Source organism: Python bivittatus, unplaced genomic scaffold (genome assembly GCF_059951505.1).
Source record: "Python bivittatus isolate LINGU-HERP-01145 unplaced genomic scaffold, Pbiv_v1 ctg000020_np1212, whole genome shotgun sequence".
In the NCBI taxonomy this organism is placed as follows: Eukaryota; Metazoa; Chordata; class Lepidosauria; order Squamata; family Pythonidae; genus Python; species Python bivittatus.
Window position 1 is genome coordinate 84,505,180 of NW_028277030.1, and position 121,896 is coordinate 84,627,075.

Consider the following 121,896-nt stretch of genomic DNA (forward strand, 5'->3'; position numbering starts at 1 on the left):
TGAATAAATAACCTTTTTGGTAAGATATAGAATTGGCTATGACATCAGATATACTTAAGTCTTAGTTTTTGTTAAAAAAAATAATCAAAACAGCTAAGAATCGATTATTATCCTGTAGAGCTTAACTCCCAACCAGAGAGAAGATCAGAAAAAATGGTTTTGTCATGAGGCAATTATGACTGTAATTTTTTGCCTTCTGTGGGAAAAGAATAATTGAATATGGTGGAATTTCAGAATAAATGTATACACGTCTATGGAGCTTTCCTCTGGTATGTATGTATGTATGTATGTATGTATGTATGTATGTATGTACTATATAGATCACTCTTATCTACTGAGGACTATCTCCTGCAAAATAGGAACAATACAACATTAAAATTTCCACAGTACAGATTTAAAACTTTCCCAGTAGGTATACAAATAAAAGCAAATAAAAATAATAAAACATCCCATAATACGAAACAGTACTGTATAAATTACTCAGCACCCACCATCAATCACGAAACGCTCTTCAGAACAGCCCCAACTTCCAGAATACCATCACTGAAGGGATAAGTCCAAATCCAAATGGTAGGCTCCATTAGGCTAGAGCTGCTACAAGAAATGGCATGTTCTGATCTCATTCTCCACCTTATTTCACAGAATTGGGAAACTATTAACAAACTCCCATGGAATGTTCAGTTCTGGCTGGAGAATGTGGTGCTGAAGGTACCTAGATTCCAAGCCATATATTCTGACTACTCTTTATCCTGTTTTTGTATATTCCTAGTGTGTATCCACTATTACAGCACTGCAACACCAAGGGAATGATCTGATTCGGGACTGCCTGCAATGAAGAAAAGCAAGACTACTGGATCTTAAGAGAAAACTATATTTCCAAATATCGTTGAAACAGAATAGCACAAGCACATGTCCCATTCTTCCCCACATAAAATTGAAGGGATGGCGCAACCAGACAGGAAGACTAGTGTTGTCAGAGCATGAATGCACTATGACAAAGTAGAAAGTGGGGAGCGGGCCAACCAGAGACAATTCTGTCTTTCTCCAGCCATCCTGATGTTGCCCCATCTTCCACAGATTGCATTAGGGCAACTCTCTGGAAGGATCACTCTGATTTCAGGATGGACATCTCCATCCAGCATCCACTTCTCCCTTTCTCTTTGTTCCTCACAGGGCATTTTACACAAGGTAAATGCTTTTCTTAATTCCCCATTTTTGTGTAGCTGCTATAACACTACTTGAATCAATAAACTGAAGTAGAATTTTACAATTTTTGCATTGGGAGTGATAGGCAAGAACAACACATCTTGTCTCAGGTGAATAAAAATTAGTTCTCAATAGCCCAAAATTATCCCAAGGCAGAGCATAGCCCTAATTTTTGACAAACAAAGCAACTTTATTCCATCTTTATACCTGCCATGAGCAGCCCTAAAACACATCAGGACAATATTAATATAGTCCAGCAGTCTTTTACAATAATCAGTCAAAATGTTCCTGAATTGCCTTTTCACATGTCCTCTTCCAACCACAATTATGCAATATTTTCTTTAGATGTTACAATCTAATAGGGAGAATCTATATGGTACAGGAGCCTTCTGCAACTGGGAACATTTCTGAATCTACATTCTCATAATATATATAGATAGTCCTCATTTAGTGCCACACTTGGGATCAGCAACTTGGTCGTTAAGTGAAGTGGTCACTAAATGAAACATCACAACTTTACGATCTTACTTCAGCTTTCCTTTGTTTTAGACACTTGCAAAGGACTGGTTGCAAAGTTACTTTTTCATCACTGTCATAACTGTAAGGCAGTCACTAAACGGGGACTACCTGTACTTTGCATGCTTTGTAGATCATTGTTACTTCAGTGGAAGAAAAGTAAATGCATTAGATATTTCCAGTTCTAGGCACTGTGTTTTAGAAAGGATACGAACAAACTGAAGCATGTCCAGAGGAGATCAACCAAGATGACAAGAGGCTTGAGAGAGAAAAAAATTAGGAGGAACAGTTGAAGATGTTGGATATGATTACCCTGGAAAACAGAAGACTGTGAGGAGGCATGATAGTTGTCTTCAAAGTACCTGAAGGGCTGTCATACAGATGAGGGGGCAGAGATATTCAGAACTGTTTCAAAAGGTAGGACAAGAAACAATGGGTTTAAGTTACAAGGAAGGAGATGTCAGTCATACGTCAGGGGAAAAAATCCCAAAGGTAAGAGCTGTGTGACAATGGAACAGACTTCATCTGTAGAGGGTGGGCTCTCCTTTGCTGAAGGAGTTCAAGCAGAGTCTGCCCAGCCATCTGTCAAAGTGGATTTCTGCACTGAGCAGGGAATTAGACTAGGTGAACTCTAAGGTCTTTCCAACCCTTCCATTCTAGGATTCCATGACATATAAAACCCACTAAACAATTCAAATAAACTTCAGAGCAAAGTAGAAAGACCTGTTTATAGATTTTGTAGAAAGAGGGGGATAAAAGTTGTACAGAAATTTTCTAAATAAAAATTAATGATAGATAAGATAGCTTCAAAGTCTTAGACTCAAGCCTATTAACTTATGCTTGTAGATCTCACAGCTTCAGCAGGGTTGAATTGAGCTGATGTCAAAAAGAAAAGCTTTCAAGGCAATTATTGGCACATTACTGACTAGAGCAAATGGAAAGGAGGCTACATCACAATCATTGCTCTTGTACAGTATCGCTTGGATACACAAGAACAAGGACTGAATCACTCAAGACCAGTGTTTCTCAACCTTGGCAACTTTAAAATGTGTGGACTTCAACTCCCAGAATTCTTAACACATCCTACACATCTTAAAGTTGCTGAGGTTGAGAAACACTGCTCAAGATAGTTGCTGCTGCTGAAAAATACACTGCAGTCATTAGTAGCATTTGTATCAATAAAGTGATTCATAGGCTTTGACTGGTATGACTAGCAAACAATCTGGAGGGAATTTAAACCTGAAACTAACTTTTGAAAGAGTCAGATTTTCCTTGGGAACAACAGTCATAATGCAATAGAATTACAGTTATCTGTACTCATGGATACTCAACAATGTTATATAAACAGTGGAGAATCCTATTTTCATCTATATTTCTGAACTACCAAATTACTTGCATTTGGATTCTAGGGCTGCCTAGTTTTCCCTAAGAATAGTCATAAGAGTGTTTTGTGACTGTTTTTTGTTTTGTTTAGTCTATTTCTATGCTACCTCAAATACAGAAATAATTCTACTGAATAGAATCATAGGACTGCAAAGATCCTTGGAAATCTTCTGAATTAAGCCCCTGTCTAAAGCAGGATTTCTCAGACCAGAACAGGATTCCTCATACCTGGCAAATGGCTGTCCAGCCATTGGACAATTGGCTTGAAAACCTCTAATGTTGATTTTGGAAAGTTACAAACAGACTAGGAGGCCAGAATCTGAAATAAGATTTTGAAACTAATTACAAGGCTCTTTCCTGTGGGAAAATGTAGCTGTTCAGAAAAAGAAGGAAGGAAGGAAGGAAGGAAGGAAGGAAGGAAGGAAGGAAGGAAGGAAGGAAGGAAGGAAGGAAGGAAAGAAAGAAAGAAAGAAAGAAAGAAAGAAAGAAAGAAAGAAAGAAAGAAAGAAAGAAAGAAAGAAAATTTCTTAAGTATAAGAAATCTTCCTGTGGGAAAATGCTGTTGATCAGAAAAATACATGATAAGATGGGACTTTGAAGGTTGACACTAGAGGGAACCAGAAAGAATTAAAAGATTATAATTAAAGGAGAAGAGACCCACTAATACAGAATGGAGCAAATTATTCTAACTTGGGACAAATGTAAAGATATTTGGGACCAATGCACTCAGAAGTTATTAACAAGACCGAGACTGAGGCTGATTCAAATATAGATTTAAAAATGACAGATTACAAAAAAGATATGGATAAAGATGTTACACTGGATATACAAATGAAACCGAATGATGTCTTAACAAGTAAAAGAGATATGCAAATGACAAACCAGAACAGTGAATTGGATATCTTTTTCATTTTGGATTTACAAAAGAGACCTGTTAAAGTTTTGAAGGAATTTCTGAAAAGAGACAAAGAGAAAATGGAATGAAATCAAGTCCTGGGACTCTATTCAAAGAGAATAAAGATCAAGATTGCTAAAAGTAAAATGAAGGAATATAAGGTGGGGTTATTTGATCAAGGTTAAAATATATATGTTGTTGTTTCTGGTAAATCTTAATGGATTTTTGCTGATCAGGACTGAATGATGAGGCTGTAAAGATTGTTTATAGACCAGAGATAAAATAGGGAAAGAAGAGATCCTTTGTTATATTTTAAGAGAAAGTGATAGTTACTGTGTTAAAAATAAAAGAAAGAAATATAAACCTAGTTTTTTTTATTAAGGTTAAAATATATAGATTGTTATTTCTGGTAACTCTTAATGGACTTTTGCTGACTAGAATTACATGACAAGGTTTTAAGAATCTGTCTATAAATAAGAGATGAGACATGGGATGAAGAGCGCTTTTGTTGTAACTGAAATTGTTTGTACTTGTCATGATGAAGGGAGAAGTTATTTCTTTATATATCTTTCTTCTTTCTTCTTTAATGTAAAAATTTTTTCCTTTTTTTTTGCACTTTTTAATTTTTTCCATTTCTCTCATTTTACTTTTTTATATTTTTCTTAGTTTGTATTAGTTTTTTATCTTTGTAATTGTAAACTTTAATAAAATTACTATTAAAAAAGAAAAAAGAAAGCCTCTGATGGTGGAGCACCCACAATTCACAGAGACAGGCTACTCAACTGCTTAACAGCTCTCACCATCAGGAAATTCCTCATTTCGAGTTTAGATCTCTCTTTGTAAAGCTTCTACCCTTTGGTTCTTGTCCTACATTTTGGGGCTATAGAAAATAAATCCACACCCTCGTCTTTGTGTATTGGAAGTACTGGAAGACTGCTGTCATGTCTGTCTTTTTTAGGTTAACCATGCTTAGTTCCTTTAACCATTCTTCACAGGATTTAGCTTCTAAGCTTTTCAGCATTTTTGTTGCTCTTCTCTGCACTCTTTCCAATTCCTCGGTGTCCTTCTTACATTGTGGCAACTGGACCAATACAACATGGAATGGAACTATTATTTTCTGTGATATTGACCCCATACCTTTATTAATGCAGCCTGAGATTGCATTAGTTTTTTTGGCAGCTGCAGCACACTGCTGTCTCATGCTTAATTAGTGATTTACTGAGATGCCCAGATCCTTCTCACAAGAAATACTGCTGAGCCAGATACCATCTATCCTACATCTGTTTTTTCCTACCAGAGTGCAGAACCCCACATTTCTTACCCCTCAACTGTGTTTTGTTGGATAGGGCCCGTGTTCAAATTATCAAGATCCTTCTGAGTCTGCCTTCTGAGGTGTTAGCAATTCCCCCCAGTTTTGTGTCATCTGCAAATCTGATGGGCATGCCTTCTATCCCCTCATCTAAATCATTTATAAACACGTTGAAGAGCACTTGGCCTAGGACAGAACCCTGAGGTACCCCCCTGGTTACCTCCCTCCGTGTTGCCATAGAATCATTAAGCACAACATGTTGGGTATGGCTGTTCAACTAGTTGCACATCCGTCTGACAGGGGGACCATCGATCCCACATTATTCATTTCATCAAGAAGGAGGCTGTGCTCAACTTTATCAAATCTTTTACTGAAGTCTAGGTACACTACATCCATAGCATTTCCTTGGTTACTAATCTAATCACTTTGTCAAAAAAGACAGTAAGGTTTGTCTGGCACAACCTGTTTTAACAAACCCATGCTGGCTTCTAGTAATCACATTGTTTCTTTCTAACTGCTTCACAATTTTAGGATTTTCTGAGGTACTGATGTCAAGCTGACTGGTCCATAGTTTCCTGGGTCCATTCCCTCCTCCCATTTTTTTTTAAAGGAACAGAGTTATATCAACATTTTTACAGTATTCGGGCACGTCTATTTTCTTTCTGATATAATACTCATCTTTTGAATCATTTATCTCTAGTCTAAGATAATGGAGTTCGCCTCATTTTATCATGTACTCCATTTCATTCTAACTACCATGACCAGTTTCAAAAATGAACACTAGAGTATTTTAATCTGGGCACCATCCAAGCTCATGAACACAAAGAACTAACAAATAGTTCCTTCACCTGCAATTCTTACTAGTTATAAATACAGCATTGCAGATGGCCTTTAGGGAGTTAATTCTGACATCAGTTTGAGAAGTAGAGCATTCACTGACATTCCAAACACTAATGGAACTGCTTCCAGATGGCTAATTTTGAATATCTCAATGGTTGACAAGTGTGCCCAAGATCCACAAGTTGCTGAGGCACTGGTTTCCCACAAGTGCACAGATCTCAAACTCAGCAAAATGATAGCACAGTGATTGTTGCCCTCCCTGCATGCTCACTTGGCTATAAAAGAAACCTGCAATGAAAGCATTGTTTAGCTTTGCTAACTACCCTGTGTTCCTTCTCCCCTGAGAAAAAAATTGCCAGTAATTAATTCTGAAGCGTAGATCATTTGAGGATGGAGCAAAACAGGATGAAGTGTGTATGTGTTATATGAAGCTGATAGGAGAGGATCTCAGAAGTGCGACTGCAATGGTTTAGGCTCCCCTCTTTGAACCAGCAAGAACCTTGCACGTTCAGCCTGGATTATGGCTTGTGGCAAATTTCTCCAATCTTGCAATGATCAGGTAATAAATTTCCACATAAGCACTACAGACTGGGCCTCTCTGAAAGAGTATTTTAGATTATTTTACAAGAAGTTTGCTTCTTCTCTTAGAAGCCATTCATTTAAAAGAATCTGATTCTCTATTTCAGTAAGCACAGGAGGCCACCTAGAGGCCCATTTGAGAACAAGCAATCTCTTGTTACTCTTGTTACTCTTAAGACAGTGTTGTCTTAAATCATGGCTGGGTGGGGAATTCTGGGAGTTGAAGTCCACTCATCTTAAAGTGGCCAAGTTTGGACAACACTGTCTTAAGATCAAAAATAGTACATTATTATCCAGTATGCTTTAAATGAAGTGTTTCTGAAACATTAATTTTAAAGGACTTTTTTTTCTTCCTTAAGAATTGGGCACACTCTGCTGTTTTTCAAGAAAAACAGCTAAACAAGCCAGTTGTTGTTATGAAAATCCTAGTGCTGGAGACATCATAGAAACTAATGTACTTTCCCTGCAACAGAGATGCAGAATCTTTCAGCCCAGCATTGTCTGTTTTGACAGTGGCTTTCCACGATCTCATGCAGCAGACAATTTCTTTAATTGACATCTTTAAAAAAAAAAAAGAACTAAAAATGCCTGGATTAAATCTGGAGCCTTTTACATGCCAAGAGTATGTTCTACCAATGAACAGTGGTCTCAACTTCCAAGCAGGCTTCTCCCCTGAACTTACTAGGTGGCCAGAGAGAACCTTTCCTAAACTTCCATTTTCCTGTTTACAGTGGAATTGCTCTTCTCCCAAACTGTTAAACAGTAGAGCAATATGCCAAAACTATGAATAAACACAAAGAGACCTCCACAACTGTGAAAACTTGGTTCTGTGTCCCTACCAGTAATACCTCTGATGGCAGTCAAGAGCAGTGTGGACTATTTATTGCTATAAAACTAATTAAGTAAAAGGTAAAATCTTCTTTAAGTGTATGTGTTTAGCTACTGCCTTTTTTCAGGATTTTAAAAAATGCTCAGTCCAGCCTACAGCCCTAAGATTTTCTGCTAGTCTCCTGTCCTAGTACAGTATTAACCAGGTTTAATCATGCTTAGCTTTTGGAAATCAACCAACATTGGCAAGGCATTGCCACTGCTGTAACCATAAAGGTAACTAGCAAAATATTGAATTATCTATTGGACCAGTACTGGAGAAGGCAAACTGGAGAAAAGTTAAGGATCCTTGCTGTTCCCCTAATGCTATTATACCCTTTCCTCTTAATAAAGTATTTTCTTCTGTCTCAGAATTTCTTTTTCTTGCCTCAGAGAAATGATTTGTGTTATAGGAACTAAGCAAAGGTGTTGATGCGCATACAAAAGGGGCAGAATTTTGTTTACAACATTGTCCCTGGCATCTTGAAGATTTTGGCTGCTCTCCCCATGGATCCCCTCCCCTTACGGTTCCTTCAAGTCAGTGTTGATTCCTGGCAACTGCCTGGATAAGACCCTGCAGTTTTCTTGGCAAGGTTTTTTCGAAGTGGTTTGCCCTTGCCTGCTTTCTAGGGCTGAGAGAGAGAGACCGGCCCGGGGTCACCCAGCTGGCTTTGTGGCTAAGGTGGGAGTAGAACTCATGGCCTCCTGGTTTCTAGCCTCCCCCTATGGATGCCCCTGTTTTGTCTGAAATTATGTATATATATACACACATACAGTACTGTACAAAAGTTTTAGCCAGGTGTGAAAAAATGCTGTAAAGTAAGAATGCTTTCAAAAATATTTATTGTAATTGTTTATGTTTATCAATTTACAAAATGCAAAGTGAGCAAACAGAAGAGAAATCCAAATCAAATCAATATTTGGTGTGACCACCCTTTGCCTTCAAAACAGCATCAATTCTTCTAGGTACACTTGCACACAGTTTTTGAAGGAACTCGGCAGGTAGGTTGTTCCAAACATCTTGGACAACCAACCACAGATCTCCTGTGGATGTGGGCTGCCTCAAATCTTTCTTTCTCTTCATGTAATCCCAGACAGACTCAATGATGTTGAGATCAGGGCTCTGTGGGGGCCAAACCATCACTTCCAGGACTCCTTGTTCTTCTTGATGCTGAAGATAGTTCTTAATGACAGTGGCTGTATGTTTGGGGTTGTTGTCCTGCCGCAGAATAAATTTGGGGCCAATCACATGCCTTCCTGATGGTATGGCATGATGGATAAGTATCTGCTTGTATTTCTCAGCATTGAGGACACCATTGGTCCTGACCAAATCTCCAACTCCATTTGCAGAAATGCAGCCCCAAACTTGCAAGGAACCTCCACCATGCTTCACTCTTGCCTGCAGACACTCATTATTGTACTGCTCTCCAGCCCTTTGGTGAACAAACTGCCTCCTGCTACAGCCAAATATTTCAAATTCTGACTCATCAGTCCAGAGCACCTGCCACCATTTTTATGCACCCCAGCTCCTATGTTTTCATGCATAGTTTATTTATTTATTTATTTATACATAGATTTATCCCCGCCCATCTCCCCGCAATGGGGGACTCTGGCTGGTTTACATCAAATTAAAACAAATAAATACATAATTAAAATTTATAAAAAGACAAACAAAAATAGTTGAGTCACTTAGCCTTGTTTCCACATCAGAGGTATGGCTTTTTGGCCGCAATTCTTCCATGAAGACCACTTCTGGCCAGACTTCTCCACACAGTAGATGGGTGTACCTGGGTCACACTGGTTTCTGCCAGTTCTGTGCTGATGGCACTGCTGGACATCTTCCAATGTCAAAGGGAAGTAAGCATGATGTGTCTTTCATCTGCTGCATTAAGTTTCCTTGGTCAGCCACTGCATCTATGGTCCTCAGCATTGCCCATTTCTTTGTGCTTCTTCAAAAGAGCTTGAACAGCACATCTTGAAACCTCAGTGTGCTTTGCAATTTTTGCCTGGGAGAGACCTTGCTGATACAGTCTAACTACCTTGTGTCTTGTTGCTGTACTCAGTCTTGCCATGGTGTATTACTGGTGACATGAAACTGCCTTCCACAACCTCACCTTAGTAGCAGAGTTTGACTGTTCCTCACCCAGTTTTCAGCCTCCTACACAGCTGTTTCTGTTTCAGTTAATGACTGTGTTTCAACCTACATATGAAATTGATGATCATTAGCACCTGCTTGTTAATCATACACCTGACTCTAATCTTACAAGATCCCTGACTTTGTGCAAGTGTACAAAGTGTGCAAGTGTAAGAACTGATGCTGGTTTGAAGCCAAAGGGTAGTCACACCAAACATTGATTTGATTTGGATTTCTCTTCTGTTCGCTCACTTTGCATTTTGTAAATGGATAAACATAAACAATTACAATATATATTTTTGAAAGCATTCTTACTTTACAGCATTTTTCACACCTGCCTAAAACTTTTGCACAGTACTGTGTGTGTGTATATACTCTCTATGTGTGTGTGTGTGTGTGTGTGTATGTATGTATGTATGTATGTATATATATATATATATATGAAAGATCACACCACACAAGATAATTGTACAGTAAGCTATCTTCTGCAGACTAGAAGCTATTTATCATATAAGTTAATAAAATCTCATTTGATTAGCTGCTAGTATGCTAGATAGTTTTAGTGTCTCTGATCATTTTCAAACTACAACAGCCATCAAAATAGCCCCCCCTCCCCAAAAAAAACCAGCAGCCCTCTGTTTTTTAATTTTACAAATTATGCTGGAAACAATATGCCATTTCAGATTTATGGAACCCTATAAATTTCCTAGATGCTGATAGCTGGTGAGTCATCTACTATATGTACCTCTTTTAAAAGACAATGTAGATTTGTGTATGCTAATGTAATTTTTAAAAATAAGGGATGTAAGATAAATAGAAACTCATTGTGTCTCACCGTAGTGGGTTTGACATGCAAGCAAGCGACCGCTGGGTCAGATCATTCTGCTATCCAGATGCTCCTTTGGAACTTCAAAACCTCTACCTTCCCTTCTTGCAGCTGTTTATCTTTAAATCGACTTGATAAAGAGAAACCTTCAGAGAGGGGAGTTCCATACAGGACTCTGTGTTTTGTATAATAGGACATATGGCCACCATATCCTTTGCCAGATTATTGTGTGAAATGGATCAGTCCTTGAGGTTGTGCAGCTCTTGGGCTTCATCATCTGATATCCACATACTGAAATGGATATCTGAGATGAGTTACCTATACATGTGGAGGTGCACAGGCCTCTTTGCAAAAGTTTCCATTTTCCAAAGATGCTTACATTTTGGGCTTTCTCTTTTCCAACATCCATACCCTGTGGATGGACTTTATGGCAAAGCAAGGGAGCTGAATAGCTTAGAGGCAGCCCCACAGACTCTACCTGGCACAGGAGGTGGCCTAATGGAATGTGGCATCAGATTTCTCCTACACTGAGATAACTTCCCTGTAAAACAAAAATGCAGACATGTATGTGCCAGAAAGATATTGGAGGTTAAGCAATTGTATAAATTGACTTCACAAACTAGCTACTTGTGGAATAATTTGATTTCTGCTTCAGCTTCTCATGAGATGGTGTATTTATGCTTCCTACCTTGAAATGGTTTTTATCGAGCAAGAAGATTAATGAGCAAGTAGCTATCAGCGCATATGCATATGGGGGGTGCCACATGATTTATATTCCATTTTGAAAAATAGCATTATCACCACTAAGCTGTAGTCAAGTTGAAATAAAATTAAGGCTAAAAGAATTGAAAACTTCAATAATTAAAGCCCTTAAACAATTGTTTTAAAATTCAGGACAATGTCTAAGGACCCACCATCAGGGGAACTGGGAGGCCAGATCACACCAGGTATTTTTAATGTGAAATTGGGATATGGAGGAATAGACTGTCATAGTCTAACAACAGAAAACAGTGCAATATCGCTCTGCAGCCATGTTTTCATTGTAACATTTAAGTAAGCCTCCTGAGCAGGGACCTCTGTACATCCATTAGAATCCATACATGGATACAAATAATTCATGTCAGACTGTTTCAATAAAGTATCTTATTATAATCATTAAATACTCGGGCATGAATTATAAACTTCCTCCTCCCTTTCATTCAAGCATGTTTGAATGAAATGGAAGGTGACGTCCACAAGGTGGAGCACATAGACTAGGTATCAATGCTGTGAGCATTTCCTCACTATTTTGTAACAATAAGAACTTTACTAAAGAGTTAAGCTGCATTTCACTGCTCATTAGAGGGTCCAGTTTTCTAACTATGACTAGTGAAAGCATAACACTTAAATTAAGTATTTATGGAGACATCCAGAAAACAAGTCACAGTCTGTAGCAGCCTCAAAATGGGACAACCCTTTCTAATTTCACATATATGCTGATGGAGTTTGATCTCTCAGTTTCTAATCAGGAAAAGTTCTTGAGGTCATGGTAGAAAAGGTATCAGCTAGATATGTGACACCTGTGAAAAAGGGAAATTTCATTAAGGAAGGGAGAAAAAATAAACACAATGTTGCCATTGTACAAATCTGAAGTATAATTGTATGTGGGACACTGGATATAGTTTTGGTTGCCACATCTGGAAAAGGATATAATAGAAAACTAAGATAATCAGAGGATTTAAGCAACTTCCTTACAAGAAAAGACTAGAGTGTTTAAGACTTTTTAATTCTGAAAAAAAGAAACTAACAGGGGACATGATCAAGGTGTCTGAAATCATGTAGGGTTTGGAGAAAGTGAAGAAGGAGTTTTTTCCCATTTTCTCAAAATACTACGACCAAGGGACATCCAACTGAGGGGATTAGATGGAGATTTAGAACAAAAAAAAAAAATAAAGCACTTCTTCACACAGTACATAATTAAGCTGCAGAATTAATTAATTATTACAGGATAAGGAGATGGACACATTTGAAATGGAATTGGACATTTAATCTTGAAGATTCAGAGTTACTCTACATTGGGAGTAGCATGCCTCACATGGGAGGGTTTTGTTTTTTGTTTTTAATCTGTTCAATCGTATTTGATTCTCAGAGACTGCCTGGACAAGTCCCTGCAGTTTTACTGACAAGGTTTTTTAGAAGTGGTTTGCCCTTGCCTCCTTCCTAGGGCTGAGAGAGAGTGGTCACCCAGCTGGCTTTGTGCCTAGGCGGGACTAGAACTCACCGTCTCTCAGTTTCTAGCCTACACTAAACTGGCTCTCATCAAATGGGAGTAGCCTGCATCAAGGCAACAGTGGTGAGAGAAGAGGTGTCTCCATCTCCTACTTGCAAGCATCCCAGGAGCATCTGGCTGACCACTATAAGAAACAAAAAGCTGGACTAAGATAGGATTGACCTGATCTCCAGGACTATTCTTATGTTCTTTTAAAAATGAAATGAAATAATATAAAATGTACTTCCACATAGCCAGCAACCTCTTCTGCAATTTTGTACTACTGTGCAAATGTCCCCATTGCTGGCATCCATTGTCATGTGTTCTGGCCAAGGCATTCTCTAGCTAGCCAATGGGTCAGCCCCAAAATGGCAGCCACATAGCTGCCCTGCCCTCAGCCTCTTTCTTTCACCATGTTTGTTTTTCATATAGAGAGAAAAAACTGTTGTGAAAAGCAACCAGAGTTTTGAGGGGAGAGAGGGTGTAGCAAAACTATCCCTTGGTGTATGTATTCCTGGATGTGGGAGTGGGACAAGGCAGGCGATCCCACCAATAAGAACCTGCTCATTTCAAACTCCAGAGGAAACTTGGCAAACTGTTTTTATCTCAAGAAATCCTCACAAATCCTTTTGTGTAATAAATTAGAATGCCCATCCAACTAAGTCATTCTGTTTTGAAACTCATAGATCAATTAGAAAATGCTTTGATGACATCTTCCAAGCAATGAAACTATGAGAATTAGTATATTTACCCTATAGAAATACAAGGGTTTTTTTTTTTCTCCAAACATTTATCAGTGAAGAGAGAAAGGGTTACCTTACATTTGCTGCTATGTGGGTAGGTGGGGTGTAAATAATATTTGTGGAGAAGCCTGGATCCTTTGAAGATCAGCTGCTTGTGGGGGGTTGTTTGTCTGGTAAATTTAACTCTTTCTGACATCTACAGAGGGATTATCTCCCCCTTTTTGCCCCCTTCTTTGTCCATTTATTTCTTCTCCTCATATAATCTTGATCCAATTTTGCCCCTCTTTTTCCTTCCCTTCATAGTGAAGCTATTTCTTCCCTTTATCCACTTTCCATTTTGATGTTGATGATGATGATGATGATCATCATCATCATCATCATCTTATTTTTATTTGTTGTTTTGCTGGAAGAAAGAAGGGGAATGTGAGTGTGCATAAGGTGTGCACACACACATACACACATATGCATATGGAACATACATGTTAAATACAGAAATTTCCTGGGATAGGGGTTTTCAGAATTTGTTACAACTGAAGTTGGGAACCTGGGATTGATTGGTTGTGTGTGTGATGGTGGGGTGGGAGGGAGCAGGTACATCGTATTGTATAGTATTTTTGCCTGTTTTATCGTTGTTTTAAATCTACTCTTCCTTTTGTAGATGGATTTTATCAGATTCAGGGTTTTCTTTCTTTCACTAAATATGATAGTTTTTCCAGGTTCAACCAACAGCTCTAAATTACTCTCAACCATCATAAATATTTATGATGCCAACAAAAAAAATTAAGAGTTTAAGAAGGTTTATTAGAACTAGGCTGCAAAAATCTGGACAACCAATAGATAGCAGCGAAGATAATTTTTTTGCAATCTTTTGCTATCATGTAGTGGTTGTGTGGTTTTTTCCAGCTCAGATCTGAATGCTCAGATTAGGTCTCAGCAAGAATCCTTTGTCCTTTCAGTTCTTCTGCATCCCATATGTGGGTTTTTCATGTAACAAACAAGTCACATTTACCAAGACACAACTATGTGCTTTTATATATTTTGTCTTGTACTGAACCATCATGCCAGCAGTGGTATTATCTTCTCTCCATTTCATGCCCCTGATATTGTTCCACGTCACATACAAATATCTATTTAAAGTGTCTCACTGTTTAGGTTTTGTTTTGTTTTTAGGAAAAAAATTACCTTGGAGGAATCTCAAATGTATACATGAGTAATGAGAAACCCTTCATCCTTCCTTCTAGTGAATTCAAAATACATGTGCTGACCTATATTTGAAGATCAGAGTGTGGGGAATACTTGGCAACTGTATTCCAACAATACCCCCCACGCACTGTTTTCCTTTTTTTAAAAAAGGATCAAAATTAATTACTTTTCTACATTTACTTAGTTTATTGTATTGAAGGACTTGCCAAATTGCTAAAAAAACCCCAAAGATTGAAGAGAAAATTTCCATCTAAATTTCCATATCTCAGGTTGCCAGCAAGCCAAATAACATTCAAGAAGTGACTCATTATGAATTATTCTTTTAACTAATTTGGACATGCCAGTTTGCTTTTCATAGTGTATTAACATCTGCCTTCTGAAGCTTGTTCAAGAATTCATCATTTTTCCTCTCTGTTTTTTTCCTAAATCAGTCTGGACCCAGACAAACATCTGTTTGACTTTCTGACAGGCCATTTTTCTAAGGGTGTTTAATTGCAGTTTCTTCCTGACAACCAAAGACTGAAGAGGTCACTTGTTGGCAATCTCTGACAGCTTGTGTTCCCAGAGACAGGCAGTTAAAAAATTACTCCCATTCCTCACCTATGTTGGAAGAATTTGCTCATAAGGAAAAATACATAGAGAGGTGCTTGCAAAAATCAGATTGTTCAGCTGTGTAGGGCACGTTGCTGGTGCCTGTGGTACCCCGAAGTGTCTGTTTAGATTACCTTCCTTGCCTTATATTCTATTTTTGTTATTTATAATTAATGGATCCTCTCAGTAATACAATTAATCTGACTTTCAGGGTTTAGCTCATTTGTCCTGACTGGTTGTTTTGACTCTCACTGTTTCATTATTGCAGGAGGGCTGAATTCTGTCTGAAGGCCATAGCAGACTGTCCATGGTTTGTTGAGAGTGACTTTCCAAAGGAGGTGAAGCCAGGGTCTATTGTGGGAGGAGGTGTCAGGATTTTAAGGGAGCAAAATGAGTGCTTTCACCATCAGCAAGACATAATGCACCCATTTCCTCCCAATCTAGAAAAGGGGAACACATTTTGGCCCCACCCATTCTATTGGTTTTCAAGATCTCCAGCAGTCCTTGAGCCAAATTGTTTTATACTCATGCATTAAAGAGAATACACATTAATAGAGAAGCTACAGAAATTGTGTGAAACTCTTCAGGTCCTTGTCAACAAATTTGCTACTTATGCTATACCTTCTACTTTGCTCCTATAATCATTACTTTAAGTCCTCTGCTAACCATAAACAATTCCCTAAAGCTAACCTTCATACCAAATTGAACAAGAGACCTCAAGAAAGCCTAACCTTAATCCTACTTTCTTGCTATGGAAATAGAATTTTTGTACCCTAAAAGTTACCCTAGAATGTAGTACCCACATAACATAAATGTAAGGCTACCATTAACTATAAATACTAGCCCTAAAGGGAGTACTCACATCAAATTGAACGACAGACCTCAAGGAAGCTGAATCCTAACTTCAGTCTACTGCCAATAGAAATGTTTTACATTAAAACAGTGTTTCTCAACCTCAGCAACTTTAAGCTGTGTAGACTTCAACTCCCAGAATTCCCCAGTCAGCCTGATGACTGGGGAATTCTGGGAGTTGAAGTCTACACAGCTTAAAGTTGCCAAGGTTGAGAAACACTGTAAAGTACTAAAAGATTCTCTGTCAAGCAATCCCAACTAGAACATAAACATAAGACTACCACAACTGATAGAAAGTCACCAAAAAGCTAACAAACCGATTCACTTTAATTATAGACCTCAAGGAAGCATAACCCAAACTTCTTATGCCAACGGAAATTATTTACCGTTAAAATTTCCCTGGAAAGTAATCTCTACTATAAACCAAACTAAGACTATCCCTAATGAAAAAACGCACCGAAAAGCAAAGGATGCCATTGCTTTTACCATCAACCTCATCAAACACTAAGCTTAACCCTAACGCCAACAGATATTTTTTACCTAAACATTAGACCAATAGGCAATTGCCACATCAGAAACATCTAAGGCTATAATTAAACATTAAAAGATGCCCTAGAGGTAACAGTCCCAACAAATTGTACTCAGAAGGAAGCCTAACCTTAATACTAACCACAAATAGACATTTTGTATCTAAAGTTTCCCTCACAAGCAATATCTCTTCAAATATGAAGGTGACTGCCATGATTGAGAAAAGCTTATGGTATTGAAAAGCTTATTACCACAATCTATTTAACTAATAATCTCAAGGAAAACTAACCCTAACCTGAACTTTTCACTTATGCCAATAGAATTTTTTACCCTAAAATTTACCCAAGCCAGCAATTCTCAGATAACAACAATCTAAAACTACTACTAAAAATAAAAACATGCCCCCAAAGCTGAGCATCACACAAAATTGTGTTTTTCTTTGATAGACCTCAAAGAAACCTAACCCTAGCCCACATTTTCACCTATTCCTATACAATTGTTTTTATCCTTGAAAGTGAGTAATCTCCATAAAACATCAGTCTGAGACTACTAATCCTAAAGATTTTCCTGAAAGCTAACCATCAAATATTTTTTTATCATAAAGGAACCCTAACACTAATAATAGAGATGTTTTTATCCCCCCCCCAAAAAAAAACCCAAGTAGGCAAGGATAGAGGTTAGGTTAGAGTTAGGGTTTGTTGAGATCTGTGATTAAAAATGGTTAATATTTAGTCTGAGGTGAAATTTTTGCTGTAGTAGTAGCCTCAGATGTATACCTTGTGCAGATTGTCCACTTGATAACACTTTAATATTAAAAAATTCAACCGGCATTACAGTAGAGGTAATATTAGAGTTAAGCTACTTTGAGACCTGTAGTTAAAAATGGTTTGAGGTTTTGATTTGGGGTGAATTGTTGCCATTGCCTTGCCTCCCTCAAGCGATTTTTTGTATTTGATTTCTCTGATTTATTTTTTGTGACAACTGCCAGCTATGCTACCTTTTAGGGTAAAAAACGTATATTGGCATGAGGATGGAGGTAGGGTTAGGGCTAGGCTTCCTGGAGTTTTGTGATTTCCAGATTTCACAGGTGCTTAGGTGAGCTGCCTGCCTTTATCTTGCTCAAAGCTCTCTGGGTGGAGTTGCTCATACAGATAGCTGAAGGGTGAGTGATTTATGCCCATACCCTTCAGCTTGCTCTGAACAACTTGGATATAACATTACTTTAATGATATAAAATGAAGAAGATGGCCTCCCTTCAGGCCACAAGCTCCACTCCACATCCTGGATAGAAAGAAAAGCTTTCGCATCCCTGAAGTATTGCTATCCTGGCAAGAACAAACAACACATTTTGAATGAATGGTAAATTTAATTTAATGTATTCAATTTAGGCACCGTCCACCTCCAAACTAACCCTGAACAGTGTACAATAAAACCAAACAAAATAGAAAATTCAAAGAATACAATATAATAACAAAGCAATAAGAAAGGGAATAAAGAACATGAATAATAGATGGTGAGTCCAGCTAACAGCACCCACACCCCAAACATATCCGACAAATATTTGTCAGATTTAAGAGCTTGATTGTAACATCACCATAAATCCCAGATATGCCAGTTTCCAAATTTGCAATATATTAAGAGGGAAAGTTGTTCTTTTGAAAAAATAAATCAGGACTTCACCAATACGTTAATCTTCTGGGATGTGCTTGAGGCATCTATTATCACTTTTGCCTCAGTAAAGATGAGACTCAGGGACTCTAATCTCCTTTAATTTGAACATATAATTAAAGATTCACTTTTATTGTATGCCAGAAACCCCACAGATAAATCATATCAAACTTTCATAGCAGCAAAGCTTAAATTACAGCTTACTGTACTCAGAACAATTTGAATACTTCAATAGAAAAGAATATACATAGCTCAGAGTTGAACTATGGAATCCTTTGTGTTCTCTGAGCCTGGAAAACACAGTGAAAACTCCTTAATCTCACAACACATGGACAGACTGAACCATAGTTTCAACTGAGAAACTGAGCATCCTAGACCAAGCTAAATCCAAAAACACTAGGGAATTCCTGGAAGCTTGGCATTCAGACAAATCAGCCATCAATAGACACATAGAAATAAACCACATTTACACACCATTCAAAGGAGACAATTAAAACAAAGCTAAGAAGGAAACAAAAAGACCAGAACACATCCTTTCCAGCAGCCAACACCCAGATAAGCAGGGATTAACACCAGGCAAACAATCAAGCAGAAAACAATACCCTAATCAAGGAATTACCAAAAAGAAAACCACACCCCCACCAAAACTGGCAGGGGAAGCTACTGTATATAAACAGGCAGCAAACCTCCCACACACTTGCACTGATAATGTTACCTAGTTGGGTAATGAAATGTCTACAAGCAAACAACCAAGTTCAGAAAGCACCAAGGACTCCACAATTTGCATACTCTATGAAATCTTGGGACTTGGGAGAGAAAGCTGGAAAGTTACTGGTTTATCGTTTTGAAACAACAAAAATAATGAAATATTATATTTGGAATTGCAACTAATGATGATAGTTATTTACTGAGACAGAAGTGATCAAATACTCACTTATATCAATTAGGGATTTCAGTAACCAATTGCAAATTATCAGTCTTCAGGGAAATATTGAAATGGAAGAAATTCTTAGGAAAATAAAAATAAATTGGCATAACTACTGAAATCATAAGAAATCACAGAGACACTTCAATCTATGAAAATGGGTAAAGCCCCCAGGCCAGTTGGACTTCAAGTTGGATGGTACAGAACTTTTATAGACTTACTGGCACATATATTGTTAGAGGTGTAACATCTAATAATTTAATCTTTCAAAATGTCCTTTATTGCTTTGTGTGGCTTATATTACAGGAATATTAAAGCCTGAGAAAACCCCCACTAGATATGCAAGCTACAGACCAGTATCTTTGCTTAATGTAGATGCTAAAATATTATCTGCAACATTAGCCAGGAGGCTACAGAAAGTACCATCTTTAATCTACCCATCTCAATCTGGATTTATAAAACAATAGATAAATTGGACAATAGCTGTCTGGTAAGTGATATTATGGATATCAGTGCAGATAAAATAAAATCAGCTATTCTAATTTTGCTGGATGCTGAAAAGATCCTTGGTATGATTTAGACTGAATTTATGAAGTGCATCCTAAGAAGATATGGGTTTCTACCATCTTTTATTCACTGGCTTACAATCTGGTATCTTCATCCAGGGGCTAGAGTTACTGAAAATGGATTTGGGCCTTAACTCATCGAATTATATCATGGCAGCTTACAAGGATGACCCTTGTCTCCTTTGATCTTCAATTTAGTTCTTGAACCATTGGCCTCTTCTTTTGGACAGCCTCAAAGTATTAAGGGTGTGGTGGTACACATATAAATGGTGGACATATAAATTCTTTTTATAGAGAGTATAAATTCTTATATGCTGATGATATTATGGCTATCCTTGATAATTATGCAGCATCATTACCAAAGTTTACTGAAGACATAGAGCAATATGGTTTACACTCTGATTACATCATTAACTGGAACATGTCTAATTTGATGTCTTTGGGATCCACTATACTTATAGATTACTGTAAGAGATTGAAGTTTACAATTTGTACAGTCTCTAAAAATAATTGGGTTTCATCTTTCTCGAAATACATCACAATATATTGAATTAAGTGTCTCTAAATGTACAGATGCAATTTCAGTAGATATATCTCCATGGGTAAAACTCCCATTCGGTCTTTGGGCAAGATTGTTATAAAAATGAATATAGTCTCATAATTAATGTATATTTTAAGAAGGATTCTAATGTTAATCCATATTAGATATTTTACATTGGTAAATTAATCAGAATATTTTTATGGTAGACAAACCACTTGAAAGTCCTTGACCAACCTGAGGTTACCTTATTATGATGGTAGCTTCAATCTACCATATTTTCAACTATTTCATAGGGCTTTTGTTTTAACCTCTTATTTTTGGGGAACAAGACCTTTTATTAATATTCCTTTCTGAACTCATGGCAAGTTATGCCTCCGAAATTTTGGCAAATGTTAGGTCCTGATATATTTAAAAGGGATCTTCATTTCCAGCTTTGAAAGCTACCAGGTACATTTAGTTATTAGCAGAAAAGTTACTATGTTTTGATCTTGAATCACATAAGAAACTGATATTGTGGAATAACTCAAATTTGAAAATAGTGGGGTTTACTGGAATGTTTGGGCTAAACACAAGATCAACTCTTTAAATTTATTTATTTATTTTATTTATTAAATTTTTCAACCGCCCATCTCCCCCCAATGGAGGAACTCTGGGCAATTCACAATAAACATTAGAACATAAAATATATAAACACATAAAACCTTAAATTAAAACATTACTAAAAAGAAGGAGAGACCAAGAGGATGAAAAACCTGAGGTTGAAGGTAGAGGCCTCTATGGGGTTAGCCATCCCCATGCTTGTATTCTCACCCCACCCCAGGCCAGGTGGCAGAACCAGGTCTTCAAAGCCTTAAGGAAGGCCAGGAGTGTTGGGGCTAATTGCACCTCCGGGGGCAGGATGTTCCAAAGAGCAGGGGCTACCGCAGAGAAGGCCCGCCTTCTCCCACCCATCGTATGCCGGCCGTGAAAGCCTTCGACAATACATTGATTTCTCAAGGTTGTTTTGAAGACTTTGAGAGATTGCATGTTAAATGTGACTTACTTAATATTTGCTTGGTAAGATATACAACTGAAACATGTCCTAATGAAATAGTATGGTCCAGATACTCTAACAGCCTCTGAGGGACCTGCAATTTTAGGATCTTTAAGAGATGCAGTGCTTGAATGGAAACCAGCAATTCAATTTTATAAGGAATTATACATTAACAAGTTAAATGAAAGCTAGTATCAATTATATTTCTGAATTGTGGAATAAAGAATGGTAATACTCAATTGTGGAGAATCAATGGATCCAGGTGTTAAGAAATATAAAACATACTTATGATTTAAAATGTAATTAATTCCTCAGAAACTATTATTTCATATTTACTGTATCCTTAAGGAAAGTTTAAAAGGGATGGGCATTAGATTTATTTATTATGATGTTGCAAGAAATTTGGAGGTTCTTTAACACATATAATCAGGTCTTGTCCAGTTATTGTCTTATTTTGTTTCCAAATTATTATGTCAATATAATTCTGAGAATTAATATTACAGTTAAGGATCTTAATGTGATGAACTATATTCCTAAACACTGAATTTGTCATCTCATGAATATCTTTGGCTTGGTCAAGCCAGAGGCATTTTACAAATTTTTTTTTTAAAAATTTACAATTTTTTTTTTTAACATTTTACAACATTTTATAAAACTTGGAAAGAAACTTATCCTCCTGATTTTAAGGAATGGATCCAGGATATGAGTGTTATCTCTTTCCAAAAGTTTTCTGTGTTCCAAAAATGAGAAGATGAAGCAATATGTTTCTATAGGTCTAGATTTAATGGTAAGTGTAAGGATTGAATTAATTTTATATCATTATCTATAGCTATCGTATCAATCTTCCTTCTCTTTCTGTTAATAGGTTCTAATTTGTCACATTTTCTTCCATCACTGTAATATATTTAAGTCTTCTTTTTTCACTGAATAATCACTATATTTTTTTCTTGTTGATGCTGTAGATTTGTTTTTATATTTTGTATTTCTCTATTAAATAAAAGAAAAAAGTATGTGGATAAAAGTATTTGAAGATTAACTTTGGGGTGAATGTTTAGGTTTAGTAATAGTCTCAGATTTAAGTTATCTTGAGATTGCCTGTCAACTCTTTAGAGCAGTGTTTTTCAAACTTGACAACTTTAAGATATGTGGACTTCAACTCCCAGATTTCCCCAGCCAGCAGGAAGTTGAAGTCCACACATCTTGAAGTTGCCAAGTTTGAAAAATGCTGCTTTGAAGTTAAAAAAAAAAAATCTGTTGGCATTAACGTAGAATTAAGGTTAGGGTTCCGGTTCCATGAGTTCTGCAGTTAAATTTAATGGGCCAGCTATCTTTTGCCTGAGTTTTTATTAAACATGGTAGCCACCAATTCATATTTTGGCACGTATTGCTGTACATGGAAACTTCTGATATGGAAACTGTTTTGTCAATAAGGTTAATGTTAGGCTTCCTTACGTTCAGTGGTTCAAAACGTCTTTAGCTTTAGAGTAAATTTTTAAGTTTAATAATAATAATCTCAGATTTATGTTTTGTGGTATTTACTTGGCTGAATTTTAGGTAAAAAATGTTCTATCATTTACTGATATTTTCAGATAGGTCTGAAATGTTGTAGCTTTCAAAATAATTAAACCTTTGGCACACATATATATGGGCAGAACAGAAGCATTTTGTATTCAAATACTGCTCTTCCTTGTTGGGGAGAAGAGATTGGTTACACCAGCTCCAGGACTGATATCAATTTCAGTCGCTAATGGAGCAAAACCCATGATTATATTGGATCCTGTGGATATTTGACCATTTCTCCAGAATGCCTCTCTTTTTACCTCTGAGCAAACTGGCCTAGAGCTTCTGATGAGGATTGTAGCATTTGTATGTTTTACTTCACTATTGGCCTAACTGCCATGAATGCTCAGAGGAACATGTTATCTTCATCCTATTCGTCACTGGCCATCTCTAGAACGATGGCCAAATTTTGTTTAATCACCATTGCGGTTGACACATGCTTCTGTAGTTCTGCTGTACAGAATAATATGGGTGCAATTGTATACAAGTTTTATCTTAATTATGTTATGATTATTTATTTATTCAACTTGAATACCACCCAAATCCAACTGACTCTGAGAGGCCCACAGCATAAAAACAAACAGCAATATACAAACAGATAAAATAAACAATAGACAAGACAGCAAATTTGGCCAACAACATACATAGTTTTGATTTTAAGGCAATGTAACTTTTGTGACCTCTGACTGTAAATAAATATTGTAATTCTAATTGTTTTACTTCACTTTTTGCTGAATTTTTTATTCTACCAGTAGAATCTAACCTCACCTATTGTTTTTGGACTTTTCACAAATGATCCAAGATGAAAGTCATAACTCTGGAAAGGAGGTGAACAGCAGATTTCACAAGCATTTCCCACATCTCAAGAATTTGAATCACTCTGAAGCAATCTGCAGAGGAACTGGTTTTTTAGAGAGAGATGCCGTAACTTTCATATTGTTTTCATTGGGTGCTCTTATTTTCTAACCCTGATCATATGTATTTACAAATCCAGAAATAGCCTGAAGGAACACTTGCAAATGATAAAAATACAGTATAGGACATAACTTTCCTTTAATCAAGTAGGTATGTGAGGCATAGGTGTTACTGAAGAGATAGTTTGGGAAGATAATTCTGCTACCATAAAATCTCTTGTTGCAGGTTTACACATACATTAAATCAGCTTTTCTCAATCTTGACAGCTTGAAGATGTGTGGACTCCAATTTCCAGAATTCCCCCGCCAGCATGCTGGGAATTCTGGGAATTGAAGTCCACATATCTTCAAGCTGCCAAGGTTGAGAAATACTGCATTAGATAATAGATGTGTGTTTTCTGGGAGGAACCTCCCTTAAAATGTGTCATCCCTTTGACAATGAAAGGCTGTGGATACTTTTCAAGAATATGGTCATGACATTGGAAATAGGCAAAGCAATTCTGAAGTAGTATGAGAAGCCCCAAATCCTTGCCAGTTATAGTCCTGCAGGTCCAAAAAAGAGAAATGAAAGACGATTGCATCTCTCTGGCCACGTTTTGGGATATTAATGAATTGATATTCCCTCCAATTACAAGTAATAATAGGAATATTATGTAGAGAATTCCCCTCACACCAGAGGCAAAGAAAACAATTAGAAGAACACTAAGCTCCTCTTGTGGAGATGCTACTTTTTCAGGCTCTTTGAATTCAGGATTTGCTTTTTCAGGGAAAGCACCAGTCTTAGAAACAGGCAAGAAGGCAAAAGGAGCACTTAATATAGGATTTTCTTTTCTAAGGTCAGGGTCTTATCTCCAAAGTTTGAATGCCAGGAAGGGATAACACTAACCTTTCTGATGCTGTCGCTGGACCAATAGCATTACAATGTTATGTGCCCAATCATTTATCCTACTTTAATGACCACATTAGTTAGTCTTCCCACATTTGGTACCGTCAAGGACTTTAAAACTGTGCTAGCTGGGGTTTATGAGAGCTGTGCTCTTCAATTATTTGGGCTAAAATATTGGAGAAAACAAGCATACACTGCAATGATAGAAATTTTGGCTGTAAATTGAAAGAAGAAAAAAAAAACTTCTTCAAATTACTAGTATATATTCCTGTTGATGGATGATTTAGAGAATCCTTCCAAACCGCTGCTTTCCTTGAAAAACACTTCTGAGCCTTTTGCACATGGAGTAATCAAATGCTTCAGGACACAAAATCAGCAGGAGAATCACAGGTTTGCAACTTTTTAAGAATAAGAATGGGGACATATCCATTTTTTTATTCTTTATTGAATTTTATTTACAATATAGTGAAGACAATATAAAGTATGTATAACCTTATTCAATTCAATTATCTAGCAATCTGGAACTGTGTAGTAAATAATCATTATGATTTTGTTGTACTTGATTAATAAAGTATAAACCAGATAGGATGAAAATCATCATCTGCATTAACATAATAATCATGTGTTTTTTGGTAGCTTTTACACTAGATCAGCTTTTTAAACATATTTTGCCATCATATGGAAATATTCAAATCATTCTTGTTTTCCAAGACTTTGCCATTATATGACTGGCTCCAACCAACAACAACAACAAAAAATCAATTCTTTATGATCTAAGGAAACATTTGGATTATTAAAAAAAAAACCTTAATAAGGCCAGGTTAGGGTCTAATATAATTACCCTATTTTAATCATCATTTCAGTCCAAAATAGTTGAACTTTACAAGGTATAACTTATGTATTCATTTCTTTAAATTTTCTCCATATGAGACTTACAGTAGAATTTATCATGCTGAATATCCTTGGTGGAAATAAAATTATTTTGCTGAATTTTTCTTAGTTTTGGCTGATTTCCATGGTTTTCTATGCCAATTTATGTTTATCAAACATAAAGTCATAGGTGAAAGGCTTTAATACCTAATTCCCATATTACTTTCAACCATTCAAGTTTCTTATCTTCTAATAAAATACTATAATTCTTTTTAGATTTCTCCTATTAGTTAATGAGTTTAACTTAATTTCAAACTTAATCATAGCTCTAGTCACTTGGATTCCAACTGCTGGCATAACAGTAAAATGCAGATTTTGATGTATCTGAAACCACAAACCAATTTTTTAAAAAATATGTCTGTAATTGTTCTGCTATTTTCAGAATACTCCAACATACAAATCTTATAAAAATAAATTCCTTTCATGTTCCAGCCCTTGTACTGTTCCATTTGTTCTTTATTGTAAAAAGAATATAAATGGTTGAAGAGGTGATGGGTTTGCAGTTAATTTATGGGCCCATCTTTTCCAAATTTTGAACACATTCAGAAGGAATGGATTCCGACTATGTTTCAGTTCTTTATTAATATTTTTGGTGAAGTGCCCTAAATTTCACTAATGATATAGTTATACATACCATCTTCAACTAAGGTGTTAAACCTTTTGAATCTTCTGACTTTATGAAACCAAAAAACTGTTTTTAGTATTGTTGACATCAAAATAAGATTTCATATTTGGGATTCCAAGACCTCCTTTATAGGTACTTTTATACAGAATCTTTGAATTTATTCTTGTTTCTTGCCAAATATGTGTGCATTTATTATACTACCATATTTGATGGAGCCAATTATTGTCAACTGATAGGTCAGAAAGAAATAATTACACTTTACTTTGTTGCTTTCTCTTCATCTCATCTCTTTAAGCTTTTTCAATTTTTTTTCCTCTTTATGTTCTTTTATTGCAGATTATTTATTTAATGGAGCCTTCTATATATATTTCAGAATGCTAATGAGTTAGGTAGGAAAATAATGAAGATTCAGAATATAAATTCATTCATTCATTTTACAAATTTATATAGCTGCTCTGGGCAATGAACAAAAGATTAAACATAATACATAATCAAATTAATGAAAACAACTAAGTTGAGGCCACTAAAAAAACACCTGACTGCAATGTACCCCCACCCCACATGCATGCTAGGCTCCATTAACATCCCAGCCACAGTGCCTGAGGAAAAAGCCAGGTCTTCATAGCCTTCTGGAAGGTCAAGGTTGGTACCATCTGAATCTCGGGGGGGAGGGAGATGTTCCATAAGGCAGGTGCCATGTGAGAGTAGAGATGCTTTCTAGGACCCACCAGGAGGCACTGTTCATTGAGGAGACCAGAGCATGCCCATTCTGATGGGTCTACTGGATGGGCAGAAACCACTGGGGATGGGCAGTCCTACAAGTAACCTGGTCCCACGCCATATAGGGCTTTAAAACTGACAGCCAGCACCTTGAAATGTACCCAGAAGCCTAATGGGAGCCAGTGTAGCTCATGCAGCAGTGGTGATACATGAGCATATCATGGTGTACCCAATACTGCATGTGCTGCTGCATTCTGGACCTGCTGAAACTTTTGAATGCTCTTCAAGGACAGCTCCATGTAGAATACATTGCAATAGCCCAATCAAGAGGTAATTAAGGCATGAATTAAGTAATTAGGTAATTAAGGCATACCCCAATCAAGAGGTAATTAAGGCAGTGCCTCCCAATCTAGCCATGGGTACAACTGGTGCACAAGATGCATTTATGTATCTGTCTAAACACCTTCCTGCCCAAAGCTGCCATCAGCTCCTCAAGGAGTCACAAGGAGCAGGAGGCAGTTGTGGCCAGGAGGGGCATTTGCACAGATACATCTTTGTGCCAGCTGCACCTGTTCCTATTATCATCATCATAAAAATAATTCCTTGAGTTGAAAAACAGTTGGCTTAAGCTTTAAATACTAAATAGATGGAATAAATTGACTTTCCACTGCAATAGTCTGTACACATAATCCCCAGCCCAATTATACAAATCAGTAGATTTATGCAATAGAAACTAACCTAACTGCAAAATTGGGGTTAATATACAATTCTTTGAGTTTCAGCTACATTACGCTTGTAAACTTATTTTCTGAAGAACTGTAGTTAAAGAACACCAGCTATCAGGTCTCTCTCATGACTCATTACATGTATCATTTGACTACTCCAGTTTAAAAGTTATCAAGCTGTAATGTATTTTAATGTGATATTATTTAAATATTGTTATCAACGGATGACTAAACTCTTGATTTATGAAAGAAACAGTACCACTTTACTTCATAATTTAACTGAGCATAGCTAAAATGGAAACAAACAAGCAAAAACACATTTTTGTTAATGCCCAACAGAAAGCACAGTGTAATGCACATACTTAATTTACATGATTCAACTTGCACAACAAAGTGGAAGAGTTAATTTACATACTGACAAGGGACATATCAAGGAAAGGTAACAACTCTAGTAACTGTCTTGTTACTACTGGTTTATAAACACTAAACTCTCTCATCATGATCACCTCAACCTAATGTAAAACTTGATCTCAAACTTCTCAGGATGCTAACCTTAAAACACCATTTTGACACTCAAGAATTCTGTTCCTAAAAAATAGGGCCCCTAGATGATTGTCTTACATTCTACAGTAAACAGAGCATATACACATATACAAAGGCATTTGCTAGCAAATAAATACAACATGTTGAAAGTCACCTCTAAAATAAATTAGGAAAAAAAAATCAAATGTGCAGTTCCTACTTATGACTAGGCTTCAAGCTTATTGAAATCAAATGTCTTTGAATAATGTCTTTTATTATGTAACAGCCCTTTAAGTGGGCTGAACATTTTTTGCAAACCACTAATTGAAGAAGGCTTTACACACAACAGCTTCCTACACACAGGAAAACCACATGCTCCATGTGGTTCTATGCATATGAGCTCCATGCACAAGAGCAAGGAGACAAATGCATCTGTGATAGTTTCACCATTTGTTTATAGAAGGATAAGATAAAATTGCTTCAAACTGACTTGTTGGCAAAGGCTTCTACAATATGTAAATATGGCAAAACAGTTATCTATACAATCACACTGAATTAGTAGTAAGGCTAGAATCCTTACCTGGAGAAAGTCCCACAAAACACAATCAAACTTATTTTTCACTCAACACACAATTGCACTGTACAAGAATACAACTTACATTATACAGACACACATTAATAAAGAAATGTGTAATGTTTTGAAAACTGCATTTGTTTTGCAGCAAAGAGCTTTTTGGATTATCATGTAAGTTTAGCCATAAGGAAATAAGCACACAGTTGTGCATAAATCTGGAAACTGTGTTTAAGGCACATATTTTATTAGTGCACAATTTTTAACTATTCTTTAAGGCTAATTATATAGATATTTTAAAAGAATTTGCATTGGGGTTAATATACAGCACTCCATACAGGACAGCCAATTTTTGACCTTCCAAATTAAGCAGGTAGTGAGTGCCCTTGAAAAAGAGTACACAACTTTCTTGTTTTAAAAAATATGTACACTGAGGGATGGAAATGGTGTAGCTAGTGATGTCACAGCCAGTAGACATCTATAGCAGAGGGGAGAGTTTGGGACAAAGATTTATGGCTTAATGCAGTGTTTCTCAACCTTGGGAACTTTAAGATGGGTGGACTTCAACTTCCTTGCTGGCTGGGGAATTCTGGGAGTTGAAGTCCACCCATCTTAAAGTTCCCAAGGTTGAGAAACACTGGCTTAATGTAACCACTTTGCCCCTTACAATCCCTAAAAGAGAAAACAACAAAACCAAACCCTGATATTTGGGTTTTTTTCTTTTTTTAAAGGTAAAATGACTGCTTCAATTTCTGCAAAGCTTAAGGCACCCATTTTGCTCTTTAATCCCCTAGCCCCAAAGACCACCACAAAAACATGGGCCACTGCCCACTTGGAGAATCCTCTAGAAAAGGAATTTTCAAGTTGCGTTCCACGGAATCCTAGAGTTCCATAAGAACCTGATGAGGTTCCACAAGAGACTAAGGGCAAGAAAAAAAAAATGCTCATCCCAACACAGCCTATTTTGTATGCTATGCCTCTTAATCAGGAGTCTCAGGTATTTTTGTTAACAGGTTCCACAACCTGAAAATGTTTGAAACCCCTGTTCTAGAAGTTCCTGTACTGCTTCATCTACTGTATGCATCTTCTAAGCATTACAGAATGAATAAACGTAATGAAATGTCCCAATAGGGCAGGAATAAGCAATCTCCACTTAAGCTGGGGGGAAGGACAGGAATGGGATACAAGTGGATGGAAGGGAAATTGTTGATGGGTATTGGGTGATTTCCTTTGGTTTTTAAACTAGGTTAAGCATGTTTTGAGGTTAAAACTTCAATTTTGGCGTGTTTCCTTCCTCAAAATCCTGGGAAACCATGCTGGAGATTTTTAGCAACACTGATGAGAAGAAACTTTGGGGCCACAAAACCAGGCCTGGAGCCACAGATTGTCCATGCCTTTAATTGGGGTAATAATAAAATATTGCTTGGGGCAAGTATATGCCTAATCTCAGCTTTCAAGGAATAAAAATGGAAGTCACAGTTATATTTGTGAGACTGCCAGCAAAGAACAAATATCATAGAAATACACACGTCATACTTTTCAACAGGATCAGTTTATACATTCATCTATGAAAATTGTGAAGTATGATGCATGGTAGAAATCAGCCCTCGATACTGTGTTTTTTTTTTCAAAGAAGTAAAACTGTACAGAACAAAAAAAAACATGAGATGCCTCTCTGATGTTGGCAAAGCTGACTTCTACCAAAGTTTGAACCTTTTTAAAAATGTCAAAAAGGGCTCATTAGAAGATCTGTCTGTGAGGTTTTGAAATCTTATAACAGAGGCTTTGCAACAATTCTAGCCCTCGTGGCTGCAGAGGTAGAAGAGGGGATGGCAACCATGTCCCGTGTGATCTGGACCGGCAGACAAATTCCCTACAGCTTTCATAAGGTGTCTGTACCATTTACTAATGCATTCTAATACTGAAAGGAGCATCAAGCAATTAGTGCAGTTACTTTACCGTTAATATATGTCAAGACTTATTCCTCCAGCTCCTGGAACTTTCTCTGTGGATTCCCAGTTTAGAGCAACTAGAAAGTCTTTGGTCATCAGAAAAGGTCTACATAGAAGGAGTCGTGACAGGAGTCCATGTGGAGGCAAGTCTAGCATGCACTGAGGCATCATACTGACTGTCAGCAATATCTGTGGGTGCCCCATTGTCATATAGGGGAGAGCCTGAGGAAGTCGTAGCGACAGAATGAGGAAGTGTGGGGTAGTGGGTTGTAGAGCCGCGCAAAAACTGGGATCCTATCCCACTGGACATTCCACCTGACTGTGACACGGGTGAGATGGTGCTGTTGCTCACAGACCACAAGTTGGGATATTGGCTGCAAGAGAAAGAAAAACAGATTTTACATTTCTAGAGAGATAGCCACATTAGTGAAAGGCTAACTAATTTATCATGCCATATACTTCTGGAAATTATGGCTCACTTCACTAGATGCGCTATTTCTAAAGTTACAATGTATAAATATATCAACATGGTTGTGAGTAGGTGATTCTAGTAGGGGAGGAAGAAAAGTATGTGCTTGAGTTAAGGAGGCATTGACAGGATGCAAACAAGGCGCTTCACAAGAGGCACAGGCATCCTTAATTCAAGTGTGCATTTTTCTGGATCACATAGCTAGTATGTAAGCCCAGGCAAAGATGCAGATTCTTTAAGGCGGCAATAACAGATGCCCACAGCTGCACTGAGTGCTGTCATCCCACTCCAAATCACCTTTTTGGCTTCAGGGGGAAAGCACAGCAAGTCCCTAGTTGGGAGAAGTACTAAAAATTTTTGTAAGACATTTTAGAATTTGGTATTCAGTACTGGCTGGTGTCAGTGGAACACATGGGTGTAGGTTCATGAGTCTCTATCCAGTCACAGATGCACAAGGTGCCCTTAAACAACTTATTTATTAAACTTTCATGCACCAGCTGCTAAAATAGAACTACCTGCATAGCTAAGCACAAAATTCAGCAGGATTCTTTTTTCTCTGGAAAAAACCCACCAATATAGGAATCAGGAAATTACATCGAATAAAATCAAATCTTTATTACGGTCATAGAGCAGCAGGAGATTATAAATACGTATTATTAATGACTCCTCACTTCAGCTACTTGCATGAAGCAGCGTTCCTACACAACAGCATGAACTTTAGCTTGCAAAAGGAAGAAAATATTAGGGATCCTTGTACATGCTGATTTCCTGCAGATTAAAGATGTGTTACAGTATAAGACAGGTTTCTTTACATGCAATTCCTTCAGAATCCTGTCAATTGTCGTAGGATGCAAATGCCTGACAGCTGCTGCTAGATGGAGCCTTTCTCCAGTAACATTTTTACTACAGAGCACTGTATTTATTTATTTAACGAATCTATATAGCCACCCGTCTCAATGGGCAGCGTTTCATAAACTCCATAGTAAAAGACCTATTACATCCAAGCTCCTTAAGACAAGATTGTAAGGAAGATGGGCATCAGCATCAGGGGAGGGGGAGGGGAAGGGGGGTTAAAAAGGCAAGATACTGTAGCAGGCATTTATTATTTATTTATTAAAGTAATTTATATGGCCGCCCAACTCACTCAGTGACTCTGGGTGGTTTACAGAAATAAAATCCCAAATACAAACCCACTACACCCCCACCCCCACCCCACCCCCAGGCGACAACAATCCATTCAAACAAACCACTTGATGGGCTCCATATCAGCCTGGGATTCCCAGGCCAATAGAAAAACCATGTGTAGCAATCTGCCACTCCCAACTCCAGTAACTCTCCTTGCAACCAGTCATGGTTCAAAAGAAAGTTCTTTTATTGAGAACAAGTGTACAGTTCCAAAGCATTGCTAAGACTGAGCCCGTGCACACCAAAAGTTGCTTTTATCTTTTCTCTCCTTTCCCCCCTGCACCCTCCTAACTTCCCATCCTTCTCACACTCGCTCATTGGTACGACCTTGAGCATTCCTCAGTCCTTGATAATGGCCCATCTGCCTCTAACAGTCAGTTCCTCCATCCATCTTCCCGAGCCGTCCAGCACCCCCTGCCATGTCTCTTAATGGCAGAACCGAAGCAAGCAAGCAAGCTGGCCATTAGTGTGGTTAATTAATTCCAAGGATTCTGACACCATGTCTTGAGGGCCTTTTTGGGCTTGCAAGGAGTGGGGTTGCATTTGGATGCCACGGCCGGAATCTTGTCTTCACTGACACCCTCCATGGATCCTGCTAAGCATCTTACTAACCTTTTTTATATACCAAGCACAGCTCTTTTTTTCCTCCTTGAAGTCAGGGATGGCCACCTTACAGGCTGCAGGTGGAACTAATGGTACAGTTTTACACTATTCTTTTACTGGAAAGTAAAATTAATTATATTAGCTCACACTCACCAAAGGGAGGGAGATACAGACTGAAAAGTCTGTTTGCTTTCCAGTAATGTTACTACATCACTAACTTCCTCCAGTACACATGCAAAAGGATATAATGGAGGAAGTAAAAAAATAATTTTCATCTACGGCAACAAAGTAGCTTGAGCTATTACCACACACTAGCAGCTACCCAATCCTTGCAGATAAAGAACACAACCACCCCACCCCCAAACATCTCCTGCATAAATGGACTCATACAGAAGTGGATCTAGTTTTTCATAAGAAATCCTTTCAAAAGTCAAATGCCAATTTACAGAAACTGGAGGAGTTTCTTGCCCATGGAGTAGGGCTTACCTGGAACTGGTTGGTGGACCACTACTGTGATTCATAGGCAACATGCTTGTTGGAGTTGGTACTCCTAAGCTGGACCAATTGTCATGGCTTTGGAGCATAGAAAGGCAGGCTGAAGAACTATCTCCATAGGCTGCTGTAAAAGCAAGTGTTTTGTGTAAGAACATTCCATGTTTTCAATTTCTTGCTTTGAAAGTTAGAACTTATTTGCATTTCCAGCAATGGTAGGAGGATGCTTCAAAAAAACTGCATTTTGTTCTATATACATTTCTAATGACTTTGCAACCATGTTAGTATAGACCCCAAAGCAGAGTTCAATTCTGTATATTTAGTCCACAAAGTTTTGATGGAGCAGGGGCATATCAACTCTTCAAGATAAACATGTAACCTTCTTAGACTTTTCTTCAAGTCGTTATTCCACAATCAAGTTTGAAAGAAATAAGCAAAAAACCATTTTCATACCAACAAAATTCTGAGGATTTATTTTACTCTGCTGCTTGCATCCAGTTCACCGCTGCTTGCCTCACAATCAAGAGCTAATTTAATCAGACAGTAGAACATGTGTACTGTTTATATATACAGTCTTACGTATGGATTGAAAAAGAATGTGTTGATGCACTTACAAGTCAAAAAAACATTATTTCCCTAGTGCTTTTCATAAGCAGAAGCTTTTCATAAGCAGAAATAGATTATAACATGAAATTGTATTAAATACATAATATATATGAGCCCAGAGACACCTGCTGAGATGGGTAGCTATTGAAATCAGATAAATAAATAAATAATCTGTTGCAGACATCTGAAATAAGAACAAATGCTCTTCTCAGAGCTTTAAGTGGTTCAAAAACAAGTAGTTTTGATTTATTTCAGATCCACTTTTCTTACAGTCAACTTGCTTGGGATTTTAGGACCTATTAGGCAGCTGGGCTCATTAAAGATGCCAATGAAGCTGACTGCATACTGTAATTATAAATGTTATCAAGTCATTATGGACTGATGAATTGTATGTGAGAAACAGGAGGCTTGCCATTCCCTGTATGATTCTCTTATCCTGACTGCTTCCATTTTGGCAAGCAAAATCTGTGCCTCTTTTTATTACATCCCAGCACCATAAAGGCAAAAATCATAATATCATCACAGCAGGCCAGATTCTCACAGAAGTCTAATTTTAAATAAGATGGAAGTCTTTTGCTGCAAACCAAAGAGTCTCAATAAAACGATCTATCCACTTCTTTGATATTTTATTTTAGCAAAATAGCATAGTAACTATAAAAACAATATTAACAGTGTACTCTTTTGTGGACTATTCAAAGCATTTAACAGTTGTTTGAAAATCTTATTTAAAATATAAAACTTTACTTCTGAGTGAAAATGCCATGGTTTGGATGGTTAGTGAAATCTTGTTTCTGTCATTCTCTAGTGATATTACAGCTGATTAAGATAGATAGTTCTAGCTAGCTATTTCAGCCTGAATCAATCCACTGCAGGATTGAAGGCTGTGTATGGACCTAATCTACATGCTGGTCAAATGCAGGTTGTATAAATGTTTTTCAACTTTCCAGTCTAAAACTAAAAGAGGGTGACTGGCCCAAAGTAGCTAGACAGCTTCCGTGACTAAGGGACGGTTAGAAACTTCCTGCTGCTAGTCTAGCATCTTAACTGCTACGCCACACGGGGTCTCAGGTATATAATGGATTTATCAATACAAAGTTGCTAATATTTCTCAGTTCTGGTACATTTTAGGCAATTGTACATACATCACATAAACACACTGTTATCTAACTCTTGAACATATTTTTTCTCCAATTCATAAAGTCCTCTTTACTTGGAGTGTTTCTATTTGTTCTTTTTATTGATTTCTTGCCAACAGTCAACTGCATACCAAATCAGATTTTGATCCAGGCTTTACCACCAGGACTGGAAACTAATGGTCCTCCAGATGTTGCTGAATTACAACTTCCAGAGTTCCAGATACAGTAGCCAAGAGTGGGAGACAGTGAAAGTTGTAGTTTAGAAACACTTGGACGGACACAGATTCCACATCTCCGCTGTATATTCACATTGATATCTGTTAGTATCTTATGACATCAAACAACTGGAGGACACTATAATGTACTTACTTGGAGAATTGGTTCTATGGGTGTATGGATTTGGATAAGGGGCAGGACGGTGATTTCTTAACGATGAATACCTTTCACAACTGTGAGCAGGGGAGAGGGACAGAGATGTGCCAAATTGGGAATGAGGACTGGCAGGAGGACAAAGAGTTCCTGTTCCAGGAATTAGCCAACCACCTACTGTAAAAAGATGAATAATATCATTTCACAAATATATAGCAGGATTATTTGTCCAAAATGACAACAACCTGTTTGCATACATCAATCCTGGAATGTCAAACCTATTTTTAACTTACACTGAAACAATAAAAATGGATTTCAAGCTCTTTTCTTCTCACCTGCAACTTGTGGTTACAAATAGCTTTGTTGTGGTGCCATTATAGCGCATTTACCCATCTCTGATAACCAGTGGTGTGCAATAAGTGAAATATTGTGACAATAGCATTCCTACACATTAAAGCAAGAAAACTTCAACACAAGAGTGCCATTTTCAGCAATAATACCAAGTTATGAACATAACATTATTATAACCTCACATCTCTTATTTGCTACCTCCTGAATTGGGAGGTAATCAGAAGAATAGATAAAACTGCAATCTTTTGTATCTAATAACTTTGAACAGTAATGTGAAAACAGTCATCAAAATATCTAAGTAAACATAAATGTGAATAAATGGAAATCATGAGTGTCTGTGGGGAGAAGGGTGGGAGAATGACAAAATCTGTGTCACGATGCAAACCATCTTAGTTACATACCTGCATTCAACTTTGGATATTGGTATGGAAGGCAGGAGTTGACACTGGGATGTCAGAATATATCTTTTGTCATTTTTACATCATTGTGGTTATAGAGGAACTATTCAAACAGCAGCAGAGTAATTCTGGATAGTCAAATTGTGAAACTTAGATAAAGGGAATGGTTCTGCTAACATTTCTGAGTAACCTAATCAAGCTTATAATCTACTTTAGAACTTTGTGCTGTTGCCAACAATCCCTGTCTCAAAGATTATTGAACTCTGTCTCAAAAACATAAGTGAGATTTCAGTGGGGATATTCCAGACTTTTCATAGATTGATGCATTTGACCAACTGAGGCAGAGAATTACACCAGCTTTTTTCTTATCTCACTTAATTTCAATACAAGAAACACAGAAAAATGATCTTGTTCTATGGCTAATATTTTAGATGCAGACTTTGCCGTTAACAGAAATCAGAGCTCTAAATGTTGAGAGTTGTTTAATTACAATGGGATTGCAATAAAGAAATAAATGATACCAACTTCAGAGGAATATGGCTTTTCTACATTTTAAGTATGAAAGTCCTATTTTTAAAAAAAATAAGGTAGAGTACTGTGCACACAAGGAATACAGCAGAGGGCAGGTTTCTACAATTCCAAGTCAAAACTTTAGTCCACATCATCTAGTATTTTTACCCTTGGTTAGCAGTGGTTTTCCCCAAGAGTCAGGCAGGAATTTTTCCAACTCTACTTGGAAATGACAGTAATTAAACCAGGGACTTTCTGCATTCAAAGTATGTACTCAATTACTGTGCTATAAGCCCATTTAAAAACGAAATACAAATAATACATTTCACTGCTTAATCATCAAATACCCTAAAATATCTAGAGATCCAGGAATGCAGAAACTTTCAAGGTAAAGCACGCACTCCTTCCTCTCTGAAATTTCGTTCTTGTGTCAGTTCAGTGCAGGTTCTTCTTTATCGTCAATAGTCAGTAAGAGAAACAGGTAAAGAGCATTACAGCATTTATAGTTCTTGGCATCAGAACTCTAAAATTATAATATTAGTTCTCAGGCTGAAATATATTGCAGTACACATTGACTTTAAAAAAGAAAGAAAGAAAGCCTCCTAAAAGATACAAAAATATCTAAGATCTTGTTGGTGAAGGCTATATTTTATAAAATATACATTCATGCAGTCTATATTCATGAATAATATTCTTAACTACATAACCGATGCTGGAAGAACACTGCTTTGAGAGTTTTGCATATGGGAATGGTATATCAATGCAATAAAATAAAAGTATAATGTAACTCTCAGAAGAGAAATTAGACATACGTTGTGAATACCCTGGTTGCTGACCATCTCCCACTTCATCCATCATGTCTTTGTGATCACTTCTGTCAAAGAAACACATTGTGTTAGCAAAAATATTAAACAACCTAATGAAATGCAATGTATAAATGCAATTAAAAGCAAGCAACAGTTCTCACCTTTCTTTTGCATCAAGGAAAGCTTTTGCAAAGGGGTTATATTTTATCTTTAATGCTGTTATCTACAAAAAAGAAGAAGACGAAGATGAAGAAGAAGGAGAAGAAAATATTTCAAACCCAAATGCAATTTTAATTATTTTATTGCTAATTCAAAAGTTAATTCAGCAACATTACTGCTAATTGGCTTTTGCAATTGATTCTGGTGAGAAAAAAAGCCCAGAATGAAATTATTAAAACTACTAAGACTGCAACAGCAGGCTTTGAAATCATTCTCTCCTCTACAATGTCCCCTCTTTGCCTTACTTAGATGCCTGGTTTTATTATCCTATTAAGGAAGTACATAAAAGGGGCGGAGGGTGGGGGGATACACTAAAAACAGTTATAAAAAGTGTCAGGTTCCGGGTAAAAAGAGGGGATAATATATTGTACGAACAAATGATTATTTTATTAAGATATGAGCTATTGCTTCAGCATGGAGAGTTTAAGAGCAAAGGACTTGTATCTTACTTCTGCCCATTGTTGAATGAAATAGAGCCACCTTTCTACATGAAAACTTTGGAACAATGATGTACAAGCAATTAACAGAAGACTGAACAACTATTTGATCTTGCTAGACATTGCTATTTGATTAGCTTGCTATACATTAACACGATTTTTTAAAATAAGTTGTCACTCATTAGCATTTAGCCCTTGTTAAAATTCATCATGTAGGTGTCCAAGTTGGAAGTTGTGTTTAAAAGCAGGAATGTTATTTCTCACTTTGGAGGCCCTACCTACATTTATTCAGAATCTATTAAGTAAAGTATAGTGAGTTATAATCAATGCTGAACCCTCTACGTGTTTTGACGGAATCAGAGTGAGCAGTAATAAACATTAGAAGCCAATGCAGACACAAAACAGCAGGCAGAAAGAAGTGTTTTATAAAAAATTAAGTTATTATTGTCTTAGGAGAGTCACTTACACCATGACAAAGAATAAGAATTCAGGGAGGTATATCTATGTAGCACTTCTGTCACTTCATTGGTATTTATATATCAGCTGAATAGGACAATTCAATTACATATTTAAAATGTGGATTTCAAACAATTTTTCAGTTTGTAGATTATGAAAAATTGCTTAGTGTTGTCAACAGTCAAGGTTGTTTAGATTCAAACTATTCACAGTAATTTTTTTAAAATGATCTGCTTTTACAGCACGATACAGTTATTTTCTACATTAAATAATGACCACGTGTATTGAGAATCAATACAACTTCATTATCTTTTCATCAGATTCACTGAATAATGAATTATGCCTGGGATCCTAGTCCTGAATAAATCTTCTTGAAAAGTCAATTCCATATAATCCAGTGGTGTTAACTTGCAATTAAACTGTGCTTCGTAATGTAAGCAAAATAGAGAGGTGATTACTGATTAATCCTTGTGGTTAACTGAGACATTTTCCAAATGTGCAAAAATATCAGAAGACCTCATTTTCTTTTGCTCAAAGAACAGGATGGTTCTAGTTGAAAAAAATCACTTGATATTCTCCTAAAAGTATAACAAGAGTGGCTTTTTAAAAAATGGCTAATATAAACCACTAACATAGAATTATATCTGAAGATTTTCAACTGCAACAATCCTCTACTTTGTAGAATGAAATAACACACAGTCTCCTCAGCACCTTACTTCATTGCTAAGATCTTTTTATACTTCAGACGTTTCTCCTATTTTGTAGCAGTTCCATTTTTTTTAAGTATTCAGTGGAAATGAGCAACTCCTGCATCTCCTTTGTAGCATCTTTTAAAATTCTTGTAAACAGTCAGCATACCCCTAATTTTAACATCCCCCTTCCCACTCCAAGTCCCTTTACTACTTTGAAGGGGAGCAATCCATGCAGGGTCTTCCACACTTTATGCCTACCTCTTCATTCTGGTAAGCTGTCACAGCTATAAACTGTGTCTCTGGGAAGGAATGGCTGGTGATCATTCGCTGAGGGCCACCGACTCTCACTATGTGAATCCTAGGCTCATATTTGTGCAAGGAGTTCAGCATAATCTGTTAATGTAAGAACAACAACAAAAAAGCACTGAAAGAGCAATAAACACTATTCTGACACTGCAACATCAACTATAGCAGTGATTTTGGCTTTTTAATAAAAAGAGGGCAAAGTTGCTGGTTTAAATCTAAAAAAAAAAAAAAGTAAAGGTAAGAGCCCAGACCTCAGTGGCTTTTTTTCTACCTTTTGTCTTTCCAAACGAACAATCAAAACAGGAACATTTTATTTACGCTTACTTTCCAATTTTATCCAAGGTAGGAAAGTAAGATTACTAGCTTTGAAATGAGCTAAGATATTAAACCATCTGAAATTGATTTATTATCTTGGACTGTTTCAAAGCTGATAATTACTTTTTGCCAGTTCAATGAAACTCTGGTTAAATCTTTGTAATTTGATTGGTCACCTTTCATTATGAAGGGAGGAGTGAAGGGGCTCTATGCACAGGCAAAAGCTTTATTCATCTCTCAGAAAGCAAGTTATCATTATCTACAAATAACCAATATTGCTTAATAAAAGCTATCATTGCAAGATTTTATAAAAATGATCACAGTATAAAATATCCACAAACCTGATCCAATTTTTCGTGTGCAAACAACAACTGTAAATACATTTTCCTAGTAAGTTAAGGGAAAACTCCTTTTTAAGTTGGGTTCCTTACTTGACTGTCATTATAGCATGACTGCAAAAACATTCACTCAATAAAGGAAACATTCGCTTTTAGAATCTAACCTAGAACTGAAGACTTTTTAAAAACAACAACAAAATATAATCAATCAAGGCCCTTTGGAATCAAGAAACCTATAGGGTTTCATTTTTTTTCTAAGAAACTTAAACTACTGAAAATGCACTGGTACTAAGAGTATTAATAGTAACTGGAGAACAATAGTAGTTTGTAGTCTTGGCTAAAAAGAAGGGAAAGCTCTCCTCTGTAATTAAAACTATAACTTCTAAATTTGCTTTTTAACAAGCACAGCACATGGCATATTAATGCCTACTACTGGAATACACACCATGCAAACTCCATAGGTTATCAATTACCCATCTCATTTTAATGTCAGATTTAACAGTTTTGCTAATATATATTATGCTATCAGAAATACTGAGTACCAGGCTGAAACAAATGTACATTTGTACCACAATATACAGCTAAATATTTCTAATATCAATGATCAGCATGCTATTTTAACTACATTTAATGCCCATATTTCAGATATATGGAGTACTTTACATAGAAAACTTTCTTGATGACCAGTTTACATGAATTACAGAAGCCTTCAGTGGTACAGATTGTCAAATTACTCATTACAGCAAGTGACCTGAAAAATATATCTGCAAATTTAATGGAAGTTTCATGCTGCCAGATTGGATGCTACCCTGTCCTCTTTCTCCCCCCAAAAATACAGGTATTAGCCACTGAAATATTTACTTAATAGTTTCATACCTGTTATAGCTCTGTGAAGAGAAGGCAATGAATTGAAAAACAGCAATTAACCTGCCTTGTCATCACAATAATAAGTGAATGTGAATTGTCAATGAAAGCATGTTAGGATTAAGATTTTGTCCAACAGTCACATTTTGTGTTGCATTATTACATATTGACATATTACCCCCAAACCCCTGGCAAACTGGCCTTTGGGTTATCACTTTGGTTAGTCTCTATGTGGCTTGCAAATATTCTGAGAATGGTGCATGTCATACACCCCTTTCCCCAAATCCTCTCCATACTTATCTGGGGATAAGACCTAGGCCTATGCATATTGACTCTTCCAGAATGTTGATAACAATATGTAACACCAGACTTTGGCACACAACCATTGCACCCATTTTCTGCATTAATGTTAAAACTGTGTAGGAGAACACTAGAGAAAAGATTCCTCTGTGGTTGACTTGGTCCTATAAAAATACAAGTTGGATAGAACATCCCTCCAATCCAAACAGGAGACAATTTTGTCAAAATATTTTTGGTCCATGCCTTTCGTTCCTACGGAGTTCCCAAGATAATTTGTGCTACATAATCTTGTTTTGCATTACACTGCCACACAGACCCCACAAGACCCTACTCCAAAATTTAATTTGGCAGCAATTAGGGTGAGACATTAACAGTTCCAGCATTCAGGATTGGCACAAGATATTTGGATGCCTGACAAAAATATTCTAAACCCCATTAAAAATAGTAAATAAAATAATTACAAATCACTGCCTTTAACTGTTGGGGGCAGGCTGTTTCACTCTCCTTAATTAAAGGACTAGAACTACCAAATAGCTTCTAGGTACTTGTCTCCAAATTGGCTAAATCAGGATATACTCCAATTCTCTTTACAAATCACTGCTCATGTTGTTTTGGGAGAAAATGGTAGAGTTGCTTTTTCATATGTAAGTGCATCTACAAAAGTGAGTTTTGTAGGTGCCAACTCTCTGGGTCTCAAGCAGACAAATATCTGAGACTGCATTTCATTCTAAGATATGGATACAAACACATATTGCCAGTACATTATCTTCTGAACCCTCCAAATTCTTATTGTGTAATTGTTGCTGCATGCTATTTAAGTTCCTAACACACCTGAATCCAGAATTTAAATGTTCTTAAAATTATAGGTTATGTCAGAAATTGATTACCACAGTTTATTTAACACACAGAGAGGTTTGCAACCTTAAGAACATTTAAAGCTATCTTGGATGAGTGTTCACTTCAACAGTCAATGCAATGTATTGGGCAATGTATATATAATACTTAACACATCTGATGAAGGACATACTTGTTTACAGAAACTCATGCCATACTAAAATATGTTCAATTTTTCAAGAAGCTAGAATACTTGTTTTAGACGTTTTTCTTTTTATCAGACACCATTACCCTCTTGCAAACTGTGCATGCATACATTTGTAGATATGAATCTATAATGCTTGGAGCTCAAAATGAAAGTGTAGCAATCAATTTCAGATCCATATGGACTGCAGGCTACACTGTGCAAAGCACTGGTCTTTGAGGCAAGTACACGGGTGTGACAAGTTTATAACAGTGTCTATAAATCCAGGCTACAGAACCCAGGAAACAAGAACAAAACGCTTTTCTTGGAATCTCCTCTAAGCCACTCAGAGAAAAACAGCTAAAATTGATTTCCTAGATACTTTCCTGGACAGGGCAGAGAAGGGGACACTTAGAGAGCGGCCAAAGGAGTTAACAAGAGTTCCAGCTGACTGCAACGGGGGTCTCTGTGGAAATTTTTCCTGATTCCTAAACTGAAAAATAAAAGGCGGCTGAAGCCCTAAGAATGCACATTTAAAAGGCAACTCTACCGAACCCACCGGCCTTACATCAAAGATGTTTTCAGAAGGCGCATACATTCAACCTTAATTTCTTCTCTAGCAACCTAACCTATGAAGTTAACTCGACCTGCGCCCCCCCCCCCATCTTGCTCCTTCTCTGACCCCAGGCCGTTATTTTGGGACGCCAGCTCCTGCCGGCAGGAATACCCTTCTTCCACCTCCCCGCGCGCCCGCCCGCGCGCCGCGGTGGCGCCCTCCTCACCTGGCCTCCCCCGTTGAGCTTATTGGTAAGCTTGACCTTACTGAAGGAAACGGGCGCCTTCATCCAGTGGGCGCCAAAATTGGGCGAATCCGGGTGGATGTAGACGCAACTTGGGGCCTGCGGCTCAGGCTTGCCGCCCGGCACCCATTCGCCATTCACATACTTCCAGCGGTGATTGTCTGCAGCCACAAAGTCCAGCAAGAAGGAGTACATGGCGTTGGGGTCGAGTCCGGACACGCTGGCCTTCAACACTGGGAACATTCGCCTGCAGGGAGGAGACGCAAGGAGCGAGGAGAGGCGGGAGGAGACACGGGCGGCGCGGCCTCTCGGGCTAGGCCTGGGCGGGTGCCGTCGAAGCCCTTTCTGCCCAAAAGACAGCACCCTCCTCCGCCCCGACTCGGGGCTACCTTCCGCCCACGGAGGAGGCCTCACCATGCCTTGACGCTCTCTGGAATCCAACGTAAACGAAAACCCGCTTCAGTTTGCAGCCCGCATTGCGGCCGCTCTCAACGTAACATTTCGTAGGAGCGGAGGCGATGAACTCCATGGGATGGATTCCCACGTAAACGTGCATTGGGGAGGGCTCGGCGGTTAGTTACATTCATGATGGAGGGGGGGGGGCGCATTCTGATCTCACCCCTAAAAAAGGAGCGGCCTTCTGCTCCCTGCAATCAGTGGGACATAACTAGCGAAAAGCAATAATTTGGAAGGAGGCTCGTTCCTGGCCAATTGATAAGTGCGGGTTTCTTACTCGGATTGAATCTTTTTGTCTCTTAGGAATAAGCAGTTTTAGGGATGAGATGCAGATGCCTTAAAAGTTACCACTGTGGGGTATGGCCAACAAAACCATTCTTTGTTCTCAAGCTGCAGGAGTAAATTCTGATTAAGCCGTTTTGAGGGAGGCAATTTGATCCTCACTTCCTAATTTCTTCTATTTGGGAGAGTTCCCTCCACTTCGGGGAAATTCACTTGCATGTAAGAGGCATAAGTTCACAGTCTTATACTTTGGATTACAAAAAGGGAAAAGTTTGAGTTATGGTTTCCTTCATTTACTTTTTAGTAGTCTTCCATTTGCTATGATTGCAGGCTTTCATAAACAGGCTACAGGAGAAAGCCTGCAGGAGAAATTTTTAAAATGGAGACATCATCACAGTTCAAATGAGTGATGCTATGGAAGACAATCTTCAAAAAGGTCTGATGGAAAAAATGTTTACTGGAGCTGAAATTTTACTGACATCATAATAAAATTAGGAATCCTTTTATCTCCCTCTCCCAGAGAAGCCAATCTTTATGTATGTGGTTTGGTTTATTGCCAGGGTGTCAAAGGAAAATGAGATTCTTCAAAAGGCACATGAACATCTAGTTTGGGAAAAGTGTCATTGTAAGCAGCCAGGTTGCTGCCTTAGAAAAAGGCTTTCTGCGCTACCATGAGGCATGGCCTCAGATCTAGGGTGGAAACACAGGCTGTGGACCTCCTGCTTCACAAGGTTATTGGACTGGATCGTGTAGGTTAAGGACTTAAGAGGAGAGGAAGGGGAAGAGAGTAAAGAAGATTGAGAGGCCACAGGATGACCGATGGACAGGATGCAGAATAGTCAGCAGAAGGGGAGCCGTTGGTCAAGGGACAAGACATTAAGAAAGCATGTCCCAAGAAAAGAACAGGACTAGCTACTATAAGCAGCCATAGAATCGGGAGCAGAAGTCTTCAGATGCCTTAAAGTGATTGATTTCCCAAAGTCCAGGACAGCAATTCAATGAACAAGAGAAAACAAAGTGGGAGAGGGAGAAGTATCCTTTGGAAGCAACCTGAGACCATCAGTACATTTCCCTGTCTTTCTCTTTCCTCCTACCTGCCGTTTTTGGTGACAATCATCTCGTTGGTGAGTTCTTTGAAGCGCAGCCACAGTTCGCTGTCCTCTAGAGTGACTCGCAGCTCCCGCTCGGTAGGATCCCCCTTTTCTCTGCCGGCCTGTAGTTCATTCTCCACAGCACTCAGCAGATGATCGACTTGATACTGCAGACTCTTTCCTGAGCTGTCCGTGGTTGGAGAACCCATCCTTACTGCCCACCCACCAAGTCCCCTTTAATACTGAGATCCTCCTCCAGTCTTTTGGTACCTAGAAGCTCTCCACCTTGGAAAAATTGTCAGGGGAAGCCCCACAAGAAGCTGTCGTGAGGGAGGTCAAAAGCACCCTTAAAGTAGATGGTGGGGCGTGGGACAGGTCTGCAGTTTGGGGCCAGAAGGGTTAATTCCACTTGACCTCTCTGGTGCGCACCACTTGAAGCTAGTTAAACGGGGAGCAATTATGCCCCTGGTATAAATATCCTTCTTGTGACATCACAATGCCAGTAGGGGGCTCACCTGATTGGAGGACAGTCTCTTTGATGTATCATCCCGCCCACCTGATTGGTTCCCTGCGGCCATATCAGAACGGAGCCCAGGGAAAGCCTGTGATGTTAATTGCAGCCAGTGGGATTAAACGCGGCTATTTTATGTAAATCTGCCCCCAAATGTTTGCACCTCTATCAAAGCCGCCGGGCTGCAGTTTCAGCAGCCTAAGAAGGAAATGGCCCAGGTCAGTAAGAGAGCCATAACCGGTAGGCGCTCAGCATTCCCTTTGCTTATTCCAGTAGCACCACTTGCCCATCCGAAGATGCAAAGAGCAGGACAGCTTAGATCAAATCCTTGTGGGCAGGGGTATACCTTGAAAACCTTAATATCTACGAATCCACCACCCCCAAACTTTAGTTTCCAGTGACCTGATCTTATAAACACCTATTTGCATATCAAGGCTGTTCAGATCAGTGGGTCTTTGATGTAAAATGGGCTGCGATTGTGGCATAAGGAAAAGTGGTTATTTATTGTCAGGAATCCATTTTAAACATGCTGTCCATTTACCAAAGGAGACAGAATGCAAAAACCCAGGTGAAATTAAAACAAGCTGGAACAGTGAAGGATTCTTCTCTTTCCATAACGCAAACACACCTCCCTCTTCCAAAGAACTGTAGTTATAAATAACTCTATTTGAAAAACTACTGTACAAATATATTATAGAGAGAGAGAGATGATACAGTAGGATCCAACTTTGCAAGAAAAACTAGGTATTGATCTCACTTTGAATATATAAGTGAATGGTATGTTCTAGCTAGGCAGAGTTTTGCAACTTTAAGGATATGGATATGGATATGGATATGGATATGGACAGGCCTACAGCTCAGGGTCTTCTTCCATTAATAGTAGTGCTTTCCAGTTTTTACAGAGGAATTAGGATTAAGATTTCTTGCTCCAGCTTTCTTTTTCTTGTTGTTTTATATTCTGAAGCTGTTTGGGCCACAACTAAGACATGTGCCTCTCCACAACTGGAATGAATAATTGCTGTAAGTTGAATAACTTTGCAGTGTGCTATGAGCTTCAAATCTGATGACATTCAAGGCACTAAGTGGCATGTGGTACGACAGGCAACTGGGCAAGAAAATTGACAAAGCCTTGGGATCAAATAGATATTTCAATATCTTTTTAATTATTTCAATAAGTAGCATGTAAATGTGTTCTTACTGCATATAAATCAGTGTTGGAAAAGGTAAAGAATCCTATGGTTGAGGACAAATATAACCTGGTGTCAAAGATTCCATTCTTAAGGAAGGGAGGCTGTGGAGTTCATCTGAAATCTAAGCTGTTTAGGAAGAGACATTTCAGTAATTTAAAGGATGAAGACAGCCTTGCACATATTGATGAATGACTTTAATGGACTGGGGGGGTATGATGTTATGGCAATTCCAGTCCTTTTCAGAAAAATCGAGTCAGTGAGTTTGGGGACTCCCTTTTGAGGTATCATAGGTATCTTATCCTGTATGTTTTTTAAACAACTATATAAAGTCACAGGAAAAGGTAGCTGGAAACCTTTAATTTCAATCTACTTTAGAACATAAGAAGCAAATTGATAATCTAGCTCAGCATTCTGTGTCATATTGTTGTAAACAAGGTGCATTAAGGAAATTCACAGACATGGGGGAAAGGGTGACATCTCTCCTCCACTTTTGTTCCCTAGCAGCTGGTGTTCAAGGTTGCCTGCCTGTGATTCCAGGGCTGGAAAACAGCCCACAATACTGGTAGTTGTTGATGGCCTGATCCTCCTTTTCAGTTGTCCAGTTTTGTTTTGTTTTTTAAACTTTCCTACTTGGTGGCCATCACCACATCTGGTGACAGCAAATTCCACTGTTCATCTATGCTTTGCGTAATCCCAGGGAGGCTGTGGGCTTTCTGAACAGATGTCCAGAAGCAATTTGGGGATGGATGAGAGCAAACAAGTTGCAGTTTCATCCAAGTAAAATGGAGATGCCTGGGTGTGAAAATTGAGTAATCAGAATGGGTGCCTTTGAAGATGGTTTGGAAACTTCAGCTAGTGCTAAGTGTGGTTGCCCAAATGCTTATGGGTGCTAAGCATCAAGGCATGTCACTCCAGTATTATATAAGTTGTGCAAGCTACATATTTGCTTCCATACTTATTGCACAGCACTTTTTTTGTCTTTTAAAGATATCACAATTTAAAATCTCATAGATTGCTTATGTGCATTTAAGCTTTCCTGGGACTCATCAGTAGGTACATTCAAGCTGGTGGGATGTGAAAGAAGAATTTATTGGAGATGGTCCACTATTTTTGAACTTCCTTATTAGAGTTATGACTAGACATTGCTGTTATTGCTACTGTTTCAGAAATGCCTCTGGCAACATTTGATTTGAAGTTATTTTAATTTTTCTTGTTTGGTTTCAGAATATGCTTTAACTGATGTAGATGATGGTGTCTTTTATGTGGTTCTCAGAGTTCTATGCTAATTTTAATTGTCTGGTCTATCCATTGGCTGTATGTATTGCATTTTGATATTCCTTATTCCTCATTGCTGAGTTACTTTGTGAAAACTCAAACAGTGGCATGGAAATCTTTTCTGTAAACCCAGTCATCCCAGAAAGAAAGAACCAACCTTTCATACATCATTTTTTAAGAATTCACAGGGCTGAAAGAATTGTGAGCTATATGGAATAGGAGGAGGAGGATCCTGGGCTTTACTAGAAAACTCATGTCCTCAGTGGAACCTACTTCAGAATGCACCTAGAAAGGAGGAATTAGCAAGGTTACAGTCGTAAGCAGGTCGCCTCTCTGGAATGAAGCGGACTCCATGCCGCATAAAAGAAGCGGTCCATGGTCTTTAGGATACCTTTTTTCGAAGACGCTGAGAAGGCCGACCTACTTCCCAGGCGTTTGAACTGGGCGCCGCTTCTGTTTTGGTCCGACTCTGCTCCCGTTTAACGAGATCTTTATTGTTTTTCCAGAAGCCCAAGCAAACCATTTCCTGTCCATTGTCACCTCTCGCTCCCCCGCCCGGCCTCATCCTCCTTCTGGTCAGAGGTTCCCACCGCAAGGTAATAAAGTCGTCCCTCCTAAGAAACCGAAAGGAGGGCGGCGGCGGCGGCGGCCCGACAGTCCCCCGGATTCCTCTTTTGGAGCTGCTGCAGCTGAAACTGAACCTCGGCGTTCAGCAACCCGGACTCGGCTTCCTTGGAAGAGGGAGATCACGGAACTAGGCAGGCTGGCTTCGGAGGAAGCCCAGTCGATAGCGGTTGGCCTTTACTTTTAAGAAAGAGTCCGTAGGGTTGCTTTTTGATTCTAAAGCTGAGCTCGCGCGATACACAAATCAGCCCGCCCTACTCACCCACCCATCTTTTAGCCCCGTTTGTTGGGCGAACCAGTTCGTGTTTCAGAAAATTGGCTTGAGTTAATCACAGTCGGTTAACCCTGGCCTAGGACGTCGTGCGAACATTGTTTCAGAGTAGCTGTGTTCGTTGCTACTGCTGTTGTTTTAAAGATCATATAGGTGCACGTTATAACGTTTACCAAGGACAGCGCTAAGGGGTTTCTTACCCATCCTATCCCGGTTAACAACTGAAGTCTAGACAGGTTTACTCTGACGCAAGCTCTGTTGATTTCAAAGGGGCCTACTCGTAAAGAAGTAAGATAGATAAAGGGTTCCCTCCTAAATTTATCTTCAAAAAGACTTCGCGATTGTTTGGTAGATGCTACTGTTGGCTGTACCTGGCGCTTGGTAGCGCTTCTGCATTTCTCTTAAAATGCATAAGAGATCGCAGCCTCTCAGTTTTCACAACGGAACAAACTGGGATCGATCTCATTTCTATAGGGAAGGAAGAGCAAAGTTAGGGTGAGAGAAATATAAACTTATTTTAATTTTTTTTAAAAATCCCGGGGTGGGGGGAGGTATTCAAACTGTAGCAGCCCGTAGGCACGGTTAACCATCTCCCTCCTTCCGGCGTTTTTCCCCATCACAGTCTTTTCCCAAGAATTCCTTTCACTTGAGGATGAAAGAGTGGGAGGTGGGTGTTCCTCCAACAGTTTCGAGGAGGAGGAGAGATTTAACAATCTTCTTAAATAACCCCCAACAGACTACCGTCCCTCATTGTCTTAGCTCAGAGTAAGTTCCGCTGAACTTAGTGGCCGAATCTCTGCAACACCCTAAGCCAAAACACATTTTGATTCAGCAGCCTGTTGTGCGAATCACACCCGAATGGTTTCTAAAACATGGCTTTAGGTGGTGTAGGAACCCAGGCATAGAACCTCCGAGAAAGCATGTGCCAGCCACGATGGCTTTAGCCGCGTATTCCGGATTTATCTGGTTGTGTTCACACCATATGCATAGTTAATTTAGATTTCAGCCACATCTTTACTACAGTGACTGGGTGCGCAGCACCTCTACGCTCAGATGGGCTTGACTAGTTTGTGCACTGCGAACCCAATCTGGGTGGGGTACAAAGGTCGTTCACGCGTGTTGGGGACAAGGCAGTTCCTCGGAAGAAAGTCTTCATTGAGGTTCCATGCGCACCCTCTGGATGCGTTCAGACACAACTTCCATAATCCATCAGTGCTGCGGATCTCTGACTGGCCGGGAATTATATGAGTTAGTATCCAAACGCTTCTAGAGAGCGCCGCCAGGCAGAGAAAACTGCTCCACGATCACGGGTTTTCAAAAGAACTATCCGCGCGCGTTTTCGCCCAAAAGGCGGCGATTTTGAGAAAGTGCGGGCAGAGGGAGGGAGCCCTAACTGGCGTAAATGTCCCCATTGCCGGTCTCTATTCTATCTTTCCTAAGCTCCAGCGAGCACGGGCGACTTAAAGACTATGGGTGTGCTAATCTAGAGGGCGCCAGGTTGCCGAACCTGCGGGCCTGTTCCCACTTGCACCTAACTCTTTAGGCCCGGAAACAGCTGCGGTGGATTAAGGTCGGCCTTTTCTCCTCCCGGTTCTTCTGTCGATCCTCAGGATTCGGCCGCCTGGGAGACCCTGTGCCGAAGCCTACTTGATCTGAACCAAAATCAAAACATCAAGCGTTGAAGTGATTGTAAATGCCTCCATACATACATCTCGGCCTTCACCCGGAGAATATTTGATGGAAAGAGGCTTCGACGCCCGCAAAATATACCAGCCTTCCTGTGGTCTCCTCCCCCCCGCTGGGTCGTTCTCAACTCGCAATTTCGCCTAGTCAAAGAGGCCAGGACCACTTACAGATACAGGCTTGCATATGTATTGCTCAACAGGGACTCAGGACCCCAGGAGAGGATCGTGGAACAGAAATCCAGCTCCCCACTCCCAAAATATACTAGTGGACCACCAATACAGCATAGCTCGCTTTCCGTGTTTTGAGAGGAAACACGGACTTGTTTCTTTTCCATCCTTGGTGCTTCTCTCCCCGCGCCAAACCTCCAGTTCCAGGCACCTGTTATCGACGTTACTCATTGTGGGTGGGTGGTTCCTTCCTCAAGGTCATCGCACCGAGTCTAAAGTTAGGCGTGGGGGGAGAGAAAAAAAAGTAGGTCAGTTTCTCAGCAGAGCGATACTTAGCACTACTAGCCATGGGAACTTGCTGCTAACGGTTACGATTCTACCTGCGCTGCCTCTTGCAAGTCGAGCACTGAAGAGCAACGGGCGCCTTTCTTCCGAATAAAGAGGATCCGGCTGTAAGATCCCTGCCGGGCGCAGGTTCTTCCCTCGCCGCCGCCTCTGGCGCCCATCCTTGCCCACCACAGCCCCGCTGCTCTGAGAAGGCAGGAGCGACTTTAGTGTCTTCGGCGCCTTCAATTTAGACTTCAAGGGGTTTAGCATCGCGGATTTCCAGATCCTCTTCAACTAGACTAGGAAGCTGCGATTTCTAAGAACGTGGAAAATGAATGGGATTAAGATGAAGTTACTCCCAGAAGTACCACCGTGCTGGTTGAAGCAAACCCCGCTGAGCGAAATCATCGATTTAATCCCCTGTGAAAGGGGCTCAGGACCCTGTCAGTTTCAACTAGCCTTCCTCAGGTTGGGACGCTCCAGAGGAGTTGGACCATGCTCACCATCATCCCCAGCCACCACCAATACACCTGCACGCACATACACACTTGAAAGGCATCAGGTTTGGCGGAGATGGCTTAAATCTTTAGCTATTTCCAGGAGCTAGGCTTAAAGCTTTTTTCCCTTGCAGCCCTAAATTCAGTATAACCCATTGATACTGCTGCCCTTTCTTTTCCGTCTTCCACCGCGCCGCTCAATATAGTTGTGGTGCTGCTGTGTTCTTGATTTTGTTTTATAGTGTCTTTTTTTCTACCTGAGCCTCAGAGAATCGTTTTGACTGAGGTGGCATAGAAATAAATTTAGCAGTCAAACAAAAAATAATCCCGAACAAACTTAGCTGGAAATGTAAACCAAATACGGGAGGATGCACCGTTGGGTAGAACTGATCCTCACTCATCCTATACAGACAGAAAATTATACCAGCATCAACTCTGCTAACCCATTGCCTTTATTGACTTTCTTGGCAGTCACTGTCCGGCTCTTGGCTTCCCTCCCAGCAACGGTGGAGAAAGCCGAACAGGTGTGAGACACCTTGAGGGTGTCCTTGGATGGTTTCTTAATGGGGTGGGGGGGAGACGACTTAAACGGAGCTCCCGCAGAAATCGATTTGTCTCACTCGTGGACGGAGACAATATGCAAACGGCTTCATGAGGACGCAGCAAAACCACAACAGCAAGGAAGTTTGTGCTTACAAAACCACGTCCACCTCGCCCCAACAGTCAGTCAGATAAAAGTTTCTGTTATTGCAATTGAATCGTCTTATGGGTTTGCCTCGAAGTGCAGCTTCCTGCAGGAGTCATTCACCGTGCCCGTAAATAGTTTCATCAATCTTAATTGGCAGGTCTTAACAGCAACATTGCCGTAGGTAGCTCTATGCAAAAATAAAATAAACAAATGTGGAAACCGCCGTAGATTACCCTGCCCAGCAATTAAATTGTCGTCTTTTGACTCGGAGTTTTCCCCAGTTGCCAGACTTATTATGTTGCTGCTGATGGGTCTGGGGTCAGGGGAGGGGCTAAACGGCACATAATCTTGGCAAATTTAATAGAATATTGCCAATGGTTACAACCGGACAAATTTCATGGCACTATACATGACACATGAGTTCAACATCTCACGATTATTATACTTTTCCAGCATGCCATCAAGATATGTAATCCGGACGGGGGGCCACAAAAGAGAGTCCAAAGAATTTGCAAGGCACACATTCATAGCAAATTTATTTATAACAGACGTAACTCTAAGCAAAACCAGGAGCACCGTTCCAAAAGTCACGTACAAAGTCCACCGGTCACTGCTGTGTAATCCCAGTCACTTGAAGGCGGCTTGATGATTATTTGCAATTGCTACCTGTGAGAAGTATGACATCCTGTTGCGCAGGGGTGCGCCTCGACGCTTCAGATATGTTCCCGCCTTTCCGAGCACAATCTAGCCAATGTCGTAAAAGGTATAACCAGGCACAGGCTTGGCTGAATCTTCCTCCCTTGAACTCGCCGGCCATCAATATGACCCGGACTGAGCCCTTTATGTGAGAGAGGGCCGGATTTAACCGGTGATGGAAACAGGGCGCTGGAGTGAATGTTGAAGGTTTCCGCGGCGATGGCAAAAAAGCCCCCATTTGATCCAGCACGCCCGTGGCTTTCCAATATTTGCCTCTCCCCTCCGCGCCGATTAATGTTCACGGCCGAGCAGAGGCCCGAGCTTTCCTTCCTTTGCCCCTCGTTGCGGAATATTTGTTTTGTTAAATGGCACCATCGAGAGCGTCCCCTCACAGTCCTCAGCGCGTTGGAGTCTGCGCCTGCGCATTTGGGTTCCGCCTGATCGAAGGACACGCGAGTTGGGGAAGCTCCGTGCGAAAAGAAGGCCGGCTTTTCCCCCACAGCCGCGCCAGTTTTAGGAGGAGATTCCCTGCTCTTTCCTCGACCTTTTCCTCGAGATCTTAATTGCACTTCGGCTCTCAAGAAAAGACAAGCAAAGCCCCCGCACTTTTCTCCATCTTTTCAGCGAGAGCTACAGTGCATTACAGTTTATAGCCAAAAACGTCCTTCGTGCGAGAGCTATAAAATCTTCCGACTTAGAGCAAAGCTCCCTTGAGGGACCGGGGATCAGTCTTTCCACCTTCCAGGTACCCAGGGTGCTGAGCCCTCATGGAGATTGTTTGATTTTGGCTTAGCTCTATAGTATTCTGGTTTATTCACTAAGCAGATTCTGGTTTCTCATGATGGACAGTTGAATCTGTACGGGAGCCTTTCTCCAAAGATTTGCCTCAGGTGAAGGGATGTTATGCTTTCTGTCCTTTTGATGTTTACGGAAGCTTTTTGCAAAGGATCTCTGCATCCTGGCAGGGACTGCATTCACTAAGCACGAAGCAGGCCTGTTTGGTCTTCATAGTAGTAAGAGGATTTCCTAGAATTTCCCTATCACAAACAATGCAGGCAAGGATGCATGAAGATGGGCCAGGGTTTTTTGAAGAAACTTGTTTGGCATTACTAATTTCCCCATGGGCAAATGTGTACTAAAGGGACAATCCTTAAATATACACAATGAGAGTTATATTTACAGGCCAATAGGCGCAGGTCCCTTTGGAATAAGTTGAAGTGGAAGGTTGCTCTAATGACAAGAATTAGGCCAAAAATCAGTGTAGTAAGTGTTGGAGATGGAAGAGAAGTTGGAAAAACTTTGGGAAAAGCACCATTTCTCAGACTCTCAAGGTGTTTGTCAGGGGGATGTACCAGGGGAAACCATCTTGTATTCTGTCCTGTAGAAATGCATATTGTATGTTAAAACTTGGAGGCATCCTGGGCAAGAGTTTAAAAACTTCTGCCCTGCTGCAGTTAATGATGGGAACCTCAAGCAAGATTCATGCAGATAAATTTGCCAGTAGGTATATTTATTTATTAAACTGGTATAGCCACCCAACTCTCAATGACTCTGGGCAGATATCTGTCCTTCCTTCCTTCCTTCATCTAACTTATCAATCATCATTCTCTCTCTCTCTCTCTCCAAGGAGCTACATCAGAATATTATGAACCATTCTTCCTAAGTATTATTCCATTGTGCTAGTATAGCACTTTTTGCAGAATTAAGCTACAAATTGAAATCCAACATGAGGGCCCCAAAGTGAAATCTAAATAATGATGCAGATAGGATCCTGAAGTACATATACTTCATTAGAACTAGTTTGTCCAGTGAATAACCCAACATGATAGGAATGTGTTATAGAAACGAGATTTGCATTTATTTAATGCATTTTATCTTTCTTGAAACTTATTTTGCAAGCTGCTGATGTGTGTAAGATATCTAGTTTATTGAATTTTCTAGATGCTTAAAACAGGTTCAGAAAGCAAAGAAAACATTTTTAAGCATAGAAGATATTAAGTGAAATTTACTGGATTTTAAGGCAACTGCAGAGGACATTTCAAAATGGAAAATCTAAGATTTAAAATCTGGTTTGGTTTGTTTCCATTCTGTGGAACTTTGTGGTTTTCACTGATTTAAGCAATATAACTCCAATCTATTGTGTCCTAAGCAGCAGCTGAATTAACTCTGCAGACAGCCTAGATCAATCTTTTTCAGTTGGGGTTCCATGTAACCCTAGGGATCTGTGAGAGGTCACTAGGGGTTCCACAAGAGAGCATAACTGGAAAAAGAAATCATTTTTTGAACTTTGCATACCATGAAATGATAGTGCTCATGAGCTGTAGATATAATGATTGTTAAGCAGGGGTTCCCTGAGACCTGAACATTATTTCAAGGGTTCCTCCTATTAAAATGGTTGAGAAAGGCTGGTCTAAGTTGAAAACACAGGATTTATTGATAAATAAATACACATAAGATTACCGTGTTTTGTGCAGATGTACTTGTCAAAAAACAGCAGGATTCTTCAAGTACTTAAACAGTGACATTAAATCTTACTGAAATTAGTAGAATGGCATTGGTTCAAAATCCAGTTCCTTCTGTTTAGTTCTCTTACGACTCTTGTTGATTTTCCTTAGCCCCTACCCCTTTTCATTAAATCAGCTGTGACATAACTTTTTTTTTTCTTTTGCAAAATATATTGAGTTTCTGGAAGAGAATTTTAGCATATTTCCTGGGCTTTCTATTTTTGATACTTTCTCCTAAGGCTTTGGGCCACCAGTGCTTTGCAAAACATTTAAAAGAGGGAGAGCATAAGGGGGTAGAGGATGTGACTAAGGAGAATCTCTGAATCTTCACCTTTTGGCTGTCTCAAGTACTTGTCTGCCTTAAAGTTTAATATGATGCAATTAATGAACAACCATCCTCTACCCTTCCTGCTTTGTCTCAAGACAGATGTGCTGGCAGGATGGCACCTTCTTTAACGGAATTGAGTTTTATGGAATATGAGGGATAAAAACAAAGTAGAAGGGCAAAATATGTTGGTGGCATTACATGACCCGAAAAGTTGTTAGGTTCCACTGCAAATGTCTACAAAGGTTCATAAGAACCAGAAATGGCCAAAACAGCGAATGATGCTGTTCTTTAATTATGTATTTGCAATTATTGTTACTGCTACAACAGATAGCTAGAGATATAATATATAGGAATATATAAATATTCTGAAGGATTTATTACTTTTTAACAATCTTTTTCTATTTAATGTTTTGCAAACTTGATTGTTTCAGATAAAATGCACACTGAAACCTGTAAAGTGACTATAGATTCTTTTATGTTACATTTAGTTTTGTTAAGTTTCTATTCTGGTGGAAGTCACATTTTTGTGATATGTGCAGAATGATTATTGCTTTTAGATCACGTTATACATTTTGTAACAGAATGGACCAATATAAACTATGCAAGCAAGAACTGGTGGGAGCATAAAATAAATAAATTAATAGAAAATGAAGAAGCTAAAGTGCTCTGGGACTTTAGAATTCAAACAGACAAGCATCTGCCACACAACACCCCAGATTTAACAATTGTTGATAAGAAAGACAAAAAAGTCTGCAGAGCGGACATTGCAATACCTGGAAACAGCAGAATAGAAGCAAAAGAACTGGAGAAAATCACAAAATATAAAGACCTATAAATAGAAGTAGAACGTAGAACAACTGTGGCAAAAGAAAGCAAATATAATATCAATAGTAATAGGCACCTTGGGTGCAATTCCAAAACATCTGGAGCACCACTTGAAAACCCTCGGCATTGACAAAATCACCACTAGTCAATTTCAAAAGGCAGTTTTACTTGGAACAGCTTACATCCTGCAATGATACCTTTAATATTATTAAACAACATCTGCCTATCCCAGGTCCTTGGGAAGAATAAGTAGACAAAAATGCCAAATCCAGGCTAAACAACTGGCTGACTGTGTGACCATAATAATAATAATTTATGGCATAAACAGCAGTGGTGGTCCTAGTGGTTGGACACCATACAAAAAACCTTGGATGGCACTTAGAAAATCTGTGCATTGACAGAATTTCCATCTGCCAATTACAAAAAGTCACACTGCTAGCATCTACACGTATACTACGCCAATACATTATAACATCCTAGGTTCTTGGGAAGAACTCGATGCAAACGAAAGCCAACACGAGCTGGCAGCTGTGATTTCACATTGTTGTGTCTACAATAATAATAAATAACAATTAGTAGTTGAATAGCATTGTAACATCAGCCTAGGTGGAACTTGGCTTACCATTCTCAGTGCTATGATTCACACACTGTACTAAGCCGGAGCAGGATTTGTTTGTAGCTTACACGTTGTGTGAGGCTAGCCATTGTTGTTTTGTTAACCATAATTTACAGCTTAGCATTATGTGTGAACCTTGACAATTGCCACTTAACAAGCTGTGGTTAAAGCCTGGTTAACATGACATGTAAACTCAGGTAGTGACATTTTTTATGGAAATCTGCCCTATGCTTCTAGAAATTTCAGCTCCATCACTGCAGTTGAGTAGTACACCTTGAAGTCCTTAAAAGATTTTTCCTCCCATGACCACTGCATTTCCTAAGGTTCCAGGAGAGAAGGGGGAATTACAGCACAATGTTTACTATTTTTTACTTATTGTTTTTCAAAACATGCCTAATTGGAGTCCGTGCATGCGTGTGTGTGCATCTTTGGGTTGGTGTTGACTTCTGGCGACTGCCTGGACAAGTCCCTGCAGTTTTCTTGGCATGATTTCAGAAATCGGTTGCCCTTGTCTGCTTCCTAGGGCTGAGAGTGAGTGACTGGCCCAAAGTCACCCAGCTGGCTTCGTGCCTAAGGCAGGACTAGAAGTCACAGTCTCCTGGTTTGTAGCTTGGTGCCTTAACTGCTACACCAAACTGGCTCTCTTGGTGTACCTAATTGGTGTACCAAAATAAAAATGCAACAAGTCCAGGACAAAATATGAAAAATAAAAAACAAAATAAGCAAACAATTGTAACATCTTTTGCTTGACCTGCATGTTTAAGTTGTCTGCCACTCATGCATGGCTAAGTAATACAGTGGAACCTCGGGTTACAAATGCTTCTGTTCATGAACTTTTTGGGTGACGACCAGCTCCGGCCGCAAAATTTTGCTTCGGTTCGTGAACTCCGCCTCGGGTCACGAACAGGATCCGCGGCCATTTTCCCTCCCATGACATGGTCCGCGGCCATTTTCCTGCCCGTGACACGTGGTCCGCGGCCATTTTTCCACCCGACATGTGGTCCGTGGCCATTTTCCGCCCCTGACACGTAGTCCACGGCCATTCCCCCCCGACACGTGGTCCACAGCCATTTTTCCACCCCTGACACGTGGTCCGCGGCCATTTTCCGCCCGACACGTGGTTGTAGGGAGAGGGACTCTCCCTCCAAGCAATAGCCGCCTCCCTGTCCTCCACGCCAGAACGGATTAACGGTAATTACATTGAACCTTATGGGAAAATTTGCTTCGGGTTGCGACCAATTCCAAATCCACTGTATTTGGATACTCCAAGGCACATGGTTTTTCAGTGTGCAATGAAAGAAGCAATACCGAAGCAAATTCTTTGCTATTTTATCAATGTGGCTGCCCAAAGCATTGTTCTCTTGCCTGCTCCAGAGATACGGCATAGCTTCAGACAGCCACTCTCATCCTAGTCACCTCAAGATCCCACTACTGCAATGTGCTCTACATGGGGCTGCCCTTGGAAACCACCCAGAAGCTTCAATTAATTTAGAATGCAGCAGCATGGGCAGTGATGGGCATGCCTTGGTATGCTGATGTGACACCCCTGCTTCGTGAGCTGCACTGGATGCCAGTATCTTTCTGAGTGCAATTGAAGATGCCGGTCATCTCACATAAAGCCCTACATGGCATAGGGCCAAGTTATTTGAGGGACTGCCCATCTCTCATGGTTTCTGCCCAGCTGGTATGTGCTGGCAGAGTTGGCATGTTCTGGGTTCCTTTGATCAAACATAAGGACTTAGGAAGCACACCTTCTCTGTGTGCTTGAAGCACCTGCCCTTAATGAGATTCCCCCTGAAATCCATGTGGCTCTCATCCTGATGTTGTTCTGTATGATCTGGTGGTTCTCCCAGCCCTTGGGTTGAGATGCATGGGGCCCCCTTGTTGGATATATTTTGTCTATGATTTTGTATAAAGCAGCTGGACCCAATCTTCATTTTCTATTGTGTTTTTAAGGTTCATTATATTGTGAGCCACCCAGAGTCAGTTTGCAGTGCGGCAGCACCTAAACTGAATTAAATAAACAAATAGTGTGGCAGCAGGATTAACAGTTCAGATTTGCACTGAAAACTAGAGCATGTACACCATTGAATTAAGTCTCTCAGATACACTATTTACATTATAGTGGATGGAGCAGTATTTATAGCATTTTGTTTTAATGTTGAACTATAACCAACTTGGATATTAAGGAGCTAAATCTGAAGCACAAGAAAGTGTGCGTAAATCAGGCCTTTCAGCAATGCAGAACAAAGAGATTGGTTTACACCTAGCAATTTTATACAGGATTTTATGACAAAAACCTCCAAAGCATTCAAGTGTACCCACATTTCATTGTAAGCAGGAATTTCCATACAGATTTCTCAGTTAACATTCTGCAGTGCGGAGCACACACCCAAAGAGAAAGCCATTGTTCTCACAGAAATCTAGGTATACCTTAAATAGCCTTACAAAATTTCAGACATTGCACTTCCACTTGTCTGAAAAGTATGTTGATTCAAATTCCATTGATTAATAGAAAGTATTGCACAAAGCATATTAGGTAGTTTCTAAGAGCTGACAAAGACAGAATAACTACCCCTGCGTACATTTCAATATGAAGCTAGTGTTTTCAAGGCAGAAGTGCACACAAATGGAAAGAATAGAATCCTCTTGCCAAGGGAAGGGTCTATACAGGTGTCCTCCCTTCCTTTTCTTTCTAACAAAAGTATTCACATATTTTTACTACAATGATGCATGCAGTTTGGCCCTAAGGAGTTGTTGCTTTAAATACTTTTATTTTACTATGCTGTACTCAGTGACTTCAATGAGGTTTGACATTGAGAATGTACTGCTACTATACCAAAAGTTTAAGCATTTTTATTTACAATCAGGGCATGGAAAAGTCCCTGCCCATGAACTTCTTGTTCTTCTCTTGGAACTAAGTTCTCCCAGTTACAGACGATTTGTGAATATGCAAGCTGCATATTCCTTTCTGCAAAACTTTACATGGTGTGAAGAAGCTTAAGTCTAACTCTGATCTGTGTCACACACCATTTCTCACTTCCTTCATAGCTGAACTGCAGCCATTTACACCCTTCTCTGCCTTTTAACAATCTGAGCTTAATTTTTGTATGAATGTTGCTGCAAGCCTTTAATCATGTACTCTAAAACATTTCTATTAAATTTAACCCTGCCTTTATTCTCCCAACAGCTGTGATCCTATCTGTCTATTCCTTTGAACTACCCTTTGTTAGTTTTGATGAATGTGCTAGGGTGTAGCAAACATATTTTAACCAGCATTCCAAAAATGACTTCTCACTTGCTTTGGAAAGAGATCCCTATTAATGTCAAGAACTTGAACAGCACTCCGAGAGGAAGTTGTCAATTAAATTCTCTTATAAGACTCTAAATCTCTTGCATAAATTATATATCATCATAGTGCATAATTGAAAGATTTCACTTCTAAGAACTTTTCCAAAGTGTGAGAACATCAGAAGTCCTGTTCTCCTCCCCCCCCTCCCCCATGTTTAACAGCTTACTGTAGCAGAATGCAATCTGGAATCAGTCCCCTTGGTATGATAAAAGAGAAAAAGAATATATGTTGGTTCTAGAAATAATCACATTTTATATTTGCAGATTTTAAAATTAATAATATGCATTCCTGAGCTGGAGAATAGTTCACAGCTTTTAGAGTACTGAATGATTATAATGATTATGTTGATGCAATTTATCTACATGTGCTCTTTGCTAAGTTTTTGTTTGGCGTATTGTTGTTCTGTCACTGAATTTTGCATGAGATTCACAGTTAAGTCACATTCACTACTCCTTCTACCAATGTAAAGCAGAAGGCTGGAAAAAGAGTTTGCCTTTTGTCACTTTCCATGAAAATCATGTGATTTTACACACATACCTTTTGGGTTGTTCTTTAGTGTCTTTGTCTACCAATATATTTCCATTGTCCTACTCCAAATGAAGCCAAAATGAACTTGGCTTCCGATTACTGGGTGGTAGAGACAGGGCGGCAAAAGTTTGGTAGTCATGGAACAGTGGCAACCTAGCAAATTAGATGATGTGGAAACAGGAAAATCAGGGAGCAAAACAGGGAAAGTGAGGCTTTAATTACAGGAAACAGCCAGGAAGTTTTAAAGTACTTAACATACCCAGAGGGCAATATACTGCCAAACCTTCACACATCTCTAGGATCTGGGGGTAGTTTCAGATGTATCCTAGGAAAGGACTTCTTTTTCAAGGGCTAGTTAGAGTTAAGAAATATTCATAAAGGACAGTTTAAAGAAAGTAGGTTTTTTTCCCAAAATTTTCTGCATGTCATTCTATCAGTGCACAGTGAAAACAGATGGCATCAGTGTTGCTGTTGTTTTTAAAACCAACTCACAAAAACTGCTGCATAATATTCAAAAGGTTTATTTGATGGAAAAGATTATGCACACGTAGACTGGGAAAAGATGGGGGAGGAGAAAAGTCAGTACTCTGAAATAGTTTTCTGTGAGAAGCCTTTCTTTCACAAGGGCTTTAACCTTTAACACATTTCTTATGTTATATTGCATCTTGTTTTATCAGTACTCCTGTCTAGTAAATACTGTTTGATGTGAGTCAAGGAATGGAAGAGATTTGCAAAAGGTAGTTTATTATTCAAGATTTTGACTGTGCTACTGAGTGGACTATTGGGTGAAAACCTATCTGATTATTTTAATCGTTGGCACATCATCCTGGGAGATTTGCATATATATTTTGATTATATAGTTTGGACTAATATTCTGCAATACATTTGACTATGCTGTGTATCCTGGTAAGACAACCAAGTCTCAGTCTGAAGACGAAATTGCTACACATAATCCACCAATAAAAGCAAAAACAAAAAACAACCCCAAACAACTCTTTACTGCCTTGCAACAGCAGCAATTAGGGGACAAAATTATTTAGTTATAGCTGGAAAGGCAATAGTTGAGTTGAACCAGAACAGCAGCTTGCTATCTACAAATTTTAGTTGGGTTTTGTTTTTTGTTTAATTTGGCTAAAAAGTATACAGAATGCTATGGAAGACAATTATACTCAGAATAGCTATTATAAGGAAAAGCATCATTTTTCTTTTATTGGAAAGTGGGGCCAGTGGCACTAAGAAAGGTGCCAACTGGCCCCGAGGGAAAGAAAGCATTTAGGTAGAATAATCAACTGAATCTACACATTAGCAACAAATGGGCAGTAGTAGGTGAACAATAGTGGAGTAGATTATAAATAATAAATGATGGAAGAGAGTCTGAATACCAGCTGTTAAGACTCTTAAGTTTACCTGCGTAATCCCTAATAAATTCTAAAAAATATATGTATATAAATCTTTTTACATATAAGTTAACAAATATGTAATACTTTTCTAGACTGAATTGCAGCCAGCGGGAATTATATCTTTGTTTTCTTTAGAATGCAGAAACAACAGAAGAATGCAAAAAAAAAAGTTTTTTTTTTTTCAAAAGAGTGGATTTTTCTTATAACACAGTCATCAGACTTCATTCCGATCAACTATTCAAGAAAGCTTAGCTGATTTCTCTGTAGATGGGAATTGATCTATTATCTATGAAGTTTACAGAAGAGCCAGTTGTGGTGATAAGAGGAATGTGGATAATCATGTGGAACATACATATCAATACAAGTTCCATAATCTTCAATCACTATTGCCAATGTTAGATGTGGGTCTGATGGGGATTATAGTATCTATGGACCACACTGAAGATTGGTATAAGCCAGTTCTGCGGTAGCTCTCTGAGGAGCTGGACTAACGTTAATTTAGAATGTTGAAATAGTAGACAGGCAAGAACAGGCAATTAGTTACAGGAACGATATGTGAAGAAGAGGTCTAATCCATCATCCAAACCCCCTCCTCTTTTGTTTATGAGTTATAGAAAGGAAAAGTAGAGAGTTTGTAGTCTGCAAGGTCCTCTTCAACTCATATTAGCTTTCAGAAATCCAAGAATAGGCATAGGAGCAAAGAGTGACCCCAGTCCAACTCCTCCCCTCCCTTTTCCTGCCACTCTGGCTTCCATCATGTAACCCCCCCCCCCCATGCTACAGCTACCCAGCAGACCTGGGTTCGAGAGCAGATAACCTGAAAGGTACTTCTGAACAGTTTGCTGAGTGCTGAAAACTCCTCCCTGTTCAGAAACTATCAGCTTCAGTGAAAAAGGCCACATAGTGCTTATGAAGCATGCATTTCAGCCAGCCTGGTATGTTTTTCATCACCTCTTGCGTAGATGTGGAGAAGGCAATGACCTCAGTCAGAGCTGAAAGAATCTCTGATAGACAATCCTTAGTATGTGGACATACTGGCAAGAAAGCATATTTAGGAGCAGTCAAGAAAACACAATCATTCAAGGATTCTTCTTCCTCTTCATTCATGGAAATATGAGTTAGAGTATCAGCTTGCACAAAATGGAATTTATTTGAAATATGTTTACTGGAAAATATAAAGAGCCATAGTGATGCTCTTGGAGACCTGAGCAATACTTATGAGAGCAACACAACAATTAAAAATGTGAAACTGTTCACAGTTGGTAAGAATGAATGTATATCAAAAAGTCATATTTAGAGAAAATTGATTATAATGAAAAGGGCGGTTTAAGAAGGATACAGTGCACATACACGTATGACTAACGTTGATCAAAATAATCCATAAAATGTTTTCACAGGACCTTATCTGTACTTAATATATTTCATGGTTGAAGGAATTTTTGCCAGCATAGTTTATCCAATATTTGCCTACTTGCTTGGCTTCCTAAAAATAGTAAAAAGATTTTAGTACATCAATAGATATTTCCTCTATTTAATCTACTTAACAGCCAACAGATCAGTATATACATAAATAATATTAGTTTAAGCGATAGCTATTTCACAATGCCAGTACAGCACTTGCAATATTAATTAGAATTCCACAGGTGAAACAAAGGTGTGTTGTACCACACACGTATTTTACAGAATCCTAGACCACTATTCCATGGACAGTAGAGCAAAAGACAAGGCATTCTTTTGCATGGCACCTTTTTAGGAACTTGGAGAGTGCTGTTATGGAACTCCTTTATTTTCTTTTCTCAAGACTACTCCCATTCAGCTCTCATAACCTTTTCTCATAGAATTTAGCTTCCAGTCCCATAATAACTTTTAGTGTTCTTTGGATCTGTTTTAAAATATGGTGCCCAGAACTGAACACAGCATTTAAGGTAGGATCTAATCAAGGAAGAATAAAGTGAATGACTATTCCCATAATTTGAAAACTATCTTTTTACTGATTTATTTTAAATGTGCATTCTTTTTTTTCTTTTTCTTTTTGTAGCCATATTATGTGGTTGGCTCATGCTTGGATTGTGATCAACTCCAGCACAAGTTTATTTTACACATTTACAATTGCCAAATTAAATCTGGTAATGTACACTTCACCTGTGCATTTAGGTATATTTTAAGTGAAGAACATTTCATCTGTCACTGATAAATTTCATTATGTTATTTTCAGCTTATTTTTCTAACCTGTTACGATCATTTTACATTTGTCCCTGTTTTCTAGAGCATTAGCCAATTCTTGCGAGCATTAGCTCTTTATCTCTTAATCCAAATCATGAACAAAAATACACTATAGGGCTGCAAACCATGTCCTGTGATATCCCACCTTACTCCAGGTTGATGAGCAATTGAAGAACATTCTCCTCAAGTATGTACTTCAAGTCATATATGGCTACATTTAATAAGCAATGCCATGCTACCCTTAACTCATTAGCTAATAAGAATGTCCTTTTATCAAATCAAAATATATTATGGCCAAAGCATCCCAGTAATTTAATAAAGAAGTTATCCAATAAAAAAATGAAAGATTAGTCTGATAAGACTTATTCTTGACATATCCATGCTCACTTCTGGTAAATGCTGTGTGGGTTTCAAGGTGCTTTCAGATCAATTGTTTTGTGAAATATTTAGAATCTTTCCAGATATCAATATCAGACTGACTGGCTTTTTACAGTTTTATTTAATTGTTTAAGAGACACCCATTATGGCTACTTTCTTTATTCCTGTTATAGAGTAGTAATCTTTACCTCTTTTCATTTCCAATCCCCCTTTCCCGATTCACCACAGTCCCTGAAACCATATCTGCCACATCGATACCATTTCTATAATGTGTTATTCCTCTGTAATATTTCTCTTTCTCTTTCATGCCTTCCTCCCTTGGCTGGCTGACTGGCTGGAGGAGAACAATAACTGAGCTGATGTAGAGGCAGAGGGTTTTTTCCAGCATCTTGGCTCCTTGTCTAGCTAGCTATGGCCAGACAGCAGACAGTGAATATTTACTTATTTATTTATTGCTACATTTATGTCTTGCCTTTACCCCAAGGGCAGAAGAGCATTTCCTCCTCAAGCTTTTTTCCAGCAGTAATTGGCTGGGGCTGAGCTTGGGCTGAGAGAGAGTGAGAGGCCCAAAGTCACCCAGTTTGTTTCCAGGAATGAAGGGGAAGTTGAAAGTGGATTTCTCTATCTGTAGCTCAACCTCTTAACCACTATACAACCTGGGCTCTCACAGATGTTAGCTCAGCTGCCAGTGGATGATGTTTGTTTATTTACCATCAGTTATATGTCCCCTACTCAAATATCTCTAGGCAGCAGATAACCTGCAAATATTTCCCTTGGTGTCTACCAATCCCCTTGCTCATTTTATTTCTAAAAAATAATTTTAAAATAGAGCCAAATTTAAAATATTGCCTATGGGCATTCTTAAAAAATTATTTTAAAAAAGGTGGCTGGCTGCTGCCCAGTATTTGGTTTGAAAATGTATCTACTGGTCAGGAACGTCCCCCCCCCCCCCCCGCCAAAGATAAGATGAGGTAGTAGGAAGCATCTAAGGATGGTACTAGATCAGGAAGCAGCCTCACCTGTTTTCTATTTTGTAAATGGGTGTTATTTGATTATTAGTGTCTACCAGAGCAGCTATTTCATGAATAGACAAGCCTAGGAGTAACTATTTATGAGAAAATCCACTATATGCTCTCAAAGGATCAAGGTGGCCACCAGCTTAGAAAAGTTGTCTCACTGGGAGCCATCAGATGCCATTGGCAAGCCTGTGAATTATTGACACAATAATAAAAAACGAGAAAGAAATTAAAAAGGAAAAACCTACCATTACAGGATGGTAAAGGGCAACATCTTCCAGAGTTAAAGGCATAGCAGTAATGTCCTGCTGGCCAACAGCAGATGATTTCTGATCTTCAACCCTGTCAGGCAAACAAACAAAATAACCGGAAAACAATAGCATTATTAGTAATTATATCTTCAATTATCATCCATTTATCATGGTGTCATGGTATAAATTAACTGTGATAGACACACTGAGATTTTGTGTTCTAGAGATCCTGTTTTTACATAATAAGCTGCTTATATACTCAAAAAGCTAAAATCAATCAGCAAACAGTAATGGATATTGAAGTCAACAAAATATAAACTTTAGAATTTCCAGCTGAGGGGAAATAACAACTATTAGGCTCTGTCTTACTGATAGTTTTGCATCTTATTTGAAGTTTTCATTAGAGCATGAAAGTAAAAAACATTTTAAAAATTAGGTAATTTTATTCAGCTTCATAAACAAATCACTACTATGTGAAATCCAGCATCTTCATCAATGATGATTCTCTTAAAACAATACAGATGGATGAATACTGCTTCGCATTAAGCCTTACAAACGGAGTATAATTCTATAAAAGGATTACTGTACTGAATTTTGCCTCTACCAAATTTTATACTGGAGAATGAGGAGCACATCCACTTGGTCCACTAACAGATGTGGCCAGTCATCAGCCTTAAAGACAAAAATACTTACGCATCAACATGCTTCTCTTGCTTCAACATTTTCTTTTCTTTTGGAATTCTGAGCACTTTGGGAGAGTTTTTCTGATGTATTTCTTGCTGCTTTGCACGAATTAAACATGGAATTGTGTTTTCTTCTATTATCCTTTTATTGCATTTCACTCCAGAATGTTTTCGAGAATTTGGAAACAAATACTCCATCTTAAAATAATTAAAACAAAGGTTATTTCCCCAAAAAATCATTTTGAAACAATTCCAGCTTATTAAAAGTGAACTTGAATATTTAACACAGTTCTGCTTAGTATATTTGATACATATTTTAATTGTGGGTCCCGCTGTAGCAATTTTATGGGAAATATTTGTGTTTTGATTTTCTTTGTCAATGAGTTTATGCAATGCGCAAAACAAAAAGTAAATGAATGCTAGCTTTTTACTGCTCGTTTTTACTGCTCATTTTTTATTACTCATCCAAAAGACATCATCCATAGGAAGATGTAAAAAAGACCCAAAACCATGAAAAAGTATAATATACAAAAACCAGGTAAAGTAGGTTTTAAAACCCATAACAATAAGTAAATCATACTGGTCATATTCCTGCAAGAAATGTTACATTTGCAGAAAAATGAAGTTTTAGGGAGGCTTCTATGGGTACCTAGTTTATTTATTGTTGCTGGTACTATGTTCCAGGCATTTTTCTAGATCTCTTTCAAAACTCACATACTGCAAGTCATCATTTTTACCCTTGAACAAAACTTTCAAAATGTGATGGGTACTGAAATACAAACTATAGTTGTCTGCTATCCTGGAATAATTGATCACATTGCCATGATTGGAAAATATACATGTAGCCTTGAATTTAAAATATCATGACTTCCAGAAAGCATGGCCAATGACAAAGAATTGTGTAGTCAAGACCATCTGGTGGGAGCTCTAGCTTGACTTCCATTAGAAATCAGCATCCTTATCTTCCTCTTAGCATATAAACAAGGGTAAGCATTTGAACATTCAAAACTAAATTCTGGATTTGAAGCATCTCAATTATTAAACTGTCATTTTATTGTTGTGTATAATTTTCTAAACCATACCGTTACATTTAATTTAACATTAAAAACGGTTCCACAATAAAAAAAAAACATAATCCAGGAGCACGTACAGTAATGATAATCTACAGCATGCTTATGGGAAACATCTTCTCATGTAAAACTTAACACAGAGAGAACAGGATTGATACTAACCAGATCATGGACACTTTGCTCTGTCCTGACATCTGAAAACTGGCCATTTTGCTTTAGAAGCCTGTTCCAACAGTAACCAAAAACAAAACAAATTGAGAAGCAGCTTGCACCTCTTTAAAGGATCAGAGACTTGCTAACTTGCTTCAGTAGCAATTCTTCCAGGATAATAAGGACACCAAAGATTGCTGTTGGTACATTTGAGATTGGCAAAGAATCTCAGTGCTAGCAGTAGAAGGCACTTCTATACATTTTCTTAAATAGCTCTTTGGCACCATCTTTTGTATTAAAGAATCCTGAAAACATAACTAATGCAATGCAAAAAAAAAAAAGCTTTAACATTTCACTTTTTTTTTTAAGAATTCTGATTAGGTTCTTGATACTCCAAAGGGGGTAAATTTCATCTAAAACTAATGTATTACAAATGAAACAAATCAGAAGCATTATTATTCTAGCACTGTTACAATGCTGTTTATAATTAATTTATAATCCATTCTTATTTTAAGGCACTACTCATTCTCCCCATTATGAAATATTTTCTTGTCCTGGAAAGATATTTCAAACTGCCCTTTTCAAGTCCTGAAGACATGATATTAAATATAGCTGGCATGATTAAATCAATACGTCATATAATTCTTCCTTCAGGTTCATGCAAGGAAAGCCAAAAACTATAAAATGAGACCCTTCATAGCTATACTAATGAATAAATGTAGAATAGGTCAAATTATAATATGGCATATAATGTACAGAAAACAACTGTAACTTAATACTACCACCCGATAACATTTTTATTCATTTCAAAGACTACGGTGCTTTTCTAAGCATGATTTTGGTATGTGTTTCACATCTTTTTTTAAAAAACAGAATTAAATACATTAATACAGTCAAATCCATTATTTTCTCCCACTCTCCAAAAGGATAAAAGCCTCAGCATACAAATGTTTCATTTCATAGTCTTGCAATTCAGCTTTATTAAATTTGTTAGGGCTAATTTGTAGGCTTCTGCATCTTCATTTATCACAGCCACTATCTGCTGAACATGATGAGACCCACATTTTGTGGGCATGACAAGACACAGTGTTCCTCCCGCTAATTTTGAAAGTGCAGAGATGTACTTCAGCAATCGGGTTATAGTGATCTTCTCGCTGGTTCCAAGGTGGGGCAAAAACCTGATGTTACTTGACCAACTCTCACTGGGAAACCTTTTAGACCAGGTCTAACCAGATGGGGTCCCAATGAATGCAAAACTCATTTAAGATATTTAAGTACTTAAACATTATTATGTGCCATCAGGTTGGTGTTGACTCTTAGTGACAATTTTCTCCAAGATGACCTGTCCACATCGCGGTCCTTCAGGTCTTCCAATGGTGCACCCATGGCGACTATAATTGAGTCCACCCACCTTGATGCTGCTCATTGTCTTTTTCTTTTCCTTCCACCTGTTCCAGCATAAGATACCTATTTTTCTTCAAACCTTCAGCTACACTGTTAAAACACTTTGCATATCAGATTGCAAAAGTCAGCAATGAATTTTTATATTAAACAGAGCAAAGTGAACTTAGTGTTTCTCTAATTTTTATAATGCTGCTTATTATAACTCACCTCTTGGATAGTGCTGTGTTAATAAGGGAAAAGTAATACAAATGATGCAAGCAGTGAAGATGCATTTCATGTTTCCTTCTTTTATGCGATTCCTTCTGTCAATTAAAAAAAAAGTCAGATTTATGCTTATCTGCCTGTTTGTTTCTGGAACCCTGGCTTTATCTTAATGCCACTTATTAGAAGGAAGACAGGGTACTAAGAAGACACTAATATAGAGAATTTCAAAGTGTTCGTATTCACCTTATTGTCCTGCTGACTGCTCAAGACCCCCACACACATACAATTTAGACCTTTTTGCACAATCACTGGGCATTCATATGAAAGCATTCCAATCCAGTTTCTGTTGGAACACATCCAATGAATAAAAGTCCCTGACTATTCCCTGTGTACCTGATACCACTGTAACACTTACTGTTTGGAAGCTCTTTCTAACATTCAACTGGCATCTGCCTTCCTGTAACCAAGTCCTGCACTCTAGAACCAAAGACAGTAAGTTTAACCTTCTTCTAGGTGACATCCTTTCAGTTTCTAACTCTCACATTCCTACCAGCACCAGTCACCTTTTCCAAAGACTAAACATTTCTAGTTCTGTCAGACTCTCTCCACAAGACTTGGTTTCTGATCCCCTGATTATTTTCATTACCCTTCTCTAAAACTGTTCCAATTTCTATGAATCTTTCTTCAAGTGTGGTGCCCATAACTGTACTAAAAAATTGGGGCCTGACCAGAGAAGAATAAAGTAGAATGATTACTTCCTATGATTTAGAAATTATAGTTCTGTTGATGCAATCAAAAATACATTTCAGCACATAATACTGCTAGCTCATCATCAATTTGTAATCAGCTACTGTTCCAAGATCTTTTTCACAACTACTATTACCAAGCCAGGTATTTACCCATCTTACATCTGTGCATTCAATATTATTTTTTCTAAATGAAGAAAAATGCATATGTCCATATTCAATTTCATCCTCTTACTTTCAGTCCATTTCTTTAACCGGTATATTTTAAATTTTATTTTCATGTTCTAGCACGATCAAATTAAGCAATGACTAGTTCAATAACTAATAACTAATAACTAATTTGAGAGAGTTTTTTTGTATACATTAAATATATAAGAGTTTGTATGGATTATAGTATCTCAATATATTGCTTAAAGTATATCAATACTTTCATGAGTCCAGTTGAACTCTTACTTCAGATGTAGATTAGCTGGATACCCAGAAGGAAGCCAACTTTGGCTGCCATGTGCACTGAGAGAGTAATAAAGTATTGGCCCTCCTTACAGTATTATAAGGAATACAATATAAATGTGTGATGTAATGAATATTCTAAAGTAGTGTTTCAAATACATGTTTTCCTTTTTTCCCATTTTTTTTCAATATTCTAACATAAAAAGCTATGACAACACTGTTTGAAGCATATTTAGTGTATCAATGACCTACTAATAAATGATGGTTTAAGTAAATACTAATCAAAATAGATCACCTTTTAGAATTCCCCCTAATATTTCATTTCATCCCACAGCAAACACATCCTTATGTAACTCTTATTAGGCTATTTCACATTAATATTGATCAGAAGGTTCATAAAGACGGGCATGTTATATATTCCATTAAGCTAAGCAACAGAGGAAAATGCTTAATCTGGTCCCAGCACCTTCCAAGTTCTGTTCTGTCCTTGTTAAGTACATGGTCATGTTATTACCATACAATTTAATGAAGAAAAAATGGCCAGACCATCTGATAAAACTTTAAATAAAGAAAAATAAATGCAATTTGCTGTTGTCTCTAAAGTCATTAATAAACTTAGCATAAAAATACATTATGGCTGATTCATCCAGACCCTGTAAAATTATCAATTTGAACAAAATTGTGAGCATGCTTTCATAACAAATATGATAGTGGATTCTTACTTTTGTGGTAGCAGATTTATCTGCTTTTCCTGTTCTATGTAAAAAAGTGCTGATTTGAAAAAAGCTTTAAAAAATCCATTAAAAAGATTTCAAAAGACCTGAAAAAGGTAGCCAATGTAAGCCAAGGTTTACAGCCCTAACAGGGAGATAACCAACAATCTCACTCTGGTCTGCATAATTGATTGGGAAGCTTGATTGCACCCTTCTGCAGCCCAGGGCCCTGGAGTAAAATGCAAGTGGGAAATGGCATTTTGAAATAAAGGCAATGTTGACACAGACCTGGAGCCAGCCTCTGTATGATTAAGGATACCTTCCTAAAACCACCTTTCTCCAAAATGCAGTGACCCTTGGCCTTCTTTACAAGCAGAGCTTTATTTTGACTTTAGGCAAGAGCTCAATAGTATCAATTGTTGCATCCCGTTTTCATCAGTCCTGAAAGACCCCAACTAAAGGTAGGTTTAAGGATGGTTGCAGGACACTATTTTGGGCTCTTCTTAGCAAAGTTTTAATGGTACTATGCCCAGCTCAAAGATGGGGCATCTTAGAGGGAGCAGCTAGTTTGAAAAAGCAGTTAAGCCCCAAGAGCTTCAGATAAGAGAGTGAAACCTACCCCTCCCCTTGACTTTGTAGTTCCCTAATCACCTTAAGTAAAGAAGACTTGTGAATCCCTGTGGCAGGGAGGAGCTGATGGCACAGTAGCCTAGCCCCATTGTGCAGACGCCTTCTACCAAGCCTTCATTACAGAATTATCATAATAAAAGGCAGTACTTCCCTTTCAGCTCTCAGCTTGATCTTGAATCTTCAGAAATTCTTCTTCATACCGTAACACTTCAGATTCTCTCCCGGTGAAGAATAAAAATAAGTAATCCCACCGTCCCCCGCCCGTACACATGCATACACACACACATAGCCACTTCCATCCCACAGTTCCAATTTGGGGATAGAAGGATGGGGGTGGGAGGATGCAAACCTGGTGAAGAGCAGCTGAAGAACACACCACCTGCTGAGATTTCAATGGCTCACAATGCTTTTTCTGCACATCAGAAAGCAGGAACTGCAGAAGGGGAGGGGGAGAGATTTTAAAGATTCCTATGAAATTTCAATAAACCTTAAGACAGGTTATTCTCTGTAACATATAAATATAGCTATGGACTCTATTAGCATTACTTTATTACAGTATAAAAACTCATCACATGGCACAATAATGATCAAAGGAATAAAAACCACTGCCCAGTGATACATGTTCTGGCCTTCTACAGCATTTAATACAACTTTATGGTTTGATAACTCCACACTAGACTTTTTTCTGGTGTTGAAGGGCTGGCATTACTTATTTTTGCAGAAATGAAAATGGGCATTTACAGTAAACAACAAATTTCATGCTTTATTTGTTGAATATTTTCATAGTGAACATTTTATAAACCTTATTTATTTGAATGTTTTTTGTGTTCCAAAGTGGAAATGGAAAATATTCAGACCATTGACTCAGGAGGACAAACATCACATTATACTAATTGGTGGTTTTTATGAGTACAGTACTTAATTCCATCACTTTAATTTGGAAGACAAAACAGATGCAGAGTCCTGATCTAGAATCAGGCCCCTAGTCCAGACCGTAGCCTTGCATCACCAGCTACAATTGGCCCTTAAAAACTCAGTTTGTAGGACATAATACATTGATCTAAATCAGCCTTCTCCAATCAGGCACCTTCTAGACATGTTGGGCTACAGCTCCCAGAATTACCACACAAATTACAGAAGATCAACAAACACACAAATTGCTGAATATTACGCTTTCTTTTTAGGGATACAGGTAGTCCTCGGTTAACAATGGTAATTGGGACTAAAACTTCTGTCACTAAGCAATGTGGTCATAAAGTGCGATGTCACATGACCACATTGCTTAGCGATGACAATCCTAACAGTCCCCATTACGGTTGTTAGGCAAATCCCACCTGGTCATTAGGCAAGGACCCGCCCTCATCCAGGCTGCTCCCAGCTTGGTCCCTTCCAGCCCCAAGCCTCAATAAACCTTGGTAAAACTAAGACTGCCTCTTGAACTTCCCCCACCCACCTATCTCCCCCCGCCATCTTTGCCCTTTTGGCTGCCCTGCACCATGGTATTCCTTGGCACCCAGATAGTAATCACGAGACCGCAGGGGTACTGGGATGGCCGCAAGTTGGGGGACCCATCATAAGTACCACTGGTTTAGCACTGTCGCAACTTTGAAAGGTCACTGAACAAGTGGTCAGTAAGTGTGGGCTACTTGTTGTACACTTCTAGGAGGAAGAAGATGGCGAAGGTCAGCTGGGGGCAGCAGGGCCAGCAGAGTGCCGGGCAGCTAAGGTTAGGGCTAGGGCTTGGCGCTGGGGCTTCGCACCATGGGGGTGGGGCAACTGTGGCTTTGCACTGGGGCGCTGGCAGGCTGGCTTGAGGCAGCACTTCTCAGTGGCAATGGCGACACCAGCAGTGCTGGGGCTGAAGTAGAGGCCTGGGGGCAGTGGTGGCAGCCGGCTGGGACTGCTGAAGGCCCCAGGCCTCTATTTCAATGAAATGATAAACTTAAGAACAATTCCTCATTTTTGTTTTTGCAAGAATGATAGAGAAGACGATTGCACAACACATCAAAGCAACAGACACACACACACAGACACACACACACACTACTATATATATATATATATATATATATATATATATATATATATCAATTAAAATAGTCTTTAATTCCCCACCTATACCACTTCCATCTTCCATTTGTTGATGTTCTGGGGCCAGGTCAACCAGTAACTATTTGTTAGCATGACCTTAATCCTACCTCATTATCTATGTTCTTTCATTAAAAATTCCAATGTATCATAACATCAGTGCAGGTTGCAAAAGCTGCAGAGGAGGAAGAAGAGGGAAGAACTTTGCCCCATTAAATTCAGTACAAAAGATTTGGAGATGTTTCTCTCTCCCATTGAAATAAAGCAGCTCCGTAGTTCATAATAAACTAGACTATGAATAGAATCCCAGTCTTATTCTTTCTTACTTGCACAGACCTGGAATATTTAAGCTAGGCGCATAAAGTCATAGATTAAATAAACACCCTTGAGTTTATAGTTTGCCTTTCGGCCAGAGAACAGGGCTTGACATCCTGAAGCCAGGCCAAAGTTTGCAATAAGGTTTTTCAGTCACAGATTCCCAGCCAATGTACTGCCTGAGACCACTCACTCTTGTACATCTCCCCCAAAGCACTGGGGGAGATCTCCAGAGTTGTGGTAAAATTGTAATTTTTAATGCAGCAAGACAAATTATTAAATGCATAGAGAACATTTTAAACTGCATTAAGTAGAATTAACACTGAATTAAATCTTGTGTCATTTCCCCTCCCTTATTTTTTTCTAAACTCGCTCACTTTTTGGAGTGTGGCCCGTAGCATGCCGCTCAAGGATGTCCGTGTGGGGGAAGGTGTAAAAAAAGTGAAGATAGCAGCCACAATCGTTTTTTGTGGGCATCACAAAAGTTAACCTTTTGAACCCCACCCTCTGGACATCCTTGATGCCATTCAACCATTAGTTCTCTTAAACCATTGTTTTAATAGTTTGCAAGCTGATCTAAATAGTGAACCAGGTCTGCAGGTCCCTGGTAAATGTTTTAAATACAATAATCTACTATTTAGGTTTGTATCAAACATGCTCTTAGATAAATAAAAAGTGCTTTGTTCATAGCTCAGGGGTGATGTTTTGGAGGTCACACTTCCATTTGGATTATAGGAGCCATTGAAGAATCTTATTTTTTTTCACCATGTTTCAAAACTGGTTGGCCACTTTTTAAAAAAAACATCTCAAATCTCTTTTTGAAATATGTAGAATTCTGCTTAGAGATTTAACTTTTTGTTGTATTTTTAAAATATGCTCCCAACTGGCACAACTAAATCCATCTCCTCTGATATGAAAGTGGAGCAAACACTTAACTTTCTTTCTCTAGAATCAACACAAAAGTACTTTGCTGTAGCTCAGTTGTGCCCTATCTGGATGATCAGTGTCATTATAAAATATTGATAAAATATCAATGGAAAAGATATTTAAACTTCAATTTATACCGTTTTAAAGTAGCATATGTTGTCTAGTGTTACATCAATTTTAAAAGGGTCTCTAAAAGGCTTTTGGTTTGCAATTGCACTTCATTTTTAAAAATGCATTTATTTTTCAACCTTTCAAAAAGAATTCGGCCAATTTTCTCCTCTTCAGTACAAAATCAGTGCAAAATGGAACTAGCTATGGAATGGAACAGAGGAGATTTAAAAACTTACCCAATTTCCCACCCCATCTTTCTGAATAATTCAAAAGCTCAAATTTGGTAGAAAGTTAATACCGTATGAACGAATAATTTACTGCAAAGGCAGACTATGGAAAGTTATTGTTGCCTTAGAAACTCTTTAACTCTGGATTTCCTGCCTAGGAATCTAGGTGATTCCAACTTTACTTTGTAAACATTGCATCAATATTCTTTGCGCATGATTAATGCAGTTAGTTTTTAGCCAGGAAAAAGCTGCTTGAAAAGTTTCCCTCAGTCTCAATTTCCCTCGGTCTCTAACTAATGTGGAAAAAGTTTCCATGCACAAAGAAAAAGAGGAGGGAAAAACACCCTTCTGCATTGTGCCATTTTTTCCTGTAAAAAGGCTGACTTGTGACAGATATCTTAATGTACCTGAGACAACTAATTAAAGGAGGAAGTGGTCAAAGTCATTCTTCTTTGACTTCAAAGGTGATCCCTCGCCTTCCTCCTCTTTACATTTTACTGTCTGTCTCTCTGCAGCTGTCAACCTACCCTGAGTTTCATGGCGTCAAACCTGCCTCCTCCTGCTCCATAAAGTGACAGCAGAGGGTTCGTGGAATGCAGGTGTAGGAAAGGGAAAAGCACAGGATGAGCCTGCTAATGATTTCTCTGACACCCCATGCTGGGCTGCTAAAGAAAGAGATCTATGCCCACTTCTTTCTGTTTGGTCAGATACTCTAGGCTGGGCTGCTTCTCCCCACTGCAAAGGGGCTGGTTTTTCAGGGCAAGGACTCTGTACTAAAATGGTGGCACCTTACACAATGTTTGAAAACTTCGAGGCTTTAATTAGATACTGAAGTGGAGACACACGGCACCAAAGGCTTTTATTTTCTTGATAACTTCACTCTGCAAAAGCTTCATTCAGTGTCAACTCCATTACTGCTTAGATTGGTTGATGAATGGAGGAAGGCAAACAAAAATCTCCTGTTCTGCAGACATCACGCACCTTGCTCCTGGCCTAGCAAAAAATTAGGGTCAGGAGTATTCATTGCTATAAATGCTCTACTATTCAGCTAGTCCTCTTGCTTTTTCATTCACTGTCATGTAAGCGCAATGAATCCAGATCTGGGTTGCATGTTGGATAGGAAGATTCAAATTTTCCTCTCTGTATCTTCCAGATATGGATTAAAAGAAGGAAGCAACAGCTGCAGTTGAAAACCCACTTATTAGTCACTAAGCCACATTGCAGACAATAAAAGTTATCTTGCAAGTAAAAAATGATTGCACTGCATGCCTTCATGAAACCAATGGAATATATTAGCCATGATTAACTAGAGACTTTGCTTTTAAGGAGAGGTAGCAACCATCATTCAGCTAGGATGGTTGTATTTTATTCATACTGAAAAAAATATTCCTGACTTACACCTAATATTGCTGCGGATGGCATACTGAACTAAATTAGCCTGATGTCACCTTGCTAGTATGTTCCTCTAAACTAATCATTAAAAACCCAGACATTTAAAATAATTTCAAACATTATGTCAGATAATAAGTTTTTATAAAATAAAATGCAGTTGTGCCTGATCGTTTAAAAAGCCTACAGGGTAGACATTAGAAACACTGAAGGTTGCTTAAAATCTTTACTTGTCCTACCTAAAGATGAATCTTTGTAATACTATCTCAATGTAATGCAATGAAAAAAAGAACAGCGCTAGGTTCTGAGCTTCTTTGAGACAAGAAACATCTGAAAACTGCAGTGTAAGTCCTACAGTAAGTTTAACACCATTTAAAAAACAAGTATCAATTTCTTCCCCAGCATCACCCACCAGTGGGGTGCAATTTGTATCATTGTCCCACCCACTGTAGTTCTTGCCCTTCCCCAGTATGTTAGTTGTGACACCTGCTGCCCAAAGTTTTGCCTCACAAAGTTCTTCAACTTACACTGTGCAGCTATATTGGATTTCAACTCCCATGGTGCCCAGCCAGCATGGCCAAAAACCAATAGGACTAGGCATTATGGGAGTTGACCCAACACATTAGCAGGACATCAGGTTTAGGTTGAGAATATTGGCCATAGTATATATATGCTGGCTCTATGGAGGGAAAGTATAATATACTCCCTGCTCTCTCTCCCAAGTCATTTATCAATGGAATGACATTTTCCTCACCTTCACTAAAACAGTCTACTCTTAATTCAAAATGCATCTCCCACTAAGCCTGACTAGTGAGGATTACCCACTTCCCACTGGATATCTCTGCGGCCTGTTCGCCACCACTGATCAAATGCTTAGCTGTCTGGTGGGCTGCAGAATTTACATGCTCTGAGCAGCTTACAACATCTTGCCAATGACATAATTACAAGGCTGTGAATTGGGATTTAGATCACATGCATAGCTTCATTACAGTACATAGCCCTGCATGAACTGTGGTATGAAAGAGTTCGTTCTAAACGCTAAAGGCATATTTGTACCAGCTCAGATTCTTGGAAGCAATTATAGAAATCATCATACTTCCACACTAATTTCCAAATCTTGTAAAGCTGGTGCTAATTCATTTGAGAAAGGGCTTGGCAATGTTCCCCCACCTTTTAACAAATGTGACTATATACAGACCCATAAATTTTCACTCATAAGCTCTTCATTTGTTTTTGTTTTTTTTCCCCCTGCTTGTTTCTGATCTTATTTGGGTCCTGCCCACTTTATGATTTCACAACAGAGTCTAAAGATGCTCTTAAAAATAGTTCTAAACATAATAAATAAAGAAGCCAGAAGACATAAACAGCTGTGCATTGCCCATATTAGAAATGCACACATATTATCTTCATAGCAAACCATTATGGAATGATACTATCCAGTGAGGTCCCCCATTTATCCCAGCATCTCCTGCTATTGGTGTATGAAGGGACACACAGTTATATTTGTTTAGATTACTTAAACTGACACACCGTAAGAACAGCATATATTTTAACTGAAGAAAGTTTAAATGTGGAGGAAGTAAAGAATAGATCTAGAAAACAATTACAGTGGGGCAAAAAAGTATTTAGTTAGCCACCAATTGTGCAAGTTCTCCCACTTAAAAAGATAAGAGAGGCCTGTAATTTTCATCATAGGTATACCTCAACTATGAGAGACAAAATGGGGAAAAAAATCCAGAAAATCACATTGTCTGATTTTTAAAGAATTTATTTGCAAATCATGGTGGAAAGTAAGTATTTGGTCAATATCAAAAGTTCATCTCAACACTTTGTTATATATCCTTTGTTGGCAATGACAGAGGTCAAACGTTTTCTGTAAGTCTTCACAAGATTTTCACACACTATTGCTGGTATTTTGGCCCATTCCTCCATGCAGATCTCTAGAGCAGTGATGTTTTGGGGCTATCGCTGGGCAACACGGACTTTCAACTCCCTCCAAAGGTTTTCCATGGGGTTGAGATCTGGAGACTGGCTAGGCCACTCCAGGACCTTGAAATGCTTCTTACGAAGCCACTCCTTCATTGCCTGGGCGGTGTGTTTGGGATCATTGTCATGCTGAAAGACCCAGCCACATTTCATCTTCAATGCCCTTGCTGATGGAAGGAGATGTTCACTCAAAATCTCACAATACATGGCCCCATTCATTCTTTCTTTCACACAGATCAGTTGTCGTGGTCCCTTTGCAGAAAAACAGCCCCAAAGCATGATGTTTCTACCCCCATGCTTCACAGTAGGTATGGTGTTCTTTGGATGCAACTCAGCATTCTCTCTCCTCCAAACACAACGAGTTGAGTTTAGACCAAAATGCTCTACTTTGGTTTCATCTGACCATATGACATTCTCCCAATCCTCTTCTGGATCATCCAAATGCTCTCTAGCAAACTTCAGATGGGCCCAGACATGTACTGGCTTAAGCAGGGGGACACATCTGGCACTGCAGGATTTGAGTCCCTGGCAGCATAGTGTGTTACTGATAGTAGCCTTTGTTACTTTGGTCCCAGCTCTCTGCAGGTCATTCACTAGGTCCCCCCGTGTGGTTCTGGGATTTTTGCTCACCATTCTTGTGATCATTTTGACCCCACAGGTGAGATCTTGCATGGAGCCCCAGATCAAGGGAGATTATCAGTGGTCTTATATGTCTTCCATTTTCTAATTATTGCTCCCACAGTTGATTTCTTCACACCAAGCTGCTTGCCTATTGCAGATTCAGTCTTCCCAGCCTGGTGCAGGTCTACAATTTTGTTTCTGGTGTCCTTCAGCAGCTCTTTTGGTCTTAGCCATAGTGGAGTTTGGAGTGTGACTGTTTGAGGTTGTGGACAGGTGTCTTTTATACTGATAACAAGGTCAAACAGGTGCCATTACTACAGGTAACGAGTGGAGGACAGAGGAGCCTCTTAAAGAAGTAGTTACAGGTCTGTGAGAGCCAGACATCTTGCTTGTTTGTAGGTGACCAAATACTTATTTTCCACCATGATTTGCAAATAAATTCTTTAAAAATCAGACAATGTGATTTTCTGGATTTTTTCCCCCATTTTGTCTCTCATAGTTGAGGTATACCTATGATGAAAATTACAGGCCTCTCTCATCTTTTTAAGTGGGAGAACTTGCACAATTGGTGGCTGACTAAATACTTTTTTGCCCCACTGTACCTGGAAGGTTCATACTTACCCATTTTACTCTATCACAATATGAGACTAAATAAAGTTTGTAACATGTTCTATTTAACTTGAAACAGTTTTGTACCTAAAGACCTAGTTACAGTTGTTATTTTCAGGGATTCCATTCCAGCCTAAAACTGTAGATAGCAAAACTGTGAGTGATGAGACTGTGAGACTTTGGGAATTGGGGTTAGTTTCTGGAACACATGGGTCATCTTCTTTGTTTCATGAACACTTCCTCCCTGTTCCTCCCACAGCGGTTGTCTGTACAATATATCTGCTCCTCCTTCTTTCATATTCAGTTGCAGTGGCAGGAGGTTCCAAATGGCTTCCTTAAGAGCACTTCCATCATCTTCAGAGCAGCTCATTCAGCTGGTGGTGAAAGATTTATGCCATGAGGCTTCTACTGCTCTCTGCTATGTGCAGCATTTTCGAGGTTTGGTGGAGGGGCTTCTTAGTTGCAAAGCTAGAATCAGTTGCATACCAAGACTGTGAGAGAGATGGAAGGGACAGAGAAGCCAGTGTAAGCCACATGCCAAAAGCAGGGTTACTTCCTCCATCACTGGCAGAGCAAGTTGCCCTGAAAAAGTCCAGATGCTGTGAGGAAGCCTCGCAATGAGGCCCCAAAGGGAACAACCACAATTGAGTGAGGAAGAGCAAATGTGCAGATGATCTAATCCTAAATTATGTACTTTATGTATGCATAAAAGTCCACCTGCCATTTTGCACATGTATAGTGAGATCTAATCTCCACTTATCAACCACCGATATACAAACTATACATAAAGTGATTGTCAATGATCAGGGCCACCTGTATTACCAACACTACTCTGAACCCATTTCAACAAGGGTACAGGTATTGTACAACCTATCATGCTAATCTGCATTGTAGACTATGTTTTACACTAATGCACAGCTAACTACACAACATACAATATAGTTAATTGCATGTCTATGTGGACAACCACCCCATTTGGGTATAACTGATCTAACTTTTCCACCCTTACTACTATTGGAGCTTCGGTGTGAATGTTTTCAAAGAGTGTCTGGAATGTTTGCTGCGTATTTGAAAGAACCACATTCCTAAATTATTTCTCCCCAATTCCTGTTGTTAACTGCCAAGTTAATTACTACAAAACATATTGTGTAGCTTTGACATATAGCTCACTATTCAGGTATTATAAAACATTCTAGTATTTTTATTCTAGTACGGCCTTAACCTAGCCATTCAAATACTGCAGTTTCATATGAATAACCTCAGGCAACAAGTATACACACATATTCGCCTGGGAAATATCTTGAGGCAAAGTGAACAAAATATTGCCCCAGAAGCCCTCTTTTCTTTCATTCTTTATGGGAAGTCACTTGTTGAGCCACGTGACCTGACGGGGATCAGTGAGAGGCCAAAATGTGGCAAAGTTGAGAAATGAAAGAGTCCTGCTTTGAAAGACAGAAAATCCTAAATATAGACAGGAATTCAAAGTCTATATAGGTAGCAGTTTTCAACAGAAAACTTTTATTATTCAATTACTGATTTAAACAGAATTCAAATCAGAGGAAAGAGAAGAAAATGGCCCAAATTATTAGCTGACCTTGCACATATTTTCAGCATTCAGAGTCCTTCATACAATTCTAAATTTGTGGTCATGGCAAAATTATGAATGGTCTCTTAGGATTGATGCTTTTTGGAAAGGTCAAAGAATATTTTATACAGCGGCAAAATGTTAACTGTCCTGACATCTTTCACCAGCCGTAAGCCAGTTGTTTCAAATGGTAGGAAGGCCTGTTTTTTTTTTTTCCCCCCCTTCTCCTACCTTGGGAAACATTTGCTCCATTTGTTGTTGGCTTTTCATCTTCATTTTCATATGAGTTGATGGCTGGCAAATATCCACAGACTGCAACTGAAGATATGTGGCCTACCATGAAAATTAGGAGGAGAACAAGGCATGATTAATTTTTACTCTTTACCTTGTAGAAAACTGGAGTAAAATGAATTCATCTAGTAGCAAAGAAATAATTCATTAAGAGAAAACAAAATTGTTTAACCCCTTCAATTAAAAATAATAATAGAAAAAATGAATAGTCTCCTCACAAGTAAAAGTATTCAGTCTAATTTTATGAGCATTAGGATAAAACATAGTTTATATAATGCACTGCACCCCATCAATTTAGTTGGTTACTATATATTTGTTTCCATAGTATGAAGAACTCAAACAATGTTAGCATAATCTTGACTACCCCACTTTCCCTCTTAATCAAGGGAACTGCATACTCTACTAAGCATTGACTCTTTTTCTATCAATGCGTTTTGGAAGAGATTTATACACAGGATCTGCACACAGATTTAACATTCAAAATATATTTTCAAATGGATTTTTTTTAATAGACTGCATCCAATGCTACTCAGGTAAGAAGACTTCCCTGTCTTTTCCTTTTAACTGCAAACCTTCTTTAGTGTTACCAAATTATCCAGGTCAGATCTGAAATGGATGTAGGAGAGTGGCATAGGAAGAAAATCTGTCCCACCAGATATGTCCACCAGCAAATGAAGACCATTGCATACAGTCCTCAATTTTTAAATTACTAATAATTATTATTTCATTATAGCCCAACACAAAATAATTGATAAAAACACAAAACAAATGGAAGCAAAAGTAGGATTAAAATTAATACTAGCCTTTCTTTTTCATGGAGGAAAATTGCTAACATTAATAAAGGATATACTTAAATACATTGATTTACTGAAAACAACCTTTCCTAAACTGAGATCTTCCAAGTAAGAGGTTTGGGGCTCTGGGATATAGATAAGGCTCCACCCAGTTATTCACAACCCTCAGAGAAAACACAAGTGGGAGTAATTGACATTTGTACCACAACTTCTGGGAAATACCAGATTTCCCACTTTCACTTTATTGCTATATTACTGCTCACGTTACTGGGGAACATGCTAAATGGGAGTTTCAAAAGCAAACAAACAAAGATCCCTGCAGAATTCCTTTCTTCTGTTTGCAGGATTCTGGAAATGTGGTTTAGAAGTGCATGACAGCCAAACATGCACGGACTTAGAATGAAACATCATCAGCATTTCAAGAACTGCAGGCGAAGTTACAAAGAAGTAGCAGCAAAGGAAATAAAAAGGATTCATAAATATGTCATACATGTATGCAAAGAGATGAGATGCCTTTCAGTTCTCCTCTTAGACCTTATGAATATAACCTGTGAGTCAATGCTACTCCCCCCTGGTGCCATCCCACATGGATATAAATACAGTTCATTCAATGGCCAACTGAATGGATCTTTCGGCACTCTGGAAAACCCATGGCAAACAACTTAATCATAAATTAGGAAGGAAGAATAAACCAAACAATGCTGCAGGAGGACTCATTATTTCAAAACAGTGACACCTATCAATATAAATTTGTTTCCATTTCAGGAAAATGTCACAAAAACTGCTATTAAAACAATCTATCAGTATCAGACTTGCAGAAAAGTTACAGCTATGTAGCTAATTTGATCCAGGCCCATTTACACATTTTCAAAATTTAAAATTTGTAATTTGGAACTCCTAGAAGGAAGCTACTTCATTTGTTAAAAAACCAGCAACCTTTGCAAAGTTTAAATTAATTGGAAATAGTTTTCCAAACACCTTAGTTCACAAATCTAAGGTTCCTGTAAGTCACAAAGTTGCTGCACCCTGATTCTACCCAAGCATGCGCCACTACAAACATCTGCGTTACAACAGGTTGTTTAATTTAAGCACAACCCAGCTGAACAAAGAGAGGACAGATATCACTCTTCCCGAACCTGTGGCACATGTATTTTACACTTCTATTTTACACTTACTTTGTAAACAATAAACTTCTGTTCTTTCCTCTCAGACTCACACATGGTTTACAAATAGAACTAAAGAAAATGCATAGATTTATTGATTCTAATCCCCAAAAGCCCACATCTAATAACAGCCCAAGCTTAACCTCAAGTATGTTAATTGCAGAATATAGTATATTACCAACAGGAAAATTAAGAATGCTGTAATCAAGGCATGAGATGCCTAAGTTCTGAATGAGGATTTCAGTAACTGAAAATGAAAATTATTCTAGTAGTTTTGAAGAAACATCAACATCTAACAAGGGAAGCAACACAACTTGAGACAAAAGGTTTCCAGAGCTGTGTATTTAATGGTATTTTCAAAAAGAAAGAAAATATTATGATAAACCATCCAGTTGAAAAAGTTGGTAAAACAATGAGGGACAGAGACTTAGACTTTGGGAAGGTTCGATAGTAGAAAAACAGATTGGGAATAAGGGTAATGAAGATGGTGAGCAAAACTGAGTTTCCAGAAACAAAAGGCAAGAAGAAAAGCAGGCTGCAAACTAGGGGCCCCAAAGAGCCCTTTCAAAGAATGGGAGAAGTGAAGCAATATATTTTCAGCAGGAACAGAAGAGGACCAGGGAAGGGCTTGAGGAAGAGCAAGAGGTGGTATCAGGAGGCACAAGAAAAATAAAAGAAACATGCTCTCCTACTAAGCTTAGGAAAATAATTTGAAACTCCCCAAACAGACTGGACTGAATTACAGTCATATTTGCTGGAGTTCATGAAAAAAAAAATAATAATAACCTGAAGCCAAGTTTGGAGTTCAAGGAAATCTGAAGGAAAGAGGGAAACAAGTTAGAGGGTTAAAAAACTCTAGCCAGAATTTTTCAGGGATAAGAAAGGAAGGAAGAATTAAAGCTGAAAAAGAGGAGGGAGATAACAGAGTTAAGAGATGAAAGGCAAGATGAGGACATGCAAAGTGAGCCAGTTCAGAATGGGAGCCTGGAAAAGAGGGGAACAAAGAGAGGATGCTCAAGAGATTCATATAAGAGCTCGCCAGTCTCTTTTTGGAGAATGGAAAGACACCTTTACTATGCTTATAACTGCATCTTCCAATTGAAAAATGAAGTCTGTCAGCCAAAAGAACACCAAAACATGTGAAAGCTAATTAATAAATTATTAACATCCCTGCTAAAATATTTTCAAAAGATCATGATTTACATTTTTCTAAAAGTTAAAGAAGAAGAGATATCTAACCTGGTTCATAATGAGAAAGACAGTTCCCAGGATAGCCATGCCCCAAGCCATTTACCATTTTAAAAGATTAAAACGCTGGAGTCCAGAAGACAATTGACCCCCAACACGGTTTCATTACAGGGGTGATGTGATTACAATACTCTGCACAAGGGAGCAGCCTTACTACTGCAATTTCTATCCACTGAAGCTTCTGGATACTCTTACTTTTCTTCAATACCACACACTGCAGCACTCTACTACCATGATGTAGCCAAATCATGAATAAATATTGCCAGATCAGATTAATTCAAGAATAAGTACATGGCTTTGGGGCATGAGATGCAATTGCACAATTGTCTTTCTGGCCCTTGGCACCCCCTAAAGATCCTGAGACCTCAGGATCAAGAAGCATGTCAGACCAAGTCTGCAACCTGCTTTTTCAGAAGAAGTGCAGCTCCTTCCAGTACAGACCAAACCCCAGTCTCTGACTTACCAGGATTTAGCACAGTTGCAAAGTGCATTTAGGAATATACAAATCGTATCCTGACCCTAATCCAACCTTTTCACTTTAAAAGTGTAAAAGAAACGCCAGTAAGACAGTAGCAATTTCCAGAATGAAACAAATCACACAATATACCTCAAAATATTATAGGATCTTTTTCAAAAGCACTTGTTCTCTGAGCGTATATGGATTAAATTTCCATATTAAAGTAAACGATGCTGCTAGGTTTGCTTCCACATCTCTTTAGGTTCTTTTTAGTGACAGATTTTTGCACTCAGTAGTCAAAGTGTGCCAGCACTGGAGTGAGCGATACTATTGGGTGTTAGCTGCAGCATGCTGATACATCCTTGAGAACTAGCACATCATTAGTGATACCTTCACAACTAAGGTCAGATGCCACGCAAAGCAGTATTTCGTTAAGGCAACTGTTTAAATAACATTTGATTTAAGCTCTTTATCATCGGTGCTCTTGAACTGTATGTACAGTATGCATATATGTGTATAAGCATTTATGTATGTGTGTGTGTGAGTGTGTGTGTATATGTGTGTGTGTGTCTATTAACGGATATAGACTAGTCAGTTGAAAGCATACTTCATCTCACAAGGAAGCTAGAATCTACTCATCAGTCCAGTTAAGAATTATCTTGCAGTGAAGTTATTAATAGGCACACAGTGAAACAGAACATCTATCCATACGGAGTTTTCGTTTTCTTGATTACATCTATCAATTTGTCATACAACTACCATAAAATCAATTCAAAAAAGTTGACAGGATTCTATGCAGATATGTGAATTAGAACTAATGTATCCTCTGTGCTCATTAAACTCATGGACTGGAACTGTGAATCACATAGGGGATAATCTAACACAAATTTCCATTTATATTTAGTTTTCAAAGTTGTTAGTCTAATTCAATAATTTTCTTGCATCTCTGAGAAATGCTTCTTAGCACACGTGGAATATTTTGAGAGTCACATTTGCAAACTGAAAACTGTTTGTATTAATAACTGACTTGTCTACATAGTTATTGCAAATCTATTTTTCTTATTAATTTTGGCTAGCTGAATCCTTCCACACAATCACTATTAAACTATATATCTGTATAACATTCAGATGGAATCAAATCATAAAAACGTTTGCCTCGTTTCTCTTCATTATTTCTACAAATGTGTTGATTGCTTTGAACACTTTCTCTCTCAGACGATAACCTGAAATGCATTTTGATTTTAGTTCCAAAAGACAGTGGCTATTCAACTGTATGAAAAGGTGCTTTTTCATTCCTCCATTTTATTTCTCTCACATATATGTGAACAATTTCCCTTGCTTCACTCTGCCTCACAGTAATAAGGATTCAGCCAAGATATATTTATTTTAGGCCAGGCAAACACGGGTCCATGTGGCCTACCTTTGACTGGGGCTGGATGAAAGGCAAGAAGGGCCTCCTAACGGTTTGGTGATATCTCCACTAATCCTCCCTCCTTTGGGGAACAATTACAGATGTCACCCAGAAGGTATCTACAGGAAGGTTTCCAAGGCATATTCTGAAAAGATTTTGCTTTTGAGCCCAAAGTAAAGTATTTTGGTATCATTCTGAATGAGGGTTGCTGGAGTCACCTCAGATTGATGTCCCTAAATTATCATAGAAATTGCTTTCCAGATGCAAACAGATTAGATACTCTTTTCAAAAGGATTAGACCAGGGTCCTGAAACTCTTCAGCTCATCAACCCCTTCATGAAGTTTCAGATTGTTCATCGACCCCCAAACTTTATATGAAAGTAATGTAATAAATACTACTTTAACTAACAGTACAATGTAGAATAATAACAATAACAATACTGGATAGTCCCATTGACCCTTGTGGGTTAATATTGACCACTTTGGAGAACCCAGGATTAGACAAATATGAAAGATTAAGTCTGCAATGAATTACAATAATTGAATAATAGTTTAATCATTTGTTAATTAGTCATAATTCACCACAGGCTGCATGCTTATAAACACCAGATCGGGGGGGGGGGGCAAAAGAAGTGACAACATCTTAATGCTCTGCGGCTGTGCTTCCCAAACCATTCAGATAGCATCAATGAACTTTGTTGCAAATTTCATAACTGGCTTAAGACCAATCAAACTGAATGAGTACATGAAGAATGAAGACTTCTAATTTTCCCTGATACACCCCTTTCTTTTGCACTACCCAAAGGCCAAGGGTAGCTTTCACAAATCTGACCTTGGCCTCACATGCAACTGAATAGCCATGAGGAAGAGAAAGTAATGCCTTCCCTTTGTAACCTAAAACCTGTGGCAATCCTCCAAAACTACTGAACCTGGGTGAAACAGATGGTTTGATCCCTTCTTCTTCTTCTTCTTCTTTTTTAATGCATTTATTATTAAATATTGAAATACTATTTTTAAAAGGCAAATACTGGAATGCAAGGGAAATAGAAAAAAGAAGAAAAAGGGCAAGATGATCAGAAAAAATCTACCATGTTTAAACTATTTTTTAAAAAAGCATAGTCAAAAAAGAATTGGTGGATTATATCCTCCCTTTCCCTTCCGTTTGTATCCCAAACCATGGGTCATAGTTTAGGTATTTGCACTTTACATCAAATATTAGTAATTGTTGTTCATTTCTATTTAAGTTCTAAAAATGGTATTCCAGATATCTAAATCTGCCTTACTCTGTGATTCAGTATATGAATAGGAGCCATTTTTGCCTGAATTTGGTTAACCTTCTATTATGTATACAGTATATACTGTCAATTCTGCCATTGCAGCATATTCTGCCATTTTAATCTCCCAGCCTGATATCGTAGGCAAGATATCTCTTTTCCAATATTGTGCTAGGTTTATTCTTGCTGTGATCAACATGTATCTTAGTAAATTGTAATGTTTTTCATTTATTTTTTCTGGAATTATACCTAGTAGAAACATCTATGGTTTCAGTTCAAGTTTTATTTTAAACATTTTTTTTAAATTTCTTTCTTTCCTTTTGAGGGTTTTTTGACCACCACATGTGGTAAAATATTCCTTCTTTGCTATGGCATTTCAACGTTTGTTGTTATCTGCTTTATCTATCTTGGCAATTGTAGATGGAGTTTCAATTATGCAAGCTGCACTGGTTGCCCAGTTTGCTTCCAGGTCCAATTCAAGGTGCTGGTTTTAACCCTTAAAGCCCTTCATGGCATGGGACCAGGTTATCTGAGGGACCACCTCTCCCCAATTATATCAGCCCGCCCCGTTAGATCCAACACAGAGAGCATGCTGAGGATACCATCTGCCAGGGACCTACATTTGGTGGGTCCCAAGTGGCAGGCCTTCTCTGCCATGGTGCCTGCTTTATGGAATATTCTCCACCCCTGACATTAGGTTAGCTCCATCCTTTCTGATGCTTCAGAAGTCCCTCAAGACCTGGCTATGTCACCAGGCCTGGGAGCCCCAGGGCACCGGAGACATGTCTAGATGGCTTCACTATTGAGGTGGATGGGGTTTGTATATATTTTAATCTTAATTAATCTCTACTTTTAATGTTGACTTTTTAATATTTTTAAATGCTTATTTTTATGTACGTATTGTTTTCTATTTGATTATTGTACGCTGCCCAGAGTCACTTCTCATGAGATGGGCAGCTATATAAATTTGTTTAATAATAAATACATAAATAATGCGTAGAATATTTTATATCAATATTATTATTGTTATTAAAATTTATATGCTGCCCAACTCCCAACGACTTTTGAATTGTAGCTTGGAATAAATTTTACTGATTTTTTTTTCCATAGCTGTACCTATTGGTCCATTGTAAATTACTTCTCTCAAATTTTGCATCCATTTTATGATACAGTTTTTAATTTATCTCTCTGTGTCATATTTCAGCAACAATTTATATAAATGTCCTAGTAAATGAACTTGGTTTTGTATAAGCATTTCAAATTCTGTTACCGTTCTCAAAATCCTCCTTTTCTGAGATTGCTTTTTATTTTTCCAGTTATTTGTAAATACATTAACCATGATAGTTTGTCCTTTCTTACTGCAACCTGCTAATCATGATTGTTCATGATTTCTTTTCTTTGCACATAAATCAAATCTACACAAATGTATTATTGTCTTTCTTCTCTACAGTTTTCCTTAATATAATTTCACTCTTCACTTTGCATGGCATATAATAGTTAATACAGATCATCTTGCTGAAAAGGCCCAAAGAGTCTCAAATTCTCTAGCTGTAAATACCAGCCAACTACTAAATTTGCTGTAGTGTCAGAAAATAATTCAGGAGAAATTGATGGGATCCTACTTAGGTGAGATATGGACTTGTCTTATTTTACATAATGTAGTCTAAAAGGAACAAAACAAGTCACTTGCCCAAGCAAACCAGATTTTACACACAAACTGAAGACAAAAACTCACAACACATTCATGAATCAAATGCAATACCTTAGTACAGTGGTCCTCAAGCTTTGGGTTACCATGGCCAGCTCCCTAAAATGAGAAATGAATTTGCATAATCCATAAATAACATGAATTAATTGGTGTTAGGGTTGGGCAAGACATAAATATATCCTATTTAATAATGAAAATGTAACCTATATTTTAATTTATTTATTGGGTCCTCAAACTTTCTTCTATAGCAGCTACTGCCTATTATGGCCTTGTGCAGGCAAAATGTGCAGAGCCCACATGTGAATTTTGACTATACTGCTATATTGCCTGCAGAAGCCTAATCAGATTTAAAAAATTGTGACCTCCCCAAGTTTCTGGTAACCACACTCCCCCCAGTAGAACTATTTGACCCATACTTTGAGAATTCCTATCTTCACAAACAATTCAATCCATGATTAACTCTTTAGTGGTCTCAGCACTCTGGCAATTTGACCAAAATACACAATCAAATCATAGCAGGACTTTATATACAGTGGGGCAAAAAAGTATTTAGTCAGCCACCAATTGTGCAAGTTCTCCCACTTAAAAAGATGAGAGAGGCCTGTAATTTTCATCATAGGTATACCTCAACTATGAGAGACAAAATGGGGGAAAAAATCCAGAAAATCACATTGTCTGTTTTTTAAAGAATTTATTTGCAAATCATGGTGGAAAATAAGTATTTGGTCACCTACAAACAAGCAAGATGTCTGGCTCTCACAGACCTGTAACTACTTCTTTAAGAGGCTCCTCTGTCCTCCACTCGTTACCTGTAGTAATGGCACCTGTTTGACCTTGTTATCAGTATAAAAGACACCTGTCCACAACCTCAAACAGTCACACTCCAAACTCCACTATGGCCAAGACCAAAAGAGCTGCTGAAGGACACCAGAAACAAAATTGTAGACCTGCACCAGGCTGGGAAGACTGAATCTGCAATAGGCAAGCAGCTTGGTGTGAAGAAATCAACTGTGGGAGCAATAATTAGAAAATGGAAGACATATAAGACCACTGATAATCTCCCTTGGTCTGGGGCTCCATGCAAGATCTCACCCTGTGGGGTCAAAATGATCACAAGAATGGTGAGCAAAAATCCTAGAACCACACGGGGGGACCTAGTGAATGACCTGCAGAGAGCTGGGACCAAAGTAACAAAGGCTACCATCAGTAACACACTACGCTGCCAGGGACTCAAATCCTGCAGTGCCAGATGTGTCCCCCTGCTTAAGCCAGTACATGTCTGGGCCCATCTGAAGTTTGCTAGAGAGCATTTGGATGATCCAGAAGAGGATTGGGAGAATGTCATATGGTCAGATGAAACCAAAGTAGAACATTTTGGTCTAAACTCAACTCGTCGTGTTTGGAGGAGAGAGAATGCTGAGTTGCATCCAAAGAACACCATACCTACTGTGAAGCATGGGGGTGGAAACATCATGCTTTGGGGCTGTTTTTCTGCAAAGGGACCAGGACGACTGATCCATGTAAAGGAAAGAATGAATGGGGCCATGTATCATGAGATTTTGAGTGAACACCTCCTTCCATCAGCAAGGGCACTGAAGATGAAATGTGGCTGGGTCTTTCAGCATGACAATGATCCCAAACACACCGCCCAGGCAATGAAGGAGTGGCTTCGTAAGAAGCATTTCAAGGTCCTGGAATGGCCTAGCCAGTCCCCAGATCTCAACCCCATGGAAAAACTTTGGAGGGAGTTGAAAGTCCATGTTGCCCAGCGACAGACCCAAAACATCACTGCTCTAGAGGAGATCTGCATGGAGGAATGGGCCAAAATACCAGCAACAGTGTGTGAAAACCTTGTGAAGGCTTACAGAAAACGTTTGACCTCTGTCATTGCCAACAAAGGATATATAACAAAGTATTGAGATGAACTTTTGATATTGACCAAATACTTACTTTCCACCATGATTTGCAAATAAATTCTTTAAAAATCAGACAATGTGATTTTCTGGATTTTTCTCCCCATTTTGTCTCTCATAGTTGAGGTATACCTATGATGAAAATTACAGGCCTCTCTCATCTTTTTAAGTGGGAGAACCTGCACAATTGGTGGCTGACTAAATACTTTTTTGCCCCACTGTACCATCTAGTTCAATTTCTTGCTCAGAGCTGGATAGGTATAGTGATAAAATGAAAACAAATCTAAGCAGCTGGTATCCTTTAGATGTCTTGGACTATGGTACTTTGAAGGTCTAGGTTAGTCTAACACATCTGGAGGTACCAGCATGGGAAAGGAAGGGTGATCTAAGATAGGCTCAGAACATTCCTCCCCCACTTTAATGGTTACTCCCTCTTTTTTCTAAGCAGCCTTGAATGACCTGTTTATTTTTTTTATTTATTAATTAAATTTTTATACTGCCCAACTCCCAACAATTCTGGGTGATTATTAAAACAAAGACTTTCCTTCCAAGTTGTATTCTGGATTATGGTCCCTTAAATTCAGGAGATGACTCTGTTGGGTCACAGCTTCTTTCCACAACTCATATTCACATAGTTTCAGTTTTGTGGTATTTGGTAGTGTGAGATAAGTTGCCATTATTCATTCAGAGATGCTGATGAAGTTAGGTTATTTCTCATACAATATGAGGGTATAATAATTTATGAGACTGGATTCATAATATTTTGTGTTTTGAGTTTAAGAAAGAGAATGTGCATTCTTATTTAGGCAGACTGATGAGATTTGGGATATGCTGGCTTTTTAAGATTCATTTTAATAATCTTAGTGTTTTAACTTACAGCCCTTTGCTTTTTTTCTTACACTGCCTTAAATGAATTAACAAGCTTTTTGAATGTTTCATATTTTCAAAAGAAATCTACATTTTACTAGAAGTCCTTCTAAATTATTCTATTTATGTGGAAGAGATTGGACAGAATCCACATGATTATGCAAAGTGTTTTTATAAATCTCTCCCACCTGCTCTTTTTTGGTTAGGATAAGCAATAATGGATTTAAACTACAGGGAAGCAGATTTCAGTTGAACTTCAGAAAAAAAAAATCCTAGTGGTAGGAGTTGTTCAACAATTTAAAAGCCTTTGGAGGAACATGGATCTCCATCACTGGAGGAGTTTAACTGGGGCTAGGTGCCCATGCTATAGTTGTGAACTGCTGCACAAGATAATGAGTTGGACCAGAGGATCTCCAGGATCCATCCAACCTTTCAATTCTATGACTGTATGACACTACATCCCAAACATTAGGGAGAAATTTCTGAGAAGGGTAAAATAATTTTAAGTGTTTTTCCTACTAGCTGTCATAAGACCAGAGCTGCCCAATACCACCGAACCTGGAATTCGGGCATTGCACATATACATCCACTACTCAGTTTCAACAAGGCCAATCATGCAGTAATATATTGTGTGTGTGTGCCTTTGAGTCAGTGTTGACTTCTGGCAACTACCTGGACAAGTCCCTGCAGTTTTCTTGGCAAGGTTTTTCAGAATTGGTTTGCCATTGCCCCCTTCCTAGGGCTGAGAGAGAGTGACTGGCCCAAGGACACCCAGTAGGCTTTGTGCCTAAGGTAAGACTAGAACTCACAGTCTCCCGTTTTTTAGCCTGGTGCCTTAACCACTACATAAAACAGATTAAAAATATTAAATTTAATAGATTAATAATAGATTTAATAATAATTTAAGAATAGATTAAATTTAATCAGTAAGAGATTAAAAAGAATTATTTAAAGAATGGAATTCAATAAAGGATTGCAAGTACAGTGTTGGTTATAGGTTACAAAGAAAAACACTGAGCGCAAAGGTTCAACCAAACTGCCATTTGGGCCAGCTGATCTACCCACCTACCCAGAAAAGTTCTGGTTTATGTCCTTTTTTTTAACCTGTTTTCTTAAGAAAACAGTCTTTGCCAAGTTGTGCCTATGTCTGATACATTGTGGGTTTTTTACAAAAAAAAGAGGCAGAAAAACCTTGCCCAACTGTTTGTCTACTGCATTTCTCCGTTTGAGCTCTTTGTAATATTAAATAAAACTTTATACTGAGAAAGGCCTGCTCATGCTAACAAAATTAAGTAAAACTGCATACTAGGCCTAGATACTCTCTTTCACCAAATTCTTATTCAGAAAGTCAGCAATACATCATTCATCCACAACTATATACTGTGAAAAAGCCCTGTACAAAAGTGGCTTTAGACGATACTATCTCCCTACCGCAAATTAGGTGGCATTTCAGATATACATAAATATGGACTACTAAGTCAAGAGAGCAAATGACTCATTGGGGTGTATGGCACCTTTTAGGGGCATTTTCACAAGAAACATTTTGTGATAGCAATCTTCTACTCATCCTTTATTGCAGCTTTCTCTAAGTGGGGCCTAAATAGACCAAATATATTAGATGGTACCAGGTTAAAGAAAGCTCCTCATTGTATGAAACTGAATTAAGGAGTGGAAAAACAACTTCACAACTGTTTTGTTGTCGAAAAGCACAACTTTCCTAAATTAAAGCAGAGCATTTAAAAGTAAAAAGGTTATAAATAGATTATTAAAATGTACTTACTTTTTTCAGCCTGCTACTCGTAAAGCTTTTAACGTGCTGCGGTGGATTGATTCCGGATGGAGTAGAGAAAAGTAAAGGCTTAGCAGCCAACACTGTAGATTGAAACACAAAGTAAATATTGAAGCTCTAATATAAATAGCATAACTAAATTTATTTTCGTCAGCTGAAACAAAATGGTCAATTCAAAATTTCCTGTAACCCAACAGTTTCACTACAAATTTCACTAATTGTGTGTTTCACTAATGAGACCTAGGAAGTGTGCCTTTTCTGTCACAGCACCTGTTTCTGGAAAACCATACCCTGAGATTAGATGGGCCCCAACCCAGCTGGCCTTTTGTAAAGTATTGAAGATGTCAATGTGCTTCAGGGCCCAGAGGTCAGGAAGCTAGATGGCCCGTGGAAAGGGTTTTGTTGATTGTTCTCTTTGGGTTTTCGCTTGGTGATCAGTGTAGGTTTTTACTCCTTGTTAATATTGGTTTGTGTTTTGTTTTGTTTTTGCATGTTGTTAGCTGCCAGAGTCACATTTGTGAGATGGGTGATCATAAAATATCAAATAAATATTTCACTACAAAGTAGATGCATCTAGAGGGGGGAAATTTTGAGAAAATTTTGACAAAGATGAAAGAAGAGCACTTATTTCAGGGCTTTTCCTATGGCTGTGTTCATGCAGAGAGTAAGGAGGATGACCTTGATGAAGATAAGCAAGCTTTGTTGCCAAAGTGACTATGGGGTAAAAGATTTTTTAAGTTCAGAATATCCAAATAATGTTTGGAAGTGGCTCAGATAGACACTTGCCTAATTCACTGAACTATAGGAAGAAGAAGAAGGAACAAGGCAATCAGACTTGCAAGATTCTGTTGTTACAGCCAATCTCAATAAAAATAGTTTTAGCCTTCTTGTGGTCTGGTCTACCCAGTGGACCTGACTGTTCCAAGTGTATTCCTCCTGTCCTTGGCTTGGAAAAAAACGTAAGCCGCATCGTTTGTGTGGTCCCTGCAGCCAAACTCTATTCTGGCTCAGTGATGAGGCTGGCAATTTTATGGCTGTGGTTGCCTATGATAGAGAATTAGGCACCTTTCAGGTTGCCTGAGTAATAGGTCCACAGAGCTCTTGATCTGCCTCCCACTTCATCCCATGCCCCCTCCACCCCAATTTGTGGCTAGTTGGACTATTTTGGACAGAAGTTTAGCAAACTTCCAGAAAATTGCTAAACCTGCATTTAGAAAGAGGCTGAGTAATAGGTCACCAACATGCTGGAAGAATTGTGAGGGACATTGGGCTATCTCCTTCCCACTTCACCCAAGTAAGGCCATGTGAAAATACACTGGCAGCAGCAGCAGAAAGCCTGTAATGGAGTCACAGGTGGAAAAACCAACAACATGCAGCTGGCACAACCTACTTCTTTTTCTCACTTTAAACTGTCTGGAGTGCCAGTCTTTTTTTATAAAAGAAAAATAGGTCTAATGTTTTTCTGAGTAAGAGAGACAGAAATCGCTTCTGGAAAAGCACTAGACCTATATGTATGTATGAAGCTTGTGTAATGTCCCATCTAGCATGATGTGGACAAATGCAATTGCTAGTATCTACAGCCTGATGTGATGAAATGTGAGGGTGACCTTGGAAGACGGGGGGAAGAGACGCCACCTAGGGAACTATCAGATAAAAGAGAAGAGTCCGCAACAGAGTAATGGCCAGAGAAAGAAACTTAGGAAGGACCCGCCCTTACTACTCAGGCGGTAAACAGGGAGGGTGGGAGATTTGTACTTTCAGACTTGCAAGATTCTGTTGATGTAACCTTACAACAAAGTAGAATTAGGTCATCTAGTGGTGTTTCCTGTCTGGTTGACCTGGGAGGGCTAACACCAAACCATACTTCTCATCTCCTAGGGTGCCACTTTGTCAGTGATATCATGTGTGTTTCAAATTAATTTATTATTTATTTAACTTGGTTTTAGTCTTGCATTTTAAGGATTGTAAACTCTGGCAAGATCCTGTAGATAGTCATTTCTTTATGTAAAATATTTGTCAATAAACAAATAAATAAAACAGGTATCTGCTTTTTTCTGTAAAGGTGAACCTTATTCTATTCTGCAGAAATTATGAAGATACTCAGCTTCTTGCTTTTATATCAGGAAGCTTCTCCCTGAGCTTTGAGCCAGGAACCTCCTTCCAAGCACATTTCCAAAAGTTTTCATAATCTTGCTGGTTCCTTATGAGTCCAAGTTTAGTTAGTTCATTCTGCAATCCGGTAACCTTAAACAAAGGAATTAGGGAAAGAACATTTACTTTAAAGCGGGTGATTAGTTAACAAGCATCCATATGAAATACCACAGGATTTACTTCATCAAGCCCCAATCTCTATAAGTGAGGCAATGCATGTCATGCAGAAGTGAAGTTATTGAAGATGCTCTTTTCAACATAACCTGATGGCTAGGCAGGATTTTGCACAGGAAAAAAAAGAACCAGGCTGCTAAAATGACTATAGTAGTGGTAATACTGCTTATCACATATGCATCAGATAAAAAGGAAGGAAGGGCGTCCTTATTTCCCTCTGTGCCTGTTTAGCTGCACAGTAAGGCCCATCACATTAGCTAGATATATCTTATCATTGACAATTTACCAGATTTGCTTTTTGTTTATTAAATAGAGGGACTTCTACATGAAAGCACTGGAAACAAAGCAATAACTATCTTAAACCTACTGTGGCCAAAAAAAAAAAAATTGTGGCACTTTTGTGGCTTAAATTTATTATGGCAGAAGTGTCCATGGACCACAGTCCATTTCATCAGCTGCACGGAGTATTATCTTGAGACAGGGACATATATTCATTGTGATTTCAGCAGAAATAGTAAACATAGTTTTTCAAAGTAATTTTGAGCACCTATCCTATAACAGCTCTGGTTTTTCCAAAAGATCTTGCCATAAAACAACTGCGATCATATTAGAACTGCATTAGTAGAAGAACATGTTTATTACCAAATAAAATCCATCTAACTGACCATATGTAGTTCAATGATTCTCAAACTGTAGTCTGTGGACCACCAGTAGTCTACCGCAGCCTCTCCCATTTAAGTTCTCTTGCCACCTCAGTCCTCACCTCCCCGATAGTTAGCTAGTTTGCAACCATAGATTAGGAACTAGTTTGCAAGCATGGATTAGGAGCCAAGAAGTGTACAAGTGATAATGCAAATAGTAACGTGAGTGCTAACATTCAGAGAACGGACAGTAAACAGATCTACCACCTACCACGTGAGTCCACACATGCTGTCCTGGATAGAACTGTGATCTCACAGCAACAATTCAAAAAGGAGAATGTGAATATGAAATACAGTGATGATGATCAGTTCCTAAAAATGGGATTTCCCTGGGCTGGAGATCCATTTCCACCCTGGAGCCTGAAACTCAAGGGATTTCTCTTGAAGAACACTCTTGACCAGCAAATTTGTGCTATGAGTTCTTACGATGGGATGGGGTACATAAAATAATTCAAGTGATAAATAGTTAATTTCGGATTAAACATTTTCCTAGAAAATTTAGTTCTAAAAGATATTTTAAAAAGTAGGAGGATGAGAAGGCATGCAAAAATGCAACCACAAATCTAATTTTTTCTATGTTAGTTCACATTTTTAGTGAATAAAATAGAGGGAGTTGGTTTAACTAGGTGGTCCCTGTACTTTTTAAGTATTTATTTAGTAGTCCAAGGCCACAGAAAGTTTAAGAAAAAATGCTCTAATAGGTTTAACCATTTTTTCCGATAAGCAGATAACCCAGGACTTGTTAAATAAAAGCAGTAAAATAGAAAATCAGTCTTCATGAATGTAAACTTTTCAAGAAGTAAAAAAATGCCAGATGCCCACAATGACTAAATAAATGCTGAAACATAACACTGGATATCTATAAATAAACTGTCCCCATTGTTAGTTCCCTTACAGAAAAATGAGTATCGTAATACAAATATATCGTAACAGTACACAGACTGAAATACATTTTTTCGTGGTGATGAGTGTTTTTCTTTTCTGTATCCCAAAGTTAAAATCTGCATTTGAGAAAGAACCTAAAGTTATGCAGATTATGAGACAGTTCCTGAAGATAAGATGCATTTTCACAAAGTGCTGTGAGTAACTACTTAGGATCTATTTGTAATTCAAAACACAACAAATCTCCATATGGACAGACCACTAAGATGATCTGCATAAAACCCAGAGACTTGTTTACTTCTTCTGTTGATTCCATAATTATATTGTATTATAATTTAAAGGTGAATTTTTTGAATAGCTTTACAGTACCCAGGGTTAAAAATAGCATCTTATAATTACTTCTTTGTGACTATGTAAGTGCCTGCCTTACTAACTGTTAACTAATGATTTGGAGGAAGAAGAGGACATGCTCAGATTAAGGCAGGGAGATTAAGGAGGGGTAGATGGGAACCCTTTTGGGCCACATATTTCTAATAAGCAGGATGAGAAAATTATAATCATTGGAAACTTACACTACAACTACTACCTGAGTAAGCAGTGGTTTTTAACGCCCAGGAGTTTTCAGTGTAAATTCAATTTCTTTTCAAACCAGACTGTCTAGAAGAACCATGTTTAGAAGGTACTTTTTGGGTGGATAACCAAGTCTTTAAGCTAGATCGGTAAGGTGCTTTCACCTTATGTGGCTGACAGAATGAATTGTTAGAGAGTAAAGGAGAAAGGGAAGAGGGCCAAGAGTCTTCACAGCTGACTCCTTAAGGCAACCATTTGACTGTCCTGGAGGAAAAGCGAGCTGTTTTGTCCTGGGATATGTATTTGACATTTTCTACAACACTTCAGTTACAGCCACAAAACCAAATGGAGATGGGCATCTTACCAAGTAGCTGCTTGACTGTGAAATGGACTCCAAGTACTTCATATCATGAGACAGCTTGCAGAAAGGCAGTTTACGACGAGGGATACACTTTTATCAAAGAAGATTTTTAAAAAATGGTTATTTTCTCTCCAAATAGCTGGGAAACAAAGCTCAAAACAAATGACAAGTAAACATTCAGCCACAGGAAGCCATTAACCACAGTGGGCACCAATTAGAACCCAGCAGGCATTCCTAAGACCGCCTGGTGCTCTCCCCCCACCCCCCACCGCACTCCCCAGCTTTGACCGAAGACTCGCAAACACAGCCTTAGGAAGCAAGCTCTGTCATTTACTCAGCAATTTGTATTCTGGCTGGCAGGCTTATAAATTTGTTTGTAGCCTTGTTCAATTTCCCTTCAAGTTTCTTGTCATCAGAAGTCACAAACTACTGTCTGGCCAAAAATCAATCAATCAATTAATTTCTATCTACACTTTGGAGAAGAGAATTTAAGTTGCAGCAGTTCCTTTCTCTTTTCTATTTTTTGCTGTTCAGTGGTGGATTCTTCAATACAATTTTTAATATAAATCAAATATTTGCTTTAGAGAATCCTCTTTTCTTTCAGAGGCTAACACAGCTTCCCAGATGGTGGTGGGTCACAATTCCCATAATTCAGACTGCAAGCTACTGGCTGGGAATTATGGGAGTTGTATAGAAAAATCAGTTTCCTTGCTGCTGCCGACTGGTTGTCTGGATTTTTGCAGCCAGATCTGGTAGCTTTAATGCTAAAGCAGCCATTTCGGGTTTTAAGCTTACCAGTATCTTGTGATATCTGAGGGAATTCTAGTTTATTTAAATGATAATGATAAAGAACAAACCAGAATCAAACTATGATTTCATCAATTACTGTTTGACTAGAGACAGGCAACCAGCTAAAGGCCAGAACTTTCCCCCCATTTTTCCAGCTCTGAGTGTCATGAAGGGTGTTGAGGTGATATTGTCAAGGTGGATGAATTTGAAATGTTCAATCTTAGTTTCTTCCACTTTTTTTTTAAATGTGTCTAAGTTTAGCATAAACATACTGCAAATTCCCAAGTTCAGTCATCAAAAAAAAAAAACACATTGAGATTAGTTCCAATTGGAAACCAATTTTCTGAATCTTCCAGAGGAACTGAGGAGGGGTGCATGTGAGTCTGAGACTCACCAAAACACATGCAAATGGCAGGATACCATGTTTTGCTTTAATGCCTCAACCTGAGACTGACCTGTGGTCCAACCAGCCCAATATCATCTACAGTGATGGGCAGGAACAAATCAAGCTCACCTTCAATCATACTTTTTTGACATTTCATTTGCAATCTATCATGTCATCAAGCTAGTATTCACTTAGCCTCGGTTTCCCTCTAACTGCAATAAAGGAACAATAATACTGCCCTCTCATACTCTGTTCTAGTAAACACCCTAGGCTACAATACATTCATGTGTGTAAGATACATTATACAAGCATTATATTTCATATATATATACCATTTCACATACTTCATTTCATATGAATTTTACAAAAATATGGAAAGGTATCATCTTAATTTTATATGAAACTTTAGAGGATCAGAGTAGCTCTCACACTATCCAAACTGTAGACTTCTTGATTCACAGGTATGATTCTTGGTCATTTCATCTGATTTGGCAATTAGCTATTTCAAGTCTTTCTATTGATTAAAACATGAATTTGGTTCAGCTATCATTTCACAATCCTCCTTGTTTTTTAATGGAGAATTCTACATATCATGCTAATTATTTTTTTTTAAATAATTAAACTGGTGCTTAAATTTAGGCATTGATTAATGACATTGAAAAGGAAACACCTATTGTATTACTAAAGACAGTTTCTTTTGAAACAGGTCACTATTAAGGATACAGCAGATTATAAAGCATAAAGTAAGCCCTTATATAGAACACGACAAGCCTTTACTACTGCTTGATTGTTTTAACTATCTTCACACTTTAAAACTTTATAGTACCAATAAAGTTACTGAAATTCAAATATAGAGGGAGGAACAGTTGCATTTCCTTATCATTTCAGGACAACCTAGCTCTGCTTTATTGTGACAGCAAATATCCTCTCCTTCCACCAAGATAGATAAAATACAAAATGCAAGATACAACTATGAAGTATTTTACTCTCTTAGTTTACATAGCTTCAGACAGCAGACTTAATACACTTTCTAATAGAACACTAATGTGTTGATCTCAAAGAATGAGATTCCTCTGAACTACTTGCAGCATTCCCTACTGGCATGCTTAACCCATTTTTCAGCTTTCAAACCTGTGCTGTGGGACCTTCCCTGTTCAACAATTGACATCTATTCTTTGCCATTTTAAAGTAACCCCACAAATGAATCCTTCTTTTTAATGGAAAGATAGTTTCAATCCTCCAAAGCCTGAACTTAGTATAAGGGTCTCTTAGATATATACATCCAAACAGACATACAACTTTACTTTGTGGGGCTGTATGAAAACTGACTTTGAAATCTTAAATTGTGAGAACATAGACATACAGCAAAGCATAAACAATGGGATCCAGTGCTGTAATGCCATTTGCTTGGTTTTGGCTTAATCAGTACAAACCCAGTCAACTGGGGTTTATTCAATAAAACATACTTAAAGGAACCATGATTAAGCCTTTGTATAATGTGTGGACCCAAATCATTCTATACTGTATGACAAAGTGAGAGTGAGGGAAGAGCTATACTTATCACAGTTATTATTAACTGTATTTCTATCCTGCTCTTCCATATTGTAGATGATTTAAGAGAGGATCATAACAATGAAAAGTGTAATACAACAACTGGAATATTATAAAAGAATTAAACAACAGTCAGAGTTAATTTAAAAACAGAAACATAATTATCGATGAAAACCCTTCTGAATTAAAACATGATTTGATTCCTGTTGAAATACAGTAATGAGATAGCAACTCAAATATCAGTGGGGTTAATATTCCAGAGCTGCAGTCTAGAGCTACATCGAGCTAGATTTTCTTCACCTTTGAAATTAAAGACAGAGACAGTAATGGACCCATAACAGTAGGAGATTTACTACCCTCTGCTTTAGCACAGCCTAAAAAAAGTGGTACATCTACTTTGAGCATTCCAATAATTATACTCCAAACTTTATTCCACTCATATGAGTTAAACTTTGCTACAAATGACTGACATTACCTGAGGTATATGGGCTTTAAAAATGTTTCCTGTTGTCCACAGTTCTATGTAAATATGCTTATAGCTTCCCCAGATGTGAAGCTACCATCCTTCTGAAAGTTAGGGTGGGCCATCCATTTGTGAAGGCTATACGCTCAGTTCCCCTAAGTGTGGAAGAGTGGAGTGTCTGAAGTCTTGAAGGGCAGGGAAGCAGTCCTACATATGGGTGGTAAGGAAAGCCAAACTGCTCTGAGCTTAATAGGAAAGCTGATCCAGTTAGAAGTTCTGTAGTCCTTCCTAAGGTAGTGGCCTCCAGATACACTGCGAGTATCACAATGGGACTGCATAAGGCAACATAGCAAGCAATTCCACAATGGTTCATCTCTGAAAACTTTCTCTTTTCTTTCTAATAGCAGTAGCCTCAAACTCAATGGCACGTTTATAGACATTCATTTTGATTTCTATACTGTAGGCTGTGTTGTTAAGCTGCTGTACAATACTTACAAAAACTTCTCTTTATTAAAAAAAAATTAATTAAAGCTATATACTGAATCCTGCTAAGTTAAGTTGTGACTATTTAACAGAAAGAAAAAGGGAAGTATTACAGTATAAAGAAAAATTTAAAACAGAAGCATATTGGCAGAAATTGATCAGACACAATGATTTGTCTTTGAAGTTCAAAGACTACAGGCCTTTGGTATTGGGCAGCCTGACTCTTGCATGCTCATTGAGGTTTCTACAGCAAGTAATTCAAGTGTATCCTTTTGTTGGAGCAAAGCATTATTTCTTAATGTGAAATTTTGCTTTTAAAATGTTCCTTTTTTCATTCCCTATGTACTCTAATTGGATATTTTTTGCAACAAGCCTGAAGTGTTAAATGTTGTTTAAAATGATTTTTCTCTGGGTGTCAACCTTAATTAAACAAAATTAAAGGAGTTTCTCTTTTTTCAGGAGTCATATGGTTGTAAAGAGAATTCAGTGATGGATTCGCTTGTTAAATATGGAGAACTTTCCTTTAGAAGAGGAAATTCTCTTAAGGAAGTTATTCTGAGAGAAATAAAAGTTCAGGATGAAGCCAGCAAAAGGTGTGAAGGATTTCCCTTTGATTTCCCAATGTGTGTATTTGGGTTGAGACACAGACTACATTTTATGCACATATTAATAGCATGCTAATAAGACAGCAATCTCTACTTTAACAGTGACTTGCAGGGACAGTCTGATATTTTGAGTCTTAAGACAGAAGGCGTCTTGCTTTCTTACACTGAAAGGAGCAGAATGAGAAATCTCCTGAAAAGAAGAATTCTTTATTTAGATCCCAGTCTGTTTAATTCCTCACCCAACCTGAGCTTAATTTCCATTACAATCAGGCAAAGTCAGGTCAGAATATTAATATTTTTTTCTTCTTTGGATTTATTAGTTGGACAACAAATATAGTTAGCTTCTCCAAAGTTTATTTCTCCAACCCTTCTATCATTCACAACGGCATATTTGAATCCCAAATGAACTCCAAAAACAGTACTTCAGAGCAATTCTTCTGTTTTCTTTCTTTAAAGAATTCTGTTAAATTCTTTAAATTTTGAGAATTTTGTATATAAAAACCACAAGCTATTTCTTCCAATTTATTTTTTAACTAATATTAAGGAAACGTCAACTGAGACAGAATTTGTAATGTCACCAAAATAAATATGCCTACAAAATAGGATAGGTGGAAGTAAAAAGAAAGAAATAGAATATTTTTTTCCCTTTGTTAGAAAATGTATTCTGCAAAAAAAGTAAAACTCAAGTTCCATAAAATGTATTTTAGATCCAAATATATATTGTTGAGGGCAAACATTCAAAGCCACTGATTAAAAGATATTCTCTTAAACTTTCAAGTCATTGTGTAATTATTAAGATTTATCTTATGCCATACAAACATAAGAATATTCAAACTCAAAATGTTTTTAAAATATTTTTCACATTTGTATTCATTTCTTTCCCTGTTGAATTGTTTGAATTTCTTTCGAAATAATTTAACTTTTACATTGAGCAAATGACAAGTATTCAGAAATAAAAAACTTATGCATTGAATGCACTATATGCATATACATCCCCTTTTTTTCAGACTGATATTTATTTCTTTGGGGATCTAAATTGAGATCAACTGTGATAAGTATTTATGGTTGATCTTCATAGATTTTAAATGTAGCCCTATGTCTTATTCATTATTTGGGGCCTATTATCATCCTAAACTATTCAAAATATTTTATATAAAAATCTTGGTTCCCAGAAGATCAAGGAATCACTAGGATTGTATTCATTCATTCATTCATTCATTCATTCATTCATTCATTCATTTTCAAATGTATATATGCCACCCATCTCACTGTACAAGTGACTCTAGAATCAGCAAAGTAAGCAAACCTACTAGAAATAAAAATCTGTGAAATTTTGAATTAGAGCAATGTATTCTTTGCAGGTTCACCAAGGAACCAAACTGGAAGCACATGGTGTTCCCATGCAATCATAGCCTTCTTCTCCTACAGTATTTATTTAAAATGTTTGTTTAACATTACCCATTAAAAAAATCAATGCATTTTCAATAAAACAATGCAAATAGTCAATTAAAATGATAAAAGCATATATGAAAACACTGTTTCAAACTAAAACCAGCAGCTAAAGAAACAATTGTCTTCTAAGTGTCATATACTTCAGAGGTATTTAGAGCACATTAAAGACAGTTAAAATAGTTCTTTATTTCAAGAAGCATTACAATATTAATTCAGACATGAGATATTATAATGCACAGGAAAGTTGGTGAAGAACAACTTGGATAATAAACAAATTAGGCCACAATTAAGAGAGAGATGATGGCTATCTGTACCCTCTAGGGTATCCAAGGACATCAAAAGACTGTAATAACATCAACACAGATGATGCAATATAGCTGTGAATTAGAGGGTACCATGGCAATTTATACATGATCTATAATAGCTATCTAATGTATTCAAACATATGGCATAAGCCATAAGGTATTTTTCTACTGCACCACTGGAATCCTAAAAGCTTATTTAACACATATCCAAGCACATGTACATGCCAGTGGAATTTCTGAACTCCAGGAATGTTTAATTCCTGTCCTTACCTTTTGTACATCCTTAGAATTCAACTCTGCAAATATCTTGAAGTTTCAGAAAAACTTCGAAAGGAGTTTTTCCATGCATGGAATTAACAACACTGTGCTTCTCAACAGTTAATTTTCTGTGGACAATCAGCTAACTGTTCAGCAAACTATTCTGGCTGTGAATCATGCACATGATTCCACTTTGCAAAACTTATATTTGTAGATACTTTACACACACCAAAAAAGATGTAATAATGCCCACATATACATTAATAAAAGCTCAAAAAGCTCTAAGAAGTATGCATGATTAAAATGTGAATTTTCTAATTTCTTTTTGATTGGGCCATTTTCTTTTTCCTACCGATCACATACCTTTTGTTCTTTGTGTTTAAGTTGTTGTTGGAGTTTGAGATCAAATGCCTTGATCTGAATGCGCTGCTTTAGCACCTTCTCATCCAATAAAGTCTTGTAGCGTTCATATAAGATATTTCTTATCTTATAAAGATTCTTGTAGGTTTCAAGATGATGCTTGATTAAAAAAACAGGCAGTATTATAGCTGGAAATTTATGCAGGGAAAACAAATACTGTAAATATTCAATGTATACCAATACCGTGCAGAGGGTTTTCTTAAGATATTTCCTAAAGTTTTCTTTAGCAAATTCAGAGGCAGTTTTCTGAATTTCTAAACTAGATGCTATGAAATTCTTCTTTTAATAGATCCCTTTTTTATAAGAGCACTTCAGGTCCAGAGATATCATATTTCCCCAGCAAACTGTAACTTGTTATTGCAAAGGTATTTTTACTAGGACTGTGCACACTTTGAAAATGATTTGAAAAAGGTGTGTTAGACCTCCCATGAGCACAGCGCTTTCTTTAAACCAGCTCAACGCTTTTCAGGCTTCAGCATGAGCATGAAAGAAACGGATGCCACCCAACTCATCAGGTTCAACACAACCCTTACAACCTGACATCTTTTTTCAGGCCCCCCTAGAAACCAGAATGATACAGGTGCTGGACTTACACAGAGCCCAAGGGACTTCTTCCAAGACCTGTGCACAGCCCTAATCCTTACCCTCTTATGCTTTAGAGCGCTTGTCTGCACAGTGCAATTCAGCAGTGCCACCTAGCGTTCACTCTTTTGCTTACATTTTGACTAGCCCTGATGGGTAAACGCATCATTTCACAGCAATATAATCTGTGTCACACTCACTCTACACTATGGCAATATTTCCACTTAGCCCAGCTCACTCATAGTCAAGCTTCATGCTAAATGGACTGCAAAATCACCACATATACTGTATATTTCAAGCAGCATTATTTCATTGATATTTCAACAGATACAATGTTTTCCTTGTAAAATATGCTATTACAGATATGTGCATCCATTAAGTCTATAAGGCAACATCCAGTTTTCAAAAGGGACGATTCGGTAGGATTAACATTGTACTTCCAATACATAATATTCTTTAAAATGTTATATAATTCTTTCAAAAGTACACATTGCTTTCTAATTCCATCTTACTGATGCATCATCTTTCACTGTGCTAGTAAATTAAGTTACATATAACACAGTGAATTCGTGTGCATTGTGCTTAAGAACTGAAGATGAAAAAGATACACTTACGGTAATATTTTTGTACTGGAAATAACAAATGCCAAGTATTATGAAGATTCACCAACAGATGGTGCTAGTGAGTGCTTTAATGCTAAAAAAACCCCCAACAAACAGCCCAGGTCAAGGTGTACTACAGGCAGTCCTTGAGTTACAACAGCAATTGGGACTGGAATTTCCGTTGCTAAGTGATGCGGTTGTAAGGTGTGACATCATGTGACTGCATCGTTTACTGATGGCACTCCTGGTACTCCCCGTTGCCGTTGTTAACTAAATTCCACCAGTCATTAGCTGAGGACCCACCCCAAATCAAAGCCATTCCAGGCTTGGTCCCTTCCAGCCCCGAACCTCAGTTCTTCCAAGGTAAGGGACTGACTCCCCTTCAACTCCCCCCAACTGCCTATTCCCATCTCTGCCCTTTTGGCCACCCTGCACCCTGCCTTGCGGGATGGCAAGCAGCCCCAGAACTGTGCAGCTCTGGGGCTGCTTGCTACACTGTGGTTCAGAGGCTTCTTGGCATACCGCATCTCTGGGGCTGCAAGAAGCCCCTAAGCTGCAGTGCAGTGTGAAGCCGCAGATGCCCCTGGAAGCCTCAGCCACCCCAACAGTGGAGCACAAAACCACAACACCCAGGAAGCCCCAGCCACTCCAGCAGCATGGCCCCGGGAAGTCCCATCTTCCCTAGCCACAGTCACCCTCACCACCCTGCACTCTGAGGCCCCTGCTGCCCTGCGCTCTGCTGCTCCAGCTGATTTTCACCGTCTTCTTGCTCCCGCTGTTGACCAGGAACATCCTCCCTGGCCCTTCACGAGGCAGCTGCTGGCCACATGAGGCCATCTTCCCCAGGTCTTGTGAGGAAACCGCTATGTGCAACCTTGGGAAGAAAGCCTTATGCAGCCAGCAGCTGCCTCACGAAGGGCCAGGCTGGATATGCTTGGTCAGCATTGGGAGCAAGAAGACGGCAAAGGTCAGCTAGGGCAGCAGGGGCCACAGAGTGCAGGGGGCTAAAAAGGCATAGATAGGGGGGATAGGTGGGTTGGGGGGAGTTAAAATGCCTCTGTGGTCATAAGTGCAGGCAGGCTGCCAAGCATCCAAATTTTGATCACGTGATTGCAGGGGTGCTGCGACGGCTGTAACTTCAGGGACAGGTTGTAAGTCCCTTTGTTCAGCTGCCAACTTTGAATGATTGCTGAACGAATGGTCTTTAAGGGAGGACTACCTGTAATATAAAAGGTAAATTCTTTGAGTAAAACTTCACTATCACTAACTTCACAGACACATCCATACAAGTTTTCCTAGCAACACTATAAGCTTTGTCTCTTTATTTCTGAAATGAAGTCACTGCTTTTCAAAGCAATTCTGGAAGTCATGACCCTATTTTTAGCAATACTATTTTTACTATTTTATGGGGACTATGAAATGACTCCAGTACAAGAAGATTGAAGAAAAACTGTTAACATTTGTATTTCACAATCAAACATTTAAAATCTTGTAACTGAATTCTTTAGTTCCACCTTGGGTCCGTAACTCTAATCCTTATACATATATAAACAAAATGAGTAGGCAATATTTCTCCTAACTCTTCAGTAGGTAAAGCTGTTCCCACCTTTCCACATTGCAGCTTCTGTACACAAAGGCACCAGGAAGATCAATGCATAGCAGAGACTTGCTTAATTTTTCTTTTTTTGAAAACTAGCCTTCCTGCATTCCATCTTCCTTTTCCTACCCCACTGCATCCATTACATCAGTTACATTTCAAGTAGCCACAATGGTTGTTGGCCAGAAGCAGGTAAAGCTCATGGCTAATTTAAAACAGCATTTACTGAAACCACGTCTGGAGTTCTTTAGACATTTTCCAAGGCATGTAACACCAACTTATCAACAAGCAGATCCCATACAGTTGGGGAACATTTAAACATTGGAACTAGATGAAAAGTGATTGATCTTATACGCCTTCCAGGGAGAATTTTAAGGAAAAGCTGGGTGATTAGCCTTGTAAGATTGGATAGGGCATTAAAGCATTTTCTCAGCAATGTTCACCAGGCACCCCTGAAATATTAAGCACTACATTTTGACAACCTGATGCCCTCCAGATATGCTGGATTCCAATTCCCATCATCTCCAATCAGTGTACAGGAAAGCTACTCCGAAATTTGTGCCTAGCAAGCAGAATTTGAAAATTGGCCCTGGTCTAAGAAAAGCCTGAGATAACAATTTGTAACTATTTGTAGTATCAGCGACTCAGGGAAAATGCCAAAATCTACTTAGTGGAGAAAAATCATTCCTCCCATTGTCCAGGAAAGCAGACTACCTTTTCCAGTAGAGCTTGCTTGACGAGTTCATCCTTCTCTTCCTCGCTTAAAACTCGGCTGTTATTCCTTCTCTGCTCTTTATTGTTTCTTTCTGTTTTTTGCCAATTTGCTCTGTTCTGAGCCAAACAAAATAAAATCCCATAAGAATACTAAAGTATCATTATTTGTTGTTTTATAGATCCTCTTACTCTATGCATGCGTGCATGTCCAGTTGAATTTCTTAACTGGATGACACTAAATAAAGCAGAAAGGCCACGGCCATAATTAAATAGTGCCCATACAAATTGTAATGCAGGTAGTCTAATTCTGCTTGAGATATTGGGAAGCAGTGGTTGTAAAGGTCTTCATTTTTTCCTCCCAAAATCTATTGAATGGAATATAACCAAACACATGAACTATCTGGAGGATATTTGAATCAGCAAGGAGCCACTTGTGAATTTTAGTATATAACTCTAATGACCTGTCCAACACCATTTTTAAGGCACTGGGATCAAAGTAAAATGCCTTTTAAAAGGAACCATTAATTCTGGGGCAATTCCATTCCATCATGAAACTCTTCTAATGCACTTGACTAGTGAAACGGTTTGCTAAAATAGAGATTAAACTTAACATCACAAGTATATTTCTTCTCAGTATGTACAAAGATTATGCAATAAGGTATAGCCAGAAAACAAAGTGAGTACTTACAGCAAGCAAAAAGAAAATGCTATCAAGAGAAATTATTGTTTTATATTCTTCCAAATGTAACACTTTTTTCCATGTTTATAAAATGCTGCTCTTTGGATAAGAACCAACCTGCTTAAAAAGAACATTGCTCAAGCTGGCAAAAACTTCCCGCACATTGTGTGCAATTCTTTGCTACCAAGGACACCCTGCAAACATGCGTAATCCTGGCAATTCCCAGAAAAATCTACTTGTGGAAAGCCACCAAAAGACCAAGCAGCCTCAGACGCAACAAAAGCAACCAGGGTGTGTGTGTGTAGAAACATTTAGACAGCCAAGATGTTCACTTACTTCACTATAACAAATATACACTGCAGTTATAAAATGTCTGTAGTTCACTGTATCCAATCCTTATTAGGGAAGGGAACAGGCTGATGAACCCAAACCAGATATGCCAATATTTTTAACACAAGGACCCTACATCAAAAAGACAAACATTGCTGCTGCAGCTGAAATTGTATTTAAAAGTAGAATTGAATACTGCCAGGAGCAGGATTTTCCAGGGGGAAGAAGTAAAGCTGCAACATCTCAATCCATTCACTGAGTGTGCGTGCTTGGTTGCTTAGTGTCATTTTCCACGACAGATGTATTGTAGAACAGTCTAAAGAATGTGCTGCTTATTTTCTGGCTATGTCATGTTTTTCCCCAGACATCTGACCGCACAGTACCACATGGTCTGTTAGAAAAAGGGCCCCTGTATTTATCCAGAAAACACTGGAGGATATTCTCTTCTGAACAGATGTGGAACCTTTTTCAGTGGCGGACAGGAGAAATGGCTGTGCCTTGCCATGTTTGGAACTGATTTACATGTCGTGTTCTTTATCAGCTGTTTTTTCACTAGTTAATGTAACACAACTTCTGCATTTTTGCCCAAATTCTATACAAATGTTCTTTCAGAACGATACCATTGTTTTTGGAACTGCAGGTGCTGTCCTGGGTTTACATTTAATTTAAAAAGTTCTGATGGACCAGAAAATAACTGTTATCATTTCTGACAGTTCTGGGTACTGAATGAGCTGAACACTGTATGTACCAAGACAGAAAGACCAGACCTTGAGAAATACGCACATCATGCCTCAATGGACAAACCTGGGTATGGACAAAATGTTTCCACTTCTCAGTTAAGCCCTGAAATGCAAGGAAACTGTTCAGGTTCTACATTGGTGTAATATCGATAAAGGAAGGGCCTCCTCACACATTACACACTAGATCTGTATAAAGCATTCAGAAGGAGCCCATGTGTGCATGCAAACACTTCCACTAGAACGGCTACTGAAGCAAAGTGGCTGTGTGTCAGCCCAACAAGGCAGGCAAGACTAAGAAACAAATGCTATATAGGTCAGAACACCTGTAGTAACAGAATCTCGCAAGTTTGAATGTGCTTCTCTCTCCCTCACTTTATCTTCATGTGAATTAGGGAGGGGTCTGTCTGAAACATTTCCTCAAGTTATTTTCTTGGCCTGGGCTCAAACCCACTTATCTGATCATTGCCTTAGTAGCAGCTCTTCCTCCTGTCCTTCAAGGCCATTCCCAATACCTCTATCCTATGCATGCATACACTTGCACAGACAACCAGGGGCAGTTTTCGAAACAGCTGCACAAACTTTCCAAATTACGTGGCTGCTTTAAACTTCAAGGAGAGGTACTTTCTAATGTGTTTTGCAAAGAATCTCTTGCAAATGCTTTGCCATATCCGTAATATACACCTTGTCCTTATATTCTTAAACTCTTCCATCGTGCTCTTTCCTCTACTTAATTCCTTTCATTCCATGAAGATGCCTGAAGAGAGTTTGAACCTATGTCCAAAGCCTATTCAGATTTTGTGAGTGAACATTAAGTCAAGAAGAAAAAGGAGTGGGGTAGAAGGACGTCAGACACATATCATTATCCTCTTAACCATTTTAACCCTAGAATATATAAAGAAGGCTGTTCTTTCATAGAGGCCTCAAATCTCAACACACAATGATCATAATTCAAGAACCAAGTAATAAAATTAATATTTTTTTAAAAATGGAATTAGTTATTTGCAAAGGTTTTACAAATTGTAATATTTTGCAGTTCAAGATGGCTTTATGTAGAAACTGCACGTTGCTATATTAATATCTGTAAGCTCCCCAAATAGGTACAGAAGAATTCATATCTAACAATTTGTGGAGTTGGATGACAGGTCCCAATTACTGCTACCACACTCATATATCTGCTTTATCTTTAATATTCATAAAAAAGGACCTAAATGCATCCTTCCTCCACACTTTGCAATGAATGGCTATATTTACCACCTTGTTACTATGGGGATATTATATATGACATATGCTGACATCTTGGTATTTTCATCTTCCCACTTTGTACTCCTAACAAATCCTTTTTTGCTTCGAAGATGACCTGCCATTAAAAGGCATTTATTAATTACTTCAAGGCTCTCACTAAGGATCTCTTTCCCCATGCATATTAAAACTTTCCATAGATTATTTGAATTATTCTGAGAAGCCAGGAAAGGTATACTGATATCATTAGCTTTAAGGCTGATTGATACCATTAATTTTTAATGGCAAAAATAAAAATAATTATAAAAATACATAGGCTTCTACTCTCAACAACAATCATAATACCAAAATAGCATCATATACCTTTATGGTACAAAGAAACTTTCTTCATCCTTTTGTAATTCCCAGCATCAGCAATGCTGCATGGGAATTATGCAAGCTGAACTCTGACACATCTAAAGGGCAGTCTAGAATACAGATACTTTCTTGTTACACCACCAAATTTCTCCACACAGATGAATCTTATACTACAGGTCAGAAGTTCTCTTTCCCCATCCTATGATTTCCCAAGCTTCTTGTAGTACTAAAAATAATGTCTGTTTTGCTTATTTAATCTTACTGCATACTTAATGCATAATGTATAAGAAGTGCTTCCAGCTGAGCCTTTTACATAGCAACCGCCCCACTTAAATCACAGAATTTTACTGAGGACCCAAATGTTATTATCCTACTACTAAAGCTTCAGTTCCCTGCCCCCTGTAATGGTATGTGGGAATGACCTTGGGAAACAGGAGGGAGAGCTGCAGACTGGACAACTGGCATGTAAAAGATATTTCAGTCCACAGAAGGAGAGGGGCCGTGGGAAGCATTTCAGAAGGGGCCCTCCCTAGTTTTCTGGAAAATAAAAGGAAAGGAGGCGAGAAATACCTTCAGTCTTGCAAAATTCTGTTAATGTAAGCTTACAATAAAGATAGAGCTAGGACTCCTGGTTGTGCTTCTTGTCTGGGCTACCTCACAGGGCTAATATTCCCTTCCCAACATGGTTTCATCTGTTTCTTCTTATTATTACGAAAATCCAGCGAGAAACAGAACAAGCTTCTTGTTCATGCAGATACATGTGACTGAAGTGCAGTGGGAAGGGTTGTCCCTAGGAAAAGGAAATTACATTTGGAGTCTGCCCTTCCCGAAGCAAGAGTTTCAGAAAAAAATGTCAAGCAGGCAAGTTTTTCCTTTGCAATGTGAAGTCAAATAAATTGCTACTTCTCTCTACATTTTCAAACCATGGTGCATATTTCTCTGGCTATTTGGAAAAAGAAAGTGAGTACTAGCTATAAAGAAGCCCCTGTAAAACTGCCAAACTGGTGAACCTCTGTTGCATTTAAATGCCGATTGCTAGTGCGATGGTCAAAAGATAGCTTGCTGACAATTTTACAACCAGGCGCTTTTCCCAGTAGCTGTAACCATGGGTGCGTGTTGCTGTGGTGGCTGAAGGCATGAGAGGGGACACGCATTTTCTAAACAACGCCAACAGCCAGATCCCGTGAGCAGGGGGCTGAAGATATGTGTATGGGGGTGGGGGACAGATGATCCTACCGTAACAAAAAATACAATTTCCCATTACCCCCACAAAAGAGGAAGAAAATACATTCCTAGCCCCCTCTTCTCCCCATCATCCACAAAGCAATTAAAAACAAAAGCAGCCAAGCAAAAAAGGGGAAAACAGAAGAATTCTTGTTGATTTTACCTGACGTCTCTTTGCCTGGGTTACTGGGGGGGCAGGGGGAGTAATTGCAAGACCTGCACTCTTCTCTGCAAGAGTCAAAATTATGCTGATTAATCCTGACTGCCTTTTAAAGGTTCTTATGTATTTACCTAGTAATATTCAAGGAATAAAAACCAGAGTGGTTGCTGAAGAGGGGGACCTGCGAAACCATCAAGCTGCTTTTCCCCTTTAAGGACCTGCAGTGATCCCCAATGGCCAGGAGGCATGGCGAAGCAAGAGTTTCTATTCATGGGAAAACAGACTGCCCACAAGCTCTGCAGAACTTAACAGTTACAAATGGAAAAATCTTGCTTTCTGCAATTTTGCCTACATTAAAGCTGAGCCAAAAATGAAGCTCGGCTGTTAATCACAGACAACAGGGAACGCCCAGTCCCAGAACTGATTCTGTACTTGTGGAAATACCCTAAGTTTACTAGAAAGTGAAGCTGCTTCAAGATACATCAACAGAAGAGAAGGGAGTATATGTTAACCATGAGGATTGTGGAAATGGGAAAACCAAACTGGTTACTTGGTGGGTACATCAGCACATCACACTAATCTTAGATGAAATAACAAAGTTGTAAAGGGAAATTTAAGGTTATCAAGTCCAACCTTCTGCTCAGTGCAGGAACCCAGTTAAATTCCTGCTTGAGTCTATATTGTGAAGAGGAACCAACAATCTCTCTAGGTCATTGATTTCATTGTTGATCTGTTTCACTGTTAGGAAGCAATTTCTAACATTCAATCAGAATTTGCCTTCCCAATGTTTACATTTATTATTCCATATCCTGCACTCTGGAATGGTAAAGAACATATTTTCTTCTGTGGGACATCTTTTCAGGTACACAGTATTCATGTTAATATTAATGTTGGTTAGCTTTCTGTGGCTTAACATGTCCTGTGACTCTAGTCTGTTGAGATTAATTTACGAGTTAGTGCATCATGCAAATCCAGAACACTGGCTGAGGAATCACAATTAAGCTGGTTGAGGGGAAGTGTGTCCTGAGGCAGCATAGTTCTGACCACTCAGTGGACAGAACATAGCAACAGTGCAAAACCAAACAGTGCTGTCAATCATTTGCCATTCTAAATGTAGCTTATAGCTGAAAAATGAGCACCTTTCAGCATTTAGGGCCCTTCCATATGGCAGACTTAGATCTCGTTCAGGGAGGAGCAGTGAGTTTCACTCAACCTAGCGGTTCATGTTTTTTAGAACCGCTAATTTGGTTCCTGCACCATGTTGCTCCCCTAACACCTCTGACTCAGTGAAGAGGGCTTTGAGTTAAGTGTGACTTGACTCCTGGTGACTATACGAGCCTATCCATGCATTGTTCTGGTTGTGCACCGCACAAGGGTGCCACATCTGAGGGGGCTCCAGCAAAATGCAGGGAGTCAGCAACACTTCCCTTCCTCATCAAAACAAAAGGCAAGTGATCTGGTGGTGCATGAGTGGCTTGGCAAACAGCCATGGCAGCTTGCCCCCAAGATGATTCCTGGCTCACAGGGCACAACAGCAGCTGTAGTGGCACACGCATGCACTCCCCACTTCCTCCATTACAAGGGCACCTTTTTCTAATTTGCCCAAAGTCACCATATGTGCTAGCAACAGCCCTGAGTATTTTTGGCAGCAACCAGTCTATCCTATAGTCTTGGAATCCCCTGGTGGTCTCCCATCCAATTAATAAGCAGTACATGGATGAAAGAACTAGAAGCTTAGCTTCCAAGCCCACCAAGCACTGCTGCCTCCTAAGACATTCAGACTGTTACTTTTCACAATATTTCTCCTTCCATCAGGGCCACTGATTCTAGTGAGGTTTGGAGACAGCAAATTCACTCTAAAATTTACAGGAAGACATCAGCTAGAGGATTAACTTAAGTACTGTTTCTGACAATTGCTTGTTTGACTGATAACTAGGTCATGAACTTTACGATGCAAATTCACAGTGGAAAAGAAGATTATTTGTAGGGCTTTTGCCAAAACTAAGATACACATTGTATGGAATTTTACTAAAAGGGGAAAAAGAATCCAAAGTTATTCTAGAGTTGAAATTCAGTTGCTATAATGGTCACACTGCAAAACCTGCATTACCTGATTCTGGCAATTAAGAGGTAAATAAGAGTCCAAAAGTGAAGGAAAGGTACTCTTCTTGTAAAGCTGAAAGGAGCCTGCCATATTACACTGATGTTTCTCTCGAGACCTGTTGGGAAAAGAACCTGCAAAGAAATGTAAACATTATGGAGAATACAATATTACCACATAAGCTAAGATTACAACACTGCTGACCTCTTAAATCAACATTACGCATTTGTCTAAATGCTTTGTTCTTGACTAACACATTGTTCACCTAAGCAACGTATTACCTGAGCAACTCAACCCTCTGAGTTCTACACAAGCACCAGCTTGGATTAAACAAGAGGAAGGCTGTATTGCTAGATTTTATTGAATAATAATGATTCATTATATACATGATATCAACCCCGTTTACATAATTATATTTTCCATATGATAAATATTTAATTTTCTTTAGGCTGCAGTGTTTGCTGTAGGCCTCTTCCACCAAAGAAGAGTTTTTAAAAACCCAGGTCCAGCTGAAGTATTATTAGACAATGGACAATTGTTTATTTTTCTAAGCCTGGACCAGTTAGCTTGGTTCATGTATTGTGCTAAGTCGTAGTTTATTTGACTAGGGTTCCATGAAGAAATCCAACTGGATAGGATTACATACTGCATTAAGGCATAATCATAACTGTACCATAATCTGAGTTGGGTAACTATTAGATAGCGTTACAGAAAATGCCAATGAGTTTTTCCAGTGCAGAAATAATATTTACAAGACATAGTCGCTGCATGCTATGACAAGCTACACAAAGCAAACCAAAGTATGCCTTAGTTTGTAAGGAGAACTTGCCCTCTGTGTACCAGCTACTTTGTTTAGACTTTTGCATCATACAGTTACTAACATTTGCTGAAGTCCTTAAATCTGAGATATTTCCAAATTGTATTTCACCACTCAAATTTGCCACCTCCTTCTTCCCTTTTCCCAAACAGTTCCACATTCTGCACCTTCAGGTTATCTATTAACTTACAATATAAAACACTTATACAATATAGAAAACTTAACTGATTTCATTTTTAGAAGTTCGCTGAGCGAGTACTTTCTGTTTTGTGTAACTACCTTGGTTATTTCTCTTATTAAACTGCTGGCTTTCAAAAAAGGTTCAAGTTGGGTTCAATCAGTAGTTCAGGAGGAATGGATTCACACACCACAATAAGCCAAAATACAATTTATTTGATTGTGTCTGAGCATACTGTGCAACTAGCCAATTGTGGCTTATGCAGCAAGCTACTGTTGAGGCAAAACACGACGACTTAGTGTGATGTGTAAACCCAATCTATATCTCACAGTGGGATAGATAAAGGGCCTTTGATTTCTTTGATTTAAAAGTATGAATTGTATTTTCAATACTTGGTGGTCATCTATGCATATTCACTCGCTCACCCTTACCCTTTTTTCCAAAATATAAGAGATTTTAGTGACTCATATGAGATATTCAATGGAAGGAAAGGAAAAATCAATGGCATGTAACATGGGGCTTGGCATAGCTCCACTGAGAGAGTTTGACATTTTGCCAAGGGCTCCCCAGTAGATGGAATCCAACGTAGAGGTCTGCATAGATGCTCACAGGGCTCAGCCCTTCTGGCGTAGCTTCTCCAAACATGGATGTAGCACAAGTGAGCAGATAGGGACCCTCTGAGTCTTTGGTGTACTAGACAATAGGACAGCAGCAAAAGCATGCCATTACTCAAGGTTCTGCTTGTAGCAGCTGGAGGAGAGGAGATGGAAGGGCCTCCATCCATGCAGACCATCTAGGTAAGCAGAACCAGCAGTCCCACCCAGGTTCAGCACTGACTTAAGGGCACTAAAAATAACATCTGACACATTACTAAGACATGGTAACTATGGCTGATTAAATGTGCTACAGCTATCTGCAATTGCACAACACCCTAAAATAAACACCCACGTGGTTTATTTAATAACAGTGCAGAGCAGCATGCCCTTGAACTTCTTTCAAGGTTTTGAGGTTTCAGTGAGGCTTCTGTTCTGAGGAATTCAAGATAGGTCAAGTTTGAAATGAAAGAGTAGACAGTCCAGGAACAAAAGATAGTAACCATGATGAATAGGCCCAAAACAGTGCAACGTTCATAGAATGTTACCTTGATATCTTGAGATATTTCTGAAGGCCAAAGGGATCTCTTGGGTCACAGTGAACCATTGTTTTTTTTTTTAATTGGTGAGATACAACAAACAACAAAAAAATACATTAATGACTGTCCAATAAAAAAGAATGACATATATTATTACAGTGATCAAATTAAGCTGAACATAAAAGAAGAAACTAATAAATAAATTTAAAAAAACACCGTGTAGGATAATATAAGATTAATCCAATCTTCAAACTTTTTATTAAATTTAGACTATATAGAAATATAGTGCTCCATCCTCTCATTTTTAGCCTATAGAGTTCAAAAATGGATAACAAACACATATCTTGAATTCATCCCTTAACATCAGGTGTATATGTTTCTTTCTATTTACACAAAATTATTATCTCTGCTGAGCCCCAGGACCCGTAAGGCCAAAGCTCTGTGAACTGTTACACACAGGTGCTCCTGATCAAAGCAGAGTTGATGCCTCAGTCCCTGATAAGGCCAGGAGAGCATTTCTCAGGCCACCTCCCACTGATGGAGCTTACTTCAGTGAACCCCTGAGTTCAGATAAAAAGGGCTCAATAATTTTCAGTGGGCCATGCCAGCCACCTGGTCCCTTTCCAAAGGAATAAGAGACTTTAAAAATCTTATATAGCCCTAAACAAACCCAATGTCTAAGCCCAAGGAGAATGCCTTGTAACTCACGAAGCCTCAGATGCCAACCTCCAGGGCTTCATGATTCTTGAACAGTGGTGCTCCCAGAACACACTGACGAAATCTAGAAGAGGCTGTCCAAAGAGAAGAAAGGAATTTTAAAAAGTCAAGTGTCCTTCTGAAAGTCAAAGTCCTTCTGACCTTGACTATCTGTACCCACCCCTTGAGAGTATGGGATGAACTCAGGTGTACCATGTGGAATCCTCCCTGCTATTCGCCTCCTTGCATAATATGACCCTGGACTGGACAAGCAGTTGCATATGAAGGATGAAATATCATATCCAAGTCCTTTGTCACAAAAAAGTGGATCAGCATGCCCTGAGCTTCCTTGTTAGCTACCTTTGGAATCCAGGCTTGATAAATGTCTGATTGTCTGATTGGACTGAGAATTTGGTACCCTGTGCTCTCTCTGTATAAGCTTTCGCCTCCACCTTTCTCACCTAATGACTACACTCAAATGTTGGGTTACATAAAAAAGCAGTTTTGGAGTTCCCATTAGTATGAACCTAGTGGTGGCTTACTGACAACAGTAGTTAGAACTCATCATTACTTGGTACAATGTGTGAACCCAGCCAGGGCATTTACAACAGACAGATCTTATAACTTGGCCCTGGGCTGAAGCCACCTATCATTTTTATGTTCTAAGAAAGCTAATGAAGCCCAGAGGCATTCTTGAATATAACAGCACTGCTGAGCTGCATCATGCCACCTTCCCACACTTTTTTAAAAAATTAAAAAGTATTGTTCAGTGTTAAAAGTCAGGTGAGGCAGAGAGCCCAGTGGACAACAACAGAGGTATCCAGAGGCACATTTGTTCACACTGAGAACCTGATATTTCAAAAGGGAAGCTTCTGCACATACTTAGGGCTTCTCTCACAGCAGGGCTAAGCCAAAATGTGTGCTTCACCCACCTACAGCCAGGGAGGCTGCAAATCCTGGTCTAGCGTGTTTTGTGAACCCCACAGCTACTGTTTCTTAAACTGACCGGACATGAGTATGCTGGATGATCAGTGACTTTTCTTCCCCGCTTTCTCCCCGAAAAAGTAAACCACGGCCGGGGTCTGCCGGCTGCAAGCACGCGCGCTCCCAGCGAGCCCCGCGGCCCGCCCGCCTGCTAAGAACAGACCCCTCATTCCCTCGGCGGGGGGAGGGGGGGGCTCGGTCCGGCTTACCGCGCGCAGCGGAGCAAGGCGTCCTACGGCGCCCGGGCGAAAGCGCGTTTGCTTCGGTTTTGAGAGCTGCAGGGGCGGGTCCGCTTTGGGTGCCACCCTCGTCGCCTTCCCACCCGCGGTCCAGCGAAGCGGGCGGCGACCCTTCCTGTGGCTTTTACGGGCCGGAGGCGCTGTTTTTGCTGTTTCTTCCCAATAAAAGAGGAGCTGGAAATACGGTGCGAGAAAAGCAAGCAATGGCGGGAATGGCTGTTCAAACACACAGGGGTTCTTAAGAAAGGTCTCACAGGGGGATTAGTATGTATGTATATATGTATATACTAATATATCTTTTCTCTAGACATCACCGTGTCCTCTCTTATTCTAAAAGCAGAAACAGCGGTTCATCCATGGCATTATTGATTTTATTATTTTAGAATTTAATCCTCCTTGTTCCAATGTGCAAGAATTGGGCATTCATTGTATTAATTTCACC

The 121,896-nt window shown here is 38.6% G+C and overlaps 2 protein-coding genes across 16 annotated transcripts; both read right to left on the reverse strand.

Moving 5' to 3' along the window:
• Positions 1-25,330: 25,330 nt before the first annotated feature.
• Positions 25,331-45,610, reverse strand: TBXT (T-box transcription factor T). 4 transcript variants are annotated; one of them, XM_007435014.2, is made up of 8 exons: positions 45,361-45,610; positions 43,511-43,775; positions 39,846-39,980; positions 37,945-38,006; positions 37,790-37,851; positions 35,719-35,892; positions 33,602-33,731; positions 25,331-31,232 (listed from the first exon to the last, which is right to left on the reverse strand). In XM_007435014.2, exons 1-8 carry the CDS (start codon positions 45,564-45,566, stop codon positions 30,965-30,967), a joined length of 1,302 nt encoding a protein of 433 aa, XP_007435076.1. In that variant the 5' UTR covers positions 45,567-45,610; the 3' UTR covers positions 25,331-30,964. The 4 variants fall into 4 exon arrangements, with proteins under 4 accessions (XP_007435076.1, XP_087999053.1, XP_087999048.1 ...); XM_088142927.1 differs by having other exon boundaries at positions 35,719-35,895; XM_088142922.1 differs by having other exon boundaries at positions 33,602-33,734; positions 35,719-35,895.
• Positions 45,611-49,843: 4,233 nt separating this feature from the next.
• Positions 49,844-121,581, reverse strand: LOC103050235 (uncharacterized). 12 transcript variants are annotated; one of them, XM_088142943.1, is made up of 20 exons: positions 121,238-121,371; positions 120,262-120,326; positions 119,545-119,583; positions 117,418-117,542; positions 110,579-110,690; positions 107,027-107,182; positions 100,376-100,462; positions 97,639-97,777; positions 95,525-95,616; positions 91,019-91,063; positions 82,850-82,951; positions 73,110-73,193; positions 70,225-70,319; positions 68,626-68,686; positions 67,404-67,591; positions 66,708-66,801; positions 64,182-64,325; positions 63,794-63,876; positions 51,462-51,724; positions 49,852-51,353 (listed from the first exon to the last, which is right to left on the reverse strand). In XM_088142943.1, the coding sequence occupies exons 1-17, from the start codon at positions 121,242-121,244 to the stop codon at positions 64,254-64,256; spliced, it is 1,563 nt and encodes a 520-aa protein (XP_087999069.1). In that variant the 5' UTR covers positions 121,245-121,371; the 3' UTR covers positions 49,852-51,353; positions 51,462-51,724; positions 63,794-63,876; positions 64,182-64,253. The 12 variants fall into 12 exon arrangements, with proteins under 12 accessions (XP_087999096.1, XP_087999069.1, XP_087999088.1 ...); XM_088142970.1 differs by lacking the exons at positions 63,794-63,876; positions 64,182-64,325 and adding an exon at positions 52,602-52,780 and having other exon boundaries at positions 49,844-51,353; positions 121,238-121,374; XM_088142962.1 differs by lacking the exons at positions 63,794-63,876; positions 64,182-64,325 and having other exon boundaries at positions 49,879-51,353; positions 121,238-121,373.
• Between the last annotated feature and the right edge of the window lie 315 nt (positions 121,582-121,896).

Excerpts from the sequence above, each read along its gene's own strand:
- TBXT (XM_088142922.1), bottom strand. The coding sequence starts at position 45,566 with ATGGGTTCTCCAACCACGGACAGCTCAGGAAAGAGTCTGCAGTATCAA. Across the intron at positions 37,852-37,944 it reads TTCCTTGATGCAAAAGAAAG|AAGTGATCACAAAGACATGA; the intron begins GTGAGAACTGTT and ends TTTCTTTGACAG. Across the intron at positions 35,896-37,789 it reads GCAACCAGGGTATTCACAAC|TAGGTGGTTGGCTAATTCCT; the intron begins GTATGTCTAATT and ends ATCTTTTTACAG.
- LOC103050235 (XM_088142943.1), bottom strand. Across the intron at positions 97,778-100,375 it reads CACAGTCAAGCAGCTACTTG|GTTACCGGATTGCAGAATGA; the intron begins GTAAGATGCCCA and ends CCTTTGTTTAAG. Across the intron at positions 68,687-70,224 it reads AACACAGCACTATCCAAGAG|GCTTCTAAAGCAAAATGGCC; the intron begins GTGAGTTATAAT and ends CTGTTGGAACAG.